This window comes from Hemibagrus wyckioides, linkage group LG01, assembly GCF_019097595.1.
Source record: "Hemibagrus wyckioides isolate EC202008001 linkage group LG01, SWU_Hwy_1.0, whole genome shotgun sequence".
Taxonomy (NCBI): domain Eukaryota; kingdom Metazoa; phylum Chordata; class Actinopteri; order Siluriformes; family Bagridae; genus Hemibagrus; species Hemibagrus wyckioides.
In genome coordinates, this window is record NC_080710.1 from 15,694,189 (window position 1) to 15,838,367 (window position 144,179).

Sequence of the window (144,179 nt, forward strand, 5' to 3'; positions counted from 1 at the left end):
TGTTGTAGATTTGGTAATGGCAATAATACATCTAATAAACAAAATGCTTAAAGCATAGAAATGGTATACAAGACTATTTCTCAACATGGGTGTTAGCCTCAAACTGAAAAAGTACAGTCATGTAGTGGGCAGCAGGTAGCATTGCTGCCTCACAACTCCAAATATGAATGAGTGTGTGAATAAAGAGGTGAATGAGAATGTGCATGAGGGTGTGAATGGTGTCCTTGGGGCACCCAGCCACATGCCTGATTTACACCCAACGTTCCTGGTTAAGATGAGGGCACCCCAGCCACTGGATGCAGTACCGGTCCCAAGCCCGGATAAAAATGGGAGAGCTGCGTTAGGAAAGGCATCCGGCGTAAAACCTGTGCCAAGTTGTTGTGCAGACCAGTTGGTCCGCTGTGGCGACCCCTCACACATGTAGGGAGCAGCCGAAAGATCAACAAGAAGTTCCTGGTTAAAATGAATGAATGAATTATGCAATAATCAATCATATAATAATTCAATAATAATGCAATCCTGATCCAGTGTGTTGCCACTTGTGACTCTTAATTTTCCATCACTAGGTAATTAACATGTACATGGGCAAAGCTGTATGAAATTATGCACCAAAATGTAAGCAAATATAATAAAAACTGTAATATATATAACTGAAATGTTCACATCAACATCAGAATGGGGAAAATTGTGATCTCTGTGACTTTAACTGTGACATGGATGTTGGTGCCAGATGAGTATTTCAGAAACTGCTGACATCCTGGGAATTTCAGACATAGCCTTTGTAAATTTTTTATATTTAACAATTGCATCTTTTTTGTATGTTTTTTGTTTTCAGTCCCCAGGAATTATGATTTTGCCTTTACCACTGTCCTCTTTTCTGGGGTCATAAACATTAGGTTACACATCCCCTTTTCATCGTTAGGCAAATAAGCAAAAGCCCCAAAGAACTTTCAACAAACAACAGACAGATATTTGCTGACATAAATAAAATACAGTAAAAACAATTATTGCCATAACAAAACGTCTAAAACAGGAACTGTACACACTTTCACACGGTAAGGAGGGTGGTGCAGAAGGGAAAACGTTCCTTTCACAGTTTTAGAACTGCACACATTTGCACACATTTAAAACAAAACATATTTTAAATAAAACTACAAAATGTCTGTATTGAATTGAGATCAGAGTATCTGTCTGAGGCAGAGACAAATCTAAAAGACAAAACAAAACAAAAACAAACAAACAAACAAACAGATTATCAACTATAAAACAGGTCAATCATTCAGCAAAAATTATCAGTATAATTATCAAGCAAAGCTGGACAATGAAGAGAGGTGCATGAATGAAACACACACACACACTTTGCATTGGTACAGAGGGAAAATACAAAGGGCAACAACCGGATAAACAGACCAAAAGCCTTCGAAGATTAATACTGGCAAATAGGCCAGTACTGTCAGTATAAATTGTTTTCTACATTGTCAGAACCTTTTGTTCATCAAAGTAATCATTTTATGATAGTCTGACAGTAAAGAAAATCTTAGCAGTGAGTGATCTTCACTTTTCTACCATTTCCCAGGAATCTAGTTTCACTGAAAAAAACCCCAGCTGACCTGTACTAATGCCTTTGTGCAAACAAAACAACACAAAGCAATGGACTAGCAATGACAGATTGACATAGCAGATAAATGCCTGCCTCTGGTACACACCACAATGAACCATCAAAGAATAACTTTAAATGAAATGAACACCACAATAGTTTTATCACATAAGTGAGATACCTTGCAGGCTGCAGCTCAGGTTAAATATGTGCTGGGGATTTTCCCACAATTTTGCCCTTAACTTCTCAGCAAACACTTTAGGCCCAATGCCACCCTAGAGCTTTGCGTTTCCCCAGTTCCCTTTTTACCTGTTGGTCAGTTGAGGCTGTGGGAGATAAATGGAATCGAAATGTACATTTCTAGTCCCACTGTTGATGTGTGTTGCAGGCTATCAAAGCTACCTTTGTTTCTTATATGTATGAGCTATACAATATGATGTATGATGTAACCTTTGCTGTTATAACCACCTTTATTCTTCTGAGAAGGCTTGACATATTTTGGAGCAGGATTTGCCCATTCACCCATTCACCCACAAGAGAATTAGTGCGGTCATGCACTGATGTAAGGTGAGGAGGCGTGGTGCTCAGTAAACATCTCGGTTAATCCTGAAGATGTTCAGTGGGTTTGAACTCAGGGCTTGTGCAGGACTCTCGAGTTCCTCCACACCTTCATGGACCTTGGTTTGTGCACAGGGGCAGTGGCAATTTGGAACAGGTTTGGGCCTCTTAGTTACAGTGAAGGAAAATTATAATGTGACTTTATAGACAATTGTATGGTTCCAAATTTGTTTTAGCAGTTTTGGGGAAGAGCCACAGATGGGTGTCCACATATTTCTGGCCATAAGTGTATGTCTGATGTCATGCTGCTTGCTGCATCATTTTTTTTATTTAACCCAAACATGTCAGCCACCTCTGAGGACCTGACCAAATTGCCCTGTTAAGTTGGCAGAGTAATTTGTAGTAATAATAATAATAATAATAATAATAATAATAATAATAGTACATTTATAGCTCTACTTATAGCCACAACCAACTACAGTGATTTGTCAATGTATATTGCCAAAAATTAAAATGGGTATAAAGAAATAAATGTATACTTTTAAAGTGTTTAAATAGTTTAGTACCTTATGTTATACAGCTGATGTGACCCGTTTTATTTGACAGTGCATACCAGATATCACATCACACAGTCCATAATAAATTGTGTCTGTTCTGTATATTTATACCTTAAAAGTTTTTCAAGAATCTTCTATTTTTAAAATCGCAAACCTGAGAAATTCCTCTGCATACTCACTGTGCGCACTGCCACAGTCAACATACACTGCTGTGAGACACAGCTTCTCTGTGATCAACTGCTAACAAAAAGAGAGATAGCCAACAAATCTCTTACTTTGTCCTTCATTAGTGATTCAATGCAATAAAACACCGGACACACCCAATTACATAGAAAATCATTAGATATCAAATTAAATCTACTGTTGTTGTTTTTGACCTTTGACATTTGCCATAATAGGCTCCAACTTTTACAATTGATTCATAATGTAGAAAAATGCACCATGACAAACTTACTGTATGTACAACTGAAGCTAATTGTCTTGTTTCAGTTAAGAAACCAAACAAATGTTTAAAACATGTAGATACAAATGACAGGAAATGCAAGCTAAAATTCTGATCCATTATCTCATCTTTTGGTATCGGACCCAACTGTCAGTGTATAGCAACTACGAACCAATTGGCCTTGCCATTCCAGTACTTTCAGAAGGCACCAATGTATCTGTAATGGCTTATTTTTAACCTTGTTTTGCATTTTAAAGTAGCCTGTGCTTTCTCAAAATGACATACTTGTTTGTGTCAAACACCTTTTTTTTTTTTTATAAGAGATAATCCCATAAAATGCAAAACAATGAAGTGACAGGTATAGTATGTGAGAAGGAAATGGTATGTTTGCTGAGTGTAAAGTAGTGTAACAGGTTAGATCCTTTGCTGAAAAATAGCCAGGCCCTTCTGGCTAAATTCTTTGGCATAAAGTTGTCTCTCTTCCTCTAGAACTCTGCGCAGTGCCTCTCTACGTACCTTTCGAAAAATAAAAAATTATGTGAAATACATCTCATTATCTAATGTTAAACACTGATAGGAGGAAGAGAGTTATTATTTGTTTTAGCTTTAACAGCATTGACAATACAATGGCAGGAGATATCTGTCAAATGAGGAAATTCTTCCCTTTGACACCCTCTACTTACCAGTATGAGAGCAACATGAGCCAACTTAGTCTCTCTCTGTCGGACAAGCTCCTGACGCAACAAGGCCTTCGCAAAACCAGTTTGGGAAGCTTCTTCAAATTCTGGTCTGTAGGAAACCTTTCTGATCCTCAACACAAATAAACCAGTTATGTCAGAATCAGTGGCAGGTGGTAACAATGCAACATTGTGAAAATTTGTTTAACAAAGATTTAATCAGTTTTAGACTTTCTCTGCTCATGTAAATTGGACAAGACTTAGTAGAACAGGTGTTGTGTTAAAAAACAAATTAAAAACAAATATTTCTACTATTTTAGCAGGTAGATCCATCATATAATTAGAACAAAAAATAGTGCTCAAGTGCTGCTAGGAATTCTCTCTGACACAGGAAAGGGACCATCACACAGGACCAGTGATAACCAGATATGATACAGGGGGGTGAACATTTCCCACCATAGCAGTGACATGATAGCATGTGTAGCACAAGGACAAACATTAACAAAACAGAAAATCAGAAAATGTAACAACAAAATCAAAAAAAGCAACAGCTAATTTGGAAACATAACTAAACAAACAAATAATGTAAATGTGAGTCTATTATTGTATGTCACTCATTCCAAGTTGGTTTAGTGTTCATGCATTTGTTGTGTTGTGTGATTTTGTATTGTATTTGGTTTGTTAGAGTTTTTTTTTATTTATGCACCACAATAAACAGTCATTACACGTATTCAAGATTCAGTACGTACCAACCCACACACACAGACACACACACACACACACACACAACCAAGTGTAGGTATTTTAACATCTTATCAAAAGGTGGACCCCAAATAAAGAAAGACAAACCTTTCCATATGAGCAAGCTTGCCTGTCCTTTTCTCAGCTCCCTACAAAACAAAAGAACGACAAAATGACGAGTAAACAAAAAGTTCTCTTAGATCCAAATATTCACATGCAAGAATAAGGTGTGTTAACGATGACCTCTGTTTTGTCCTTTTCTCTTTGCACAATTGTGTTCCTAACACGCTGTTCGCTTTGACTTGGCATTTCAACAACATTTATGTTCTTACAATACAAATACGACCAGTGGATTTACTTTTCAGCAGAACATCAAGCCATTACTGTCATTAAACGGTAGCTATAGAAGCCATCAATACGGTTATTAAGGCAACGGGTTTAAGTAATGTTCCGGTCACGTGATTTCACTAGCACGTGCATTCGTTTCAGCTCACTAATAAGAGCCGATTCATTTGGCTCCGAAACCTATCCTCGACGGCTTTTGCTTGGTTTTCTAACCAAATCATCAAATCATCAGCTCACTCAGATATTAGTAAGATTCATGGTCACGATTGCACTGAACGAATAAGGCACTAGAGTTAACAAATATAAAATGCACCAGAAAATAACGCGGCTTTCAACTTTCATTCTATAACGGATTAAAGAACCGACTCATTCGCAAACGGCACATCACTAATAGCGAACGTGCATCATCACTCACGGCTGCGTTTTAAGAAAGGAATGTTTGCTTATTTTCGTACCATTTGCCTGCAAGACTTTAAAAGACATTTAAAGAAGAATAATAATAATAATAACAATAATATGTATCGGTATGCTTCTCTCCAATAAATCCGATGGGCAAGTCCAATCTAACGTACACGTAAACACTAGATACTTTCCCTAGATTCACTCTGAACTCAACACCCCTAAGTTGTTTATGCAGGATTATAAAATTGTGCTCCATTACCACAGTTATTAAATATTCAATTAAATATGACATCTCTGGATAAAATGTATTTAGTTTAAACGCTGATGATACCCGCAGCCTTTTCCCCTTGATCGGGTAGTGTAGGGTTTTATTTCTGAATTGCAACTCTCCCCGTCGTCTCCAGGAAGTAGAGTAGAGAGAGTTTGACATCTATGTCATTAGAGGCACTGAAAGTCACCGGGACTGTGTTATTCTCTAGCTTCAACTGGTGGCCCTAGAAACAATTCTGTATCTAAACGGACGGAAACTGTTGAGTCAAGTTAGCGATTCCTAATAAAACATGTCACTATGCATGCTCTAACAGCCATGGACTCTTTCATGTAAGCTAGTATTCGGCTAGCCATCCAGTGTGTCGTCATGGTTTGAATGAGCACATGGCATCTTTAGAGTATTAACACTGATCTATCTTCATTATGATACGAAGCTGTTTAAAAGCCTCAAGGACGTTTATCTCCCATTGCCCTGTTGCATTAAGCCATGATGCTGTGTCTCAGCCGGTTCTGGTTAGAAGAGGCCTGTCGGTAAGTTTATCCTGTCTCGTGTTCAGTCACAACAGTTTAAATGCTCTAGAGCTTTTACTGATCATGTGAGAGATATCATTTAGAAGCAATGTAACGTGACAGATAAGCAATAAGTATAGGGGTGCATGTGAAGTGTTTTCCTAGACTTGTAATAGGCTTTAGAAAAAAGAAAAATAAGCTAATAAATAAAAATCTTGCCAGGAGTTTAGATTTTTCTGACGTGCACTAAATTTATTTCACATGTTTAAACACATTACTATTATTTTTTATGTTGTAAATGACTTATTTGCGCTTTTTTTCTATACGAGCAATACAGATTCATTGAATTGCAATATTTTCAGCCTCATACAACAGAACATTGCCTGACCTTTTTCTCTTTACCCAGAAGATGGGGCTATGGCCCTTCAGTGCGAGTCCGCGGGACTTCAGCCTCCCCAACGCATCCTGGAATGCAGAGATGAGGCAGGTTTATGATCATTATACTGCACTGTGTGAGGTTAAGACGGAAGACAGTGAGGAGACGGGGCCTTGGCACAAGCTTCCAAGTTACAACCGCTCTCTCAAACATGCTGCAGGTGTGTGACAGGGGATTAGTTTCTCTTTGAGTAGAGCTTAATGAATTGTGCTTATTCTGTAGAAAAAAATGACAAGCTCTATACACTGATCAGGCATAACATTATGAGCACTGAGAGGTGACGTGAATAACACTGATTATCTCCTCATCATGGCACCTGTTAGTGGGTGGGATATATTAGGCAGCAAGTGAACATTTTGTCCTCAAAGTTGATGTGTTAGAAGCAGGAAAAATGGACAATTGTAAGGATTTGTGCGAGTTTGATGAAGGCTGAATTGTGATGGCTAGACGACTGGATCAGAGCATCTCCAAAACTGCAGCTCTTGTGGGGTGTTCCCGGTCTGCAGTGGTCAGTATCTATCAAAAGCGGTCCAAGGAAGGAACAGTGGTGAACCGGCGACAGGGTCATGGGCGGTCAAGGCTCATTGATGCATGTGGGGAGAGAAGGCTGGCCCGTGTGATCCGATCCAACAGACGAGCTACTGTTGCTCAAACTGAAGAAGTTAATGCTGGTTCTGATAGAAAGGTGTCAGAATACACAGTGCATGATGGGTCAGGGCTGTTTTGGCAGCAAAAGGTTATAATGGTCATAATGTTATGCCTGATGGGTGTATATGTATATACAGCTCTGGAAAAAAAATAAGAGAGCACTGCCCAATCTCCAGATTTGAACCCTATTGAAAACCTCTGGAATGTCATCAAGAGGAAGATGGGTAGTCACAAACTATCAAGCAAAGCTGAGCTGTTTGCTTTTTTGCAAACAGCAATGTGAAAAACTGGGGAAAGAGCATGCCAAAATGCATGCAAATCGGGGTTCTTCCACCAAATACTGATTTCTTAATGTTATTTAGCCAAAGCATTAACACAATTTGATTACAGATTATTTGCATTTTGTTTTATTTGAGTTAAAATACTAAATACTGCATGAACGTAGGTTATTTTGAGGTGTTGTCATTTCTTTTAAATATACACTCTAAATAAAAATAGTTATATTTTGAATTTAGGAGAAATATTGTCAGCAGTTCACAAAAGTGAAACAAAACATAAGAAACTGATTATTTTGCAGTGGTCTCTTATTTTTTCCAAAGCTGTATATATATATTTATATATTTATATATTTCAGTGGTGGGCCGTCAGGGCCAGCAAGACCTTCTCTGCTGGCCTAAACAGCAGTGATCTGAATCACTGACTTGCATTTTAATATATTTAATATATTTTTTCATGAATGTCTAGTAAATTATTCCAAATAGTCTATTCTCTACATTTCATAGCTTTTCTCTCGGTTGCACTGCTTCCAGTAGTGTATATTTATGATGAGTATTTATCCAATCATATTTCGCTAGTGGCTGACATCATGTGTTACCAGAGTGAAAATCTGCCTTAAGGCCTTCAAAATCAATAGTGCAGGCGCCCGTAGCTTAAAATAAGTGCCAGTGAAATTGTTACCTTAACTAGTCAGATTTCGAGTTAGCGTCACTGGGGCCATCTAGCAGGCATATGATCAATTTTCCGTCCTTTGATTGGATAATTGGAGTAGCCAGAGCGACCCACACATATACATTGTTTCTATTTTAGCTGCATCTCATTTCGGATGCTGCGTCCTCCGGAGATTGCAGTTTGCTGCATACTTCATCAATAATGTCTTTTTTGAGAAAAGTAACTGTAATAAAATTGACTATTCCTTGTGAGGTGTGAAATACTATAGCAGAATTTCTTTTTTACTTTGTTATTTAACGGTTGATTAGTATCTTTTGCCGTGGCGTCCAGAGGCGATTCAAGGATTTTCATTTAAGGGGGGCTCAGCCCCCAATGAGGGTATAATAGTAAAATAAATAAATAAAAATAAAAATAAAATAAAGGTTTGACTAACAGGGTAGGATTGCAAGGACTGCAACTTATTGCAGCATTCCACAGTATTGCATAGATGTGTATAACATTTGAGTACTGAACAAGCCAAATATGAGTCTTCCTGATCACACACACACACACACACACTTGTCCTCTGATCCTCGTTCTGCGACGGTCTGCGGATTGAAGAACGCGCTGAAAGACGGGGAAGAGCTGAAGTCTGCCTCCATTTACATTGAAATTTGAAGGGGACTGAGGTGATCATTAATTTGTGTATAGTTTGAGACTCGCAGAATTTTAGGAGGGCTATATGATGGTATATATGGTATAATGATGGCATAGAGGTGAATTAATTCAGGAAGGACACCAGTGAAGGCCTAGGTGTGAAATGCACGGCCCGCCACTGATTAGATATATGTATATATATGTATGTATGTATGTATGTATATATATATATATATATATATATATATATATATATATATATATATATATATATATATATATATAATTTTGTTGCCTAGCCAAATTTAAAAATAATTATTTTAGTTACCAAATTTAATCATTAAAAGTGGTAAGTTAATTAGCATTATTATATATTATTATGATATGTTGTATTTCACATGTAGGCTGGTGTCTATTAGGCCTAAGTGATGGACAGGAAGTGTGATAAATTTGTTAAATATATCACCATGATGTAAATTGTGTTAAGGCCGTAGTTATAATTTGAATGTGTAACTTGGATGAACCTTAAAATAAAGGTTTACCTAACCCACACTTTAACAACAATGCTAATGATTCTCCCCAATAAACAGACCAAAATTAAATTTACTTCTGTATAAATACTATTAGAAAATCACTCAGTGCTCCCTAAACAATTTATTGAGTGTATTACACTGAATGTAAATTTTGCCATATGAGAACACAACAAAAAGCCATGTTGTCTGTCCACCTATCTGTGGTCCTACTTTAATAACTTTACCTACACAAGCGTTCCATGCCATACAAAGTTTATGTAATATGCTATTTAAATCGTTCTGTTATCACAGCCCTTCAGAGTGTTGCGTAATGCCTTAAAATGCATAATATGATGGAAAAAAAATGTACTGTTTTCTTGTGTGTGGTAGGAGGAGTGTACCTGAGTAAATTAATCCAGTCTAAAGCTAGACTCTTCACAAGGAACAAAAAAGAGTATGGGGCAGCGTTCGAGTACGTGATTTTTATGAACAAGCAGGAGAAGAGATGTGTGTGTGCGTTTCAGGCTGGGCATCTACTGGAGGGACCTCCCGGGTGAGCAAGTACTATCTCTGGATCAAACGTTCAAAAATGTGATTTATCAAAGACGAGGTTATGTGAATCTTTTAGTACTAAACCAGTGAGTGATGTCTAAACCTATAATAATCAAAATAGGACACTGAATGGAAAAATAACCTGTACTCTTTTTAGTGAGAGAAGGGGAAAACCCATAACAACAAAGGAAGTGGTGTAAAAATGTTTTCCTGTGCCGTAGACATGTGCACGGTGGAGCAATTGCCACCATGATCGATACGGTAACAGGTACTCTCGCTGGTTACCTTGTTGGGCCTGTTATGACTGCCAACCTCAATATCAACTATCGCAGGTAATCGCACTCTCCTACCTCAAAGGTTCACAAGTGCAAAATCACTACATAAAACAGGAAATACCTTGCTTCCTTGAGTTTGGTAGGTGTTTTATAGCCTTCCAGATTTTTCAGAATGTTTTAAATAAATATGCTGGAATTGTGGATTCATCGAATTCCTGCATGAGTGCTTAGTCTTATATTTACATACCATAACCATAACACGCTATATCTTGCATTAGAAAATCAAAGTATTAATGTCTATTTATAATAGTAATTTTACCCAATATGTGTTATTCTTTGTGCCACTGACTAAGATACAACCCCTTTTATAGAGTTATTCTTTTGTATTATTACAAGGTTTATATGCTCCTGCACCAATCAGTCACAATCTCACCAACCAACATCCCCTTTCTTGTCTTTTGTCAATAAACAGTCCAATACCACTGGGTGGTGTAGTTTTGATTCACAGTGCTCTGGATCGGCTTGAGGGCAAAAAAATCTTTGTAAACTGCAGAGTGACCAGTACTGATGAATCCAAATTACACACCGAGGCTACAGGTAGATCACCACAAACACTCACATAAACACATGAACACCCAAGACAATTTATAGGGTCATTCCATATGTTTAAATATGAATGTTATACATTATCAAATGATATTCCATTCTAATCTGTTTAATTGAAGCATTTTTTCTGCTAACAGTCACCTATATGCCATACAGATTAGCTCGTACAAATGTTATAATATAATGCAGCCATTTTGAAATGATAAACAATGTGCTACTGGACTGAAACTGACTCACTTGACAGCATAACATACACTCCCCAAGCACTTTATTAGGAACACTATACTAATACTTCTAAGGGCCTCCCTTTGCTCTTAAAACAATCAACACTCAATTCCTTTTGTCATGGCTTCCACAAGATGTTGGAAATGCTCCTTTGAGATTCTAGTCCATGCTGACATGATTGCATCGGACAAATTGTGGAGGCTGATGTGGTCTTCTGCTGTTGTAGCTCATCCACCTCAAGGTTTAATGTGTTGTGCATTCTAAGACGCTTTTCTGCTCACCAGAATTCTAGTGTGATTATTACTGTAGCCTTTCAGTCATCTCCAACCAGTCTGGTCATTCTCCATTCATCTTTTTTTTTTTTTTTATCAACAAGGTGTTTCCCTGTGCAGAAATACAGCTAGCTGGATGTTTTTTTCTTTGTTGCACCATTTTGAGTAAACTGTAGAATAAGCTCTTGTGTGTGAAAATCCCAGGAGTTCAGCAAGAATAGAAACACTCAGACCAGCCTGTCTAGCATCAGCAATCCAGTACAGTGTAAGGATGTGATAGCTCAGTGGTAAAAGCGTTGGACTACTGATTGTTGGTTCAAATCCCAGGGCAAGCTGCCACTGCTGGGCCCTTGAGCAAGGCTCTTTACGTTGAATTGCTCAGTTGTACAAATTGTAAGTTTTTATATTACGCCTTTATCCTCTGGATAAGGGCATCTGCTAAATGCCGTAAAAATGTAACACATCTTTTATAACTAATCAGTTTAAGATTATTTAATGATTTTCAGTGCTGCCACATCTCAAGAAAGAGTTTTTGAATATTTATTGAGTTATGATTGTAACAAGTAGATGAACTGATTAGATTCTGCAATCTATCTGAAGTAAATTTAAAGAGTAATTCTAAAAATATCTAAAAATAAGTGATTATGATGATTATTATTATGACTGTGATTGTTTCTTAAGTCTGTGAGCTATTGAACCAGTGTTAATGTATTCATTGATAGAGACTTCACAGCACTCTTGTAGGTCGCTCTGGATTAGAGCATCTGCCAAATGCCAGAAATGTAAATGTGTAAAATACAAATTCGTAACAAGAAAAGACTAGGCTTGTCAGAGGCAGGGTTGTCCTCGTCGTTAGTGTTTACTTGTTTGCACTAGTGTTATCCTTTTGCAGCATGTTTTGTCCTATAATACAGTAATGCAGTTAGTCTTTATTTAAACATTACGGCACACAATTTGGAACAAGACAATGTAGAGAAAACAGCTATAGGTGCCAGGAAGCATTTTTGCTGACAACACTTTTAAGCCAGAGTGCGGGAACATATATGCATCTATTGTGTGTAGAAGGCCTACTTCACAGAATCACAGAGGGTGCACGTAACATGAAATGAATGAACTCATTGATGCTTAAAATTCTTTTTAATGTTAAAAATTCGAAAGTAACTGTGTGTCTCTGTCTCTCTTTACAGCGCTGTTCATATCAGTGAATATGGGCCATTTGTTCGGAATGTAATGCTTCAAGCAGCTTACAAGCGTGTGTGTGTGTGTGTGTGTGTGTGTGTGTGTGTAAAGAAATGTTTGTTTACTGTCTTAGAATCACCAGACTTCCGTTGAAGTGCCATGTTAAATACCTGCTAGGTTACCTACTCTACCTCCCCAAGTATTCACAACTTTTAGTTTTATTTATTGACAAAGATATTATTTACATTTAAGACATTATCTTGTTAGTCATAGCTCTTTGAATTGGTTTTTGTACATGCCATATGTATTATTAAAACTAACTGACTTGATGACTTATTATAAAATGTCCACTAATAACCATTTTCTTGCAAATAATATTGTGTTAGTGTGTACATGCAATTATTTAAATATAGTTATATTTAAAATAAACTGTTGTGCCTATATATAAATATATATAAACATGGGTTTTTGGGAGTTCTTCTTTTATTTACAATTAAATAAAGAATTTCTGAGGTGCTTGTCTATATTATTCAAATATTCATGGAGCAGAAATGTTATATGTTTATGTGATGCATATAGTAACCTGGTGCTTTATATAGGCTGTTCTTTGGAAAAAAAACCCATCCATTTTAAACATCTGGTCAACCTCTGGAAACTCATTTTGATTTTGAGTTGTGAGTAAAGCATCTTCTAAGTCTAATTTGGTCCAAACCGGTGTAAAAGAAAGTTTTTACAGGGTTTAAGGGTTTCCATATTAGGACAATCAATAAAGGGTTTTTGATTAATCTTTGTAAGAAGTGAAGTACAGATAAGGTTTATCTTTAAGAGGTTTCCAGCTGTTCAGAAATCTGATCTGAAACTAAAATCAAACACAAAAATGGTTCTGTTGTATTTCTTACTGTACAATTCGTTTTTAACTATGTATGTTACATATCTTGTTTCCCCTCCCCCTTCTTTTATTATTCCAGTAAAAAGATCTGAATAATATGACAACATCATTACGGTAATGAGTGACATACTGTCCACATCTAAAGAAGGTACATTCATATGGAGAGAGGAACTGTGGTCTCAGAACATGAATGGCAACAGTCATTTAATACTAACCATTCAGTAAAAAGAAACATTATAATGCAGAGATGCTACTTCGATTATATATAAAATTTCTCTTACTTTAAAAATTTCATCTTTCTATATTACCTGTCTAGGGTATATAATTTCATCTTTCTATATTACCTGTCTATATCATCTATGAAAGGCCCAAAGTCAGCCATTTCCTTATGTTGTATAGTACATAAACCACAAATTCACACAGAAGAAGAGTCTTATCCAAAAAGAGAGTTCATGACTGCATAACCTGCTCCAATCAGAATTTTCCCATCACATCAAGCCTGCTTTGTACAGTTGAATCATATTCAGCTTTCCGTCCCCTCTGGTTTGTGTAAATGTGTGTGCGTGTATGAGTGTTAGTGTGTGGTTGAGAGTGTCCCCATGCTCTCCAGTGGGCCCCTCGTCTCTTTCTCTATGTAGGACACACATCGTAAGCACTTTCTCTCTCTGCATGTGTGTGTTTATGTTTTGGGAGAGATGAGGTGGGCTCTGGTCAGGTTGGCACTCCATCAGGGCTTCTGTGGCTACACTGAAGCGAAGATCCTCTGTGCCATTTTTTTCCATTTGTGGTATCAACGGTAAAACCTATACACATATACAATCAAACTCTCTCATATAATTTGTCTCTCGGTAGATTTGTAGATTTTAGTGTTTAATATTCATTCAAATCGCTACATAATTAGCACTAAATAAATATCTTATTATTCATACTTTTGCTTTTATATGGCAATATTGATAACAATATTAAGGTGTGTTTCATGCTTTAATTTTACATTACATACATAACTTTTCATGATGACAGATTTAACTCTGGTTTAGTCCTTAATGGCTTATAACTTGCATAAGAATTCAACCCCTTGAACTTTTCCATATTTTGTAGTATTACAACCTGGAACTTAAATTGTCTTAACTGTGATTATATGTAGTTAATTGGATGGATTCCTGGTTTGATCCTGAGCTTGGTTTTCCATCTGAATGGAGATTCACATATTTCCCCTGAGTTCATGTGGGGTTTTCTCCTTGTTCTCTGGTCTCCTTCTTATTCCAATAACATGCCAGTAGGTGTAATAGCTATGCTAAATTGCCCATGGGTGAGAATGTGTGTGTAAAAGTAAGTGTGTGAGTGTGTGTGTGTGTGTGTGTGCTGATCTGCCATGGCATCCCATCCAAGAGGGGTATTCCCCTGGTCTTCCCCTTCTTCCTCTTGCTGTTTAAAAATGCATCAGTTATTTGTACAGTTTTACAAGGAAATTAGCTGTTATTTACTTTTCTGAGCATCTTGGCGAATCTTCCACAGTTCCTCTGGAGACTCTGACTGTCATTCCTTTTTCTGTTTTTGCAAATAAAACCATGTAGACTTTTTGTCTAAAAGTGGTGCATTATGTAATATGTTGCTTTCTATAATACCATACAAAATATTTTCTATAACATTTATTTATTTATTTTTTGTTAGTAAAGAAATGTTTGGAATCTATTTTTTAAAAGACAAAATTTGTTTTGGAAAAAAATAAAAAATGAGGTTGCCCAAGACTTTTGCCACTTACCCCATGCCATACGCACAGACCAACTTGAGTTGGTTAAAACAGTGGCAAACTATAAATAACCCTTTCAGCAGAGCACATTTCACTTGTGTACATTTCACACACCAAAATTACAGTTTAATTAAAGCCTAATAATCCATGAACGTGATGAAATACAGAACAATATACATAGACATTTTGTATATTTATTAAGAAAATATTTTCAACACTCAATCTCCGGTGTGTAAAAGTGATTGCCCTCATACTTTCATCAGACTAAATGTAGTGTGCACAAAAATGCACACAAATCCAGGAATTCAGATACAGGGAAACACTTTTTCACAACATTGTGTATGAAAAGGTAAACAAAAAAACATTTGGTTCTGCACATAAGCCAAAACACTGATACAAATACACTTTTTTTTGCACTGTAACATACTAACTCAGAGAAATCTGATACAGTGTGACAGTACCTACATGCTAACTACACAAGTGCTGTCCACTTAACTTGATGTAAAACTTCAATAAAAAAGATATTCAAACATACTTTTTAAATAAGTGGACAGTTCCGGTGTTGTTAGTTTACATGTGCAGTCACAAGCAAACAGAAAATCTTAACGGAAAAAACATCAGTTTGCACAAACGCGACTGCACATGAGTGAGAATGACCTTTTACTGTGAGGACACACTTGAGCAAAGATGAAGTTGGTAGATATGTGTATTTACATGCATTTCTGCAATACACGTATAACAGTGTACACATCCTCAGCAACTGCATTATAGTAGCCTGAAAAGTTTTTGCTAAATACAGGTGCTAGAGACATATTCTGATCTCCTGAAGAATCGATAAAGAATCTATAAAAAACGTATCAAAATTAAACTTCAAATTGCTATAATCACTGGCTGAATCTAATTTCAAACCTATAATATTTATCACACATTTGTGCACATTGTGTACCTTGCTCACTGGATGTTGTTGTTGGCAGAAGAAACGAAAGCCAAATAATAATAAATAAAACCTCACCGTTATGAAAACCTAAAGTATATTTCAGCAAAGCTATGTTGAATTGTCTTACTTTTATCATGCCTAGGCTTTCTGCAAGGAAAGAATTCAGTTTAAACAAAGCAATACCGAGATTTCCTCATACAGTGAACAAATGTCACACTTTGATCGTCGTGTTGTATAGTTATGTAGTGAATCAGATATAAGCCAAATCATTTCAGTTTGTAATCAGACACCAGCCTCCTAAATGTCTTGGATGCACCTGCACCATTGTGGAGTCCCCCTTTTCACTTTTGGGGGTAACCAGACATTAAAAATGCTATAACGTTACTTGTGGTTAAAGATACATAGAAAAATGAGAAAGTGTAGTTTTCAAAGCATCATGTAGCAGAAAATGTCAAACGTTCACTATGTGAAATGTTTTCTATGGCTACTGCACACGTACCCCAATCGTCCGTCTCTGATTAGAAATGATCTACTAACTTTTTCCCACAGACGCATACAAGTCTGAAGTAGGCTGTGTACAGTATAGGTAACTTAAATAGCCATGTTTCTACTCTTGTAAAATATATAGTTAGTCACAAAGGTTTTTATGTAACTTCTTGATCTAACTGAAATATGGATCATATGTACCACGAGGTATTACAAGCATATTCATTTTATAAATGGCAGCAAGTCCTCTTTACATAATTATCCTGCAAGTAACCTAAAAAATGATGTGATGCAAGAGTAAGTGAGAATACCACCACAGTTACCGCAATCAAATATGGAGATGAGGAAGGGAAAGATCTCTCAGCATGAATTTCTCAGCATTCTGTTGTCAATCTCCCTCAGATTGAGAGTGCAATCTGCTCTAACAATTAAGAGGACCACTGAGCAGCCACTGGAAGTGTGTGCAACATCAGATTCATGGGACACAGTTGGGGATGAAGCCTTCTGGATTGTTCTGTGCAACATTGCTTCAGGCTGTTCAGTGCTCCAAATGGAATAGAAATGCTTTATTGTACACGAGACCAAAAGCTTTGCTCATTTCCTGCCTATATGTTCTATAACCTCATATGAACTGTCAGACTCCCACACAACTCATTGAGTTCTTCTTGAGGTTTTGTTCCCCTTTCATTTTGCCTTCTTATTCCTCCCTCTTCCATAACTGTAAAAAAAAAGGGGGATTAAGGCTTAAAGTTAGTGAGACTCTGGATTGTGAATTAATAACAGGGGTGGTTAATTTCAGGTTTTCAATTTCCCTGTTACACGTATTACCTTATTACACACATACAAATCCATTGCTTAGTGCAACCTCCACCTTTTTTTTTTTTAAATGAATAAATCCTTATAGTTGCACTTCTAGGTGTTTTTCTCAGACAAGTTAGAATCTATGAATGGCACGACAGATGACAGGCTTTCTATGTGGACACCTGTTATGGCCTTCGAGTCATTATGTAACATTGGTTTTGCAACACTAAAAGCAAACTGCAAAATCTCAGACAGGTGAATAATATGGTGTCATTGCATTAATATGTTTAAAAATCATTGGAAAATAGCAGCCAATTAGTTTAGTGTAATAGTGTAATAATTAAACTATCAGTATAGATGTTCGTTATTAGATAAATAAATGTGATAGATAGATAGATAGATAGATAGATAGATAGATAGATAGATAGATAGATAGATAGATAGATAGATAGATAGATAGATAGATAGATAGATAGATAGATAGATAGATAGATAGATAAACCCAATACTAGCAGGATTTTCTAACAGATTGGTGTATGTTTTGTTGTATTAGAAATGAAAATGTCCTTAAAATATTTAAGGAATGTATTGTACCTCTTCAAAAACAACAACAAACAAACAAAAACACAACCTGTTTTAACACCAGTAGTTTGGTTTAAAAACTCTGACCATTTCTTTTTCATTGCAAGCACTTACAAGTGCAGAGCCTGATAGTTCACAGCAGTTGTTTTTCCTTTGTCTCAGGAAGTGTTAAAATGAACTACAACTGTTTGTGTAGCATTCTCTCTCTCTCTCTCTCTCTCTCTCTCTCTCTCTCTCTCTCTTTCATGTGTATAATGGTATTCAAATGCAACTAAGATGAACCAAGCAGCCTTGTCATCTGGTCCAATCCAATGATCCCAGTCTGTTTATCTGTTTATCTTACTTTATTTTTATTTCACGGCTCACACTTTTGGAGTCATTGTTGATATTTTATATTACAAAGGGTGAGAAGGTGATGAACAGGATAGTTACATTAGGTGTCTGTGAAGACTATGGGATATAAGTTTTAAGTTCATATGTTTTTAGTTGACTGACAAGTTTATAAACTTGACCTGAAGAATATCATTAATATATTAGTATATTAGTCAATTGTTATAATAATGTGCTTATAAGTGTGTTGTAAGTGCTCATAATTTCAATAGCAAAATGTATGAAAAATCCGAATTCACACGTTAGTGTTCGATAAATGCTTACACCATACTATGTGACTGTGAAACAAACTGCTCTCTGGTTTTCTTTCCGAATGCATCTACAAGTTGCCATTCACCTATTTGAGTGTATTCCGCTACATAGACAAAATCACTTCTGTCTTCCTTTTCTTTTCTCTCTCTCTTTTTTTTTGAAGCCACACAGCCCACCATGAAACACATCGTGAGACAGACTGTGAGACAGTGTAAGGGAGAGAAAGGGTAAATGTGTGTTATGCACCTCACTGCCCAGTGATTGTTATCTTACCTGCCCTGTATCTTCAGACATGCAAACCTTGGTCTAAAAATATATGTTGGAAACAGCTGACCCAGCATCAAATCTCAACTTACTCAAAAGTGTGGTCAAACGTCAGAATGTGTGTGCATGTGTGTGCATGTGTGTGTGTGTGTGTGTGTGTATGAGAGAGAGAGAGAGAGAGACAGACAGAGACCACACAGACAACATATTTGGCTTTGTTTTTAAGAATTTTCCCAGGCTAAGAAAGCAATATTCAGAATATTAATGTTTCACTAAATTATAGATTACAGATGGAACTGAAAGTGAAAATGCTTGAAAATTTGTTTTCTGTGCTTGGGTCAGGCATACAGGTCATATCCTGTTCCGTTGATGTGGCGATCAATAAGACTGCTTGGAGGTGTTTGTGTATGTGTGTATGTGTGTATGTGTGTGTGTGTGTGTGTGTGTCTCTCAATGAAGCTATACAAATGCCTTATAGTTCTACCATGTTTCCACTACTACATGGTAAAATGTGACAGTAAGATCTATGTATTCAAACCACAGGCTTAGAAGTTTTTTGGAAGCTTACTGTGCTTATGAGTACATTTGCACCTCCAGAGTTAAAACAATAATTAATACGAATTGTGTATATATATTCGGCTTTCGGGAGACGACACCTAACAATTGATCAACAGTACCTCGCCATTGCTAGGCTTCAAACAGGATGTTCTCAGAGGGAAGTGGGCACTGAGCTTAGAGTGCCACAGAGTGTCATTAGTTGATTGCGACAGAGATACAGAGAAACTGGAAGAGTCACAGAAAGGCATAGAAGTGGACGTCTTTTGGCCAAATCCCTTGTTGATGACTGCTTCATTGTGAACAGTGCCCTGTGGAACCGGATGATGAATGCCACTCAACTCCAGGCACATTTAAGGGAGGTGAGAGGCACCCAAGTGTCACGTCAGACCATTCAAAACTGTTTACATCAGCGTGGTCTGTGTGCTAGACGACCTGCAAGGGTACCTGACCACACCACCAGGCACAGAAAACCTATGGGATCAGCTGAGTCGCCATGTAGAGGCTCGTAACCCTGCACCCCAGAACCTCAATGACCTGAGGGCCGCCCTTCAAGAAGAGTGGAATGCCGTGGCTCAGCAGACAATAAGTCGACTCATGAACAGCATGAGACGTCATTGTCAAGCTGTAATTGATGGTCAAGGGCACATGACAAATTATTGAGACATTGACATTTTTTGTTGTGGTATACCCACTACTGTTGTTGGCTTTTGTTTCAATAAATTGTCTGAGGTGAGGAAATCACCATTACATGCTTCTACTTAAATACCATACTTTCATGATATAATATCACTGTAGCATGAACTTTTTACATTTTCCATAAATTTCACCCAAAAGCCTAATATCCTTAACTTTTTGTGAGTAGTGTATATATATATATATACTACCAGTCAAAAGTTTGGACACATCTTCTAATTCCATGATCTTTCCTGATGTTTATTTCTTTCTACATTGTAAAACAATGCTGAAGGCGGCCGAAATACACAATAATGTCCTTTGAACAGTTGATATTGAGATATGTCTGCTACTGATGCTCTGTAAAGCCTTCATAACGTCTCTAATCTGAGGTGCTGTTAATTGGTGATTTCTGAGGCTGGTAACTCTAAATGAACTTCTCCTCTGCAGCAGAGGTAAGTTTTGGTCTTGCTTTCCTGGGATGGTCTTCATGTGAGCCAGTTTCATCATGGTGCTTGATGGGTTTTGCAAATGCACTTGACAATACTGTTCTTGCAAGAACTATTCCAGAACACCTGACCTTCGTGTCTTAAAATAACAACTGACTGTTTTTTGTTGTCATTACATATGGATTACTTAAGTCCATGTGTGTTATTTCACAGTATTGAAATCTCCAGTATTGTTCTAGAATGTAGAAAATAAATCCCTAAACAAAAAACATTGAATTAAAAGGTGTGTCCAAACTTTTGACTGGTAGTGTATATAGTACCTTATCTCACTTACACTCTTGAGGATGAGTGGGTGAATCCCCACAGCACTGCTTCAGAGTCTTTTGGAAAATCTTCCCAGATGAGAGGAGGCTATAACAGAAAATTGAGGCTAAATCTTGATGTAATCTAGATGTGAATACTACATCCACAACTGGCTCACGAGCTGTTATTGGCAGAAGAACAAGAACATTGCGATTTGTAATCTGATTTCTTTACACACAACTTATAAGGAAAATAAAAAACCCTTGCGATTCTTAATTCTTTAAGAATTATACAGATTTAACATTCACATCCCATTGGTATAAAAGTACAGGACAGGATTTTGTACATTTTTTCATGTACTAGGAATTACTAATAAAAAATAATACTAAGAAAAGAAAATATTATTAGGTTTACTTAGAAAATTTTCAGTGGACTGAAGAAAGCATTATCACAGTATTTGCTTTGAAAAGGGGCAAACCCAGCCTCAGTAATTACAGAAGCCAAATACAACATGGTCTTTGCATATAGTTTTGTCTGTGTGTGTGTGTGTGTGTTTGTGTGTGTGTGTTTGTGTGTGTGTGAGGAGAGTGAGAGACAGAGAGAGAGAGAGAGAGAGAGAGAGACAGAGAAACACAGATGTTCTTATACGGAATATGAGTGAATGTCTTTAAAGGTGGTTATGGAGGTGGGAATGCAGCAGTGTAGCAGTGCAATTCACATCCACACCTGTCAAACACATACTGCTCCGTACCTCCATAAATACTTTTACTGCAGCCACAGGCGCTATGTGTTAAAGTGTATATAGAGATGACATTGTTTAGCACCGTAACACACACAAACAGAAACACACAATATTTCTGCGTTTGAGTGCTATGGGTGTGTGCACCACCTGAATGTAGATAACATCTGAGAGTATTTTTGTGAGGCTTTCACAGTCTGCACGGCTCTTTATTACACCTGCAAATTGTGCATTGTTCTGTCTGAACACACACACACACACAAACACTTTTTTATTGTCTCTCTCATGTATCTTTTCCTGATAGAGATCCTTTATGACCAAGGTTCATGATCCTTCTTCATTTTGAACACTGAGCATGTAATAGCTGTTGTTCTGAGTGTACAGAAGCTAATATCTTCTATCTCACTCTTTTAGTGGTTTGTGGTTATTTTCACTACACTGTGATATAATGTGTTTGGCTATATTTTGATAATGATCACCAGTAGTTTGCACGAAAGGTACTATGCGGTATAGCAGAATGAAAAAATGAAAGGATTAGGCAATGCAAGAGGAGGGATTCTGACTAAATTTGATGTTTGTGATCTGCTAGGAACAGTTTTAAGCAACTTTCTACAAAAAAAGTTCCTTAATTACTCCAAATCCTGGATTATGCATTATATATGGTTATATATGAGATGATAAGAACAAAAAAGTCAAGGAAAAGTAACTCTAAAAAGAGAGGAAGAGAGTTATTGAGAGAGTCTGTACAGTTAGTTTGCATGAAAGGGACAGCCCGCTGTCACTCTCAAACTCACACACGTGCACTCATACACACATACACACACACGCACACACACATACACACACACATCAAGAATAAACCATCTAATCTCTCTCTGATCTGCCGTACTTTAACATTATCATCAAGGAGACAGATTGTGAAACAGAGTGAACGATATTTACCAGAAGAAAAGAAAAGAAAAAAAAACTTCGCGAGAGAAGTTCACACTAGCTGTGAAGATGATGCGAGGTAGGAACAAGCAGATTTTCTATATACAGTGTTTTACTTTTTGGGTGCATATCTGATGGTGTATGTCTGTGTGGGTGCGTGAGAAAAACTTGTAAACATCACAACAATTGTCTATATCCCACCCAGTTATCATTGTCTGACAGTTTCCATCTGTGCAAAATGAAGAAAACTGGTGTATTTTGCTTCTAAATGGTTCAGTTGTTTGTGTGTTTAAGTTTACATCAGGAATAGTTGTTAAAAGATTAATTTCCTTAAAATGTAGCAAAGTTTGACCCTCTGCTATGCTTAAATCACTGATTGTATGCAACTAATGCCGCCATATTATCTCGGATTGTGAAGTCTGAAAATTAAGAGTCAGCTCAGGTTAGTAAATTTTATTGTGTCAGTGAGTGTCTCTGTGTGGGATGTGTGGCAACATTCAATGTACAATTTATTTAAAAAAATAAATAAAATAAAATTTTTTTGCTTTAATTAAGGTTGAGATTTTGAATAGCAGATGTACTTCCGCTCAGTTGTTCAACCGAATGGAATTCTGAAAGTATTGCTCTGCCGATACGACAAGATAATGGCGTATCCCCTCAGGTTTTTACAAAAATGATTGACTTTAATGTATTTAAACAGAGTGTGTTTGCGTGCATGTTTGCATGCGTGTGTATATGTGTGTGTGTGTGGGATGAAAGCAACATTTACATCCTTTTGCAGATTGGTCACAGTGAACACTTTAATCTTTTAAAAAAAAGTGCACCCTAATGTCCATGAAAGGTTATGTTTTTCCTTAGCTTGTTTATTGTGGAAAGCATTTGGACTCATAACGTGCTAAGCTTTATCGTTTTGACTCTTTCTGTGGGTGTGGGATAGGAGCTACTCTTAGTGAGCTGAATGAGAAGGGGGTTTTCATATCTTCTCTGACACATACCTGAAAATGAAGCATGCCACAATAGAGTGGTTGTCTGCCCTCGTCCTTACTTTAGAAACCCTGGAGTCAGTGTATATTCTCTCTTTGAAATAAATGGCAAAATCTCGGTGGTGACAGTGGTGGAAAGTACCATTAGATTGGTAAATACAGCCAATCTGCTGTACACACAGTTTACACAGGGAATAAAATCTTTCATGTGGCACGCAGGTGAGGTTGGGAAAATGTTTGAAGACGTTGCGAGTTAAAAATGTAAACAAGGCTTTAAAAACGTATGTATTTTTGACTGCACATCTCTGTTGAGTAATGTAGTACAGTATGCATTTTTTGACAGGCCAATAACAGATGCAGGCTATTCAACATTCATGGCATATTGTATACTGTTCTCTAGCTTTCAACTATTTACGTTGAAACACTGTTTGAACATGATGCATTTTCGAGTCAATTTAAATTCTGCAATACTTTTGATAATCACACATCACCACATATTCGCTTCAGCTGTGTTCATGTCCTAAACATAATTTCTAGCAACATTCATTTTATAAAACCTTCTCACTAACTTCAATTGGTCCCTATTACCACTAATGTATAATTAAGCTCATGAATTCATGAAATTTTTTTCATGGCCGAAATGGTTAATCTTAATTTGGAAAGCAATCTGCTCTGCTGCTTCCAAATGTGTGCATGCCACACAGGGGGTTTAAGGACGCCTAATGGCGACCTTTGTGACGGCTGTGGTCGTAAACATGGTTTAAAGATGACATTTTGCTTCAGTGCCCACACTACTTACACAGCCATACACCGATTTGCAAATTGATGCTGGTGAAGTCCAAGTTAAATGGAAAACTGTGACACCTTTATGAAGTTGTTTTGGGTTTACAGTCACCTAATGACCGTTCACAAACCGACGTAGTTATCTAATAGCATTCTTCTATACTAAGTGATTGCTTCATTTGTATTCACATAGTGGAACATGTTCTGAAATATTTAAAGAATTCACTCAAATTTACCCGCCACAATTTGATGCATTTTAACCCAAGGAAATGAATATTGAGTTTGTTATTTCGTAGATTTCCTTTGGAGGGTAATGCTGCTAGCACAACGTAAAAATGTATCAATTTCTTTATTAATCATAATAATTAGTACTGCATCTATTTATATATTGATAATTTAATGATTCATTTAAAAAAAATGTGTGACGAGAATGAAACTGCAAGCTGAAATGATTCACACAGATGTCGTTAAAGAAAATACACAAGTTGTGTTAAGGATGCATTTATTATAATATTCAGTAATCTCTCACACTAAGCATATTTCTGTATACACACATGCACTATATCATCAGATATTCTTTAATAAATGTGTTTAAGTGTGTGTGTGTGTGTGTGTGTGTGTGTGTTAGAAAGTGAAAAATGTATTCAAACATACTGCAATGCAAACTGTAAACAGTTCAGTGGTGGAAGAATTGCTCGAAGATCATGTTCATGTTGTGAAAGACAGTCGACTGTATTCGTTGATGAGGTGGGAAGAACAGAGAGATACAGAAATAATGATTTTAGCCCTTGTCAATCCTAGACATTTATTCGAATGCAATTAGAAACTGCAGCATGACACCATTGCACTGCACTAGATTCTCACTTTACACATGTAGACACATCATGAACAAGCTGCTAGAGTTCCCAGCTGCAAAACTGCTTTGTTACTGTGGTCACCCATTCAGCGCCCAATGTGTATGTGTATGTCTAACATAAATGTGTACACAGGTGTGCATGCTCAGTTTTGCTTCATGCTAATTTCTATCCCCAAATTTCTTTCGGCATCCCTACTTTGTAGTGAGTTTAGTGGAAAATTAAATATAAAAAAATAATTTTAATATATTTATTTTGCCAACTATGAGACAACTATTTTAGAATAAACTGGTTAACAAAATATCTAGAATGAATTTAAGAGCTACAATCTTTGATTCCCAAAGCACTGATTGTCACAGTCATCTCCGTCTTTGTGTAATATACAAATGATCTGAATGCCCTGGATGTTTTTGCTACTGTTTTCATTTTGTATTCTTTATGGTTGGGTTGTGCATGCACTTGTGCATCATTTATGAAACTTCACAAAGATCTTTCTCTATGTTATTTTTGTGGTATATTCTCGGTGCTGTTTCACTTGAAACAACAAAAGAACTTGTTATCGAAAATTCAGTCCTGATCAGTGTGGAACAGTCATTATACAGTATAAGACTCTCCAGTGTTTTCTAATGTACTTTCAACCGAAACACTTTAGTCTATTATAGATAGATATAGATATATAATTGCCAATATAATTGCTATTTAAATAGCTAGCACCCATTTATATATCAAGTTTACAGTTATTTTGTACATGCTTATAGGTTTTAAATGGTAAAGTTTGAGTTAAAGAGACATTTGGGAAAAACGTTCTGTGTAGAGTATTCTTTGGTTTGTCCCTTTATGAGAAATCTTACAGGTCTTTATAGCACCCTATAAGAAGCTACAAAATATTACTATTATATTTTCAACCAAGAATGAACAAAATAAAATAGGAATTTATCACAGCTTCATTAGAAGTTGAAATTAAAACGTCTAAAATATTTCCACCTGTACAACATGACTGAAATGGACAGTTATTTATTTATTTATTTATTTATTTATTTATTTATTTATTTATTTATAATTTGTCTGATGACTTTATTATTAAGATTTCTTTTTTATTATGAAAGGCGTGCCTGTGTTCACTATCATTTCTCCAGCTTCTGTACTTGGATAATTAATATGGATTATATTTATCAGCAGTTTCCAACTTCCATGTATTTGAAATCACTCTGTGCCTCTCTGAGACATTACCACTTGATTTGTTTGGTCTCTTTCTGTCTTTTTCTCCTTTTTGTTCCAATTTTTTTTTACCTGAGACAAAGAAAGGCTTTAATAAATATGTATGAGTATGTGAATGCTCAGAATGTGACTCTGTCTTTCCTCTAGAAGTTGAAATATTTTACGAAATTAAGCAAAAGTAATATATCAAGATCATAAATCTAAAGCACTTTATTGCCTATGACTTGTGCTCAGTAGAGATAAATTATGGTTTAGACATCTAAAAGAACTCAGTTTGTGCCTCAGCCTGTTTTTTTTTTTTTTTTTGTATTATTTTTGTGATGAAACAGTCTCAAGGATTTCCGTTAGTGGAACTTTGAGGTTTTTAAGCATTTTAAATACAAAATGCTGACAGGGGGGTTTCAGGGGGGAAAAAGAGAGCATCTATAGGTATTAACTCACAACAATCCAGTAGCAATTAGTGAGTAATTTTCCACTTCTGCTTAAAAACCACATCAATAAACAAAATACATTAACATTATGTACAGTATTACGTTGACGTCAGATGATAAATTATGCAAAGATTAGTGTGATTTCTGATCTGTTTAACAGTATGTTTATCTCTGGAATTAAATGCTGTTATCAGATAATGCTGTAAAGCCTTTCAAGTATACTTGCACAGTTTGCTTGCTGCGTGAAGATGATAGTAGGGCACGTATTCCCACATAACTGAATGTTTAAACATGTTGGGTGATCCAATATCCTAAATTAACACCAAAAGAATTGAACTTAGATTGTTCTAGAAATGCAGCTGTTGATCAGAGCGAAAGTGCTTGCACTGTGTGCGTTACTGTAGGCAGATATCATATCTAACCTATATAAAAAGCATTCTTTGGTTTTAAGTAGCCTAGATTATATGATCATCAAATTCCACATCAAATTTCCAAAAAACCCTAAGCATAAGAATATTGTGTTTATGTTTTAGGTTTAAGAGTACTGCCAAATTTACACACCAAGCCCAGGGTAGTGAAGATTCATTACACAGAGGTAGTGCACAAGCAGGGAGACTGGTTGCTTTAAAGGCTTGCCATAATTATGGTTACGTAATGTGTAAATGTGTAAATGTGTAATGTGTAAAAACGTGTAAAACACATGACAAGTTATTCAGATATATATTTAATATATATATACACACACAAAACATATTAACATTAACTATATTATTAACTATATTTTCAGCACAGATACTAAGAGAATCGATTTGAAGATGTCATCTAAATTTCTAATTGACGAAGTTGTTAATAATTAATTCTTAGATCCACACTGTCATGTGTGTCATGTGAACATCACAGTCATGTATGAACATTTCAGGAATGCACTCCAATCAGACCTTTTTTTTCCCTAAGAACTACAATATGAACAGATTACTTGTATAAATATAGGATGTGAGCATTGACTAATTACCAAAAAACATGTATGCACTCATATCTATGAAGGCATTTGGTGAATCACACCAAAGAAGTTGAAAGGATGTGGACGCTCCCTCACCATACTCACACTGATTGACGCAATTCACGTGATCAGATGTGATCAAGACAAACACCGGAATGGACTTCTTACAGGGAGTCTACATGAAAACTGCCTTTCGTGCTAGATCAAACACACATTATTCACCAACTAAACACCTCTGCCTTAGTGCCAGATGTGAAAAGCAGCATTGCTGTGCAGTGAGAATTAGCCATGTCTGAGCTGACAGTCCAGTTTTTACTTTTGCAAAAACAGAGAATGCCACAACCCACATATGCTCAAAAGTGAGAATTCATCACTCTGTATACAAGTATACAGTAGAATTATTCATTTTTCTCATTTAGTGAAGCTTCTGTGTGGCTTTTGTATCCACAGACTTTACAAGATAACATCAGCTCTTACATCTGACTTACGGTTACAGGTCAAAAGCTAGATTATATCTTTGTTTCTGTAAATGAGCAAGACTACAGAGATGCAATCAAACAAAACTGAGGTTTGAGGGACATTAACCATTGTCTGATTTTCTTTCTTTTTTCTTTCTTTCTTTTTTGATCAAGTGAATCAGTAATATAATGCAACATTTATATCTTATGTTTGTCTAGGAACTGTCTAGTCATACAAGGTCAAAACATTTTGATTTTGTATAACACCCTTGGGTACTGTGTACTAGCATTATCTCCTCATATCTGTTCATTTCAGTGTTCTTCAACTGGTAAGTTTGCAAGTCTCTTCCTTTGTGAGTGGTTAGCAAGGAGAGATAGACAGAGTAAGGGTTTAGATAAGGAATGAGGGCAGAATTAATGTGACTGCTTTTTGTGCGTATCAGCATGTGGTTGAGGTGGATAGATGGAGGAGAGGTGGAAAGCAGAGAAAGAACATTCACTATTTATCAGCATGTGGTTTCGGTGGGGGAATGCAGAATTAGATTACTAAGTATACTTTGTGGATGTGTGCGTGTGCATGTGCGTGTGTGTATGTTTCTCTATTAATTGCATCAAGCAGTATAAATGTGCTTAGTCTGAAAATAGGCTGAAAATATCTCAGACTGCATAACACGACGCACAGAATAGTCTTTTTCTCTTTTTTTTTCTTTAATGCACTATTAACACTTTGAGATGGAGAGACTGTTCTTTATTCCCATTATTTCGTAGTCCTGAAGCTTTTCCTCCCTCGGTTATTTCTCGTTGTATTTTAACAATAAATACATGTGAAATAAAATCCTAGCACTGTGGAATAGTGAATTTTGTTGTTACCAGCACTGTGGGTAGTACTTTCAGAGAGATAAGTGTTACAAAAATTACTATCCAATTCTTTGCAGCTGTATTTTAGAGTCAGGTCAGTGAGGTATGCCCACTCAAAAAGGACAATCCAGAGTAGATTGTAGATGCTACCGAAGCCAAACATGGCTGGAAAACCTCCAGACACTGATGTAGACATCAAATCCTCCATCCACTTTTAAGCAATAAGGAGACTGAGCCATGCCGCACTCTCACTCAACTATTTCAGCTGAGGCACCAGCTCATCCACATGAGTGCATTTTAAGAGCTGGCACTTCCTTAAATAATATAATATGATTTATTTACTTATTTACACAATTATTTGTATTAATAATAATATCTATTTTGCATTTTGTGCACAGATTTATTTACTTTTGTTAGCAATGAATCTAGAGACATGGTGTGAATTCTGTGTATGGTTGTGAAACTAAGTGCAGTTTGACGTGTTATTCATGTATGAATAACGACTACCTTAAATGCATGTTTGTACAGTTAATGTGTTAATTAATACATGGTATAAATTCAATCAAGCATGCTCTATGAAAACACCTAATAATCTTTTAGAACATTGATTTTAAATGGTAATAGATAATAGCATCTGCTAAATGAATCAGTGTGACTGTATTAAGTTCATCCTTGTGGATTATTAGCAGAGTCCTGGGCCCAAACCACCCAGACCATGTATTATTATTACAGGGGATTTGAAGAGAACTGGTTGGAGAATGATGCAAAATGTGTTGAGATGAAATTATTAGTGTTTATTATTAGTTTGTCTTCGGAAGTTTGGTAAGGGGAATCATTTAAAATGATGAAAGATCCAATGGTTCTATAAACAAGTCAAAATTCGTTCTCATAGAGCATGTTTCATTTAAGTGTAAAAGAATACATTAACAAACATGTAGTAACATGTACTTGCCTTAACGAATCATTAGTTCATGTTTAAGTAAGTATTAATTTAGTTAGTGCATGATTATTCATGTATTGTTCTTGTAGATTGTTACCAACATGTTCTCTGCTTCACAAATCAAACAGCATAAAAACAACAATATCCTTAAATAGAATTTTTTGCTTTAACTTGACTAGGCAACTACTTATTTGAGTCACTGATTAACTACCCATAATGTGTGTGTGTGTGTGTGTGTGTTTGTGTGTGTGTGTGAGATATTTCTGCTTATCTTGCTTATCATATATCTATGCAGTAAAAAAAAAAAAAACATGGACAGTACCACCTAGAAGAAATCAAGAAACAAAAGAGAAAGAGATACTAGGGTCTCTGTGGTTCAGTAAGTTGTTGTTGTCAACCTCAAATAACAGGAAATTCACCAGGCATGCGACTCTGCTCTCTGTTCCCTTCAACACACATACATGCACATATTTACAAACTTTCACAGTCCTCATAGCTCTTAACATGGGAAAGCTCTCGAATTTGCTTGTTAAGTGTGTACTTCTACAGTGTGTGTACTAAGTGAGCTAGCATTGTTCTACACACAAGTACACAAGTGTTTTTCACACTTTCTAACATTCATTAACACATGCTTGCTTTTAAAGCATCACCTATATACTGCGGATATGAAAAGCTTTTTGGAGTTCCTTCCTGTACCCATAATCAGGGCATACGTAAGAACTGACACACTGACATAAACACACACTGACACAGAAACACAAGTCTAGTCTCATACAGTCTTAGGCCTTTGTGTCCATCAACAGCATCACACTTTGTTGTCTAAGCCTTCTTTATTTCCACTGTAACAGATCTGCTCTGCTGGTCCTGAAAGGCTCTAATTTATTGCAGTTACAAAACAAAGGCCATACTCTAACAACATATAAAGCATGAGGAATTGTTGTGTAAATGTTTTTTTTTAATCCATCTGTGTGAAGCATCTGTTTGTGAGAAGGCCAGGAATGTGAAAAAACATGGAGTGAAACAGAAAAGGGAAGATGGAGGAGTTGTAATGGAGATGATAGGGGCGTGGGGGAGAAAGTGACGGGGGATGGACATTCCTGGCAGTAAAAACACAGATAAAAGAGTTTCTTACTGGCAGGCACATCCTTTGTGAGAGAGACAGAGAAAGGGAAGGAAAAAGCAAGAGAATGCATAAAAGCAGGATAGTCAGAGTGAAAGAGAAGCCAGTAAACCACTTAAAAAGACTCTGAGGTTGACACTTCACGTCCACCTCCTCAGTCTGTCAAATATTCCCCCACACACTCTCTCTCTCTCTTCGTCTTTGTATCTTTCTATATTTTTCACCAGAAGCTTTGTAGTTTTTGATGTTTAAATTTTTGGGTGAGAAATACCCAGTCACACTCAGTCTCCTAATCACGATAGAAAACTTTGATGACCTGGTGGGAAAAATTTAAAGATGAAGTTTATATTCTTTGTTGTAATTTGTCATACTAATGATTTTCAGATTCCATTTCGCATTTCATTACTGGCATAATTAAATAACTGAGATAAATATGTAAAGATTCCAGAATGTCATTTTGACCTTTTGTAGCAGTGGCTAAAATAACACCATGTGTGAACATCTCAGTCTCAATAATGATGATGATGATGATGATGATGATGATTCACAATTGATTTTAAAAGAATTGAATTGAATTGAATTGAAAAGTTGATTTCAATCCGAACACCAACTCTATATTTTGCAGAACTTCTGTTTGATATTCACTTGAATTACTGTTTTTACAATTGGAGTACAGTAATAGACTAACTTTTTAGATTATAATGTAAATGAATTATTTAAATTGTTACATATACATGTGTATATTTTGAATAGAACCATGTTCAACTTTAACACCAGCATGTCAGATTCCTAAAACTCCTCATTAGGAGACAAAACTGGTACAGCTCTGGTACACATCAATTATTATTATTATTATTATTATTATTATTATTATTATTATTATTATTATTATTACCATTATTATCATTATTGTTGTTGTTATTTATTTATTTATTTATCCTGTTTTTTATTTATTTTTATTTTTATTTTTTTTACAATAGAGTAATTAATTCTGGATGCCAACAATTCTCCATGTATTGCATTGCTTGATGCTGTTTGCTATGCAGCTGAATCATAACTGGAGAGATAATAGTAGAAGTAATACACTCTAATATTTTAATCAACATGCAATTAGGTGATTTTGTAAAACAGAGAGTAAAACTCACGCATGTGCCACATTGCCAGTATCGCACTAAAGCTTTAACTGATATATAGCTCAGATCACTTATATATGGTAACAGGTATTTTTTTTTTTCCATCTTAAAGCTTTATCCATGAGTTTAATGAGTTTAGTAATCTTTTATTTATTTTATACCCTAGGATTAATAAAGTTCTTTGAATCTTGAATTTATTTATTTATTTATTTATTTTTTTTTTTACTAGTGACTTTGGAAAGGAGGGGGGTTCTTACCATTTCCTGATAATTGAGGACAGACATTTACACAGAAATCTGTCCTAATTTCGCTGTTTCTGATAAAAACATAAACAAGTGAAAGTTGATATTGAAATAATATAAGAATTAAATCTTATAAATCTTATAAATACTCATTTTTTAAAATTCAAACCCGGTGGCCACAGTAGACAATATATAATTAATGCTTCATTCAAGGTTATGCTTGATTAAGCATTAACTATATTCTGCATTGTCTGCATATGTGCATGTGTGTGTGTGTGTGTGTGTGTGTGTGTGTTTAGACATGGGTGAGAAACTTTTGGGTACTTTGGTTAAAGGACAGTTTGTATATACCACATAGCCACATAAGCACATTTTAGTTCCAAGAAGTCAGCAGGTTAGATTTACTGAAATATTGACCACACACACACACACACACACACACACAAACACACACAGGTTATCTTCCTGCTCAGCTCTGGATTGTTATCTGATATATTTCACCAGGAGGCTTTCGCACAACTTCAGTGTTCCATTATTCATATATTAGATGGCGATCTCCACAATTTTTAATGATCAAACATTTTCTGCAACACAACAGAAAAATGAGTTCACAATATGCCCAGTGTAAGAGCTCTTAGGCAAGATAATGGTAAAGTTATCTGGTAATACTTTGCAGTTTTAACACTGATTTGTTTTGTTTCTTTCTGAATATATTTATTAAGATCTGGACAGGACATACATCAGCCTATTGCAGAAGCCTTTTCCTAATGCTACAGATGACGGTTAGACCCACAGTACCGCCAGCTGCTAGTAAAAATGGCCCTTTGATTTAGTGTGAGGTAGGAAGCAGTATCAGTTTTCATGTACAACAATCCTGGCTGAACGTCTGTGCATTTGTGTGTGTACAGCTCATATTGAGGTGATTCCTTGTAAGATCTGTGGAGACAAGTCATCAGGAGTGCACTATGGGGTCATCACCTGTGAGGGCTGCAAGGTGAAAACTTTTCTAATCACTGAGATCCTACACCTGTAATTCAGAGCATAGTGCTAAAACTTTAAATGAACATATTTCATTCACTGCATCTGTGCTCTTTTTTGCTCAATCGTTCTCTCTGCAGGGTTTTTTCCGAAGGAGTCAGTCGTCCAGTGTGCAGTATTCTTGCTCTAGGCAGAGTAACTGCCTCATTGACCGTGCCAGCAGGAACCGCTGCCAGAGCTGCCGTCTTAAGAAATGTGTTGCCCAGGGAATGAGCCGAGATGGTAAGAGATAAAAAGAGTAAAAGAGGAGAATGGGACAGAGAGAAGGAAGAAGTGAGAGGGCTATATTCACTGTAGAACTGAGTGATAAAAATAATTATGTGTTACATATTTTAAGATAATATCATGGTAAAAAATAAAACTATATCAGTTACATTAAATCTAAATATGCAGTTACATTAAATCATTATTATTCAAGTTCATTTTGACATAGGAGCAGTGAATTAAACACATTTCAGTTTATATCAAGGAATAGTGAAAGGAAAACATGCTATTTATTTAAATGAATGTATGAATTTATTTCATTTTCCTGGCACATTTCCTATTCCAAGACTTATACTGACAGCCTGCAGCCAAAGGAAGAGCAAGAGAAGGAGTGTTTAGGCTGAAAGAAATTTCTCATGAAATTATTTACATCTATTGACATCTATTTTCTTACATTACGCAGCACAGAAAAAATCCTGCTTATCTTATGACTAATGACAGATATAAGGGAAGTTTAGAATTTAAAAAGTTTAAAAAGTAAAATAAGTATATAAATTTCATTTAAATGAATTTATAAGGCCAGTGAGCCTCTAGTTAACTTTATTTAATAATACATGCCCTTCTTTAAATCAATCTCTAGAACAGCTGTTTATTTAAAACATGCAAGTGGTAGCTTTTCAATTTGCTTGTAAGTAAAGACTCAGGGCCTTTATTATCTTTCAGTTTCCTACATGACATCTGTTAAACAAAATTATTATATATTACAAAATCCATAAATTCAATAAGTTGTGATTCTGAGAAAACTTAACGGATCAGTGGAATGAATGCAAGCATAGGCTGCAGTTTTAATGACATTGGAGAAAGAAAAATAGTGTCTCTGCTATGCAACGGTACAAGAGATTGATGGAAACTTCCAAAAGCAGTTTATAGGAATTAAATGGAAATTGCAGTATTTTATTCTCACAAGCTCACTTCATTTTTCCTTTGACCAGGATAAAAAAACAAAACACAGGAACCATTCATGTACTGTTTTTCAACAGAACAAATTAAAAGCAGTTCTTGGTTGGAAATTCCCCTTTGTGAGGACTTGAATATGAATGCAATTATGAGGAAACATGTCTTCATTTAAACTGAACTTGTATGTGTAAAATGACATTAAGTATATTTTAGTCCCTTGATCAGAGATAACGTTATTCTGACCCACATTTTTACAGCTAAGCGTGTGAAAAGACACAGCACATCAGACCTGCCTACCTGCCTACAACACACATAAAACAATCAAATTGTTGTTATCAAGCTCACTGAATATGGTGTATTCTCTCTTGTGTATAATACCTGCACTCTGTTTTCCTCTTCAGCGGTGAAGTTTGGCCGCATGTCAAAGCGTCAGAGAGATTCTCTTTTTGCTGAGGTGGAGAGGCATCAGCAGCAGCAGCAACAACAGCAGCGTCTCCAGGCAAGTCAAGGTGAGCCTGAGCCTCTGCCTGCCTACAGGCCCAGCAAAGAGTCCCGAGGTCGCCAAGCACATTTAATCCAGCCCCTTGTGCCCACCTTCCCTTACTCACTGGACCCAGAGCTCAACTGCCCTTCAGAGGTGCATCCGTATCAGGGCAGTGCCACAGGTGATGCCCAGGCTGCAGCTTTGGCCTACAGAAGTTCTCAAAGGGGTGGAGAGAGCAGCACCTTTTCAACACTGAGAGGTTAGAAACATTCACTTTTCCCCATGTCATCTTTCTTTTCAGTTCCAACAGTGATCTTGTTTTTCCTTTTCTTCTTTCCTCTCCATGTCTTATCTCACTGAGTGTACCTTTATCTCTCCTAGGCTTTGACTCCAGAAGGTCTACACCAGAGGCCATCCTGAGCATTCCAGGAAGTGAAATGGGATTACGAGCTTTTGACCCTGAAAGCTTGTTCTGCCCTTACCCTACGTCAACACACATAGGTGAAACAGAAATAGACGCTGTGTGGCTGTTACTGTATCTGATTTAGCCAGATGTTGTGATGTTAAGTTATAATCTCTAACTCACATAATGTGGTAGATAATTGATTGTGTCAAGATTGAGACCAACCTTGTGTGTGCTTAATTGTGTGTGTGCGTAGAGGAGCTGTGTGCAAGCATTTTCCGCTCTCACAGGGAAACGAGTCAGTATTGTGTGGAGGAGCTGCAGATCCTTAGGTGGAAGATCTTCAGCAGGGAGGAGGTTCTTGCCTACCAAAACAAAGTACTACACCATTATCACGACAGTGCAATTGTTACTGCCCACAGAGTAATGAGGCTTTAGACACAAACTTAATGATTATCAATTATCTCAGTTCTTGGATTAAGCTGAAATAGCATGTCTGAATTAGCATTTCTCATACAGAAACAGTTAAATGTTTACTTGTTTTATTACAGTTTAATCACTATTACTGCAACAGACCGAACAAATAGCAGAAGAGCAAATAAATAAATAAATAAATAAATACACCTATACCTTTTTGGAACTTAGAAACTGTTAACTGCTTGTTCAGCCTACTGAGACTCTGTATAAGTGTGCATGGAAGACACCTAATGGTAAAAGACCTATAGGCCATGCTACACATCCCTACTTAGAGCAGTAGAGGATTTGGAATCCAATTATCCAATTAGATAAGCTACAGATTGTTTCAAAAATGTAGTCATTTTTAAAATTGCTTGATTAACTAAACATTTAGTAATACACATTCAGTAATACCTCTTCTTGGTCAGCATTTCCAGTTTAGAGTATTAAAATTAGGTCACTTAAACCTCAGTGCTGAAAAATAGGGTGTTCAAAAACTTTGTCAGAGACTGTTAGTATAAGGGCTGAAATGTTCAACTGCTTTAATTATTACAAGACAAAAAAAAAGGAAAAGGCCCTTTACTATGATATAATCATGCTAATGTTTTCCTAATTACTACACTGAGCAACACAATTATCTAGTCCAGAATTCATATTGATCTAAAGCAAACATCTTATCTGAAATCCAACTATTAGCCAGTTTTTCTGTTTTGGTTCAATAAATGAATCAAATCTCTCTCTCTCTCTCTCTCTCTCTCTCTCTCCCTCTTTCTCTCTGCAGTCTATGGATGAGATGTGGCAGCTCTGTGCAGTTCGTCTGACAGATGCGGTACAGTACGTGGTGGAATTTGCAAAACATATTCCTGGCTTCCGTCAGCTTGGTCAGAATGATCAAATTGCCCTTCTCAAGAGTGGTAAGACACATTCGTCACTTAACCATGACTGTATGTTCACAAGGAAGTGTGAAGTATGAGTAACGTGATGTGTCACTATTCATATTTGTTTTTTCTGTCTCTTTCTCTAAATGACTGCATTTCTTTTTGATTCAGCATATATTCATCTGTTCCTGTGTATGTCTCTCTCATTCAGGTTCAATGGAAGTAGTTCTGGTCCGCATGAGTCGGATATTTAATATGGAAAACAGCACAGTCTTCTTTGATGGCAAGTTTGCTGGACCTGAACTGTTTAAGTCTCTTGGTAAGGCTAACATCTGAACTCAGGATTCTTGATTCACAAAGGAATTACGCCTCTTCAAAGATAGAACCATTATTCCCAGTATACATTCTCTGCTGTTTAGTTCCTCTGGTGTTATGTTATGGCCTGCATAAGTATCAGTGCCAAAGAAATAATCTGATTTTTGTATCTCTGTTGCAGCCTGTGGTGATTTTATTGCATCAGTATTTGACTTTTCGCACGGTCTTTGTGCTCTGAGGCTGACAGAGCAGCAGGTGGCGTTGTTCAGTGCGCTTGTTCTCATAAATGCAGGTATGGGTCATTATAAGTATATATATATATATATATATATATATATATATATATATATATGTATATATATGTATATATATATATATATATATATATATATATATACACAGCTCTGGAATGCAAATCGGGCTTATTCCACCAAATACTGATGTCTTAATGTTATTTAGCCAAAGCATTAACACAATTTGTTTACAAATTATTTGCATTTTGTTTTATTTGAGTTATTAAAGCTCTGCAAATACTGCATGATCATAGGTTATTTTGATGTGTTGTAATTTCCTTTAAATATATACTCTAAATAACAATAGTTATATTTTGAATTTAGGAGAAATATCGTCGGCAGTTCACAAAAAATGAAACAAAACTGTTCATCTCACCAATACATGCACCTGTCAGAAACTGATTATTTTATATATATTTATATATATATATATATATATATATATATATATATATATATATATATATATATATATATATATGGAAATTATTCATTAACCACTAACATATTTAAAGTGTCATTAGAATAAATATTTGAGGCCATGTTTTGTGATAATTAAACAGGCCACAGGATATTTTATTCTGGATTATTCTATATATTGTTATAGATAAGACCTCAGGATATTTTGCCCCAATATTTACATTTGCTTTTAAATTTAACATGAACTAGTGAACTCAGTCTAAGATATTTCAAGAATTTTATCATCCTTGTTAGACCTTATAGGAGGGGTGCCAATAATATTGCATGGAAAACATTACTTCTGGAAATTAATGTTTGGAAAATATTGTCTTAAAATGATATAAAACTAAAATTATACACTGTCCCTTGGGGTTAAGGCACAAAATACCTTTTTTTCCCTCATTTATACCAAGCTGACTTTTCTTGAATGCTAATGGTTCTGTATCTTGTGAGCTTAAAATTCATAAAAGAATTTTTTATACAAAAAAGCCAGAAGCTATATAGGATTAGAGGTGTATGTTTCAACTGCTATAAATATATGTGTGCGTGTGTGTGTGTGTGTGTGTGTGTGTGTGTGTGTGTGTACAGATCGTCCATGTCTGGAGGACAGAGACAGAGTGCTGAGAGTGAGAAAAGATGTGGAACTGGCCTTCACTCACATCCTACACAGAGACAACCAAGAAAGTTTACTGCACAAGGTATGTGCATGTGTTTGTGGGCAAATATGTCTGAAAGGTTACACTACTAATACTACTAGTACTAAGTCTTATTACTACTAATGCTCCTCACAGTGTACTTGGTTCAGTCTTGGGCATTTTTGCATGTTCTACACATGTTCATGTGGGTTTCAGGCAGGTTTTCTCTGGTTGTCAAAAACGTGCAAGTAGTTGAATTTGCTATGCTAAATTGCCTCTAGATGTGGAGTATAGGAATGTGTTGTGTGGTGTCCTGTGATGCACATGTTTCCTGATGTAGTCCCGCCTTGCACCCAGGACAGACTTCAGATCTGTTAAAACTCTGGCCATGATGAAGCAGTAACTTAAGATGAATAAATGGAGGAATAAAAGGATTCATTATAAGGAATTTTTTAAAAAGCTAAATAAATGAAAAAAGTGCTATTTTTATTCCATTTACCTGTCTGGTTATAGATGTTGGTAGTAAATTACACCTTTTGTAAAAATAAAATAAAATAAAATAAAACGATGAATAAACCAATAACTTGACATTTATATGACATTTAGAAAATACAAGACTGAAACTTCTTGTCAGATCAGCTGGTCTTGTGCAATATTAAATGTTGTTGTTGCTTGTGTGTTTTTGTGATCCTCAGCTGTACCAGAAGGTGGCACTGTTGAAAAACCTGTGTTCGCTGCACATTGAGAAGCTGCGCTGGTTCCGCCAGTATTACCCAGTGACTGTGCACTCTCTCTTCCCACCACTTTATAAAGAGCTGTTCGTCTCAGACACTGATACACACACAATGGTCACTCTCTGAACACATCCACTCAATCGCACAATACACAGAATACACAATATGTACTGAATTTACACTTATCTTCTGAAGGAGACAACTATATTTTTACCATTCTGAAACTGTTGTCAGATGGAAGTATATTTTTTGTGCAAATGCTATTTCGATAATGTGAAGTGTTTCTACAAATAATAAGCTCCTTAGCTGTTATTTTTGTTAGTGCCAGCATTTTGTTAATCTGAACTTTTCAGCTGTATAAGGTAGCATTTAATAGTTAACAAATTGTTTTCATTAACAAATGGGCATGAGTGTGTGTGTGAATGTGATTACAACATTTTTTCCCCCTGATGCTGTTTACGAAATCTCTGTTGCCTCTATTCACTGGTAAGACATTTGAAGGATCAATGTTACTCATTAGAGACTGGAGCATTGCACTGGAACTGAATGACCATCATGTTAACTTTCCAAAACTAACATGCTTGGCTTTCCTCTTTCACACACAGTTGTCTTATTTGCACATTTAAAAAAGTACTAAATATCCTGTACAATGATAGTAGTCTTTTTCAGGTTTTATTTTAGGACTGTAATCTCAAAAGATGACTGAAATAGACCACCAGTTTTGTTAAAGGATAGAATAGGATTTGAGTAGCCATTAAAGGCCATTTTCACATTTACTAATAATAACTGGTTATACACTGCATTAATTGAAATGTTTTGCTTAACAGTAAATTTTACATAGTCAGAATCTTTCCCTTGAAGCCATTCTTCTAAGTTAGGTATATGCAACTGTAAACTTTTCAGTTGTTCTCTGGTTTGAAAATAGTTGCATATATGATTTTAAAGAGCAGTTGGTTTTGTTTTTCACAGTTTGGTTCCTTGCAAATCACTTTTCAGTCAAACGTTACTCATTATAAACTACATCATGTATCTATTTCATTCTAGGTTTCAGGACAATTATTACTAAGGTGCTGAATAATTTCATGCTATGTGTGAGGTTTTAACAGTTAGATTCAAGGGTGTAATTGTAGCTGAGTCCATAGGCATATTAGGACCTTGCTGGACACACAACTGGTGTTTAAACATGTTATCACAGGTTGCAAAGATACAAGTGTTTAATTATATTAGTAGCACTGATAAGTATGTATGAGTGTGACACGTGTAGATCAAGAAGGCCTGCTGTCTTGCCACTTTTTTTGTATCACTGATCTCAAAATTGTCGCTGATATATTGCTATATTACCTTTTCTGACTTTGGTTGATTAGCTCATTTATGGTTTCTTAATCTATTTTGTTTTAACTTGTATTATGCTATAAGAAAAAGGGCATTAAATAAATACATAAAAAAAACATTGTAGATTTTCTTCTTTTTGTTTGGACATCAAAATAAGGTATATTTTATGAGCAGTTTAAGGAGGTGTTAATTACACACTGAGGCAAATGAAAAAGGACTTTGTTTACATGTATTTCATGTATTTTGTAGGGATGACAGCAATTTTGCCACATACTGTTGCTGGTCAAATTATTAGTAACACCTTAATCTCGGCTCATTCATGCAATTATAAAATGCATAAAACTATGCAGATACAAATAAAGGGCTTTGGTTTTTGTTCACTTCAAACATTAAAATGGGGCAAAGTCTTTGCACAGTGACTTTTTCCATGCCATTGGTGTTGATGCCAGACAAGGCTTGTTTGGTACATTAGAAAATGCAGATCTCCTGGAATTTTTCACACACAACAGTCTACATACAATAGTGTAAAAAGTACTTAAGTGGCTTATTGGGTAATTCAATTTAATTTTATTTATTTGTATTTGTATAACAATGGGAATTGTCGAAAGTAGCTTTGCATGGATATTTAAATTCAGGACATAAATTACAAGATCCCCAATGAGCAGGCCAGGAGCAACGGTGGCAAGGAAAACTTCCTGAGATGATATTAGGAAGAAACCTTAAAAGGAACAACAGGGAACCATCTTCTGGGTGACACCAGAGAGTGTGATTATTTAGAAGAAGAAAAAAAGAAAAAAAACAGTAATGAGTGTATTCTTCATAAAATACAGAGACTGCTTTTGTTAAAGGTAAGCATTTCTGTATCACTGTGTGAAATGCTGATACATACAGCAGCAAAAAAAGAAGAAGCAATAAGCAAATCTTTCAGCAGCTGAAACACTTTCTCTTCCTACTGACTCAGAAACTCTTTGCTTGCACATCACATGACATGACGGACATCTTGTAGCTGAGCCTATTAGTCACGTCTTTACAAAAACCATTTGTTCTGGTGTAATCCTTTTAAAATGAGTCATATTTACATCCACTGCACAAGGCAGAATGCTTGCTCTAACCTTTTACTCCACCACTGAACTCCTTTTGGTTAATTCCTAGGTGTGTACTTTTTAACAGAGATATAAACATGCTTATTAATCAGTATTTTGCTGGAAATGATTTGGGTTTTTGTTTTAACATGTACATCATTTTCAGGATTTTCACACAGCTGGCTCTACCACTCATAACGAATCTGGCTCTGGAGCTTTGCTGTTACATGTGTTCTGTGGAAACTATCTGCAGTCATTCTGAACACTGTTCCATGTTTTGTCTTTGTTGACAAAAAAAAAGGAAAAGATTTCAGCCAACATTCTGCATCATTTAAACAAACAACAACTAATGAACACTAAACTAAACTAAACTAAACCAAACTAAACTAAACACTAAACTTCTGCTCTGCTGGTAATACTTACATAAATAGTATGTGATATATAATAGTAATAATAATAATAATAATAATAAAACATTTGAAAATAGTTAAGGCTTCTCGTTAAAATGTTCCAGAGAGCTGTTTGTTTTTGTAAGTTGTTAATAAACAACATTTATCATTATAATACTGCCTAATAAACACTAAGCCAAACGATGGGCTCTGAAAGGCAGCTGTACACATCTTCTTGTTTATTCCTCAGATGGCGTCCTTCACTTCTGTGTGACTCATGCTCAAAACTCTGGCCTTCCCCTTCCCTTACAAAACAAACACACACACACAGACACACACACACACACACACCGAGAGCGTTGATCGGAATATAAAGCCAGCTGAGCTGAACGATCTCGGTTTATTCCTCAAGACAGCAACACACCGAAGTGTCTCTATCGGCCATGGACTCTGTAAGAAGACTCCTGCTTTTGCTTATGCTGCTAGCTGTGAACGCATCGGAAGGTATGCGCAAGTATTCAGTAAAATCTCCCACGGACGCAGAATAGTTTTAATGCTGTGCTTGTTGAGTGAATATCCCGAAAATTCACGGCTCAAACTTAATACCCTGTCATTTGTGCTTTGTGCATTTTTAATCTGTGTACACGCGTTTTTTGTTTTTGTTTTAAATCCGCTTTCTAATAGAGAACTTGCTCCAGCCTTAACTGATTTAATACACAATGTAACCATTAAGCTTCCAGCTAGACACAATGAACACAATACGCGTAAAACTAATACTGTGAATTGAAATATGCACTATATTGCCAAAGGTTTTGGGACACCCCTCCAAATCCTTGAATTCAGGTGTTGTTTTTTTTGCCCCCTTAGTTCCAGTGAAAAGAAACTCTTAATGCTTCAGCATACCAGGACATTTTGGACAGTTTCATGCTCCCAACTTTGTGGGAAAAGTTTGAGGATGGCCCCTTCCTGTTCCAACATGACTGTGCACCAATGTACAAAGCAAGGTCCATAAAGACATGGATGAGTGAGTTTGGTGTGGAGTCCTGACCTCAACCTGACAGAACACCTTTGGGATGAATTAGAGCGGAGACTGTGAGACAGGCCTTCTCGTCCAACATCAATGCCTGACCTCTTAAATGTGCTTCTAGTGGAATGGTCAAAAATTCCCATAAACACACTCCTAAGCCTTGTGGAAAGCCTTCCCAGAAGAGTTGAAGCTGTTATTGCTGCAAAGGGTGGGCCAACTCCATGTGCATGTATTAAATTCATGTGCATGTAAATTCAGTTGTTGCAGTTTTGGCATGGCTCGCAGTCTCTGCTCTAATTCATCCCAGCAATGTTCTATCAGTTTGAGGTCAGGACTCTGTACAGGCCAGTCAAGTTACTCCACAAACAACACCTGAATTCAATGATTTGGACGGGCGTCCCAATACATTTGGTATTGCAGCGCATCTCTGTGTGTGGATTATCTTAACACTTCCACACTGTACAGGTTCATTCACAGCTATAGATGGGTTAATTCGACTGTATACACTGCATGTATATATGATGCTGTAAGAGTTAATGTGAAGTAGAGTTGACTTTGTAATGTTCTTTGGTGACCTGTTACTGCCCAACACATGTCTTTTATCACAACACATTTTTGTAAAAGTTTTTTTTTATCCAATTTAAGCTGTAAATGTAGCACTTAATGGCTACATTTTAATGTACAGAGTTATACACTCCATGGCCAAATGTATGTGGACATCTGACCATTATACCCATGTGTGTTTGTTGAGCATCCCAAAAGGTGGGCATTAATATGTAGTTGGTTGTCGTTTTACTGCTATAACCTCTTCCATTGTTCTTGCAAAGGATGTTTATTAGAATTTAAATTCTGTGGGGATTTCAGCCACAATAACGTTAGTGAGTTCAGCCTGGATAAAAAATGGGATATTTGTGCCAAGAAGGGCATCTGGGATAAAATCCATGCCAAATTAAATATGTGGACCAGATGACCCGTTGTGGCAGCCCCAAACAGGAAGCAGACGAAAGAAAAACAACAAGAAGTTTGAGTGAAGAAAAATCTTATTGTTGCAACTTACAAAGACATTGTAGACAACTGAGTGTTTCAATTATTGTGGCAACAGTTTGGGGAAAGCCCAGATATGGGTGTGATTGCCAGATGTCCACATATTTTTGGCCATACAGTGTAGCACAGGTTTTGAACCTGACAGAGACTTGCAGTGTTGAAATTTCAGTTTATTGTTAACACATGATAAAATTAATTTGGCTTATCTTCTACTGATAATCAGTGACTAAACTGGACAACTATTAAAAAACTTTGTATGTATCTGTGTTCAGCATATTCTTTTTTTTTTTATCTGTTTGTTTTCTCAGATTCTGAATTCAACCTTCAAAGGGAAGTTCGTATTCCCACTGGTAAGTGTAAGAAATTTTAAATAACAAAAATTGATATAAACCGAAGAAAGGAAGCTCATTTAATTCAGTGCAGAGCCAGTGGAAAAGAATAATCATTTATCATGGTAAGATGTAAGTAAGATGTAAGCATGTAAGTAACCATTTACAAATGAGGCTTTACAGTGCAACCATTGTAGAGTAGGATATATTCTGATAAGCACAAGATATAGAGGTTGAAAAGAGGGACATGCATGAAAAGGTATATAAGGACACTGAAGTCAAACGGGACTTAGGTGCAAGCTGGGTGATTATGCCACAGCTGGTTTGTTTGCTGTATTGCTTGACCACCAATAATCCAATCTCATCTGAGTCCAATGCTCATAACCTTGGCTGTTTATTCTTTTAAGATTTGTTTGGGAATTTTATTGTTGTATTTTGTAGTCAGATTTAGAAAGCTAGCCTGGGCCAATGTAGGGTGAAAAAGAAATTTTCTTTTTACTTTTAATTTTGCTAATATTGCTTCAAGAAAAGTAGTTATTGTTGATGCTTACTGTGAATAGTGAAATTGTCTTTAAGTGTTGCAATATGACATTTTGCTGTATCCACTATCCTTATGAATCTAAATATTCATTGGCATTATAGTGGGATTAGTCAACCGGTTAACAGTTTATATTTACTTTTATTGCATTTGACAGATGCCCTTATCTCTTGATGGTTCTGGGATTCAGGCGTCTGTAGGGATATGTGACTACAGATTTGGTGCTCCTTAATTCTAGTAAAGAGAAATCTTATCCCTAAAACATACAAAGACATTCTAGACATTCTTCCATTGTTCTGGCAACAGTTTGGGGAAAGCCATATTTTTAGCCATATAGTGTTTCACATATTGTATCTGTGTTCAGCATATATATTCTTTTTTTTTTCGTCTGTTTGTTTCCTCAGATTTTGAATTCTTGTTTCAAAGGCCAGATCTTCAGACTAGTAAGGCTAGACAAAATCTGATATTAATTTAGTGTAGGGTGATATGATGATTGCAGTATATTAACTTTGCTGTCTATTATCTATAATTATAAAATAGTATTATAAAAAATCACATTTCTTTTAGTTAATATGGCTTCCCTATAATTTATTTTAAGTAGTCATTGTTGATGCTATGGATGTGTTATAGTATGACAATTTTGCTGTATCCACAACCCTTGAATCTAAAAATTTGACTATTCATTTAGTCATTGGTGTTACAGCGGATTAGTTATCTGAAATGGTATATGGTCAACCATTTTTAGCATGCGTGAAAACCTGCTGAAGTAAAGTTATACTAACTGTTCATTCAAACTATTCATATCTAACTATTCATTGGCATTATAGTGGGATTAGTTAACTAACAGGTTATGTTTACTTTTATGGCATTTGGGAGACGCCCTTATCTATTGGTGGTTCTGCAATTTAAACTTGCAACCTTCTAATCAGTAGTCCAACACCTTGACCACTGAGCTACCACTTACCACTAACCCTCTGGTTATATGGTCAGTCATATGCTGTGCCGTTGGCAGAATATCCAAAATTTCAACAGCATTAAAACTTATAGCGTATCAGTTGTGCTTTCTATATTTGAGTCTGTGTGAATCTTTTTATTGTTTGTTTTAAATCAAACAATAATTGAATTTGCTCCAACCATACTGATTTTATATACAAAATGCAACCATTAATGTTCTTTGAAAACATGGTAATAAATGTTTACATGCCATCTAATCACAAACGCGGGTTTACTGAACGTTAATGGTCAGATGTCCACATACTTTTCAGGTGGTGAACATCTGACTATTATACCCATGTGTGCTTTTTGAGCAACTTGGGCATTAATATGGAGTTGGTCACTGTTTGCTGTTATAACTGCTTCCATACTTAAGGAGAGGATATCCATTAGAATTTAGTCTGTGGGGATATGTGCCTATTCAGCCACAATAATGTGAGTGAGTTCATGCACTGATGTCGGGCAAGATGACTCTGTGTTATCGGCATATCGGTTCTTTCCAAAAGAGTTCAGTGGGGTAGAGGACTAGGCTATGTTCCAGCAAATCTAATTCTTCCACTCCAACCTTGGCAAATCATGTCTTTATGATTTGGTGCCCCTTAATTCTAGTGAAGAGAAATCTTATTACTAATACATGGGAAGACATTCTAGACAGCTGCTTCCATTGTTGTGGTAACAGTTTGGTGAAAGCCATATTTTTGGCCATATAGTGTTTCACATATTATATCTGTGTTCAGCATATATATTCTTTTTTTTTTGTCTGTTTGTTTTCTCAGAGATCACCGATTTTAGCGAATTTATGTCCACTGGTAAGGCTAGACAAAACCTGATATTTATTTAGTGTAGATTGATATGATGATTGCAGTATATTAACTTTGCTGTCTATTATCTAGAACCATAAAATGGTATTTAGAAAAATCTAAGTTCTTTTAGTTTTGCTAATATATCTTTACTGTAATGTATTTTAAGAAAAGTAGCCATTGTTGATACTGTGAATAGTAAAAATGTCTTGAAATGTTAGAATATGACATTTTGCTGTATCCACAACCCTTGAATCTAAGAATTTGACTATTCATTTAGTCATTGGTGTTACAGTGGATTAGTTAACTGAAATGGTATATGGTCAGCCATTTTTAGCATGTGTAAAAACCTGCTGAAGTAAAGTTTAATGGCTCTGTCATGAGAGTTTCTATCATTTAACTGCAGAACTCTTGGATATGGTGAAACAGGGTTCACTGGACTCTCACCCTGTGAGAAAGACAGGTAAGTTACAGGTTTATGATTGCATGTAAATGTTAGGGAAAGAGTTCAGGCAGATTTTATTTGCATGTAGTATTTTGTCATGTACTCTTACAGTAAAATTCATCCACGATCTGTGTTTATCCCCATTATCTCAACCTTCCCATTTCACCTTTTTTTCCTTCGTCTTTGATCACATCCTCATAGTTTTAGTCCATACTCCATTAAGAAATGTGTTTCTTTCCATTCCACCCGAAACAACACCCTTACCATTTGTCAGTATAGTAATTGTTATAGTTCTTTTAATATCATCAGGAGGTGTGGCTTAGAACATGACGTATTGATGTTTATAACCTTTTACCCTTTTTGCTGTATAAACGGTGTTGGACCACAAGTGCACCTTTGTACCTACTGGTAAAAGCTTGTCATTACTGTCAGAGCTGCAGAATCTCTATCCTCCAACACTGGAGTAAAGATCCGAGTCAGATGTGAATCTGCACTGGAATGATTGCTCCAACCTAAACTTATTGACCTCTCTGAGCAGATCAAGAAATTGTTCCTAGCAGGGGTTTTAAAGTTTGTTCCCTCTGCTGCAGAGGCAAGATGGGTGTACAGAGCACATTCTATTCAACAAATGTTCTAGTTCACTAGATTTGAGAGGGCTGAACTGGTTCCTAACAGCCCAACAGCCTACAGCCTTTAATGGCCATAAAGCATGAATAACATCAGTGGACCTCCTTAATGCATGTTCTTTATGTTGCAGAGTATGCTTAGATCTCTCTCAACCACCACTGGTGCTCTTGAGATGCATGCAGGCTGCCCTATAGCCTCTGATGGCCAGATGCATAAGGATGCTGATGTTTAGTATAGGGACAAAAGTGTGTGCCACAAGATTGGAAAGACACAACTGTCTAGATTTTTTTTGTTTTGTATGCATTACATTAGTTTTCTTCTAAGGACCTAGCCTTAGGTGTTTGTACATGACAGCATTTTTGTTTGTCTTTATCCCTTTTTATTTTCAAGTCTTGTAACTCTTTTGTTTTTAATTGGTTAATGCTGATTTCTACTGTATAAAAATGTGTCTCTTATTATCTGTCTTTGTGTCTGTTACTCAGATCGTCAGATCTCCCTGATTCCATTCATTCCTTTCCCTCTTGCACGTCCAACCACAGGCAACATCCTTGCCATCTGTCACTATAGTAATCTTCGCCCTCGGTATACTAAAGACATGCTACCTAAAAGTGGCTTTGGTTACCTATACCGTCAGGCAAGTGCTGTCAATCAGTTGGAGTCCTGGTTCTCTGTGTGCTGCAGTAATGGCACTCAAGATGAAGAAATGACTCTGTGCTGTGCACAACAGGCGGTGAGCACACAAGCTGAAATCTTTCACATTATCCCTTACAATTCAGTGTTTAAGAGTTTCCAAATGAATTACCCAATGTGTAAAGTATGGAACTGAGTTAGGCAATAAATGAGTAGTCAAGACTAGTAGTCAAGAGTAGTCCACACTGAGGTCCTGATTTACTAAATATGCATTGTTATTTACCTAACCTTGACAGTCACTGTGGAAATGGAGATTACATGTCCAACATAAACTTGGAAAAGCATGTGGTAAATCTGAAGAAGTATGTCTCCTATTGAAGACAAAAATATACTGTTTACCAAGTCTTAATCTGGAGAGCTTTCATTAAATATTATTGAAATTATGCCTTAGTAAAATAGACATTTTTTGTATTACCATAAAACAGTCACTTTCATATTGGATAATCACAGCATGTTTATATGCATGATGCCTCAACGTTTTCATTCACATTTGCTTCTTCAACATAACCTCATACTCATGTCTGCAGTCTTTTAGAAATGTATTATTTTATATGACTGGTTTCTCACTGCTTCTTAGTGGCTTAAGTCTGTGTTACACTTGAATTTCAAGTATAAACCAACCAGGCTCAAACTCAAGATGAGGAAATGACTGTGCACAGTAATTTGTGTCACATTTGTGTCAAACACAAATCCTAACATTCATTATGCTTTGTTTACATATCCTTTCCTTCATCATGTAACCTGATGAGCATACATATACTTAGTCTAGTGTTCCAACTCATTTTTGCTTTGTAGTGGAAGATTTCACTCTCTAACTTTTGTCAAGAGGAATTCAGCATTAAGACCAGTCACTATCACTGCTGTAAGAAGAATCAACAGGCAAGATGGGACTGCTTTGAGGAAAATGCTCCGGACCCATTATACCAGCCCTCTGGCCAGAAAGTGTCACCCACCCAAGATTTTGACTTTAATGCCAGTAGCTGCCAGAAAACAAGGTAAATTTCACTAAATCTCACACAAATTGTTGTCTTAAAAGTTAGATATGGGTTCCTATGGGGTAGCCAAGTTCCTGACCATAAATCATTGTGATTGTAATGTACAAAACTGCAACAAGCAAGAAAACAGCAAATTTTCCAAACTGTCTTAAAATATTATTGCAGTCATATAAGTGCAAAGAAGTAGAAAACCTAAGAGGAGGAAGTCTTATTGAATTTTCAAACAGAGATCATTGATTTGCCTTCACATAAGTTAATACTGTAAGACTGTTTAGAATAATCTAACAGGCTCTTTGTGTTCATTCAGTATGAAAGAATTCTGATTTTAATATCTTAATTGTTTATCGCTGTTTACTGCTTGAATTTTAATCTAGCATCTGCTTCAAAATCTTACACTCATTTGCATAAAGTACCTGATGTATTTGCTTCTATAATGGTTGTCACCCTATGACAGTGTTTCAGAAATCATTCACAAACCAGAGATGGTGACTGAACCCCTACCTCACGGGTTGATGGGGCAGAGAATGGTGATCACTCAAAATCCAGTGTCTTTAGGGGAGGAAGGTAGGTTATGGGTGTTGGGTAATGTGCACAATTAGAGAGAGGGATCCATTCTTTTTGGAGTTGCAATGCTTTCCTCTGCCTTGATCACTGTGAATTGTTTCTTCTTCTGTAATTTATTTATACTTTTGTGCCATTGGTTACAGATCTCTTGCATCATCATGTGCCAAGTCATCAATTCATATGGCCAACCATTACTTTCCCTCTTGCCCGTCCAACCACAACAAACATCCATGCCATCTGTCAATATAGTAACTACCGTCCCCGGCATTCTAAAGATGCTTTACCTAGTAGTGGCTTTGGCTACCTGCATCGTCAAGCTAGTGCTGTCAATCAGCTGGAGTCCTGGTACACTGTGTGTTGCTCTAATATCACCCAAGATGTTGAGCAGACTCTGTGTTGTGCACAGCAGGCGGTGAGAACACTTTCTGATGCACTAAAAATATGGCATTTATAAAACCACTAATTTATGAACATGGTTATGCAGTAGTCTTAAAGGAAATTGACATTCTGTATGTATGAACATTACAACATTTATTTGTCTGTTTGACAGTTTCCCATAAAGGTAATTGTATCAGATTTGATTTACATCCAGTGTACTTGTTTGGTGTCATTAGTGTAGGGGTAGTTTAGGTTGCTATTACAAAAATATTGGGGTTAGGGTGGGCAAGACCTAAGGCTTCCACACTATACAATACAATGTATGATTCAATATTTACCCACTGAATCTAAAATAACATACAGTATTATTTAATAGTCTCTGATCGATATGTGATCAATTTTGTTGAGAATCTGGGATAGACCTGCCATGAATTTTTGAATGACTTGGACAAGGACTATTTTAAAATGATCAGAGTTAAGGGGGGAAACATCTTGCTAGCCTATTCAGTTATCTTCACATCAGATTAAATATATGAATTATTTTTTGTTTTATACACCAGTTGTTTGTCCTGGTTTAATATTAATACATTTATAACAAATTATAATCTAGAATGATCAGTTTATGACGTTTGCACCTATTTATTTCACTTGTTGCCTTTTAAACTGATGCATAGAAACAAATCTGATTTATTGGTACATTGCATCCCTAATAAATATCATATCAAATGATATTGCAGAGATACACTTTATGTATCAATATGCTAACAATGTGCTTGAAGGACAGTAGTGCCAGATGTTTAAAAAATAACTTGTAAATATGATTATATGCGCTGATAATTAAATCTAATGTTTACCGGGATACAAACTGAAACTTGCTGATGACATTAAATTAATGTGTCTGTCTTGGAATATGTTTATGGTTATAAACTTCTGCATCAAGGACTTTGCAGTGAAAAATTGTCAGTGTATATATATAATATATAATTTTTTTTTTTTATCCTGGTCTTGCTTTGGCTTAAAAAGGACTAAATGGCGACAACCTTGAATGCTAGCAGTTGTATAAATCCTGTCTTTGGATATTTTTTGTAGATTTTTTTCCCCTGACCTTTTGTTCTTTTGTTGCTTGATGTGTTTATCTTTCTCCTTTTTTTCTGATTTCAAATCAGGTCTAGTGTTCCAACTGGTGTTTTTGTTTTGCAGTGGGAGACGTCACTGTCTGCTTTCTGTGAAGAAGAATTCAGCATTAAAACCAGTCACTATCACTGCTGCAAAAAGAATGGGCTGGAAAGATGGGACTGCTTTGAGAAGGAGGCATCAAATATGTCATACAAGCCCTCTGAGTCTGAGGCACAGTTCTCTTACCACGACATGCAGAACTTTGACTTTGACCTTAATAGCTGCCAGAAAACAAGGTATATTTCACATGTGCATACCAAAAGGTACCACTACCTCCCAAACATTAACAATAATCCTCTAAATCTGAAAATCAAGAATGGATGAAAAACAAAGGTATGTTTCTTTTTCTTTGGTGAAATGAAATGGTGTGGTGTTTTGACGCGTGTCTCCTTATGACAGCATTTCAGAGGTTATTACCAAGAGGCAAATTAAAACGGAGCTCATCAGCTTTCCTCCTGGTCGCCCGAATGCTGACAACATTAGCCCAATTTGTGCTTTTCGCAAGTATCGTCCTCGCTTCATCACCAGCTGTTTGCCTCCGACAGGATTTGACTGGTTTGGCCATCAGTTAAAGGCCATCAATAGTCTGGAAAAAGGCTTTGGTCATTGCTGTAAGGAGAACAAACATATAAAAGTCTGCGCTGAGGACAAGGCATGTATTTATACTTGGGTGTTTACAGGGTGACTCAGATGAAACCTGCCTAAACAGGTTCATTAAATTATTAGCACTAATACAGTTGTTGCCTGAGATGAGTGTGATTCTTCGGAATATGCCCATGTTCAAATAATATTCAGTACCTTTTTTTCTCTGTATGCCTCAGTGGAAGAAGATGGTGGATAGGTTCTGTAAGGATGAGAAGAAGAAGAATCAGGAAAACCAGTATGAATGCTGTAACAAGCAGAGAGGAGAAGAACAGTATGGCTGTTTTAGTACTGCTGCCCCAAATCCTCAATACATGGTCATGAATGACAATCTTCTTTTAGAAGACCATGCCAGTCTTGACATGTTCTGTGGTACATACAGAGCTCTTCAGAAAATGTAAGACTGCTTTGTTTTAATGTAGTCTTATTCTTTTACACTTAGTATAGATTAGTTAGATGGTATGAGTAGTGCCTTGTGACTGTTTATGTAAATATCAAAATGTATTTGTCTTAAAAAATGCATCTGCTATTCCTCTAGGAAACATTTGCCTTTCAATGTTGATGAAATGGCTGAAAACTGCTGCATCCTAGTGGGAGCAGAGAGGTCTACATGTTTACAGATACAGGTGTGTAGGCAGGTTTCTACTTGATTCTAAACTTTGTTCCTCCTTTTATGACTATGTTGAAGTGAATGGAAGCATGTAGCATATCATTTATGCAAAATGTTTTACCCAAAACACCACCTCTAATCATTAAAGGTCCATGCCACCAATTATTGACCTTGAGTGCTATCATTTCAGATGGACATCCACTTGGATGATGCATGCAAAGCAGACAACCCATCAGTCACACAAGTAAAGCAAAACTGTTGTAGGAAGGCTGCCAACGAACGCTCCAGATGCCTCACCAAGCTGCTCTTGCATAACATTGCTAAAGCAATAAGAATTAATCGCAGGAGATGTCCAATCGTTACATAAAATACCGTTTAAGCTGATTCCTTAATTCAATATGTTGAGCCAGTTCTCTGTTAGTACAAGTTAAATATGTATTTTTTTTATAATATAATTATTATTACTATTATGGTTAAAGTTTTAAATATATAGTCACACTATTGTATACCATTTACTTTAATAAACCTATTATTGGTAGGCATTTTATTCACCTACTAATGGGTCCTTTTGTTCTTATACATTGTTCTTATACAGCTGCATGGATGGGTTATATTTACTTTAACTACTCACAGAACATACAGAAACATATTAAATAAAAATATTTCTTTGCATATTTTTTTATATTTTATGTGCTTTCTTCGAAGAGGGTTTGTAGACATTGCACTTTCTCATACATACATGATTTATGGTAACCATATAATTTGTATTCTGTTGCAACACACTGGACTTTACAATGCATTTTTAACTAATTAAAACTGCACAGGATAAACTTTCTTGACAAAATCAAATGCAGAATTCTCATAGCAGAATTGCAGTCAGGAGAAATAAATATTTTTCCTGTGCATGCATCCACACTGAAATTTAAATACAAAGCCTTTTGATTTTGTATTTTATACAAAATGTCTGGGTTATAATAACCTCCACTCTTAAGGGAAGGTTTCCCATTACATTTTGGAGCATGTGGGGATTTGTGCCTTCAGCCAGAAAACCATTGAGGCACAGATATTGAGTGAGGATGCCTGGTGTGCAGTTGGTGATCCAGTTCATCCTAAAGGTGTTCAGTAATGTTAAGGTCAGGACTTTATACAAGCACCTCTCTTGTGTTCTTCAACACCAGTCTTGGCAAACCATCTTCACAGGTTCAATGTCATGCTGGAACATTTTCATTTCCCTTAGTTCCAGTGGAGCATACAGAGACATTATACAATTCTGTACAGGTTGGGGAAAGCCCACATATTAACTTGCTTTTATTTGTCACATATACAGTACTGCATGGTGAAATTCTTCCTTAACATATCCCATCCTTGGGGGGTTGGGGTCAGAACACAGGGTCAGCTATGATGGAGCACCTCTCAAGCAGGGGGAGGTTGGGGGCCTTGTGCAAGGGCCCAGCAGTGGCAGCTTAGCGATGCTGGGGCTTGAACCCTGATCTTCCAGTCAATGACCTAGAGCCTTAACCACTAGAGCTACCACTGCCCCAAACATATGGATGTGATGTTCAGATATCCACAGGTTTTTGGCTACATTGTGTATGTTTAAATTAATTTTAAAATTTGTCAGTTTTGGCCTATTCCTTTTGGCAAATAATCAACAACCTAAGGTTATGAAGGTTCTTCAGATAGGCTTGCTCTAAAAGACCAAAGTGAAAATAATATTCTTGATACTGACCGTGTGTAAGGATCTCAATAGATATTATTAAAGTTGCTGATTTCTTCAGTAATCTTCATTAATAGTGTAATATATTCAAATCCTAACCCATAACTTATGACTGATATTTTTGTTGAAATTCATGAATCTGCTGAGAGGAAGGACTTCTCATGCTAAATATATACAATCATCAGGCATACTCTATTGACCAAACCCAAGGTGATATTATCCTGTTGCTATTTTCATACCTACAGTTTAAAAAGGCTTGGCTTGAGAAAGCATGCAGGCAGTCTGGTTTTAGCAGGTAATAAGTATTAAGACACATTTTTGTTGTCTGATATGGTAATTGGTTCACAGTCCAATCAAGACACTCTAAATATGGTCCATCCTGGGAAAACAAAAGCTCAGTTTTGGAATCTGGGCAGGGAGAGGGCTTTTCATTTATAAGCACTTCTTAGGTCAATAACTCACAGAAATGTAACAAAACAGAATATTCCAGTCTTCTTTGTTCATAATGTATGTGACCAAACCGGCTTTTTTCATTTGTGTCTAGATGCCACTAAAGGATTACTGGACTACAGCGAAGGTTTCACTGAGCTTTAAAGCTACACTCAGGGTTTTCTAAAACAGATGGAAATGTTCTGTTATGAAATCATTTCACATATAATAGTTCATTACAGGGATTAATGTAAAAAAAATTACCATACTGTAGAAATCCATTATGAAGTCATCACCGTGATTCAAAAATAATTCAACATTTTATTCTTATCTCTATTTCATAAATAAAATATGGGCATTCCTTAAAGATGATCCCATATATAAAGGAAAGGAAAGGTACTATCTGTACTGAATTTTGTGTGCTCTCCCTGTGTAAATGTGTTTTTTTTTTCAAATCGTCCCATTTCCTAATACATTGGACGACTACACATATGCTATAATCACAACAGATAAATATAAGTATTGTTCTTTTGCTAAGCCCAGACTTGGTTTTTGGGTGTGATGGTTTGAAAGGTTTTCTGTTATATCAGGACCCATTTCATGGCAGTAATCTTTTTTAAACTAGAGCTGTCTGAGTTCTACCCTGGTGTATGACTTGCCTGCTTCCTCACTGTATGGAAATAAAGCATGGTGAACTAATTCAGTTTGGACAGTGGTCACAGTTTCCCATTGGGTGTTTCAGTATTAAGTCATGTCCTATTTTTAGCTTTGTGATAATCATTTCTTCTTTACTAATAGATCCCATAAAACTCTCACCGTGGCTGTGTTACGGCTAAATGTCTAATCCATGTCTTAACGTGACTCCTACACTCAGTAAGTTGGAAAGAGTTTCAGCAGTAGAGTATGACCTAAACAAGTGACCCCGCCCACTGACAGTGGCGTCACCGGCAAGGAGCGCGAGCAAATCCTCGAGCGGAACTGGAGGCTGTTGCCCGAGTTACATGAAAATGGCGACCGCCGGTCCCGCAGACCCGGGCTTCACAGCCCCCCCAGGTAACCAAATTCTTAGTAAAGGTCTTCTTATACTCGCGTAATTGGCGTCCTTGCTATAGATACTCCTGAGAAGAGTTTAATTATTTCAGGAATGATCTTTGTATAACATTAACTCCGACTAGGATAACAGGGAGAAAGCTCCGAGTGTTTGTGTTCGGAAGTACTGAGTGAAATTTTCCCCACTAGCCCAACTTAACTTAGCTTAGCTAGCGAGTTCATTTCTCCAGGCTACAATTACGTTATAAACGCTATGGCAGGATAATTTAAGTATGTCTTAATTGTATGTTATAACGTCCAGTTATTTATCTAGCTATAAAACGTTATAGTGTTGGGGTTGGAGCCATGTGTTTGTGCGATTGCGCTAGCTATCCTGATAGCTGCCCCAAAAGTTAGCTAGCCCAGGAGTGGAATGTTATCTCCACTGTGTTATTATACACGAGCTGGAAAGCTACAGATGACTGCATTGAGTTTTGTTTCTCGTCTTCATTTATTCCCTTTTCGTCTCCTGCCTAGATATTAGAGGAGAAAGTTAAGCAGGTAGGCAGCACATTTCTCAACGGCGTTGGACTGCTTGCTAGCGAGCTAAACAGTGCTAGGCAAACGGGATAGCTAAATAACGTGACCACAAAAACGTTTACTTAGACTCTTTTACCTATGATATTTTGAACATTTCTTCAAAGCTTATGTATTAGATAACGTATAAAGACTTGCGTGTTTTTCCTCCTCAGATGGATTATACATAATTCTATTGTGTCTCTATTGTAACTAGCTTTGTTGTGGCTGTTTTGTGTGGCCTGTATTGTAGGAGCTTTCCATTATATCCCAGTGTTCAGTATCTCTTCTCACGTTTCTTCTTAATTTTGGTACTATTTTTGTACTGGGATCGTGTATATATGTATGTGTGTATATATATAGTGTTTTTGAGCCCAGTATTTTCATACTCGTATTTGCTTGCATAACATCAGACGTGGTCACTTTGTTGTATTTGTGTTTCCAGTCTTATGTGTCCACACATTTATGCCTTACTTGTTTTCCTCTGATTCAGCTTAGGCAAGATCTTGTCTGGAGTAGCAGTAGTGTGCTAGATACTGAAAACAGTTCTCCCTAAAATAGGATTTGAGTTAGTACCTTGTCTGTTTTGGTCTACTGTAGGAGCTTTCTTGTAGGCTTGTGTAAAATGTCAGTGTCCTGCCCCCAAAATGTCTGTGCTTATACTATCTTTAATGTTGTGTTTTAAATAGTACATTTTTGAAATGAACCTTATAATAGATTTTGTTTTAATTATTTAATTTCCCTTATTATGGGAAAGATTTAATTTTCAGTGGTAGTTGGTATTTTTTCTTCTGTACACTTAGACCATAGAAACTGGATTATCTGCCCTCTTGGAACAATAGGACTGTCCAGCAGGCATGCATCTGCAGCATAACCCATAAACCTCCAAAGATGTTTTTCTCTTGACCAAATTTGATTTTGTCCACCATCAGCAGACTCTTCTGTCATTTTTGTCACTTCCTTGTTCTTAGATTTGTGGAGTAATTGCAGCTACTTGTATTTTATTTTATTCGTTTATTTGACAGGGACCATACTCATTAATAAACAGAGAGAAAACCATAAATGAGCCAGAGTTTCATTCGTTGTCCCTGGCTGGTTCTTACGACCTACAATATCAACCTAGATTTAAAATGAAATTAAGATTGTATTTGATATGTATAAGATATTTTAACTCAAACTGCAATCACAAAAAAGAAGAGAAAAATTTGTTGTGACAGTATTTGTTATAGGATTTCATGCATAAAACACATTCACTTGATGTTTAAAAAATATTTACACAATTCAGAAACTGAACTGACTTCAGTTTTGGTGCATTCAGTTGAAAAAAGTTCAACAGTGATTTTTTTTTTTTGTGACAAATGTCTTGTTCTCCTACCAAGAACAGAATGGACACACTCCAGTATCTGGGTCTGATCCATTGGTAAACAGTTAAACTGTGCATTTTATTTATATGTTTATTTGTTTGTTTTTTACATACTTATGATGAACTTGAAGACAATACACATAAGATGTCCTTAATGGTCACTTATATGGTTACTCTGGATTTTCACTCTCTATATGTGCTTGGTGACCCAAAGCTGAAAAAAATGAACTGGATTGCTGGTCCACTGTAATGATGTTTCAGTGTAACTTCCTTATGGAGTTATTTCAGTCAGTAGCAGAAAATAAGGTTTCTGAACTCATCTTATATTTAAATGCTAGTGTAAACACTGATTATCATCATACATTAGAAGAGCCTGATGATTTAGTTGGTCTTATCCCAGGTGTCTTACCCCCACAGATTTGAGGACTCCCTTCTGGAGGATGCTGGTCTCTCAGAGAAGTACATGCATGGTTGTGCTGTGCCAGCATTTGTTTTTGTGTGTGAAAGGAAATGAACTAAAAGGCATTATCAAAAGTCACGTTTGAGTTTTGACGGCGCAGTATCTTTCAATGCCAACATTTCTTTTCAGTCAAGATCAGCTAATCTTTGCAGGAACTGCTCTTATTACACAAGGGCAATGAGTGTTTTGGTGATCGTTACTGTAGTTAACCACAGTAACATTTCTTTCGGCCATATTTAGTAAGGTCAGATTAATAACTTCCATACAATTCATGTCAGCACATTTAAATGACCAATAAGTTACTGTTAGAAGGTGTTAACTGGGACAGATTATATGCATTTTTTGATGTGTAGTGTAAAGTATCATTAGTCCATTAGGCCTCTCTGGTGTATTGTGGGCACCTGTGTGTGCATAAGATGCAATTACGTACAAATAGTGCTGAATGGGTATTACTTGACATACTGTTTAGGTTCCAGACTGTTGTACAGTAGAAATGAACATTTCAGCCTTGTTTGATGGGGTTTTCTCACATAGCCTAGCATGCACAAAGTCAGTTGTGTGCTTTCAAATGGACTACAGTTAGACCATGATAGTCTGATCACAAGTTTTCTGTACACATTATGGACTAAATGTATGAAAGTCTATTCATTCTTGTTTTCTTGAAGATGCTGTGTTTTTGAGTAGTAGGCAATTTGTATCTTGAACTGGATTTTGTTTTTCCTATAAAAGAAAGAGTAGATTACACATTAATGAAACAAGTATAAGGATCTAGAGCCCCATTTTAATTTCTAAGAGTGGTTTCCAGTTTTATTTGCATAAGGCCAGTGTGGCCACAGCTGAGTGTTAGTCTTCAGCTGACCATCAGGTGTGATTCTTGGCTGGAATGAAAAGCTGCAGCCACATAGGCCTTTTGTGCAGAAGAACTGAATTTAATTTTCTTTGCCAATTAAAGCCTATTCTATAAATATAGATGTTGTATATTATCCAGTAATTATTTACATCTACTATTACTTATTCTATAGTGAAATTTGCAGTGAATAGGTGAGGCTGTCGTATGATATAACATCTCAGATCAATTTGTATGTTTCACCTTGTATTTAATGAGTAATATTTGCTTTAACATGCTAAATGACTGGATGACTGTAGGTGGTTGAATTTAGCCTTTATAACCAGTGATCTGTTTGTCCGTCCTAAGCACGTCTTTCTTGGTATCAGTGTTGACAACCTCCTTATGGTTAATTTATAGTTAATTGAACATCTAAGGATCGATTGCACACATAAATAAAGATGGGTTTCCTAAATCCAAAGTGCATGTAGGCAATTATTTTATATCCTTGTACTGTCAAACAAAAATAACACGTTGATCTGAGAAAAGACAAAATACTATAAAATGCAAAGCATTTGTTCCTTTGGGGGAGCAAATGCTTCTTATATGAATCTGTATCCTCTGCAGTTACATTGTAGTTTAGGTAACTACAGATATTAGAGACACTTAATATAAAGTTGTACTGCAAAAGGCATGCCAGGAAGCATGATAAATGTATGCAGAGTTTCTCTAAAGCTTTCACAGATCCTTCACAACCAAATTTGCATGTATCTTTTCTTCTTCTTTTAAGGGTCCAGTCGAAAAACAGCTTCACCAGAGGTGAGTGTTGGTCAACAATCTTATTTGCTGTTTTATGTCAAGACTAAAAACAGATTTTGTCCACTAGAAATGTGTTGTGGGTAACAGTTTACTCTGTGGCACTGATTAGAGAGGACCAGCATTAAGAAAATGTGATTGAAAGATTGTTTTTATGTTTCTCCTGATTGTTTGTCTCTCTCTTCTGTCTCACTGTCCACAGGGCCCAGGGTCGTCTCAGAGTATGAAGAAGACTATTGGTCATCGGGGGATTGACCCCACTGGAGAGACCACTTATAAAAAGGTTAGTTAAATTTGTAAAGGTCAAACCAGAAAGGAGGGCATCTTAGAACTTAGAAAGTAACTGAAATAAAGAGCTGTTCATAAAATGTTTGTCTCTGCTTGCAATAGCAAGTCATTAATCACTGTAGATACCAGCTTGGTGGAGTGAGGGTTAGTCGTGCAAAGCGGATTTCTAGGTGTTACTAAAGAGACTATGGTGCTTAATGCGGCCAAGAACGGCTTACTTGCACGGAAAGATACCACTGCAGACTGTTTAGACTAATTTGCTAATTTCCCAACATTTCTCTCTCTAGACAACCTCTTCTGCCTTGAAAGGAGCCATTCAGCTCGGTATTACTCACACTGTGGGAAGCCTGAGCCAGAAAGCTGAGAGAGATGTTCTTATGCAGGACTTCTATGTGGTAGAAAGCATCTTCTTCCCAAGGTATGTGCTTTCTCCTATTTAGTGCTGATTTTGGGCATTAAATTATATTCCCTGCCTCTTGTTTTTGATGTTTTTAGTTATAGGTAACTAATTATATGCACTGCATAACCAAAAAAAAAGTCACACACTTGTGTGACAGTCTCGTTGGATTGCCTTTTGCTTTAATTACGGATCTCATTCGCTGAGACATCATTTCTATAAGCTTATGCAATTGCGTAAATTTCCTGCCAAGATCTTCTACTGATGATGGGACTGTTGAAATGCTGCATGAAGTCTTCTCCAGCACATCCCAAAGGTTCTTAGTGCAGTTAAGGGACCCTGTGGTGGCCAATCTGTGTATGAAAATGATGTCTCATGCTACTTGAAACACTCTTTAACGATTTGAGCTTGATGAATCATTTGATGGACAAACTTGGTCTTTCGGTACATTCAGGTAGTCATCTGACCTAAGTTTTTGGGCATATCATGTTGCTGAACCTAGAGTAGACCAACTGAAGCTACCCCATGTCATAACACTGCGCCCACAGGCTTGTACGGTAGGCACTAGGCATGATGGGTGTATCACTTCATCCACCTCTCTTTTTACCCTGATGCGTCCATCAATTTGGAACAGGGTAACAATTTTTTATATATATATACACACTATATTGCCAAAAGTATTCGCTCACCTTCCTTGACTCGCATATGAACTTAAGTGACATCCCATTCCTAATCCATAGGGTTCAATATGATGTCGGTCCACCCTTTGCAGCTATAACAGCTTCAACTCTTCTGGGAAGGCTGTCCACAAGGTTTAGGAGTGTGTTTATGGGAATTTTTGACCATTCTTTCAGAAGCGCATTTGTGAGGTCACACACTGATGTTGGACGAGAAGGCCTGGCTCTCAGTCTCCGCTCTAATTCATCCCCAAGGTGTTCTATCGGGTTGTGGTCAGGACTCTGTGCAGGCCAGTCAAGTTCATCCACACCAGACTCTGTCATCCATGTCTTTATGGACCTTGCTTTGTGCACTGGTGCACAGTCATGTTGGAAGAGGAAGGGGCCAGCTCCAAACTGTTCCCACAAAGTTGGGAGCATGGAATTGTCCAAACTGTCTTGGTATGCTGAAGCATTCAGAGTTCCTTTCACTGGAACTAAGGGGCCAAGCCCAGCTCCTGAAAAACAACCCCACACCATAATCCCCCTCCACCAAACTTTACACTTGGCACAATGCAGTCAGACAAGTACCGTTCTCCTGGCAACCGCCAAACCCATCCATCACATCGTCCATCAGATTGCCAGATGGAGAAGCGCGATTCGTCACTCCAGAGAACGCGTCTCCACTGCTCTAGAGTCCAGTGGCGGCGTGCTTTACACCACTGCATCCGACGCTCTGACTCTGCAGAAAGTTGGCGACCTCTTCGCACTATGTGCCTCAGCATCCGCTGACCCCGCTCCGTCAGTTTACGTGACCTACCACTTCGTGGCTGAGTTGCTGTCGTTCCCAAACACTTCCACGTTCTTATAATACAGCTGACAGTTGACTGTGGAATATTTAGGAGCGAGGAAATTTCACGACTGGATTTGTTGCACAGGTGGCATCCTATCACAGTTCCACGCTGGAATTCACTGAGCTCCTGAGAGCGACCCATTCTTTCACAAATGTTTGTAAAAACAGTCTGCATGCCTAGGTGCTTGATTTTATACACCTGTGGCCATGGAAGTGATTGGAACACCTGATTCTGATTATTTGGATGGGTGAGCGAATACTTTTGGCAATATAGTGTGTATATATATATATATATATATATATATATATATATATATATAACCAATTTTAGTACTTTCAACATTCTCCTTTGTTGTTTTTGTTGTGTGATGCAGGCCATTAAAGTAACCCTTCTGAGAAGCTTCCTACTGCATCAGTTAGGGTTAAATAATTACTAATTAATAATTACCTGTTAATTAGATCCAGGACTTTTTTTGTCTAGGCAGTGTATATACACATTATTGTCCTGTTCTTAAGTACATTTTAGGCTGGGTACAGATGGACATTCAAATTAAATTTGCCTTTGAAAATCTTTCACTAGCATTCCTCTATTATATTACATTTTGCTAATTCCCGGATGTTCAGGGCTTTAATAATTTGTTTGTTTTTGTGAGGTATTATGTTCCATTTATGCCATCTTTCATTTCTGTTTCTCCATTTTTAGTGAGGGCAGTAATCTGACTCCTGCACATCACCATGGTGACTTCCGGTTTAAGACATATGCACCCATTGCCTTCCGTTACTTCAGAGAACTCTTTGGCATTCGACCTGATGACTACCTGGTCAGCTAAAACCCCTATACATAATTGTTGTCGTATTAATTTTATGGCTGGCTCATGGGTTGTATACATGTTTTCTTTTTATGCCTTTGCAGTACTCTCTGTGTAATGATCCTCTGATTGAACTGTCAAATCCTGGTGCGAGCGGCTCAATCTTCTATGTCTCCAGCGATGATGAGTTTATTATTAAAACAGTCCAGCACAAAGAAGCTGAATTCTTGCAAAAACTACTGCCAGGATATTTTATGGTATGTAACTTTATATAACTTTTTTCAGTTTGTAGTCATTGTTTTTATGTGAAAAGTGTTTGGCGGTACTATGTGGAGAATGGAAGATCAGAGCCCCAGGCTTGTGCTTAATAATTAATTGATGTTGTCCAATGGGATTTCATTCTGTGCGCTCTTTCTTTCTCTGTGTGTATTAGAATTTGAACCAAAACAAACGAACACTGCTCCCCAAGTTCTATGGACTGTACTGTGTGCAGGCAGGGGGGAAGAACATACGTATTGTGGTAATGAACAACCTTTTGCCACGTTCTGTACCGATGCACCTCAAATATGACTTAAAAGGCTCCACTTACAAGCGCCGAGCCTCTCCCAAAGAGCGGGAGAAAAGTGTACCCACTTGCAAAGACCTTGACTTCATCCAGGACATGCCTGATGGAATTCAACTCGAGCCAGACAATTACAACGCTCTCAGTAAAACCATCCAGCGTGACTGCCTGGTGAGTGTGTGCTCATATGTGTATCAGAAGTATGATCACTGTAATTGCCCTGGATTGTGTTCATATGCACAGACCATAACTTCTAGATAATGACAGTAGTCTGTGTTAGAAGATATGTGCCAGCTTCACTAATAATTGCATGCGATCTCTAATTATCCTGTTTTAACATGGCTGTTTAGTGTATGGTGGTTTTAATGATTTGGTTGGTGGTTTGTATGTTTTAGTTGTTGCAGAGCTTTAAGATCATGGACTACAGTTTACTGGTTGGTATCCACAATGTGGATCAGGCAAGCCGTGAACGTCTTGGTGTAGGAGAAACCTCCAGGCCTGTGGAGGGGACAGTCACACCTGACCAGAAGAGGCCTCAGGCCCAGAAAGCCCTGTACAGTACGGCTATGGAGTCCATCCAAGGAGAGGCACGTGGGAAGGGCGCAATGGACAGCGAGGACCAGTGAGTCACCAATTTCTTAACTATAGCCATCTCTATTTCTCTCTCACTTGTCATCTGTGCACACATTATATATATATATATATATATATATATATATATATATATATATATATATATATATATATATATATATATATATATATATATATATATATATATATATATATACAGCTTTCAAAACTTTGTGCAACTGTTGTTCATCTGATAATCACAATTCACAAAAAATAATGTGTGCAATAAATTTTGAATTTTAATTCAGAAAGCACGTTCTGTATAAACGAGAGGGAGAATATAGGACTCTGAATCAGTATGATACTATTGAGAATTCAGATGTAAGATGTAATGTGTTTGTTTTAAATAGTTATTATTCATAGTTACCTGGCAGAAAAATGGATTTAACAACCCATTAGAAGAAATGATCTCTACTTCCTACTGACTTTTGCTGAAGCAAAAAAATAATTTTCATTTGGTATGAATGTTTAAATGTAATCATAATTTGAAAGTGAAGGTCATAACTTTTACCAGTGACTTATTGTCAAGATCCAAAATGTGTTCAAAAACATTATCATGAACGGATAAACATGCCATCATAACACGTTCTCTCCTTTCATACACTACTTTTAAGTCTGCGTTAAGAGCTGAACTAGATAACAAGCTTTTTTAACTTTGTTAGCTGCTACATTTTAGGGTAGTCAGTTAGGCTTCTGGGCAATCAAAACATAAGACTGGGCAACACACTGGAGCTTCCACTTGTCTTGTTTGTATTCATCATCAGTCACTGTCTACTGAAACTTGTAAACCAGGATCTAACTTTTTAATCTGTTCATCTGTGTAGGTGGGGAGGTATCCCAGCTCGGAACAGTAAAGGAGAGCGCCTACTGCTATACATTGGCATCATTGATATTCTCCAGTCATACAGGTAACTCAACATGCCATGCTTTGTAATTGTGTGGTAATAGGCTTTCTAGGTTAAAGTCATTTCAAAACTTTATTAAGCTAATGATAGTCACAATATTTTGTTAAATGAGTCAACAGAGATTGCAAAATAAAAGACAATGCTGCTAATAATGTGACAAGCAAAGATTGAAGTTTAGTACCATGTGTAAGGATAATAAATACATAAAATGAAACATACTAAGCTTTTCCATTTCCCATGTTTTTTGACATGATGTGCTGTGTTCTTGAAAATGTGGCTTTGTAGATTCATCAAGAAGATAGAGCATTCATGGAAAGCACTGGTTCATGATGGGGTAAGATATTAAGTGTAGTCTCTTATCTATTTGTTTCAAGATTTTAATGCCATGCTATCTAAAACACAATTGCCACATGATTGCTCAACCCCAAAAAATGTTTTTCCAGGACACTGTGTCTGTTCATCGACCCAGCTTCTATGCAGAGCGATTCCAGCGTTTTATGTGCAACACAGTATTTAGGAAAACAAGTAGGTCTCAAAATGATTTACTGTCAGTTATCCTGCCATTGACGTGTTTCTCTTTTAATTCGCGATCTGTTGAAAAACATGATGTGATGCTGTATCTGCTTATGTTTTGGTGCTGTCTTTCTGTCTCCAGTGAAATCATCACCATCGAAGAAGAGCCGCTCAGGTTGTCAGAGCGTGTCCAGGAGACTGCCCATGGGCACTGCATTACCAAGTGCCCAATCCAGCAGCCATGCATTTCTTGATTCTCGACTTGTCTATCATTCCCACTTTACCCACCTTGACAATGAGGTTGAAATTGGTGAGAAGGAGAGAAATTGTGACCAAAAAAATCCAGTATGTCTTCAATCCTAGATTGTACTGAGACCAAATTTTTATGTATCCATTTCATTATTTTCTAGGAATGCACTCAGGCAGACCTGACCTGCTCCCGAGCATGCCTCCCCTAGCTGGAACCTCGAGTGACTTTGAAGCAAGTGATATGCCTAGTCCCTCAGTGCCCCCAATCAGGTATTAACACATTAACTTATTTCTGTATATTAACACTTATATTTAACGTCACATTTTCAAAATGTAAACATTTCTAAACTTTTTGTGGTGTTTGCAATAGGTCAGTAGGGGTGGAGGTACACAACGCTGCAAGCACAGAACCTGATAGCAACACTATGCTCAGGTAAAGCTTGAACGGATCTACTTTGTTAATATGACTATTATTGCATGATAATTGAAAGATTCACTACCCTCCCTACCTCTCTCTTTTAGTTTGGGAGCTGAAGTTGCAGATGAGCAAATGGGTAATGAAGATGCCATTTCTCTCAAAGACATCATCCCAGAGACCAACATTTGTTTTGTAAGTCTAATGCTAACTAATGACCATTGTTGTCTTCAAAAAGTAAAAGTAAAAGTTGTCAAATGTTGCAGTGAAATACTAAGTGCTGTTTGAAAAGATTTAAGACTTGATGTGGTACACAACATGAAAATGATTTGGGTGTTGTGCACTCCATTTAAGAACAGGCCACAGAAATTTATATGGAAGAACAAAGCTTAATGCAAATGTGCATGATAGTAAAAAGTAATGGAGGGGAGGTAATAATGCATGACACAGTGTATACAAAATTTGGTAGGGAGAGTCATTGCAATAAAATCCAGATTTCAGAAGTTTTTTTTTTTTTTACTTTTTATTGCCAGTTCTTCCTTTCTTGCATTTTGTCTGTGTTTGTCTGAGCTTGCTTCTGTCTCTTTAATTTTCTGGTCCTACCCTGATCTTTGTGTATGCACAAACATATGTGTACAGTCTGGAGTATTTGTGAACATTAATTTAAAAACTTTTACTTACCATTTAACACCTTTTTGAACATAATTTCCAAAATAAGTCCTAAAAAATCTCATTACCGCAACACTGTAAAAACATTAACACAGTTTTAAAAATGGATTATTAATAGTCATGCACAGTTACTTCAAGTTCTAAAATAATATTTAATTTAACAGTTTTTCAAATTTTGACTGATTTCTCTCATTACTGCAACACCGTCCACAATTTACAACTATTTTTTAAAAATATTTCGAAGAAACCTGACATTTTTTCAAAATGACGTGACAAACCTGAAAAAAACATAATTTTAAGATTCTGCACATGCACTTAAAATCAAAGTACTATATTTCTTTTAATTAAATTAACATCTAATAAACAGGAGTTTCAGTAATGAGGTTCATTATTTCGGTAATGATAAGTATAATAGGCTGAGATTTATACTGAGACTTGTATACTAGTCTGAGATAATGCAGAAAGAAACAGATAATATTTGCACAATCATGCATTCAAGTTCAAAACAGTTTTATTGTCCAGTGCTTCAAAAATACAAAAGCCAAAAAAAAGAAAAACAGGAATAAACAGGACAACATTTCAATGTGTGCCTAAAAAAAACATGAACCATTTTACCATGGCACTAAAAAATAACTGACCACTGTCTTTTTTACTTTTCATGTTTCTTCTCAGTCAGCTCTTCAGTTTTCTTAATTTTGCCTTTTTGTTTTTGATTCCTGGAAGCGGAAATAAAGCATTACATTAAATTAGTCTCATAACATGGGGGAAAAACATTTTATGTATACATCATATGTTATAGACTTGATGCTTACTCTGTGTGTGTGTGTGTGTGTATACTCTCATGTACATTTCACTGTAGGGGGTTTTTTGCTAATTCCACCTGCTGTAACATCTCCAAACCTAACCTCTCTCTCTCCCTCTGCTGTACTCCTCCAACAGTTCTGGGTTTCTGTATAATTTTTCCCTGAACTTTGTCACCCTTGCCTTTGCGAAAGCTTTTTTTTCCTCACTTGCTGACTGTCTACAATGAAACAAATCATAAAGCAAAATATCAACATTTAGGAAATTTGAAATGAATATTAAATTGAGATCTTTAAAGTTCTCTTTACCACAACTGGCCTTAAATAGTTGCGGTGTATGAGAATGGTGTTGCGGAGGATGAGGTGCCTCAGGATGTTTTGCTAACAATAGAGAAGCCTTGATGGTTTTACTAATTTTTTCTCAATGCATATAATTAGACCTTAATAAAGTACATTTTCATAAACAAAATCTAAAAATGTTCGAAATGTAGAAAACTTCCTGTTTCGGTAATGAGAAACAAAAAGTCGTGTTAACATTCTGACAATAGAATATTTAACATTTAACTGGAAAGATATAAAAAGATGATCTTACTTGGTCATCTTGAAGTAACTGTCCCATGTGCTCCATCACTCATAATCAAACTTTATTTACATTCTGTGTGTGTGTCAAAAAATGTTGGGGAGGATGAGAACATCAGGCATGGACACATCATTTTCCTACTTTTTTCATGATTATTATACATGAATATTCAGTAAAAAAAATTTGTCATCTACAATAATCTATTACAACATCCATTTATTTTTTTGTTAATTTGTTTAAATTAAATCATAACACATTCAGACACAGCCGGGCGCATTGCAGTAATGAGAATTTCAGCAGAAAATGCAGTAAAATAGAAAAATAATTCATTCTCATGTTGAAATTACACATTGTGCAAGGTAGAGAACAGTATTGTCTTTATTTTGATGCTTATATTATATGACTAAATTACACATTTTATGTATGTGTGTGTGTGTGTGTAAATATATATATATATATATATATATATATATATATATATATATATATATATATATATATATATATATATATATATATATATATATACACATATATATATATATACAGGAATAGTAGCAGGTCTTTGCTTGTTGACATCACTTAAACTTGCATGGTTTATAAAGATGGGTAACCTACACTTTTTACCTGTTTTACAGTAAGACAGCCTGAAAACGTGATCCAGGAAAAGAGGGAGTAAATGCGTGTGAAAGAATGTCTTGGATCATTTGAAGGATAAGCTGTTTCTCCCTGTTGGAAAGAGTGGAAGTAAATCCGAGCCTTTGGAGTGACACCCCAGTGGGTGTGGACAGAAGATTGTGAGCAGTAGACTCTCTTCTCTTTCTTCAACACAGGGTATGCTGCTATGACTCCACCTGTTGACTACACAATTCCTTCCCGGAGCTTCAAAGACGCCTTCGATCTCGGATTGCATGTTCATAAACACATAGATGTTTCTTTCCATTAAGATACACAGTTTTGTTGCTCGTACGTACAAATACTAAGAAAGAAGACTGGTGAAATTATTTATTCTATAAGTTCTATTCTGACTTTGCTCTATTTTTGCAACAAAGAGGACTTTGAACAAATTATAGTGGTATTTCATACTGGGTGTTAACTTTTTTTTTTGTCCCCCCCCCCCCTTTTTTTTCTTTTTTCTTTATAAATATCAGACAGTATTAGTTAAGTACTCTGGTGGGCTTTGTACTTTATTCCTATAATTCTGAAGATGATCTGAAATGATTTCTCCACATACATCTGGTTTTGCAGTAATGTGGATGCCAGGCATATAATTTGCTTTTTAACCTATAGGGTTGTTTCAGAATGATGCATCTTCACACCTGCAGAAAAACACTAACGTTTAAGAAATAGATGCTGGAGCAAGATGCATGCCCTTTCTCAGAAATTAGTTACTTTAGCCCCATTGCCAGTGGGGTGATCTCTGAACTGTTGTGACTAAGATCTACCTGATATTTGTCTGAACAAATTCAGTCAAAAGGCAGGTCTTTTTTTTTCTCTAAAAACAAAAAAAAGCAGCATATTGTTCTTGTGCTTGTCTCTTTTGTGAATGTCTTAATCTGCTTTTCAGTGCCAATGACATTTATTTTCTGTTTAACATTATTTTGTTATTCTAGCTTTTTTTCTGTCATAATTTGTGTTTGCATTTGAAGATCTTGTAAGCTTTTTTTTGTCAATCTGGAGTGTTTCCATGTTTTTAAAAGGACCAATCACCATTGTAGATTCATTAGTGGATGAGCAGGCTTGCTTGTTTTAATGCCAGTGGCCTTCAATCCATTGATATGTACTGTATTTTTGTAAATAGCTGTGTATATATTATTCACTTTTGTGTGCTTGCATACCTATTACAGAGACTAATATGCTTTTATGAAGCGGTATGTATTCTTAACTAACAAATTAACGTTTATATTTGTTATACTTGGCATGCCTTCTGTCTGCTTCTACTAACTGCACTCGTATAAGAACCTGCTAATTTCTGCTGGATACAGAAATTAACTACATTTGGTACATTACTTATGCAAGTGGCATTTCAGTGTGACACTTATCATTACAGTTCTTTTGCATCATTTATTTACCTCAGTTAATAATTACAGGTCTTTGTTCATTTGTCTTTCTTTGCTTTACCCCCCCCCCCGAATTTTATTGTAACATAAATACCGTTTTCTGGAAACACACTTTTATTTAACATATCTAAATAGTCCACAGTTATACATTGTTGTTAGCTGAGCATTATTTTGCACGAAAGGTGTGAAGGAAGTTACTTTTTGTGTGTTTTTATTTTTGATTTTTGCTATGGTCATGGACATAAACTTGTAACTCAGACTTGTTATATATATATGCTGTTTGAGCAGAACATTATTTATATATATATATATAAAATATGTGTATATGTATGTATGTGTTCTGCTCAAACTGCTCAATAGGTGTCCATGCACCACAGAAGAATTTTATCATGTGCTTTTTCGTTTGAATGTTTGCCGTGTGGGTCCTGAAATTATTCTGAAGTGCAGAGTTGACCTGCTTCACAAGAGTCTAAATGGCTGAAGGTTTATGAGTACATTTGAATGTGCACTAATAGGGAGGGATCTTTTATTACTAAAAGTGCTGTACTGGTTTGGTTACTTCACTGTTCTCTTGAGTTATTGGTATACTCTTCAGAGCTGATGAGGGGGAAATTTACAGTGTCCTATTTGCTGCTTCATCCAGTTCTTTCAAATACACTAAGATGGTAGTGGAGTAGTTTGCACCACATGACTGCTGTTTCCAGCATTTGTTTGACAGTTACAGGTTACCTTCACTATTCTCTCTTGTTTCATCTCTTTAATTTTTCATGCCTATTAAACTTAATCTGCATAACCTACGCAATATGCATTCTACCTGTACTCTAGCCAGGCTCATCCTGAAACAGTGATAGTTGATATTTTTAAAGACTGTGTTATTTGAAGAGCCTTTAAAATGAACCTTAAATATTTGTTCAGCATGTTTTATCTTGGAGTAGAATAAGACAGAACTGTTATTTTGCGAACTTAACTGACAGCTTCTACTGAATGCCATTAATTTCATCACTTTTACAAGTTCTGAGGCAATGTGTTATAGTTTTGGCCACCGAAATGCTGGCTATAAATACGATAAAGGTATTCAAGGATGTTGTAGAGAGAGATATGGAGTGAAGTGTGCACAAAACACAAAAATTTTTTTTACATAAATTTCATAAGATTAGATTAGCTTTTTGTATGCAGTAAGGATGCCCTTTAAACTGAGCTCCAAGATTTATACTGGATTTCCAAAAGTGGGTACAACTGGCATGTTTGGCTTTGTTCCTAAACCTTTTTAATGGAATTGCTGTTATTTCAATTTGGTGGTTCTGTATTTTGAAAATGGCTGAAATCTTGTAACCACAAATAACCAGTGTTGTGATTAGAGCGACATGACATTTAAAGAGAACATGCCTTTACCTGTTAACAAAGCAAGTGCTATACTACGATGGTCGGAGGTTCTTGTGCTTTATGCTTTTTATGATTTTAGATCTTTACCTGCATTGTTTTTTTCCCAATTTTGCAGTGTAACACCTTACTTGTGTGTATTTAGTTTCCACCAAGCATTCAGCTTCCTTTATTGTTATTTCAAAATTGTTCTGGTTTTGCTTGCATTTTTTCAGACCTGAACTCCAGTGCCCTGATTAAGGCAAGGTCTACCTAGTCATGTGACGGGTGCCTGCAGACTCGTTTGTGTTAACTGAATGATGAGTGAATAGTCAGCTAATGTCCTGCCCCTAAGTCTATTTGCAGTAGTTTTATTTTACTGATACAGACTTGTGGTGATACTGACTAATGCACAACAGACACATCAGTCTTGCACAATTCACACAGCATAATATGCTGGCAACAAAGACACTACCATATGAACTATTGCAATATTACATTTCTGCCAGCTTATGTTTTGGTAACTATTTATTAGGAAACCATTTTTGTATCTTGTGTGATTGTATGAAACCTGATTTTCTGTGTACCATGGAAAATTGTCTGAATGCTGTAAAGCAAAAGAAAATCTTTTTTTAATTGCATTTCTGGCAAAGGTGGGAGTCTGACATTGTACACTGTATTTGTTATATTTAAGGTATTATATATTACACACTTTTTTTTGAAAAACCATGAATGTCTGGTGGTTTCAGGAGTAGAAGCATTACCTATATTTTTACTCAGCTTGTGTATAATGTGTATATGTACTGTATATAAGCAGCACACAAAGTCCCCTGCCCATTCCCTCTTCATGTTAATCACCTGCCTTTCCTGCCAATTTAATGTGGTGGTGCCTCCCCCCCCATATTGTCACTTTTAAATAGGCTAATAAATTTTTAAACTTTTTGGTGGTTTAGTGTCCCATTTTCTTCAGAAGCATGCATAGATCTATCTCTATAAATCTATAATACTATATCTAAATATATAATACAGTACATGTGTGATCTTTTGGTAATACAAAATGAAATCATTAAGTACATGTCCATAACAGAAAAGAATGATCTGGGAAGATAATTTGATTATTGAGAACATTTTAAATAATGTTTAATAAAATATGGATCCTTTTACTTGTAACCAAAAGTTGTGTTCTGAAGGAGTGTTAACTTGCATGACTTAGTAAAAGGTTTGCATTGTTTAGTTGTCTTTTGGAATGTAATACTTTACACGATACAACAGTTAGTTCTTATCCAATGATTTTTGGACAAGCGGTGTTGTAAGAATAATGATATTTAGTGTAATAGCACAGGTACATTTCACTGTTTCTCAATCTGCTAGTTTGCCACAAAAATGTATAATTCTAGTAAAGAGTTATTTTCCACAGTTTTTTGCATAAAAAGTGTTCCTTTTGCCACAGTTTAAGGTTGTCTGCACTGTTGAGCAAATTTTTTAAACCACTGCCACTCAGAAGCACCCCCGTAGTGTGAAACGGTCACCACCATGCTTCACCATTGGGATAGTATTAGCCAGTTAATGAGTCATACTTGCTTTCTGACAGATGCAGCATATCAAATTTTGTCTTGTCAGACCAGACAGGCTTTTTCCTTAAAATAGTCTTTAAGTACATGCCACATGCTATTTACTCAAGTATAGCTTCCATCCTGTCACACTGCCATAAAGGTTGATTGACGGAATATTACAAAGATGGTTGTCCTCCATGAAGGGTTTACCTTGGCAGAAGCTCAATCAGAGTGGTCAATGGATTCCTGGTCACTTTCCTCACATCCACTGTGGGGCACAACACACACGCACACATCACATTCACAACTAGGGGCAATTTATACACACCAGCATATTGTGTGTGTGTGTGTTTGTAGTGCAGCATTACTAGGATAAGGACAGGACTTAGGTCTGACATGATGCCAGCTGAAGCAGCTGTGTGCAACATTACTACTTCATTTTTTCAAGAATGGATGTATAAAACAGTGTTTCGGGCAGGTGCAGTATAGAGGGTATGACGAGAACCGCTTGGAGAACAGTGCTTTATAAGCAGCAGTGTTGTGCACGGGTAGAGGAGGAGGAGGAGAGAAGACCGTTCTAGACAGGGCAAAACAGCAAACTCAACACTATGTGCGTCCCAGGCGTGTTAGCGCAGAGAGAGAGAGAGAGAGAGAGAGAGAGAGAGAGAGAGTGTCCCAGCTCTAGCGCACCCACCGCCGTTGTGAGTGTTATAGTGAAGGGCGGGGGGAGCGACGCATCATTGCAGTAGTGAGAAGAAAGTCCTGCGCTAGTCCGAAAGCCTCAGACACGCATACACGAACACCGAAAGAAGAAGAAGAGGAGGAGGAAGAAGAAGAAGAAGCCTCGAACCTAAAAAGCCGACCTAGCAGAGACTCGTATGGTTTATTTTGTGCTGACTCCTTAGCATCTTTTTTTTTCTCTTGGAAGAAAACACCGCGTGTTGAATCCGGATATATATTGTGTGTTTGTGTGTGTGTGTGTGTGTGCGTGTGTATGTGTGCTGGCAGGACTCGGTTGACACTCGGTTCTGGGTGAATTATAGTTTCTCGTAATGCGCCACTCAGGCTGATGCTCCCGCTGCAGCAGTGAGATCTTCTCTCCTCTCCTGTCCGCTCTGCTCCCAGCGTTTCCCCAGCTGCGTTGGTCATCGCGCATTGTCCCATCAAAGCAAAACACAGTGCTGACCGTACAATTCTAGGGACTTTTCATCCTCCTGTTATCCTCTTCTCCACTTTGCTGCTATCTCGCTGACTTAAAACCCTTCCCCCCTTCATCTTTCTCTCTCCTCTTCCTCCTCGTCTTTAGCAAGGCGAAAGCGCTGCAGAGAGCATGTGAGTACCAATGCGGACTTCTTGCTATTGCATACAGAGCGCTTGTGTGTCTCTGTGTGTGCTTTCTCATTATTACGTTTTGTTGTCACTTTAGAACTCGTTATTTTTACGCAGGCTACTTGTTTTTTTTTTTCCCCAAGAAAGATGTGTGTTAGGTATTTGTTGACTTGCGGGAGATGCTCTGATCCACTGAACGCGTACTGCTGTTATAGCACAAAATATTCATTATTGTAGTGTAAGTAGCTGAGCTATCCTACTTAAAGAGAGTAAAAATGTAAAAGCATAATGTTTGTAAAATAGTTTTTTGTGATGCTCCACTATAAACTAAACTGAATTTAATCCATACTTGTACTTTTGTATATATATCTATATATATATATCTATATATCTATATATCTATATCTATATATCTATATATCTATATCTATCTATCTATCTATCTATCTATCTATCTATCTATCTATATATATATATATATATACGCACACAGAAATAATTAAGCCTTTCTTGAAAATGCGCACTTCCGAATGAGATCAGTGCAGTAATGGACTTCGTGCGTGACTGGTTACTGTGCTTTGGTGTCCTCATTATTCTTAGTCATCCAGTGTCCATTACAGCGTAGCTTTGGAAATAGGACAACATTTTCAAAACTCTGAAACAAGCCGGACCTCAGTCCTGGAAGGCTACAAAACCACAGAGTTCTACCACATTTACGGTAACAACATTCATAAGGCGAATCAGCAAGGCCTTCATTAGACGAATCTGGTGTATTAAATAGGCAAACAAAAATTTCTCAAGTGATGCAGCCCTCCAGGCCTGAAGTTTGAAAATCCTTTAACTGTGTACCGATTTTTATATTAATCCTCTGATGGTTTCATGTTCAGGTCAGCTCCAGCTCCAGATGCTGCAGCTCCTGCAGGAGCTCCCGGGGCTCCTGGTGCACCCGGAGCAGACGGAGCACCAGGCACAGGCCCTCCTGCACCTCCTCCCAACACCTCCAGCAATCGTCGACTACAGCAGACACAGGCGCAGGTGGAAGAGGTGAGCATGTTTTAGGAATTCTAGTTAATGCAATGTACAATTAATAATGAGACATTAATGATAATTAATCAAATTAGAATTAATGAGCTGGTCTGCTTTTCTGTGAAGGTTGTTGATATTATGCGCGTGAATGTGGATAAAGTCTTGGAGCGGGACCAGAAACTGTCCGAGCTGGACGACAGAGCTGATGCATTGCAGGCTGGAGCCTCTCAGTTTGAGAGCTGTGCTGCCAAGCTGAAGAACAAATACTGGTGGAAGAATTGTAAGGTGAGAAAGCTTGACAGCAGACACAGTGCAATCTGAAACTAGAACTGACAGTCATTAAAAATGCAGTTTTTTCAAAAATTTTTGGCTTATATTTAATCATTGTAATCTCTAAATTGCCCGTAGTGTGTGATTGCATGAGTGAATGAGTGTGTGTGTGTGCCCTGCAATGGGTTGGCACTCTGTTCAGGGTGTATCCTGCCTTGATGCCCGATGACGCCTGAGGGGGCACAGGCTCCCCGTGACCCGATGATAGATCGGATAGGCGGTATAGACAATTTAATGGAATGAAATATTTAATCATTTGGTTTGGATGAGCATAGAGCAGCCCCAGTTAATTATCATATGTACAAAGATATGATTAAGAAAAAAAAGTAATAGAGAGAATATAAGGGGAAAATAATAAATAATACATTGAGAGCACTAGATATGATGAAAAAGGGAACAAAGCAAGAAAACCTCTTATTTATGCACTCTTTACTTATCCTAATCTCAGGAGTGAAGAAATGTGCAGTGTGTGTAGTGACAATTAGTTAATGAGAGCAAATGTGGGCCCCAGGGAAAGTGACAGCAGTTGGTGTAGATACCATTAGCCATGGTTAATAAAAGCATTACCTAAGATATAAACCACAAGTGATTATTTTTTTTGTATATAGAATTGGTTAGCAGTATTGGAAAAGTACGTTAAGGCAACACTGGCAGCGTGATTCAGAGACGATACCTGTTGCCATGTTAGACACTGTGAGGCAGCTGTTTTATTCACTTCCTAATGTCAGGATTTCAGTCTCAATGAAACATTTTTGAGTGGTGAATTTTGGGCCCAAGCTTTACTCTGTAATGGCTATTTTGTGGCCTTAAACCTACTTTGCAATATTTTGGTTAGAATAATGAGACAGGATTATTTAATCAGGGGGCAAAGAAATACTTTTAAAATAATGTTCCTGAGCTGCAGTACATTATGTTGACAATCCTGTAATACTAATTCTTAGGGGTATTGGGCAAGAATTGGGGGGAGATTTGTACTCATACATCATACAGCAGTTTAGATCCACCAAACAGCATCAGCAATATGACAAAATAAACAAATGGCAGGATAATTCTGATACTGTAAGAAGATAAAAGATTCAAGAGTAGGATTTGTATATATTCGGCATGATTGTCATCATTATTATTTTATTAGATAACCATTATAGACAATACACATTGTGTGGATCAGGACACAGCCTTGTATTTTGCAGCTATTAATTACATTAATCAAAATCACAACAAACAGAGAGCCTAAACATCCAGCACTACATTTCTCTGTGCTCTCTGTGCAGCTTAATGGACGACATAACTAAGAGACAGTGTGTTGATTTGAAGGGGGAGAGCAGAAAACAAGCAAACCATTGTGTCAGTTCTTGTCTGTCATTAGGCTTTTAATCTCCTTTCTCTCTTTTTGATTGTACAATTTTGGATAAATAAAACTATACAGTTTCCTCAGTGTTAGAAACAGTTTACACTGACATGGTAATCAGAAATGTACAGCTGTAATCATGAATGAACACTTGACATGCAGTTGAATGCTTTTCTTTCTCTGTTTCTTTTTCCTTCCTTTCAGATGATGATAATGATGGGTATTATTGGAGTCATAGTGGTCGGAATAATCTTCTGTGAGTTCCACTATATTTATCATTTTAAAAACATTCAACACTTAAGTACAATTAAATAAAATTAAGTACATTTTTAGCAGATTAAAAATGTATTATAAAGATACACACTACTTACATTTTAGCTCATAAATAAACTAATAGGATGAAGTAATACATAATAATAATAATAATAAGAAGAAGAAGAAGAAGAATATAATAACTATTTTTAAAAAAGTCAATCTATTTTTACAGGTAACCTTCATGTATATAACTACAATGTCATTTTACAATTCCATTTTAACTTCATTATTATTATTCTCTTTTCTTTGTTGTAATGCAAGGCTATACGTGATTAATGTCCAGACTAGACTTTCTTGGCACAAGTTCAATAATTTATTCAGCAAAACATTTTCTGCACTTATGCCTAATCATTCAGTAGGAGGAGCATACAGTCCATTAAACACACTCTAAGCTACTGAGAAAGGAAGTCAGACTGCTGTGTGAATCTGTGCTATTTTAATCGTTTAATTGTCTGTTATTTGATGATCTCTTAATCTTTTTCTGTTCTGTCCCCTCCCTGAATCTTCTTCTTTTCCTCATTCCTCTACAGTGTATTTCTTCTCATGAGCTCACCCAGCTGACAGAGATAAGAAAACCAGTTAAAGGAGGCAGAAGATCAACCAAAACATAATGAAAAGCCCACTCATAAAGCCCATGCCTTTTCCTGTTCCCTCTCTGTTTTTACTATGAAGGCCTCTTATTCCAGCCATCTGCTCCTTACTCAGTGTGACAGCAGTAATCAGATTCACAAGCCTCCTCTTCTACCATAATCTGCTATGCTTTTCACTGACTCTTTCATTATGATTTCCTATAGCTCCTTGTCTTAGCATCTCTGACATTACACACACACACACACACACAGGGACATAGACCATGAGTATTTGTGGGATTAGTGGGATAAAAGGGTAGGTAGCTGTCTGCCTCTGTTGCAAAGGTGAAATAGGAAGTGTAGGTGTGTAAATTAAGTGACAAAGAAATTAAAGACAGGGGATTAAAGGCAGACATTTTTACTGATAAGCCAAACATCTTCAACTGACTTTCTAAGTCCTTTGGGAATTAGTAAACTAACCTCAATATCTACAACACATGTTGCTCTTTCCTACTGACACCACCTTCATGGCTTTATCCCCCATCTGCTTATTTCTATTAATGTCTACAAGATACATGAGAAGAAATTTAACTTTTAGTGTATATGTGTAATTGTCATTGCAAACATTACCTATAGAAACTTTTCATCAGATATATAGCTATAATTAGAAATATCCTGTTAGTTTGTCTGCTGTCCAATGACCAAGGAGGCAGATCAAAATAAACAGAAATATAAAAAGGAGAAGTGAACAGGGATGTGAGGGATTTTAAAGTTTTTTAAATATCGGTTAAGGAAAATCACTCACACACACACACACACACACACAAGGCATGGATACATACACATTACAAATCTATACAAAATGTCAGCTTAGGATTAATTAAAAATAAAACAAAACAAAATAAAAAAAAAAGGTTTAACACCATTTAACAACCATAAACTCACCTACAGAAACTGCCCCCCCACACACACATATACACACACACACTAACAGTTAGTAATTTATTTGTGTCTAATTACTTGCATGGAAGATTGGACACAATGTAAGACCTCATTCCCTTGATTCCTACTGCCTTTGTACAGCCTACACAGAAACATCTCACTGCTTCCAGCTTCCATGAAATCTCTTCAGTGTACAAAATATAAGATCTGTGAGCCTGCCAAAACATACAATACCCTGCTACATGAGAAAATGTGATGAGGGAAAAGATTTGACTTGCCATGTAGTGTGTTATTTTAAATCAAATGTCTTCATATACACAAATGTTATTATTTTTCTATGCAGTACAATTGCAAGAGCTTTCACTTTCCATGTTGCAGGCGAACTCAAAGTGTTTGTATGGCACATTGCTAAATGCCATTTATGAAAGATTTAGCACTGACCAATAGGAAAGCAAATCACTTATGACCATTTAGAGAAACCAGAGAAGAATTTAGAAGCATGCCTATTTGCTCTAACACTTTTGCTGATGCCAATAAAGAAATGTAAAATCCACAGTGTACTAGTGATAACTTCATGTGAAACTTCATTTGTACTAGTGATAACATCATGTGTATAAAAAATTTAAGAAGAAACAACTGAAACATGTATACAGTCATATGTTTAGTGACATATATTAAGGATTGTGGTTTTTATTTCACACCGTTTGAAGAATATTTTGATAAGAAACTAAGCATTTGTGAGTGACCTAAATTACCCATAAACCAAATTACTGTATTCACGCTGGGATGGCTTGAATTAATGGAATTAAAAGAGTGAGAAATCAGCAACAGCAGCATATCTTACTTGAAAAGTAATGACTTGCTATGAAGAAAGCATGTACAGCAGTATTAAAAGTTCCTCAAAATATGTTATTGTATGTAGTATGTTATTGGTTAGTTACTGCAAACTGAAAGAAGAACAACGAGAGGGTTGACAAGAAAAGATTCCTTGAGAGTCCAGTGTTTGATGGATTTGATTGTTCACATTTTAACTTCACACATATCAACATTCAGCTTTACATGTGCACCCATATATACACTCACTAAAAAAAATAACAGGATTATTTGCAAGTCTGCATCAATAGTCACTGGTGCACAGTACATTGTAGGGTGCAAACACACATGCACACACACACACACACACACACACATTTCTTAGAATTCTACAGCTAATTAATACTAAGGTACAACAAAATCTAACCATAACATTAACCTCAGTAACCAAAAGAACACATTTTTGGGGATTTCATTTTTTGAAGTTTCCTTCATGGGGATAGATATTCACACACTGGTGGGAGGAAACTGGAGCAAACCCACACAAACAGAAGGAAAAATGAAACTGCCCAAACAATAACCTGAGCTCAGGATTAATCCCCAGGTTTTGGAGTTGTAAGGCTCTACCTATCTGAGCCATCATGCCTCCCATTAAGCTCTTCAACACCTATTAATAAGAAGAAATGATTATTTTATTTTAATATTAAATATAGTCAGTGTTCATTAAGATCTCCTGTTGATTAATATAAATGTTTATAACCAATACATTATATATACAGTTTACAATTTTACAACAGTTACATGTGGTAGCATGAAACAGAAAGTAGCATACATACCTATCTTGATGCTTGATATAAAAACAGTACTGACAAAACCAGTGTCACCAGAATCATCCAGTAATATTCCCCTGTTAAATTCATCAAAAGGAAGAAAGGCTTTAGCACTCAGACTAAAACTACAGTAATCACACAAAATCTTAAATTGTAACCAATATGCTGCAACATGACACATTTATATATGCATTGCAATGTGTTTAGATCTGTCTGTGTCACACTTTTACATAAATTTGCCTTTAATATTCTTCACCTCAATATACATGGAGAAGGATTTTGTTATGTAGATGTGACTTAGGAACTAATAATAATGTATTATGGGTAATAATGTAAGCCTCAAACAATCATTTCTGGCATACATACAGCCAGTCCTTACATTCTGAGAAATAACTGTTCTGTAATTGTACCTGTGCCTGTTGCTGAGCATGTTTATCTTTAACACCTTTAAATATGTATCTTTTACCTAGAAATTTTGATATGGTGTAAAATTGTACATAAAGTGAGCATTCATATCTTTTAATGTAATGATTTAAAGTTACACTACATGAGCCTTTTATGTGAAAGGTATAAACTACACATAGAAAAGATGTTAAGAATAACGCTCCAATCAACAAGGAACGGTAAACTGTAGCACCCATTTTTCAGAGAGTTTATGAAATAAGAAGAACCCGTTACTCACATAGACTAGTGAGTTGACCAGGTTCAGGTTGGAAAACCGTCAGGCTCACATCACTGGGAGTTTGCAGGCCAACATGAGAGACTCTGCAGGTAAATACAGTTCCAGGAGGATACTCAGGTGGGCGGATGATGAGGAAGGATGAGAGAGAATATGTCCCATCACTGTGCTGCCGATGGCTGGAGAGAGAGGATCTGTCTGTCAGGGAGATGCTGTCTTTCTCTGAAGGGAGCTTAGAAAACCACTCTACCTGCACAGAGCCAAAACAGAGTCAGCTGATTCCTGAATGTGAATATGTGCTATAAACTAGAAGGTTTTATACTGTTCAATTCTGTTGATTCACAGAGAAAAAAGACATAAAATATTGACATGGTTTGTTTTAATGGTTTTATGGTATAAAACTTACATTACAAATTATGCAATTAGCTTATAGCTATTAAATTAATGCAATAATCAACAACTTGAGAGAAAAGAAATGTTTTATCTGTAATTTTACAGTTTTTTAAACAAATTCTATGTTTGAATAAATTACGGTATTGGTACTATTTATAAGTGCTGTCTGTTATTACTTGACAAGGTATGCCATTAGGGCATATTACAAACCCTTGACTATGAAACATTAGCTCTAAAAGGAAGTAGAATAACTGTGCGTAACTGTGGTTCTGTGACAGACTGTGAGAGCCACTCGGGTTTATATAAATAGCCAGAGAATGAGAATGACTTAGTGGGGGCCTATTAAGTGTTGCACTCATGAAATCTCAGTCACACGGTACCAGTTTAGCAATTAGCACTTGACACACTCCTGTCATGAACTACTGGGACAATTTCCTACCAGACCACCAGAGGGGGTGCTGGCAGATATATTGCTTCATGTGGTTATGTCACCACGCTCTTTAAGATCGCAAAATTCCGGACTTCTAGTAGTTCCAAGAATATCAAAGTCCACAAAAGGGGGTAGAAAGTTTTCGTATTTAGCTCCAAAACTTTGGAATAGTCTTCCTGACAGTGTTTGGGGCTCAGACACAGTCTCCCAGTTTGAATGTAGACTAAAGACTTATCTCTTCAGCTTGGCATACATCAAACACTTCCCATAACCTTGTACTCCAGTACATCTGATTAAATGCACATTCATCTAGAACTGCTAATATTATGAACAGCAGCTACGCTAATGCTGTTCCATTGTTTCCCTTCTTCTACCCATCCCGAGGCATACAGAGACTGTGCCGGCTCCAGTGGCATCCGGAGATGGACCAGCTCCAGCCGGGTTCTGCTTGTGAGGATTGGGATATTCAAGCAGCGCCATGGACAACAACCTCCTTATTGATTTACATAACATTATACACATGCTGTATCTGCATCACATAATTGTCACCCAAATGAGGATGGGTTCCCTTTTGAGTCTGATTCCTCTCAAGGTTTCTTCCTCATACCATCTAAGGGAGTTTTTCCTTGCCACAGTCGCCTCAGTCACCTCAGGCTTGCTCACTTGGGATAACATCTAGGACTGTCTGTGTGTTTGTCTGTTTATATGTTTGTTGTTTTCCTATGTCGTTTCTCATGTAAAGCTGCTTTGACACAATGCTTTGTTAAAAGCGCTATACAAATAAAATTGAATTGAATTGAATTGTCACCTGTTTCCGTATATTCTTAATGTGTTGGCCTATTTAAACCTGCTTATGTTCATCCATGTTGTGCTTTTTGTTTCAGTGAGCTCTTCAGATATTTGTGTTTTGTTTATTTCGTGCCATGTCCAAGTTATGTTGTGTTATTTTAAGTGTTGCTTTAAGTTAATAAAAACAATGACTGTTTTATCCTGACATCCTATATTTCCAACTATGTGCTAGCTATGTTCAGTGCAATGAGTGCTGACTGCATGTAAATACACACCGTTACATCTAGGGGGTAATAACGCTCACAATGGCAACTCAGTCTCTTCGGTGCCTCATCTGGAAATGTTATTTTGTTTTCGTGGAAAAAAACCCTGGGAGGTTCTAAAAGAGACAGAAATACAGGACAGCAGATCAACAGATGATAAGCACTGTGATGAATTTTAAAACTGCTGCTTTTCACTTTTAAGTAATCCCAAGAGCAAGGACATTTGAGCACGTTTGCGTTTGACTTTTGACATTTCCACATACTGGTAAGATATACTCACCTATGATGTTCATCTGAACTATTTGCTGAGTCTGAAAGGGCCCAGAGTTAATGGTGCAGATGTATGTGCCTTCATCTGAGACCTTTAACTTCTTCATGGACAGAGATGCATTTCCATCTCTAACTAGCAAGGTTGAGTTTGCACTTGTTCCATCTCGATCCACTGACACTATGGGCCAGAAAACAAATAAAATAATAAGAAAATATTATTCAAACATGTGTACTAACTGTCAAACTTTGTACATTTTAATAGATATGAGAAAAATCTTTAACATTTCTTTAAATAAAAATATATTCAAACTTTTCAAATATTATGAACATATAATTTACAATATGTATCATCATATTTAGTTACTGGATATACATTCACAATTATTGTATTGTATATTCATTCCCAACTTTTACTTACAGAATGTTCCTGACTCTGTCTCTTTCATATCCAGTATGGTTTTCCCTTGTCCTCTATACTGCCAGCGCCACTCAAGACCCAGATTCTGCTCTGTGGGGGTGTCCCTTTGCCTATAACCACAATCTAATACAATGTCTTCTCCTATAGCGGCCACAAGGGAAGGTGAGCGAGAGAACACCACAAACACGACTGCAAAGGTAAAAAACAGAGGAGGCATAGAGTAAAAAAGAGAGAGGATGGAAAAGTGAGGGATAATATGATGAATAATATATTCTACTATGAAAAATGACAAGACCAGTCTTATCTGTGCAATTTTCTATACTGATAGTTAACCTTTTTCATTACATAAAAAGAACACACTGACCATTTAATGCATATTTCAAAACAGTCATGAGACATTACTCTCAAACATTTCAGTGATCCTTGGCTGCTCGTGACCCTTTTGTACATCCTTGGACCACTTTTGGTAGGTACTAACCACTGCATACCAGGAACACCCCCACAAGACCTGTCATGTCGAAGATGCTTTGACCCAGTCATCTAGATCCTTGCCCTTGCTCATTTTTCCTGCTTCTAATAAATCAGCTTCAAGAACTGACTGTTCACCTGCTGCCTAATATATCCCACCCTTTGGCAGGTGCCACTGTAATGAGATAATCAATGTTATACATGTTATCTGTCAGTAGTTTTAATGTTATGGCTGATCATTGTATATAATCTATACTGTATTAACTAAAAATATGAAATACAGTACATTCTGCAATTTGTAGCATAATTTGCATTATATACATGACGTCCAAAATATAGCAAAATGCAGCATGCATTTGAATACTTTCAGTAAATCAATTTGATAGATTTACACTGTTGTTACACTGACTAATTTGTGTAGAATGTTGCTGGTTTGTTCACAACCCAAGGTATATACTGTATGAACAATTAAAATCACCAATGATTTCACCTGCCATTGTCTTTCACCATTGTTCAGTAATTCGAATAAAAAAACAAACAAACACATAGTGGTGTGACTCAACTGATGGATTCATAGGTGTGCATATAATTCTAGCAATAAATAAAATTGAGCAGAATAATACCGTCTGTGATCAGAGTTCCCCACTGGCTGAGAGGAAGCTGAAGTTTGCTCTGTATTAGTGACGCAGTATTTGATTCTGCATTCTCATCGGTCATCGTCTGTAGCACCAGAGTGAAGCCAACACCACCTCCTTCAAGCTGGACCGAGACGATGAAATGAACAGGTACAGAATCTGCTTTTGTGCCTTGAGGGATATAATGACTCAATTCACAAGTCACTTCTTGTTCATTACAATCAGCATGGAGAAGAGACTCTGCTTCAGGTATCTCCACAGATAAAGCTAACCCAAAGACAAAGAGGCAAAATGGATAAGTATCAATGCTTATAAAGCAAATTACAAAATGGATGACTTTTTGCGCAAGCATATGGACAATAGTACCTGTGGCCTCAAAAATAAGGTCATCAGCACTAGGATTGTCAGGAGGGATGTAGGGGGTGATGGTGTCTGCTGAGAGGTCAGGGCTCATAGGAAGGTCCCTTAGTACCACAGTGGCAGGGGAGCGTATGAAGTGAGCTCCAGTCATTCCTCCCCCTTCCTCAATGAAGGAGCAGGACAGCACCACATCAGCAACCTGCACACCTGCGAGAGACAGACAAACAACTAGGAAAAAAGCCAGCTCTGTAATACCATTATTCTTCAAAAATGAATACAACCAAAACACATATATTTAAAAAAAAAAATCCTGATTATGGAATGTTTAAAGGAAATCGTCACGTTAATGAAAACAAATCATCTGTAAAACTCACTGTTTGTAAGCGCGTGCAGAGAAGCGAAAATTAAGATTTCCAGCATGACGAAATGAATTCTACACACACACACACACACACACACACACACACACACACACACACACAACTATAACTGTAACTCAGCACCTTTACACTGTTTAGTCGGAAAAAATATAAAAAACGATCCGATCGAGTCTAAATGTTTGTTGGATTTTGGACATCCCCCAATTCAATGCAGTTTCACTTTGCATTTAAAATCAACTTCCGCCTTAAGATGCGCAGTTGTCTCGTGCAGGAACCAGGCGTTTGCTGACAGTAACCTGGGCTTAAATGTGCGCTATATTTTGCTGGAGTTAAAGTGAAAGTGAAAGCAGTAGCAGCAGACGTTACGTTTTTTATTCTTAAAGGGGACCAAGGGGACTTTTGGTTGAAATGTATTAAAATGTCTAATGCGTTTTTATAAACTATTATGATGACGACGACGACGACGATGATGATCCATTCATCTTCTGTACCATTATTCTACACAGGGTCACTAGAAGCATGTAGCTTAGGATCTAGCTGGATTTACATTTACATTTAGTGGAAGCAGATGGATGGAAAAAATTGACAAATTTTATTGCTGAACTATATTAGCGAAACATATCAGATCAAAGTATAGTATACACCAATCACTCATGACATTAAAACATCCAGTTTAATATTGTGTACTTGGTTTGCAACACAAGGTAGCTGGTGTGTGTCAAGTAACATCCACTTGGATGCCAGGAACCAAAATTTCCTAGCAGAACATTGCTCAGAGCATCACACTGACTCCGCCAGCTTGCTTTCTTCCCATAATGCATCCTGGTGCCATCTCTTTCCCAGGTACAATGTACAGCGTTACAACTCACAAGGGATGGGTATGTATCATGTGTGTTTGTGTGTGTTCTGTCCATATTCCAGTCCGGGCCTCCCTGCTCTGCTCTTACAGCTCATCATTAGCCGACAGTATATACTGTAGCTGTGACGAAAGCCAGTGCAGAAAGCTTCAATTTGCAGATGCTCACTAGATTGTGTTTGTGGTCAACACGAGACTGGGCTAGCCACTTGAGTATGTTAGTGTTATGTGTATATAAACTGCGTCTGTAAACTTTGCAAAGCAAAACATTTGACAAAACAAAAGTAAAGCAAGTAAAAATAACAACACTAAAGTTCACAATAGCATCCGGATCGTTTATCAGAGTATATATCTTTGTTGGTATTTAACAGCACTGTCCACTCAACACACCAGTTTCTGAGTTTCAATTTACAAAGTCATGGATTGGAAAGTCATGGAACAATGAAATGGACAAAGTGACCACTACCACAACAGCCCAGTCTCATGCCCTTACGTGCAATAGTCACGTAATTTATGTAATCTATTGATTCGTGCACACTGACACGAATTGCCCATTTTTTTCGTGCCAGACAGCACGATTTTCAAAACACATGTAAATAGATGTACAGTAAAATGACTGTAAGGAAACAAAATCCGTAATAAAATATCTTGATAAATAAAACATTAAAAAACACAAACACAAAAACGCCATAAAAAAGAGTACAATTACTGTAAGGAAACAAAATCCGTTATAAAATACCTTGATCAAACACGCTATTAATCTAGCCGTTAATTAATCAAATTAGAGAAGAAAAAAAACTGCATGACAGGAAAGCAACGTGTTGCAGGCATGAAAGACAATTCCCATAGAACTGAATGAGTGTGAAAATCATGCTGTGTGGCACGAAAAAAAGGGCAATTCGTGTCAGTGTGCATGAATTCAATAGATTAAATTACGTGACTATTGAGACTGCGTTGACGCATAACACTAACATACTCAAGTGGCTCACGAGAGACATTTAATCTCAATTTTTGTTGTGGTCAGAATGCATCATAGATCTATAGACACTAAACATTGAAGTGAAGTTACAAAAATATACTGATCTTAGTTTTCACTCATTGTCTTGTTTATCCAGTCTATATACCGTGAAACCTGAGTGTACACTCCATATCTGCCTGGTATGCCACAGCCATGACCCCAGCTAACAATGCCTGTGGCCCAGAATACACCATCCTTTTTTAACACAAGTGCTCCACCACCATCTCCATCACATGCATCTTTTCCACCTTCTGGTACACCAGCACAGAACATGTTGTCTGTCAAGGCCACCGGGTCCCTTAAATTTTTTACAAAATTTTGGCATGTCTTTTTGTCCACAAGAGGAAGGGAGGTATACCTCAGATACCTGGCTAGATGACTTTTCTCAGTTTGACCGAATCCACTTACCCACCTGAAAATGAAGGAGGCACAATAAATATGATTGATTTTAGATCAGGTCATATAATACACAGTTGATTTTGCTATTTACAGTTTATATAAAAAGTGAGAATAGAAAAATATAGAATGTAGCCTATATATCTGGTGCTTAGAAAAACAACATTACCCAGTAAGAGCAGGAGTAAATTCAGTGTCTTGTGGAGGCAAACACAATGGCATAACATCAGCATTGTACAGAATGGGCTTCTCCAGCTGTATTAATGCAATGTCATTGTCATAGTTTGTACCATCCGGGTTATTATACAAGGGGTGGATGTGTAAAGACTTGACCTTTAAATGTGAGAATTTAGATGTTTTTTGTACATCGTTGACTCCAACGTATACCTGAAAACAGACAGAAAAACAAAAGTAGGCAAAAATGATTTAATATCATGTCAAGTTTGCTGCTTATCATAAGAGTTCTGTTTTATAAATGGGAAAATATCTGTAAACATATGGTAAATTAATAATGAACTCATTTTAGAAATACAATATACATCTCTCTATCTATCTATCTATCTATCTATCTATCTATCTATCTATCTATCTATCTATCTATCTATCTATCTATCTATCTATCTATCTATCTATCTATATCTATATCTATCTATCTATATATATATATATATATATATATATATATATATATATATATATATATATATATATATATACAATGCATAGGTTGCTGACAAATTATTTGAGTACTAAAGATAAAGAAATCGGCATATGACACCTAAATTAATTTTAACACAAGATCTGAAGCAATATTGTGGGAGGTTTAAGAGGTACCCAAAGGTTTTACATGAAAGAGCACAACTCCAAGTGACACAACATACCTTTATTTGCTCTAGGTTTTTAATATGATTAGTGAACACGTTTGCTGCTGTTAAAATCCATTGCTCTGCTATGACTGCTCCACCTCCATGTAAGGGGGTCATAAAGGCATACCAGGGGAAAGCTCTCTGTGGAGCACGACGGCCTCCTAACACCCTCTTTTGACGTTCCAGGCTAACCAGTGGCCGCCCACACTCTGATGATCATGCAGTTCACACAGATGAACAAGAAAGCATTTACAGAAAACTTACTGTATAAAAGAGATACCGAATGTGAATGTTATTGTTGTGGTTTTTATTCATAGTATTTACCTATGACACATTTTGGGGTAACAGACATGACATTGTTTTGGCCATCTTTCCATTCCTTATCTGCATCACAGGTGTAGGTTACTGGACGAAATGACATTAATAAAATAAAAACACAATAAATCATTAAATCATCAAATTACTCTTTGGTTTTAATGAATGTAGTTTAACCAGTAATTATGACTCAGTAGTTCTATAAAAACCTGAAACTTAGAGGACATGTTTCTTAGATTTTTTTTCTTTTAACATATTTAATAAATTCAACTAAAGAACGAAACATGCAACTCACTATTGTATGTGGCAGGAAGAATGTATGGCCTGTTACAGTGCAGTTTGATAACAGACTGATATTGATTATGAGCCCCAGAGATGAATATCACTTCTCCATTTACCAAGGGAGGTGGGTTTTTACAATGTATACCTATAATTCAAAGAGAACAGGGAAATTAGTATATGATTAACCTGCATCCAAAATGTGATATACAGTATATGAAATAAACACTTGGACTTACTGTGGCACTGGGGATGAGGTGAACTCCACTGGCCATTACTCTGACAGGTTAATGTGGAACTACTGACCTCTACTCCTTTCTAAAACAAATATTAATTCAAATGTGTGTATATATATATATATGTGTGTAAAATTCAATCCATTACATAGCGGAAGGTTCATCTGTTCTTACTGTAATGATTTTGTAGCCTACGTCACACTGAAGTGTGATCACATCTCTGTAGTAATATGTGGAAAGCACTGGGCTAATCCTCATGTTTGTGCTTTTTGGAGACTCACACTGTACCCCTAGTGAACAACATACAACACATCTATAATCAAATCACTAAAAAGAAGTAAAGACAAATGTAGTATATATTTATCTAGAGTGTATAAGCCCCATACAGCATGGGTATGGAACAAAAAGCAAACATAATTAATCAAGTTAGGGTAAAATAATGGTTCAGCAGGCATACAACCATATTCCATATCCATGCAAAAGGTTATTGTGAAGGATTTCCATAAGAGCATGCTGATCATGCTGACCCCACCACCTTTCTAATGCACTTCTGTGTTTACCAACAGCCAAAAGCTGAGATTTGGGCAATTGATTAGAGTCTTAGGCATAAGGCTGAAGGACATTTTCCAAAATGGCATATACATTACTTGCCTTTTTTCATAAATCATTAATAAAAGAGAATTAGTCCCATTTATATGTACAGAGGTTTTTTTTTTATTAAAGAGAGTGATTTTTTGACATTTTAGAAAGAAAGAGTTGTACTTAATTAACTTCTAATTAATCTGTATTACAGTAAAATTGTGCATTTTCACATTTAGTGCAGCATGAATGATTTTCCTTTATTAATAAATTTAAAATGATTGTTTTGTTTAGTGGCAGCAATGAGTCATTTTGTTTAGAGAGACTGTTATGTATGCAGTGATCATGCAGGAGAGTCAGGAAGTATACAGTATTACTAAAAGATGTGGTGTTATATCCAGGATCATTTGTTTTATAATTTTCTTCAGTGTAAAACTCACGAACACATGTGCGCTGATCAGCATCCAGCTTGAAGCCATGATGGCATGCACAAAGGTATGAACCCATGGTGTTGAGGCAGATCTGAGTGCAGGGAGGATCTTCTTGTCTTGAAATGAAACACTCATTTATATCTGTATGGACACAACCCTGCCATTACCTGTCACATTAAACTGCTTTGTCATATTGAATTAGATTTAAATCATTTAGTGGAAGATGTTTTTTATTTACCCAATAATACTATAAGTCAGTTAGAACAAAATACTGTAAAAGATTATTATTATTATTATTATCTTTACTCATATATGTCAAATCCCATGCTCCTGTATGGTTTATCTGTATAAAAAAAAAGCTATTGCAGGTTCTAAGAAGTTTTATTTCTCACCTTCAGCCCGGTAAAATGCGGAGAAGCCCACAGGTAGGGTAGGCCCTTGGTTCACTTCATTAGTAAGAAGTGAGAGCTTTACTTTAGTGGCAGGTATGAAAATGGGTCTGTTTCCTGGATAAGTATGGCTCTTTGAATCCTTGTCACCACAATACTTTATCACTTTCTCCTCATAGGATATCTACAGTATTTCAGATACATAAGACAAAAACAACTCCTGAAATAGATCAGTAATCTCCTCATATAGTTCGAAAATGAATAAATGATTGTAGTGATAGTTTTATAATAGTGACATTATAGAAGAGAATCATATCATAAAAAATTATAAATCACATGTACCGTGAGAGAATCATCCCTGCATCCTTGTGAGGCTTTGATATTGAGATAGTTGAAATTGAGTCGAATGTGATAGCCGAGAGGAACTTCCAGATCCCATTCTTTATAAAGGGGAGCTGAATAATGTTCAGGGTAATTAGGAGAGTGTAACTCACCATACATCACTGATGTGTGTACAAAACTCAATTTCTGCAAGTTGATAAATATTATAAAAAGCCTGGCAGGGAAAATAGAGGAAGTGTTATTAATCTGTTTAAAAAAAAAAGAAAGGTAAGTCTATTTATAAACTCATACAGTTGGCTTGTAGTAGCTCAGTGCTTACACTTTTAATAGTTCTTGAACAATAGTGAATTAAAATGACAGTCACTACTGAGATTATCGAATAAGATCCTTAGCTAAATTCCTCAGTTATAGGCTGTTTCTGTTTTAGGTCACACCTTTAGGTGTTTACTAATTAAATAAATGTCGATGCAAGCAATCTGTAGCAAAGGCAATTCAACTCTTATGTGTAATCCAGTTTGATGCACAAAACAGGCTGTACAGTTATACATAATCAGTAAATGTATTTAGTTCCAATATTTCAATTGGAAATTCTAAACCTATAAACATTACAGTTTTGTGTTTTCTTTTGTGAATGCTGCTGAGTGAGATACCCTGTTTGAATGCAGATGAAAGACAAATTTTATAAAGCTACACTAAATTATATTTTAACCTCTGCATTTAGTAAAGAGACACACAGACTGACTCATTTTCTTTACATAGATTATGCAATACTGTCTGTAATCCTAAAGCAATGTAACGATTGAACTTGATGGGTGTTTTATTAACTATGTAAACTGACATAGTCAGTATTGTTTTATTAACTATGTAAACTGACATAAATGAATCATACTCACCATTTTAGATTCAAATTTAAGTCCATTAATGCAGTGTTTAAAACCATGATAACAGAGGGAATAAAAACTCAAGAGCAGTATAAACATGAGGCAGGAGGATTCGATATATAAACAGAAGACTCTTAAAAGTACAAAGTCCATTTGTAGGATTAACGATTAATGTTAAATTAAATAAGGATATTTATAATAGCATGATATTTACATGATATTCACATTCACATGAGCAAGATTTAAAGGTCTCCAGATGCAACATATGAGAAAAAATACACTAGACACGTTTCCAGTCCAGTAGAGGAGTTTATTGTCTTTTTTTCCACATGATAACATGGAATTTGCAATAGACAGAAACACCAGATTGTCCACTGAGCTGGAGAAGAAGAGAAATTTGGACTGGCCAGGGACCAAGGTGCATTTGGTATATCACGTGATTTACTGACACTGATGTTGTTTTTGGATGCTGTGTTACTGAAAACATTGTTTACACAAAAAATGAACAACACGTTTCACGTTGTATATAAAACTAACTGCATTGGGTAATGTCACTAATTAAAATGTGCAGAACTACCCTAAGTAGTCCAATATAATGTATATTTAAATATTATAACTTATTTAAAGTTTGATGAATGTAACACAAAATGTGCATCAGATCAAATTATTTAAATACACAGGTAGACAGCTTGGCATGTAAACTGGCTAGATGTTAAAAAAGTAATAAAATGTTCTTAATATTATACAGTTTCAACTTTTTATAGTATATTTATTGGACAATAATGTCTCATTACTATGTCAAAAATCTAAAACATTGCAAATTATTAAATCAAAAAGCATAATTGCTTATAACTGGTAGACAAACCAAACTACTACTGGAAATAATCACTGGTTTTCGCTCATTGTCTTGTTTATCCAGTCAAGGTACTGCGATACTTGGGTATACACTCCATACTTGCCTGCAGTGCCACAGGTTCTCAAACCCCAGCTAACAATACCTACTGCACAGTATACACCCTTTTCTTGTACAACAAAGGCTGACCCACTATCACCTGAGCATGAGTCCTTTCCACCCCCGCTAACTCCAGCACAAAACATGTTGTCTGTAACACTGGGAAAACTGTCGTCCTCTTTTCTTTCCTTTTCAAAGGATGTTCTACATGTATGTTGGTCCACAGTATTAATATCAACATACATTAGTTTGTCCGCAGTGGAAAATTTTTCAGTTATGCCATAACCAGATACCAACCTAGAGTGTACAAATATACATGTAGAATTAATTTGAATGCATTTTAGTTTTACCCACAGTCAAGACATATATCTAGAGCCATTTAACCAAGTCTAATAAGCACTGACCACATACTAATCATATAGTACTGGATGGTAAAGGTTAGACAGAACTGTTAATCTGTCCGATATCTCAGTGGATTAGGATTACAATCTATACTCATGTAAACATATAATTTGCCAGCAGCCTTCTACAGTTTATCCCTATCCCACAATGTATACAGATTTATGTTTTACAGGCAGAAATTACACTTAAATACATGTAGTTTATGTGGTTTATATAACAAGATATATGTGACTGAAAAGTGCTTACCCTCTTTTGGTCTTCCCATCAGTTATCTTTGGTGGTAGACAAAGTGGCCTGATATTCTCACTGAATGTGATTGGTGACTTCAGCTTAATTAGGCCAATATCATTGTCATAGTCTGCAGTGTAGTTTTCATGTATATGAATTGATGAAATATTAAGGGTGATAAACTTCTCCATTTCATTTAAATCATTATGCCCAGCATATGCCTGCACAGAAAATATAAACTATTACATTACTACATGTTATAAACAAACCGATATGTCCAAATTTGTTTATTTGTTATCCATTTTCATACCAGTAATTTACACAGACAGAATAAATAGAACAAGATCTACTTAGCCTCATACTGTGGTTAAATCATCCACAAAGATTAGTGTTAAATGCAAAGTGTTTTTGCATTTAAGAGCAGTAAGAGCAGTTCTATCTAACTGAATTGTGCAATTTGCTATCTTTTTATAGCTTTTTTATTTGCTTTTTAGGCAAGAATTGATTATGGCTACTGAGTGTTAGAAGGTTTTAAGAATCAGAGTTCATTATACTCTGGAATTGTTATCTTCTTAATTAATTCTTAATTAATTCTAAAGGTCTAATGAGAAAAATATGTTCTATCAAATGGAAGAGAGTATGAACTATTCTGCATGCCACAATTACTGCTGAATTTTGTTCTATTTTCAAGTTGACCAAATAAAAGTGGTCATTCATTACCACCTGCACAATGGTAAAGTACACAGATCAGGCATAACATTATGACCACCTGCCTAATATTGTGTTGGTTCCTCTTTTGCTGCCAAAGCAGCCCTGACTTGTTGTGGTATCTGGCACCAAGAAGCCAACAGCAGATCCTTTAAGTCCTGTAAGTTGCGAGGTGGGGCCTCCATGGATCGAACTTGTTTGTTCAGCACATCCCATCGATGATCGATTGGATTGAGATCTGGGGAATTTGGAGGGCAGGTCAACACCTCAGACTCATTGTTGTGCTCATCAAACCATTCCTGAACCATTTTTGCTTTGTGGCATGGCGCATTATCCTGCTGAAAGAGGCCACAGCCATCAGGCAATACCGTTTCCATAAAAGGGTGTACATGGTCTGTATCAATGCTTAGGTAGGTAATATGTGTCAAACTAACATCCACATGGATGGCAGGACCCAAGGTTTCCCAGCAGAACATTGCCTAAAGCATGACATTGCCTCCACCTTCTTCCCATAGGTAAGTGATACACACACACCTGTTCCCCAGGTAAGTGATGCACACACACCCGACCATCCACAAGGCCACCTGGTCCAGTTCTGATCCAGTTCTCAAGGGCCCATTGTTGGCGCTTTCAGTGATGCACAGGGGTCAGAAATGGGCACCCTGACTGGTCTGCGGCTATGCAGCCCCATAGGCAACAAACTGCAATGCACTGTGAGCAACAGTACATCTGTTGGATCGGATCACACTGGACAGCCTTTGCTCTCCACATGCATCAATGAGCCTTGATCGCCCATGACCCTGTCGCTGATTCACTTTCCTTCCTTCCTTCCTTCCTTCCTTCCTTCCTTCCTCCCTTCCATCCTTCCTTCCTTCCTGGGACCACTTTTGATAGACACTGTCCACTGCAGACCGGGAACACCCCACAAGAGCTGCAGTTTTGGAGATGCTTGGATGCTCAGTCTTCTAGCCATCACAATTTGGCCCTTGTCAAACTCGTTCAAATCCTTACACTTGCTCGTTTTATCTGGTTCTATCACATCTTGAGGACAAAATGTTGACTTGCTGTCTAATATATCCCACCCACTAACAGGTGCCATGATGAGGAGATAATCAGTGTTATTCACTTCACCTGGCAGTGCTCATTATGTTATGCCTGATTGGTGTCTATCCTTGTCTCGGATGTGTCTATATGAATGTTGTACATTATAATTTTGCCATTTGCTTCCATTCTTTAAAGTAAATTTTCTCCATCTCTTCCAAATTACTTTGAGGATATTGTTGGACAGCACTTTTCAGGTCATGTCACAAATTGTCAGTTAGAGTCTCCCTATATACTTTGGGTTATGGGTTTTCATACCATGTTTCATACCATCCTCATGTTGATTTCTCTTTTACAGTATCAATTGGATTTGTCTATTTCTATCCAAATAGGCTTCTCAAGTGCTTGTTCAGACCCTTGTCATTTTGACACTGGCCTAACTCACTCCTGGTGGGTCTATCTATTAGAACCATTTGATCTATGCAAATGATCCAGAATGCAGATTCATAACTTGTTTTCAACCTTCCTAACCCTCAGTTCTCCCACACCACCCCAAAACTATACTTCTACCACTGGATTCCAAAAAACTGACCATCACAAAAAACTGACCATCACACATTTACCTGAAAGCCTTTATCACATTCTGCCCTGCATCTGGCTCCCTCTGATCTTCTAGCACTGCTTAACTGATCCCATAATCTTTTAGGGTACAAGAAAGGTATGCATCAAGACTCTTCTCTGTTCCAGCACCTAGTACGTATAATGATAGCACTGGATAGCAAGGATATATGACCTCACCAACAGAATTTTTAGACTGATAGTATTCTTAGTCTGTGACCTAGTGAACCAGTATCAGGATGTATTCATTGATGGAGACTTCAAAGCACTTCTGTAAGCCACTCTGGATAAGGGTGTATGCCAAATGCTATAAATCCCAAAGTCATATATATTCATTGTGCAAGCATACAATTGGACACATGTGGATTTGCAATTAACACAGGTGTAGCCTGTGTGCACATTTACATATTTAGTGTCAGCTCTCGTATATTAAAGGCAGTTTAATAATAATTAAATACCATTTAACTAAGTTAGATTGCTAAAATAAAGGGGCTAAATATTTATGACTATATATCTAAATAGCTTACTTATTCTGTAGACAGTCACTGTAAAATGAACATAATTTGTTTTTATATACTTAAAATCTGATGTCACAATAGAGCAAAAGAGAAATAATCAATACAGAGTAATTTCTAGAGGCAGTGTATATGTAAATGAATGCCTATATTGTTTTTTAGAGTACCTGGATTTGTTCCTTTCGTATAGGAGTAGTGTCTTGCACCAAATTGTGAGCTGCGGTCATTAACCATTTTTCTCCAATGATAAATGCCCCTCCTCTGCTTGAACTTATTTGAAGGTAGACTTGCCAGGGAAAGGAGCCAGGAGGAGCCGGTTTTCCTCCAAATATTCTCCCAAATTGAGACTTTAATTTGTGCTGACCACATACTAAACACACACACAGACACAGACACAGACACAGACACATTTTATCATATAATTCCATTTATAACTTCCATTAAAGTACCAGTAATATATTTTGTCATTGTTACTGTACCATAATGACATGAAGGAAGTATATTATTGCCATTTTCCTTCCATATTTGTGCAGCACTACATGTGTAATTACCTGTATTAGAATGACAAAAATAGATAAGTGTGTATAGTTTCATAATTTGAGCAAAACACACACACACACACACTCACAAATTTTCTCACCATAATGCTTTTCCTTGGCAATATAATATGGTTCATTGCAGTCGTACTTAATGACTGACAGATATTCATTTTTAGAGCCTTTAACAAATTTCACATGCCCATTCTGCAGAGGTTTAGGCTTCGCACATTTAATTGCTGGAAACAGAAAACAGAGGAAAAGACAAATCTGAATAAAATATTTAGGTTTTGGTTAAAAATGTGTGTTTCAATATGAGAAAAGCTGTTGGTTTGTGACTGTTCTCTTTTTAATTTGTTAGAAAATTCGCTGAAATATTCCCAATTCAAGGAATTGCATTAAATATTTTCATACTCAAATATGTGTGATATACATTTTTTGGTTGGTGCTGTCTTTTCCTTATTTCCATGAGAAGTTGTGTGCCATGTGGACATCACAAGAAGATATTGTTAGCATAGTTACATTGGAGAACAATCGCATTTCAGACACAAGTGCTAACAGTCAGGATTCACTGTTAGCTCCTAAAGACAGTAAAGCAAATTGCTTCTTTTCTGACTAAGCAGTTTCCAGTAATGTCCAGTATCACATTAATGAGTAAGCGAACATAGAAGTATTGCAAACAACAAATGCTAAACTCAAAGCTCTAAAATGCAATGCAGAAATATGGTGCATTAAAATGAATTGTGAGTTTTGATGATGTTAGATGACATTAGATGATGTGTATGTTTGAGCAAGGTGTAACAGTGAGGGAATGTGAGAGGTGGACAGAACGAACGACTAAAGTGCTGCTGTCTTTAGGTAAAGACTCCTACTAGGTACTGTAGGTATCTACTATCAGTGAAAATAGAGAAAATAGGCCAAAATATCAAAGAATTAAGTAAATAAATAGTTCAGGGTGGATTTTTCCAAACAAGCTATTTAATGCCAGTCTAAACATTTCAATTTGGCACACAATCACAGCTGCTCAATTTTTAATTACTCATTCGGTTATATTTCATCACTGACTGTCTGTCATTTTGTTTTACCTTCACAGGTGACGTTGTGGCTGAGAAGATATCCATGTGGACAGCTACAACGGAATCCTCCAATGAAGTTGTAGCAAAAATGGCTGCATGGATTACTCTGGCCTGTACATTCATCAACATCTATTAAAGAGCATAAGAGACAGAAGGACAGAAACAAATTTCTAAACTCACAAGATTACTTAACTGAGAAATTTCAGAAATCTTGCTGTTTCACAAAGCTACATTGTATGTCACTATCATATATGCTCTCTAAAATTTTTCTTCTTTTGAGAGATAAGCAGCATGGTGCAACCGCAATGGACTGGCATGCCATCTGAGTTTGCCTAGTGTTCAGTTATTCCACTGCAATGCTGACCAAGGTAAAGCAGTTAGTGAAGATTACAATTTAATTATTATGTTAATTTTTATAAGAATGTATTAGAACTGTGATTTAGTGATGAATTAAAATGTAAAAAATCTGTGGCTATTATGATTTTGGTAGCATATTGCTGACATCCGCATTCTTGTCCACTTGTCCCATTACAAGGAAGAGTGAGGATGAAAACCATGAAACACATATGCCATGGCTTTCATAGTCAACAGAGTTAATCCCAGTTGCAAATTTTACACCAATGTCAAAGTTATTCAAATTCGTTTGGATCGTTTCCTTCTGCCATATAAATTCAATGTCACCTGGACCTGCTCTAGTATTTTATCCATGTCACAAAACATGAATACACATGTATTGTTTACATTTATCTGCGTTTATTATTTGTCTCATATTCCCAAATACTTACTGAGATGTTTTACCTTGTGTTTGGTAGAAGGCATTGAATCCAGTATGAACCTGTGGGTGTGAGTCATCTGAATAGAAATAAATGTATAAACAACCTCCAGAAGCAGAGTGAAACTGAAGATTGTTAGAAGATGGCATCCCCATAAAGGACATTTTTCCACACAGAGACTTCTTTAGATTGTTGCCAATGAATATCTAAAGGATTGAAAACTGATGTCAAAGTTTCAGGTAATAACATGAGATTAAATGAAAGTAGGAGTACTTCTGACAAAAAAAGAAAATAATAATATAGCTTAACAGTAACATTTCCATTTTTATGGCACACACACACAATAACTGACCTTGAGAGCATCATGTTTACAATCTGTACTGTTCTCCAGGTCCAGGTGAATGAGGGTCAGAGATACTGCAAAGCCTGGAGAAGCACATAGAGTCCAGTTCTTACTGCTGTTACTGGGGTATGCCAGTGGATGATCAGGAGAGCTTAACCAGCCCTGAGGTTGTGAACATACCAGCGGCAGCAGCAGCACACCCACACTGAGGTGAACCATGTGTTAAAAGAGTAATGAGAAATGATTTAGTAGTTCATGTAACCAGTTGGACTACAAAGATTTCACAATTAAACATCATGGAAATTGATTTAAAAACACACTAAAATGTAGCATCTTCATTCATTCATAACCATTTAATCCTTTTCAGGGTCATGGTGGATTCAGAGCATAGAACAAGAGAGAATCCACCCTCCCTCAAGATACAAGATGCAAGACATGCATCAAGTGTTTATTGTCATGGCACTTGGGTGGAAAAATATACTTGTACATTGACTGCCTTCAGCAAAAATTCTGAAAACATTTCTCATCATCAAGCACTTGAAGAACCACTGTATTTAATGACAAAATCCTTGACTTGTATAGTTTTCTTGCTGTACAAACTTCCCTTTAACAAGGTTTTAGATCAACAGTCATAATGAAACTGAGCTCCTGACCTGTTTCACTAGCATGAGAAGTTTTCGGTGGCGACTATAAATCACTACTGTAAGGATACTGCTCTGGATGTCTGCTAATAGTGTAAGTGGATATTAAGCTTAGAACAGATGAAAAGGACTTACAAAAATGAGTCCTGTCATTAATATGTATTATTATTTATTGATATATGCATCAAACGATTTCACCTTCTTCTACTTTCTTCTTCTTCCTCTTCTTTGTTTTGGCTTTTAAGCAATACCTTTTCACAGTCTAGACAGCTTATATTTATTTACAGATATTTTCTATTTTATACAGATGTTTACTTTTACAGATATTTATACAGATGTGTACTCAAAGCTTTTTGCACGAACGGACTTATTCATCCATTCATCATCATACAACAATTGTATTTTATTTATGTTATTTATTTTATTTTGTATTTGATCTTTTTTTTTTCACTACTCTGCATGCCTTAAATTGCCCATTGGGGATAAATAAACTTTTTTGAATTGAATTGAAGTGAATATTAATCTTAACTATCTATGAGAAAGAAAACCCGCAATGTTTCAATGTATAATCTTTAGTGTAATCTAACCAGAAGGTACCATTTTTCTATTTAAATGCAATATCTAAAACTACGTACCTGAAGATCATCATCACCGGTTACAGATACGGAATGGACTTTATCTTAATCTACCGTTATTTATGTTTAGTGATGTTAATGTGTCACTAAAATTGATTGATGTGTTTACATTGCTTTGTGTACTAGGTCAGAGAGAGCAGGACTGAGGTGTTCTCTGAGGCTGTGTGTAATCTGAAGTTACACTGTGTCTCCTGTAGGGGGCAGTTATAACAGATGAAGTGTTGGAGCTGGATTAGACGAGGAAGCAGTAAAGGATTGTGGGTAGGTTCTGGTTGTGTTGCCGCACGTTGACATTGGGGACTGGGGTTGAATCGTGTGAACAGGTGAGACCTTTATGTGTATTGTATATCGTTTAAAGTGGCATATGCTGGACACAGAGAATGATCATCACCTAGCTGATATTAGTATGAGACATTAGTGTAAATAGTGTATATTTCTAGTCGCTTGCAGTGTCTGCTTATGGCCACTCATTAATAATGAATCGCTTATAGTTCATATATCTGTCCACTGCTTGTATAATAATTTCACTATCTGAGTTGTTGTCATTTGATTAGGTGAAGTATACACACACGTTGTGGCCAGTAGTTTGGCAGTGTAATGCTCTTTATGGATTGTGTCATTATCCGTTTGTTGTTCTTTCTTTCACAGAAAAGAGCAGGACATCAGGATGGGTGGCTCAGTGTCCAGTCCTGCTGCTACTGTTAAAGCAGAGGCTCATTTAGGCAGCAGTGTTCCTCCACAGGGATGTCCAATGCACCAGGCACGCCAGGAAAGTAAGTCTACTGCAAAAAGAATTTCTTTACAAAAAGGGGATTCGCAGATAAATGTAAAACATTTTATTTCACATGAAACGTGTTACATATTGAAGGTGCTCCTCCATCTGAGTGCCCCATGCATCAGGCTGAGTCTCAGACCGCAGCTCCAGCAGGTCCAGCGCACCAGGAGAGGGCCTACGAGTTTGTGGAGTGCCCCATGAAAGCTGCAGAAGGAATGAATGACATTGATCCAACAAACATGGTACTTAAACCATCACTTCCAAATATGAATCTCCTGCTTGTTCGCGTCTGAAATGATGATCTTCAAACTAGCTGGCTTGTTTGTCTCTGTTTCTGTTCCTGTTAGATGCCACCACCAAACCAACAGCCAGCTACTGATCAGCCTTTCCCCCTGCCAGTTAACAGAGAGGAGTCCACAATTCCTAGATTTGGATCAGATAAAAACTGGGTGTATCCCTCAGAGCAAATGTTCTGGAATGCCATGTTGAGAAAGGGGTATGTTCGTTTTTATTGCATGATAAATAATAATTGCACACATTCAAATATTGCTGAAGCTTGGTTTTCCTTAATGTGAACCGATCGCTCAACACAGAGAGTTTGTTCCTCTTTCTGTGAGAACTTGCTGTGATGAGCAAAACTCAAAAATACTTGAATAGTCCTTCGTGTCAATACTCTTTAACTAATATGTATGTATGTATATATAGATATAGATATATATATATAGATATAGAGATATAGATATATAGATATAGATATATAGATATAGATATAGATATATAGATATATAGATATAGATATATATAGATATAGATATATAGATATAGATATAGATATATAGATATATAGATATAGATATATAGATATATAGATATAGATATATATAGATATATGACTTAAAACAATTCTAGTTAAATTATTAATTCTTAATTTTTAGCTGGATATTTGCACTTTTTAATGAGTAAGATTTTGTCTATACCTTCACTTAAGTATCATTTCTCTGGAATTTTGCACCATCCATCATTGGAACTGTATTTGGTATTGTTTAGTGGAAGTGGTGGGCCTAGGCCTTCACTGGTGTCCTTCCTGAATTAATCCACCTCTATACCATCATGACGCCACGGCAGTAGATACTAATCAACCGTTAAATAGCAAAGTCAAAAAGAAATTAGGCTACAGTATTTCACACCTCACAAGGAATAGTCAATTTTATTACAGTCCGCCTTGAAAATGCATTTGTAAGGATTTCTGCGACCAAATCGATTTCTTCTCCTCTGTCTGCCATTGTGTGTTAAAATATATATGTTTTATTTAGTTTGTGTGTTTCACTGCCTCTGACTACTCCAATTATATAATCAAAGGACGGGAAATTGCTGATGTAATCGTATGCCTGCTAGATGGCCCCAGTGACGCCAACTTGAAATCTGATTGGTTAATGTAACAACTTTATTGCCACTTATTTTAAGCTATTGGCTTCTGCACTATTGATTCCGAAGGCCTTAAGGCAGATTTCTTTCATTCTGGCGACACATGATGTCAGCCACTGGCTGAAATATGATTGGATAAATACCCTTATCATAAAAATACACTACTGGGAGAAACGCAACCAAGAGAAAAACTATGAAATGATATAGACTATTGGGAATAATTTAATACACATTCATGGAAAAATATATTAAATATATTAAAATGCAAGTCAGTGATTCAGATCACTCCTGTTTAGGCCAGCAGAGAAGTGCTTGCTGACCCTGACGGCCCACCACTGTGTAGTGGTCATGTGATCAGTTAGTGATTCCTGGGGCTGTCAGGGATTGAGTTCGGCTATGTACCACATGAATTCAGCTCAAAACCTGGTTTCTTGAGTCAGGATGTTAGGACTAGGACAGATGTCTTTCATGAATGGTGCCAATAATTTCCAGCATTGACTCAACATCACATCAGGACAAGTTGGCTAGTAAATCTGGCAGTGTCTAAGTTTGGAGCAGGATGGAAATGTTGAACCCCTTGCCAAATGGTTGCTAATGTTAAAATCTTTGTGATCACAAGTACTTCTTAATTAAAACTAAATGCTACAAAAGTTCCATTTTCTGCCTGATCTAATTTGTGTGGGAATGTCGAAACTCCTCACAACTTTATGATAGAGTTAGTAAACTTTTACTGGGAGTCATTACGTGATGTGATAGTGTGTGTTGCACAAAGCTAAGGGAAGATGATGAAAATGATAGAAGATTGTAGGTTGTGTGGACTCCACTAATGCTTTCCTATTACCTCTCTTGTTAACAAAACAACACTGATCACCAGTTGCAGTGTGCAGAAACAGCAGGTTTGTCATGTCTGGCTCAAAAGATTTCTGCCCACTAAATCATCTGAGTTCAGTCATGTGGTGGCATGCAGCTTATTTTATGTTTAGAGGAGTTCGTTTTGCTGGTGAAGGTCAGCAAGAACAAAACACTTTAGTTTTGTCTTTTCTATGTGCCCAAGTGAATTATATGTTTATTATGAGTGTTCGTGTGTGTTAATTCAACACTTTTATAGCTTGTCTTACTTTTTACAGTGCTATCAGTCAATGATGATCTCAGTCATAGTATAGACAACACCCATTCCTTTCCCCAATTCCGCAGATTAACTCCACATAGTGTATATAAAACAGTAAAAATTCTATCAGTGCAGTTTTGTTCATGGTCAAGTATAAAGAAGCAGAATGATCAGGTAGATGGCAGTTTAGTTTCTGTGGTTGGTGTAAAGTAGCTGATGGCTCATATTTCATTGTACTTTAGCAAACGATGTGATCACCTTGACCAAGTATAGTGCTGCCTACCTACAATTAAATCAAAGAAAATGGCAAAAGTACACAATCATCTTACCTAACTAAAAGCAATGCTACTCTGTTTTTTTCGGCATTGGTGGTAAATTTGGCTCCTAAGAAGCTAATTAGAAGGAAAATGAGTTGACAGAGGCTTCATGATGTTTATTACACCTGGACATAAAAGAAGCATAGAAATAACAAATAAAATATGTTTGTATAGGTGGCGTTGGAAGGATGACAGTCTTGCCCCTGATGACATGACGAACATCATCAAAATCCATAACCGCAACAATGAACAGGCCTGGGAGGAGATCCTTAAGTGGGAGGCTTTACATGCTAGGTGAGTAAACTGCTGTAATAATAATAATTGTAGTAGTACAACACTTGCTGTCTACTTTATTATCACAAGAGCTAATTCCCAGAGTTGTAGGTTTGAATTTAGAGATGCTTTTCTGCTCACCACTATTCTAAAGCATGGTTACAGTACTGTAAACTTCCTGTCATCTCGAACCAATCTGACCATTGACCTCTGAGCACTCCCATTAACATGGCATTTCCACCAGCATTAACTGTAGCTCCTGACCTACATTTGCATGATTTAATGCATTGCTGCTACAGGATCATGAATTGCATGAAAGAAGATGGTGATTGTAGCAATAGCATTGATCTGGTTCTACTGAGGTGTAATGCTTATTCTTTTCATTATTATTTTTTAGAACTCATGTAAAAACACATTTTCTCTGGTTTATAGTGAATGTCCATGTGGCCCATCTTTGAAAAGGTTTGGTGGTAAAGCGAAGGAATATTCACCCAGAGCAAGGATACGTCACTGGATGGGGTATGAAGCTTTTCCTCAACGGTGTATTCTAATTTTTTTTTTTATTTGCAGCGTGTTTCAGTTAACCTTATGTTGTGTGTAGATATGAACTACCCTTCGACCGACATGACTGGATAGTGGATCGTTGTGGAAAGGAAGTCCGGTATGTGATTGACTATTATGAAGGAGACCTTGATAAAAACACATATCAGTTCTCTATCTTGGATGTGCGTCCTGCGGTTGACTCTCTTCAAGCGGTGTGGGACAGAGTAAAGGTGGCCTGGTGGCGATGGACATCTTAAACTCCTGAAAAGCTCATATGGACAATTCTCCTATATGTAAATACAATTTGAATGTTGATGTAGACATATGCAAATGTACTCCACACACTGATCACAATACAAGATAATGAAAGCTCGTTGTATGCAGATGCAACCGAAATTTCAATTCTGATCATTTGGAATCACATGTATTTACCCCTCCCATCATTTTTATTTATTTTGTTTTTAGTGGCATTATAATCACAAGAAATGTTACACCCCAGATGCTGAATATGCATTCTGTTATAATTACTAAATCCTCCTGTACTAAGATGATTTAAAGTTAATAAAAACTGATTTTTCAAGGTTTATAAGTTAAACAAGTACGCAAAGGGAAATACCATAAAGTCTAAAGCAGGTTTTTTAATAATTTGCTCTAAATTAAAATCTGCCAGGATTTTTTTTGCTGTTGTGTTTTGAGCTGCTACACTTTCTGCCTGTGAACTGTTTCTTTGGCAAATGATTTTCAACTGATTTTGAAATAATGATATACAGGTTAGTGTGTCTTTATGTGTATTTTTAACGGCTAGTGTATTTTAGTTAATTATGCTGTCCATATGATTGTGGTTTGCTGGACCACTTTTATTTCTGGATTTTTCAAACCAATTAAAATGAAACTGGATTACAAACACTTGCATTTAGAATGTTTTGAAAATGACTTCAATATTAAGATGCTCAAGATTTTAACAAAGTCACGTTTGTACTCTTTATCATGTTTGGTTTGTATCTCGTTCTGAACATTATAAATCTTTCATATGAAGTTGATGTGATTTCCTTAGGCAACCACTAGATGGCCACATTTCCACATCCTTGTCGCCCATTTTTTCAGACGTGGAGGTCATTTAAGGTTCTTTGTTTAGATGTTGGTGTTATATTTTTAGTTTTTGTCACACATAGCTCACACAATGTAAGTGATCATTAATGGGACACTAAATACTTTATAAAACCTAGATTCCAATCCATAACAAGCAAGCATCAGGCCACAGGTTCAAGATCAAATACCTGTAGAGAAAAGCTGGAGAGGAGCACTGTTTTGGTTTCCTGTATATGTAGAGGTCATTTGAAAGGTTTCCAGGTCATAAGATGGCCATTCTGATTCATACCAGTTATCTATGGTGAGATGATAATTGTCCACCAAAATCTTGTTGAATGATGCCACTGGGAGACTGGTGTGTGTCTACTCTGAAATTATAGGATTACAGTTTACAGAGTTTTCAGCATGAAATAGTATTAGGTGCTTGTGGACTTGAGGATTGTTCGGGCAAGTTTTTCTCACAGCTTGATAAAGCCCCGAGTCTTTTAACCCTTTTAAGCTGTAGAGTTTGGGTGAACTGAACATCTCCCACTCAATAAAGTTTCAGGAAATCTTCATTTTGATTGGCTAGTTTTGCTGCTGTTTTTCTGATTATGCTACAGGATGCAGTTAAACAGTTTTCTTCTCTCTGAAGGCTACAGAGATGCATGTGCTCGCTCAGATATGTGCATGTTACATTTCCAGCAGGACTGCTGCTTGGCTGAGAACCAAGGACCCGTGGCGTAGAGCAGAGAGCAGATATACAAACAGCCTGTGGCAATTCAGATTGCCTGGCTGATTCCCTGCACCCCTCACCCTGACCAAAGCTCTCTAGCCTGGTCTTATTTACATACCAAAAGATGCTGTGCTGTGCCAAGTACAATAACAAGGCTTTGTCACAACTGTAATTAGCTTAAATACTCTCTCTCTCTCTCACTCTCTCTCTCTCTCTCTGTGTGTGTGTGTGTGAGAGAGAGAGAGAGTGATAGTTAGTTTGTTTTAGAAAGTTAGTAGCGGGTAATTGTAATGTGTCTTAAAAAACAGCATGTTATCTGGTTGTATTAATCTGAACCTGTGCATAAAACAGACCAAAGCAATCTATAAAAGAATTTCTCTCTTTTAGGTTATAACAGCCTTTTGCTCATATAACAGTACATGACACGTACACAGAAGATATATTTTTAACAAGCAGTTTGCACGGTCGACCATCTTGCTCAGCAATATAGAACATTAATACGTGACCTGCAATAGCCTATGCTTTAGATTTACCCAGGGAGAAGAGTTCACACTTCTATAGCAACCATCTATACAAGATTGCATTTACTTCTACATTTACAGCATTTACCACAGTCTCTTATACAGAGTCACTTTCACAAGTGCTATCATCAGAAATATACTCTCATGCTAGTACAACAGGTCAGGGTCTAAAAATATCATTGAGCTAGAATGTTGTAAAAGAGAAGTTATTACAGCGAGAAAACTCACAAAACACGGGATATTTTTTGTCATATGACCACATCTTAGAGTAATTGCATGTTTGTCAGAGAACAGTTGATGTTCTGTGAAAAGCGGCTGATTAGCATCTGTTTCACATCTCTCACGTCAGCTGCAAATACCTATCAAAAACCCTTGACGCAATGAACGTGAGTAAATGTGGACTATTTTCTAGTAGAATGTAAAAATAAAGGACATTTCCATTATTTAAATAATCTTCCATTTAGTTAATGGAGGCAGCTTTTAGAGGTCTGTCACTCCACAGTGTAGAGGAAAAATACCTGCAAACTGCCTTCGGTCTGATTTGAGGATTTGAGACATCCTTAGGGATGAAATAGTAATATCTGTTTTGGTGAAGAGCTTATAATGTGCTGCTTGTGATGCTACTGAATATTAATGCAGTAATAGAGAAGTGAAAGATCTAGTGTATCTTCTCTAAATGGGACCATGGCTACCCTAGTCCAGAAAAAGCATCCAGAAAAAGCGCCATAAATACCACTTTCGTATAGGCCACATGCATGTCAGATTTCACACATTACACACATGCTACATATTAAAGCTCATACAAGTGGCTACATTTACTCCTTTTCCTGTTATAAGCTCCTCAATGATTAATATTTATTTCAGTTGTGATTTCTTGTTGATGTCACACCTCAGTGTTGACACAAAATGCTGTTTTGATGCTTTGAAAGTGGTTTTATATAGAATTCAATTCTGAACTGGATTTATACTTCTGTATTATATTTCTGGTATGTTAAAGATGCATTTTACTGTTTCATAGATTTTAGGCACATTATTACCAAAACCGCAACACTGCTATGTTGTATTTTTAATGTCCCTTTGGAGAAAAACAATTCATTTTGTGTAGTATATCCCTAGTATACACAACTGGTCATGCATGGTCATACCGATCTATGTCTTATTTGGCTCTATCAGCTACCATTGATTGCCCTACATTCTGCGGCGCTAAGTATGTCTTGCCTTCATCAAATCAATAAACAAACAAAAAATTATTCAGAAGAAAATGAGCTCTGGTTCCCTGTCTGTCGCATGCCTTATTCCATTATGAAATAATTATCTCGTAATCCTTCTATAAAATCTTTGACATGACTATACCAAGCAGGTCTATGTAAAATGAAGCTTATAAATTAGAGATAGAAAATGAATGTAAAAGGGAATTATTGCATTAAATCAACTATATCTGCGACATTTTGTTGATAGAAATAGAATTACATATAGTACATATACGTCTTTTATTCAAGCTTTCCAGACATTAATGGGTTTCGTAGGAATATCCATTAAAGTGCTGTTCAGATTTTCCTTATATTCTAAAGCAGCACACTGTTTTAATATTAGCTTTATTTATAGCTCTTTCTTATCGGAATGAGATAACAATAGGAACAGCAATAGAACAAATATTGGTAAAGGGAAGTACATTATTTAATGAAACCTGTTTCGCCTTCTTACTTCAAACCCATCTGGTCACTTGAGATGCAGGTACAGCTGCCCTCCAGCAATATTATTCTGTGCTGAAGAAATCCACTGATGAGTATTCAACAACAAAGGCTTCCAATTCCCTCACCCTGCTTAATTTATGCACACACCATTCTGCCTGAGGGCTTTAAATACTTTAAAATTTTTGAGAATTTTGACATCACACTGTTAGTTTGTCCTGGACATCTACATGTGTATGTGTGTGTGTGTGTTCAGGAGTAGCCCTGATCCCCAATTGCAATGTTGGTGAAGAGCCAGCTGAAAATTCCACAGCAGCAATGTATGCACCGCTATGTGTTTAAGATCTCAGAAAAACAGGGGATGAGGATTTTTTTAATGTCTATGAGGCATAATCGAACCAGCCCCAATTTGTGTGTGAGCATATCACTCAGCTAGGAGTGATGAGGTCTTGACTTTTATGGTGTAGTCAACTGACAAACACCAGGATAGGCTCAGTCTAGCATTGTTTTTTTAATGAGACCTGATGAAAACAAGACGCTGCTAAGCGAAGGGGGAATATCAGTCTGCGCATAATCACTATAGCAGTGATAGCGATATTCCTTCCTGCTCTGCTGGATCGATATTGAAGCCGACCCCCTTTTGACTCATCGAGTCAGAGTGATCTCATTTGAATTCTTCACTAGAGTTATTCCCTCAGAGTAAAGACGAGCAATTATGAACTGTATAAATACTGTATATATGTGCGTGTTTTGTGTGTTTGTGTGTGAGTGTGTGTCTGCATGTCTTCTTATCACAGCTATGATAAGGAGCAGCTGCTCCATAAAGCTAACTTTTTTTTTTTTAAACCTTCAATTACTCGTGGCCAGCGTGACCTCATTTGCTGCATTGCATGCTTTATGGAGTGTTTGTGAGCACACGTCCCTTTGCATCATTGTTACTCATTATTCCTGTTGAACTGCAAGACATGTGCCTTGCAAACACTAATTACTTTCCAGATTAGTTGCTGGAGCAATTAAATGCTTGGAGTATACATTGTAAATTGTCCCTCCCCCCCCATCAACTGAACCTCTTGTTATGTCATGTCATCACACATTTGGAGCTAATGTGAAGTGAAGTGATCTCCTGTCATAAATATCTTATTTTCTGAAAAACACTAGCAATTTGAGTAGCCTTACTGCTAGATTTGTAATGACTGTTTGCATTCTGGCAATGCATGCCACATTTGGTTTGTAAAGTAACATTCTTTCTATAAACACACAAGAAAAAATCGCTTTCACTCTCTCATTCACTTTTAAGTAATGTCTTTATTCTTGTCACTGTGGATCTGGAGCCTGTTTCGGCCACACTGGGTATGAGGCAGGAATACACACACATGCACACCCTCATTTGAACCTGGGGGTAATTTAACTCTATCCAGTCCACCCAGTGGCATTTTCCTTGGGAGATAAGAGGAAAGTGGAGAACTAGAGGAAACCCACATGGACAAGCAAAGATCATGCACATAAAATGTACACAAACAGGAACCTGAATCAGACTTAAGCCTGTGAGCTGTGAAGTAGTAATGTTACATGATGTGCCTTAATAAAAACAAGTTCATTGGAAATATTGATTTTAATTCAATATATTTATGAAAAATTTACTGTCTGTGACAAATTCATATGAATTGGGATTTTTCCAAGCAAGGGTCCATCAATCAAAAGACATTGCGTTTTAGTGGAGATTAATTCTTAATTCTTAATATCTGAATTGTGCTGCAGCTTAATTATGCATAGCTCATGATGATAGCTTAGTGATGATTTTTCATATTAGACCACTTGTGGTAATTTTGAGGATTATCTTTTAGCCAATAATGGGTGCTTGACCTGGCAGCACTATTTATGTTTCTAGGCTCAAGCTGGATTCGTTACTGCACTAAATCCTCATGTTGCCTGCTGGATTGGGCCATGTTTTGGCTATGGAGGTGCTTTCTTTTTGCACTGACACTGGCAGAAAAAATATAAGAACATCCCTGGCATGTTCATCGTGCTGGGATCTTGTGATAGATGACAGTAGGAGAAGGAGCCCATGGCCTGATTTGATAGGAAACCAGCAGGACAGTTCAGATTCAGAGCCACTAAAATACCAACACTGTGTAGGAAGAGAGGCACATTCTCACATTCTCTAGCTCCATCACCCCATCTCCTACCTATCTTTGTGTCTTTTTTGGCAAGTTAAGGGCCGCTGCTGAACAGAAGAGGAACAAATTCACACATAGGAATTTCTTAACATGCTTGTGATTATCTCGGCTGGTTTCTGATAATAACAGTTTGTGCATGTGATGAAGAGTGGGTATAAATGACAGTAATCAGAGAGTACAGTAGATAAATTGACTCCTCGCTGTGGGTCAGCATTTGGATACTGTGTACCACCAAGTTGGAAACTTGAGCCCTTCTGCAGAGATTAAATTCACACTGCAAGAGAAACCCAGTCACACAGTATTCAGATGAAGTGACTGCTGTTTGTGAGTCAACATGTGAAATCATGCATCCTGAGACTCGTGGATAAATAGAAGTAAGATATAGCTGAATAACAATTATTTTTTGTTTATTAACAACACTTTCCTAGGGACTAATGATTTTAGGTTAATTATGAGTACACATTTATACCCAATATTAAAAAAGTCCATGGGAAGGCTATTGTTGCTGTCATTCCTATGATTTATTCATAATGTGCCCAGTGCTCAGCTTGAGACAAATGCTCATCCTCCTGAAGAAAAATAAAAAAAAAGAATACAAGAAATATATTTTTTTGGGGTGTATAATAATGACAGCACGCAGCCGCCTACCAGAAACAGCCTGACATTCACACTCTGTCCTCGATTATTGAGTGCATTGTCTTAATTGCAGTAGCAGCATGAATGCACGAGCTCATTAGCATGCACTTTCAGAGGCTCTTAAATTATGTATTACAAATATGTAGTATTTACTTTAATTGTGCTGGAGTAGCAGCACATGCGAAATAAAGACAGAATCAGAAGATCCAATGATACAGTCCAGGAGGTAAACCACAAACTTTCCTCTCATCCACATACACATACACATGTATCTGTAAAGAAATGATCCAGGCTACTATAACAGTAGTGAATATAAATTGGGAGAACTTTATTTGAGGAGTGCCTACATAGATCGTTTATAAAACAAGAGAGAGAGAATCAATTACTTTTAAAGCAATGAGTGTGATAAGGAGAAGTATTAGATGGTTTCATCTATAACTGAATTAGAGATGGGTGATAGGTTATAATAACTGCAAAAATGAGCTCTGAGCAAGCTGTTTAAGGTATACCCAGTGTTTTATATCATTGTTTTATGATTGCATCTTCTATCATTGTTTTATGATTGCATCATCACTTTAGACGGATACAATAGATATTCATTTTGGTGCCATATGGGCTTCTTAAATAACATGTTTTTAGTGGAGTGTCATAAAAATCCTGATTATGCGAACGCAACTCAATTCCATGCTCCTATAACAAGTAGATGCAATAAATACACCTCACATAAAGATATCTCAATACTTCAAGTGTGTGCTATTAATAAAGACAAAGACAATAAATAATAACCCATGGTAAAAAAAAAAGATGTTTCTTTTACTTTCTTTCTTTCAGGTAAAGTCAAAGTCATTATTAACTATTTATAAAAATGTTATCTCCTAGGGTTTTAATATAAGACGTATCGCATTGTGTTATGTTATCTATTGCACCAGCTACGCTTCAAATAAAATGCTACTGATGTTTTATGCACACCGGCCTAACAGCAACAAACAGAATGGAAAACTTCAGCTCTATTAAAAATGCATATTGTGCTGTATCATACACCCAGGTGAACTCTGTCCTCTCCACTGAGCAGTTATTACCAACTTACAAAAATAAATGCAAAATAAATAAACAAAACAAGCAATTCAGTTGTGTGTTGTAGCAAATGCCAAGCCCATTATTGTATGAATTGAAGCCTACAAAAGGACATATGTAAACATCATCAAGCTTAACACCACTGTGAATAGTATTTCATTCCCTAAAAACATTTTTAACCACAAGAATTTAAATTAGTTAAGTAGTTTTGCCTAAGGAAAAAGACCCATAGGATTAAGAGCCAAGGAAATAATCATATGGAATAAGCTTGAACACTGTTGTGTAGTTATGCTTTCAAGCCACTAACAAACTACTGCGTCTGTAGACAAGCAGACCAGCTTTCCTTGATAAGCTCGCCTTCTCAAGGTCTCCCCGAGAAAGCATTTACAGTATTTCTGCTTAATGTGCAGACGCCCAAACTGTTACCTCAGAGACCGAGATTGCATACTTACTCTTACAAATCCATGTCACTCCAATGTGTAGACATGACCCATACATTACACATTAGTCTGAGAAATTCACACACAGTACTAAGTTTTCTATGGTCTTCCTGAAACACTACTCATGAGTGCAGTTCAATACAATTTTATATGTACAGACATATGTCATGAAGCAGCTTTAGATTTGTGATGACAGTGGCAAAGAAAAACTCCCTAAGCTGCCGTGACAAAGAAACCATTAGAGGAAACAGATTCAGAAGGGAATTCATCCTCATCTGGGTGATACACAGGGTGATAGTGAGATTATAAATCATTAATCTTCTTGCATACAGACATATTTAACAAAGTTATTTGATTTTTGTCTCTAAGAATAAACAGACTTAGGCCTTATGAGAATGTGGAAATAAATTACACTGGATTTTTTTGACTGGCATCTTGATGTCCAAACTACTTCCTGGCCCTTAAATTAGATGAGAAAGATAGGGTGGGGACGGGGAGCAGGTGGCTTGTGAATACTCAGTCTAAGCTCATGCAGTTGGCTGTCGACATGGCAACCAGTAAAATCAGGTGATTTGTGTCAGGTGATTTTTTTGTGTTAAAATCTTCATTTGTGCCAAAATGTCATTACAATCTAAATCAATGGAATGTTTGAACAGACATGAATGCTTTTCTTTCTTTCTTTCTTTCTTTCTTTCTTTCTTTCTTTCTTTCTTTCTTTCTTTCTTTCTTTCTTTCTTTCCTTCCTTCCTTCATCTTTCCTTCCTTCCTTCCTTCCTTCCTTCCTTCCTTCCTTCCTCCCTTCCATCATTTCTTTCTTTCTTTCTTTCTTTCTTTCTTTCTTTCTTTCTTTCTTTCTTTCTTTCTTTCTTTCTTTCTTTCTTTCTTTCTTTCCTTTATCCTTCCTTCCTTCCTTCCTTCCTTTCTTCCTACCTTCCATAATTTCTTTCTTTCTTTCTTTCTTTCTTTCTTTCTTTCTTTCTTTCTTTCTTTCTTTCTTTATCCTTCCTTCCTTCCATCATTTCTTTCTTTTTCTTTCTTTCTTTCTTTCTTTCTTTCTTTCTTTCTTTCTTTCTTTCTTTCTTTCTTTCTTTCTTTCTTAAATTTCTTTCTTGTTTTAATTTTTTAAGTAACAATGTTGGAAAATCAAAAAGTATAAAGTTTAAATTCAATTAAGGTTTAATGAGATGAAATAGTAATGATAAATGATCTTGATTATAACTTTGGACAAATGTATGTATTGAATCATAGTTTTTAATCGGATGTATCCAAATAATTTACTAGTACTCTAACGCAATTGTGATCCCTTTCAAAATGATATACCAAGTATGCACCCATTCATTTTTTCTTTTACTGAATAGGAAAAAAAGACATTTTAGCAGCCCTGCGTATAAAGGCACGTGTCATGTACAGAAGAAGATTTTTGTTTGATAAAATTTTGACATATTAATCTTTTGTTAGATATACGTTTTTTTGGTGCGATAAGTTTTAAACAGTGAGCCCAGCCCTGGCATATGGGTTGCTCAAAAACATACAAGCTGCTAATATTTTTTAATACATGGAAATAATATAGTACATATGAAAAACACTATTAAAAGAATAGTACAGAAAGAACAGCAATGTGTTTTGTGTAGAAAAAAGTCATTTTCTAAAATGTTCTCTGTATTCAGTACTGGCAGTAGATACAGCTTCACAGCAACACATATTTTTAAAAAGCCAAGAGAATACAATTTGCATGTAGGCTGTTTTTTTGGCCCCTATTTTGTTTATCTGCATAGAAGAAAGGCAACACAAAAAGCAATTTTTCCACAACAAAGCAATACTTGGAGAATCAAAAATCAAAGTCATATTTTTTTTTCTGCTGTCAGACTGGCTGGTCAGCAGAGAGTGCTGTTGCCCTGCTCAAAAACACACCTTACATTCATGAAACTGTCACTCCTTATTGCAAGTATATATATATATATATATATATATATATATATATATATATATATATATATATATATATATATATATATATATATATATATATATATATATATATATATATATATATATATATATATATATATATATATATATAAATTCATGTTAATAAAACTAGATGGACGGATTATGTTGAGAATTATGTATAATTGGACTTCTTTAAATAATACTTGCTGCCAGAGCATATTTAGCAAAAGGAGCCTCTTCAACACATGCTGCTAATTATGTTAATATAACATATTAACATACAGGCTGTTTAAAGACCTATATGCAGCTGTACAGCTTTTAAAATACACACCTTGTAAATTTACCCATGAAAATACATGATTATCTCACATTTATTCTTTTTTTCCACTTCAACAGTGAAGCAAAAAAAAAAATATCTGACAAGTTTCAGAAGAGTGGACTACTTGCAAAACTCTTGCTTTACATTAAAAGATCACTAATAAATCCATCCATAAATTCTTTACTTTTTCCCCTGATTCCTCCAGTCTTACAACCACCCTCTTTCCCTGCCCTCTCCTTGGCTTATACGGGTGATGCCCTTTTGGCATGGCTCCCTTCTATGCATAAGATCAGCTCTGGCTCCTTGCAAAGCTCACAGCCTGCAGGCGTGACTAGGCCAAGTGAAGCAGCTCTCTGAGTGAAAGCCTCCATGTCCGTGGGACTGAGACCGTCTTTCGCTGCACTGTTGCGACTTGAGCCGGGTTCCTCACTGAACAGATGTATGTTCATCTTGGCTTGTAGCTATGGAGGTCTTTGTGTGCATGTAGAGGGTAGAAATGGAGCTTTTAAGAGACAAACAGAGATACATAACCACTGCTTATACTAGTTGACATTCCATAGAACACAAAACAGAAAAAACGCTGCAAATGTGTCCAAGCACCAAATTTCACCTACAGTTTCCAAACTCATGCCAGGTCAGAGTGTATGTAAAGCATGTATGTGAGCATATTTAAACGACCTGAAAAATACTAGATGTGCAGTTAAAAAACAATATTAATATCATCTATAATTATAACAAGAATAATATGTATATATAATACTACCCTTAATAATAATAATAATAATAATAATAATAATAATAATAATAATAACAACAACAACAACAACAACAACAACAACAACAACAATAATAATAATAATAATAATAATAATAATAATAATAATAATAATAAACACAACTGCACATTTGAGAACCCACTAAAATATAGGCAGTTTAATGTCAACATATAATTTTTAAATATGAATCAGAGGAATGGAAGTAGATCTTTATCAGCTTATTAGCTGAGTAACAGTTGCGTTCAAAGCCCTGTAAAGTGCTGACCTGGATGTGGACATCATTTGATAACAATGCTAAAACAGATCACAGATCTATTCATTTTATTAATCAGTTTTTACATTTGGTTTTTATGACATAACAACTTCTCAGTTTTTCTTTTTGTTCAGGTTGAAAACTTTGTTCACTTATAACCCCCCCCCCAAATATTTAATTAAACCTATATCATTATAATGTGGCCTGAGTTCTAAAATGAATAAAAACCTGGCTATAGTCAAAGTTAGCTTTATTATCATTATGCAATGAAATGAAGTAATGAGCCCTATAAATAGAGTTCACATAATTACCTGCAGCAGAGGTTTGGTTTTCTAACTGATTATGTCCTTAAAGAGCTTTATAAAAACATCACACTTCAATAACTCTCTTTCTATTTGCAGCAATCTCAGACAAAAGCACTTTCAGCTTTACTGAGATGTATTAGTTCTCTCTCTGTTTATGTCTTCCTTGGATCTCTTTCTTTCCTCATGTCCTCCTTGGATCGCAGATAAGCTGATAAATGATTTACTTTTATGAGCTCACTGTAGCAACACCTGTATAAGTTAGGGTGTGTTTCTGTATAAATTAGGGTGTGTTATGAAGCATGTCTGAAAGGAGTGAAATGATGTGATTTTCTGCTCTTCCTTAAGGTTTGCTGTGTTGTGCATTCTGAGCTGTTTTTACGCTAACCACAATTTTAAAGAGTGTATATTTGAGTTGTTATAGACTTGTCAGTTTAAACCAGTCTGCTCATTCTCCTCTTCACCAAGTGTTTCATCTGACCCATAGGATGTTTTTGTTTTTCACGCCATACTAAAGCATGGTTTGAATCATGACTCTAGCTACATCTCTAGCATGTTACATTCCCAGCAGATCAGCAGTTTCTAAAATACTCAAACCAGCTCATCTGCTTCCAACAGCCAAGCCACAGTTACAATTACTGAAATCACATTTTCTCTATTCTTATTTTTGATGTGAACATCAACTAAAGCTCTTGACATGAATCTACATAAATATAGTAATTACATTTATCAGTGGGTCGCACATACAGCATTCTAAATATGCTTTCTTGCAGCTAAAATTAAACATTCTGGAGGGAGAGTGTTTGTGTATATAATTCAGTGTATAATTCAGTGTATATATATTATATTATATTATATTATATTATATTATATTATATTATATTATATTATATTATATTATATTATATTATATTATATTATATTATATTATATTAAAATATATAGCATAATATTGTACAAGATGAAGGAGAAATACTGTGCTCCTTGTCACGGATCATGTGTCCTCTACTGCCTTCATTCTCATTGGTAGTCGCTGCACCAGGCTGGTCTATATTTGCATAATGGTAAACTTTGTAAACTTCGTCAAGTTCCCGGACACACCCACGTCCAGTCTCTGACAGTTGCTGTCACTCGTATTGCTGGATGTCAGCAGCTCTTGTTGAATGAACATTCTCCAGTCTCTTTCTCACTGCATGTGTGAACGTAGTGTTACACAGACTGTTTCTGTATGCTTTCTTTTACATTATACTGTTACATTAATCCATTAGTTCTGAAGTTTTCTGAAGTTCAACACATACTTGTGTTTTCAAAACACAAAATTGCAGCCCACTGAAAGCAGCAGTAATTGTATGATTGACCAGGTGTCTTAAATAAGGTAGAATACTAAATTCTTCAGTGCTGTGAGCTTTCATAACTGGAGACTGGAATTTTTTTAGACTGATGATACCAGTGAGTGAGGTAGGTACTCTTCCCATTATGCATCAGACACCAGACAGAGGGCTGCTGAAATAATCAATGACAATCCAATCAGGTCTATGTCATTCTGCCTTTTCCTACATTGGCTCAGGACTGAGACAAAACAAGAGAGACAGTTTCCTAAGAATGTCAACTTCATCTCATTAGCCAAGATTCTCTCAGCACTTACACACTGAAATAGCAAAGACATGCAGTTAACAAAATAAATCCAGCAATTATAGCTTTGTCCGTATCAAACTCTTTTCACCACAAGTCCTTTCTTTTTCTTTTGTAGCCTTCAGATATACAAGGTGTTTCTTTCCATCTCTAGATTTCTTACTTGTCCCTGCATGGAAGTAAAGCACAGGTGCACGAGGCTTTGTAACCCTGGCAGCAGGGTTTATAGTGGAGCGTGCCTGTAGCTGCTTGAACAAAGCAGGAGAATGTGTGCGAAGCAGGAATCTTTGCTTGTGTGTGTGTGTGTGTGTGCATGCACCGTGTTCCTAGAGCAGTACTGCAGAGCTTGATTAATCAGCCAGCAGATTGTAAGAGCTCCCATTATCCTGCCGCTTCGCTCTGGCTGCAGCCTCCCAGACCTTGCTGCTTTTTTTTTTTTGCCTCTACATTATCTGGCTAACAAGCTTATTCTGAATAGCACATTGTTAATTCCAGAATGAATAACATATCCTGTCAACCCTATGTGATTTCTCTCTCTGCATGCAACCTCTGGTCACCCCTAAGACTGGAGCTACTTCTAAACATACTGGCTTTGGCTCTTCATATACTCTGACTAGGCATAGTCTGATGAGACTCCTTTGTATGGTAGACTTTTTAATACTTGTGTAATGTAACTTAATGGGGAAACAGTTCATATTGTTAACACGGAATACTGAAGTGGTGAGAATGACTTTATTTTAAGAAATTCAGATGGGAGTTTTTTCATCTAAATTTATGCTTTTCAAGACAGCACTGCTTTTTTTTATTATTTAGTTTTCTTTGTAGCTTTGAGCATTTTTCTAAGTTGTTGCACTCTTGAATTAGTGAATTTTATTTCTTAAGGTATGGTCCTCTCACAGATTTATTTACTCATGAGGGAAACTCATGACGGAAGCTATTAGTCATTTCCTAATTACTTATTCCCACCTAAGATAGAAGCCACCAAACTAAAAGTTTTCTGCCTGAGCATATTTACCGAGCACTTATTTTTGGCAGAGCTCTTGAAGATGTGCCGTGTTTAATTGGCGTAAAAAGAAATAATGGCACTCTACACCCACCTGCTTAATGGCATGCTGGCGTCTGTCCTGTTTGCCTCATCATACCCAGAAAATTCTCCTGATTATAGTGGTGGATGTGATGTGTTTGGTAAGTTCACTAAAATCTCCTAAAATGGTTTGTATGAGGAGAAGAAACTGTTAAATAAAATAGGTATTTTATTTATACAGACTTTACATGTCCAAATTGTGTGTATAGTGTATATCATGTGTAAATAATGTCTCTCTCTCTCTCTCTCTCTCTCTCTCTAAATGCATCCCTTTACTCCTTTACTTAAGGTGTCTCTGAATATCTGTTCTGTGCATTTGTGTACTGTCTACCTTGTCTTCCTCTGAGATGACCGTGGTGTACCTTATTATTTCATGCCTTAACCACCTTTCCTTGCAGGCACTCCTAGTGTAGGTCATAGTGAAATCATACAAACAACAGCCAAATGTATCAAACTCACACAGTAGCTCTGTCAGCACCAACACCAATATATACATAAGGTCAGAGGTGCTGTCTGTCTGGCACATGTATCATATATACACCCAATAGATGAGCTCCATATGTATTTATGAGTTTCTATTTATACATTTTATGTGTTTGTGAAGCCGAGAGGAGAGACTGGCTTCTGCGCTCAAAATTGATTTAAATGGACACGTCACTCCTATTACACACACAGGAGTAAGATAGAGAAGGGGGGAGGAGGAGGTTAAAATACACAATATCTGTATTTTTTCATTTTTGATTTTTTTTTGATTCAGACTGTTTCAGATCATTGTTTTTACAGTATGTCCAACACACAGATATGTTAGACAGAGAAAGAGAGAGAGAGAGGGAGACAGAGAGAGAGAGAGAGAGAGAGAGCAGGGGTAGTAGAATGTGTCAGCTGTGCGTTACAATTTCCCCTATTGCATTCAAAGATGATGAATTTTGATTATGATTGGGCGAGACTAATGCAGAATGAAGCTCTCTCTCTTGCCACTGTGACGTGTGTGAGTCAAGGCTGATTATCTGTCCCTGCCGAGGGAACAAATGAAAACTTGACCCTCCTATTCAGCTTTGACAGGAGATGTATGTGCTCTGGAAGTGGGTATATGACTTTAGGATATGCATGGATGGATTTGCTCTCTCAAAACAAAAGCCACAAAATTGAACTGAATATTCATGGGAAAGCATCTCCCATGAAGCGCAATTATTTGCATACATTTTTGTCTGCACAGAGATGATGGAAGAGAAGTCAGAAAAACAGTTCCTGCTGTCATTTGGAGCTATATTTCCTTTCATAGTGTATTACTGACGAAATATTTTTCAAACTTCTTTATAAGTACAATGTAGAAAGTGAAAAGCTTGTGCTGATATTTACATATACAAAAATACCTACGTAAAAACAGGTTTCAACAGTTTTCAAGCAAACACAAGCATGTGTTATTAGAATGAGTTGTGCACTACCTCTGTCCAACCTGTTACTGTGAAGAAATGAGCTGTTCGAATTCTTAACAAATGTAATTTGTCAACGTTTAATATGGCAAGCAGGGAGGAGGAAGGGGAGTGAGGCGTCCCGTCTGGCTTCACAGCAGAGCTGTAGCTAAATAGGTACATCCATGTGGATTAGCGTTAGAGACAACACCCCCAGTCTAGGAGCTGGAACTGGCACTACCCTCCCACTGTCAGTCTGGAATACACTCCCCTGATTATGGCCACTGCCAATTCGAGAGAGAGAGAAAAAGAGAGAGAGAGAGAGAGAGAGAGAGAGAGAGAAGATAGGCAGAGGAATTGAAAGATTCAATAATACAATAACACAATAACAGAGAATGAGATAGCAATACCTGTGTGGTAATTTTCATTTCTCTCTATCTAGCTGGTCATCTGTCAGTTTAAGAGTCTAACCACCAAAGGTGGGATTAAGCCTGAGTATAATCCTTCTCATAACTCTGCGTGTGAGAGGTTTGAGTGTGCGTGTGTGTGTGTGTGTGTATGTGTGTGTGTGTGTGTGTTTTGAGAGGCTCTGTGTCTGTGTGTACAAGTGTGCTTGTGCATAGACAGGGGTGGGGATTACTGCACTTTTTCAATTTCCTACTTGAAGCATCATAAGCTATTTTTGAAAGCACACATGGGCTGCTTGCGAAAGCAGGCTTTGGGGAGGCCAGATTTTGCCAGGCTGAATAGCAATCAAGCCAGATCCCCCTCTGTCTGCTGCCGCTGTTGCATTAGGACTTCCAGGGGAGTCGGCTAGTGAGAGAGCCGCTTGTGTCAACATGCTGTGTGCTTCTCAGTCTCTTATTATACACTGCCTATTACCACAGACAAAGCCATCCTTAGGGTCATTGACACATGACAGCTGCCACACCAAAGCCTTAGAGAATAGAGCATTACTGAAGGAAGAACATCCACAAAAGCCCATGCAATAGATTATGAACAACAAACCAGAATTATATGAAGACCTTATTTACTGGGTGTTTACCCATAGCCTACACAGCATAACATGCTGCTGCTGCTATCTGTGTCCTGTTCAGATCCTAGGTGCATAATCTGCACACTGCTTAATTGTGGGTCGATGGTTTTCAGTTGATATGGAAGTGTAAATACTTTCCCTTTTTAAATGAGAATATCAATCAATCAATCAATAATTTATTTATATAGCACTTATTAACAACATCAGGTTGACCAAAGTGCTTTACAACGCAAATGAAGTCGTCAAACAATAAGAAAAAGAAAAATATTAAATCAAGATAAGCTGATTAAATAAAAATAAACATGTAAAATGAAGAAATTAAGAGGATAAAGAAATAATGGATAGACAATAAAACAGAAAGCATAAAACAGAATATTAGGAATATAGCTCAACAACATTGAAAATATAGATCAACGTAGGATAAAAACAATATTAAGACACAAATAGACACAAAATCACTCAAGGCATCTCATGGACATTCATGAAACAGTGGCAGGGAGAAATAGCAGGAGATGAAGTGTATATCTTTCAACTTAATCATTTAGTTGGTATTAAAAATGAATTGTTCTGGAAATATTGTCACATGCTGTGCAAGTGAGGATGATGAAGCATGTGTGTCAATAATGGCCCTAACATCCAGAGATGTTTCCTCTCAGCAGGAGATAACGTGTAACCCTTCAGACAGCACAAAGTTTCTTTCCTCCACCTGAGCAACCCCAAAGTTTAAAAACTTTGCTTGGCTATAAATGGTGTAAAAACTAAAAGAAGAAACATAGGTTTACTTCGAAAAATGTAATTGTTCTGTGCTGTGAACCATGGGTGTAATTTGATTTTGAAAAGTGTTGGGAACACAGATAAGAAAATGGTATGGGACAAAAGGGGTTGAGAAAAGAACAGTATTTGGGTAACCACAAAGAACTGGGTTCATAGTGAAACCCTGTTGTAGATAGACTTACAGTAGATATACTTTGGAATATAATCATAATGGAGTACAAACACTTTCTAAATAGCAAGACAGGCTGATCTTTGTCCATGACACCAAACTACACACTGACCATGGGCTTTCATGTTTCATGCCCGTGAATATGGATTTTTACTGTACATCTTGTTAGTTGCCATAGTGCTTACAATTAACATTTTTTAATACTTCTGGCAATTACAAAATGCCATTCATGTTAGAAGTACTGATCTGGTATATTATTACTTTGGGTCATATCACTGTGTCTCTATGATGCCTTCAATAGGATCCTTTTAGAAGGAAAGTGAAAATAAACCAAGAGACAGATCCTGCAGCTGATTAAACAAGCTATTATTATAACTAACACTGCATTAGCATATGCTTAGCAGTGTGTAGAATTTTCTTCTTTTTTTTAAATAATAAAGCATTAATATAGAGTCAGAAGGCAAAAAAGTACTTTAGAGTATGAAGTTCGTGAGATGCTGTGAGACACCTTGACAGTCCTGTAAAGGTAATTTACGGTCAGCGTTGTCTCCAGGGTGAAATCTTCAAAATTGGTGGGAGGTTTGTACATATAAGTCATATGCCAGCACAGATAAGTTAGATGCCATCACACCCCAATTTTAGGCATGAAAGAAGTCCAATTACAGAGTGACAGGTGAGAGACAGCAGCCAATCAGGGAGAATGAAGGAGTGAGCGAGGGTAACAAAAAAAAAAACAAGTGTCAAAGTGAGTCAGAATAATACTATAAGTTGAAACTCCAATGCTGGAGTAATGGAGTTTTAACATGCTTTTTCTTTTGAAGGGCATTTGTTTGTCATTTAATTTGGTAAAGTAATGAATTAATGTCAGTCAATTTAGCCATGTTATAGAGTGAGTATTAGTACCAACACTCTCACTGTTTTACACAGAAACACTTTTATGGTAATCCTTGCAAATCATGCATGTAACAGTTATCCATTAAATTTATGCAATTACCAATAGCTTACAATTAAATTCTTTATCTGCAATTTTACAGTATTTGTTGATCATTTAAAGTAAACAGAAAAAAAACAGACAGTGTATATATTTATAAAATGTATTTACCAAAACTAATTTCATTTAGTTTAAATGGGGACATTAAAAATAGCCTAAGATCACATAAGAGCGCTTACATTAAATTTCATTAAAATTGAGACAGTGAAATGTTTAATGAAATGAAGTGTCTATATTTTTCATCACTCTTGCTGGATTTCAATATTTTTGTGAATCAGATGATCAAATATATCGCTACAGTATTGTACTTTTTATTCATTTCACACAAAGTGGACAGTGAAGATACTGAAAGACACTCAGACTAACCTGTGCATCTCTGGCTGGAATTAAAACTACCGAATTAAAAATGAACACTTTCTGGACAACATGTGGTTTTGATACACACCCAGACACACTGACTTCAACGGGCCCATTTTACACAGGAGAAAGGAAGGAAAAAATTCAGCATTTAATGAGCCGCGTGTTCTTCATTCATACCCATGACTCCTTCTGATGACTGAATCACTGTTAAAGGCACTGATTAGTAAATAATGATAAATGCTCTGTTGACTTCAGCATAACAGCTGAGTTGCTTAATCTCCTCTTAGTATATGGTGGCAGTTGATCTATGATGAAACTATGATGGTCTCCATTCATGTTGGAGTTCACATTATCACATTTATGCAGGTAATAAATTTCTTTTTTCATTTATTTTCAGTAATCTCAGTAACCTGGTCAGGGTGGATCTGCAGCCTATCCAGAAAAAACTGTGTGAGGTGGAAATACACCAATCTTTTGATCATTTTTTAAACAGTTGCTGATGTATATTGGAAGCTTATGTTCACATTTTCCGGTTTGAATTCTACCATGACTTCTATAAAAATATTGCACTGCTATTGCATGCATTTCTAATTCTATTAAATAATGAGATTATTCATCAGGACATATTTAAAAGAGAGTGTACAATTCATGTGATTTATTGACTAGACACAAGCCTAGAAGTCAAATGTGAGTGTCTCCTTTTACACTATTTATAAATAGAATAGACTCTAATAGCTCATACAACAAAGAGATTTATTTCTAAAATGTAAAACTTGTACTAAAATGGATAAAAATGTCCGGTTTCTAATTTCAGCAGCCTTGAAAATTATCAATAAATGAAAACTATAGTACTTATGTGGTCAGATAACACTCAAAGCAAAATTTCCAAATCTCATCTGCTCAAACTAATTATTGCAGATCTTATACTCTTATAATTGCTAACCTCTGCATTTAAATGCGATTTGTTGTCAGTGTGTGGGTGTTTTGGTTGCACTGAATTTTTTATTTAACTCAGTAAAATTGGGTAAATTGTTGAATTTTGTAAATGCACATATAAATAGAACAGGGACTCTAACTCTGACTTGTGCTACAGTAATCTGGGAGCAGTTTGCTTATTATCACGTTCTGAACAGTATTAGAATATTTATAATTGAGCATTGAAGCATTGGCAATCATTACTAAACACAAATAGTAATTTTTTTTTGATAACTGTATGCACATTCATGCACAAGATTAGTATACTCTCAGCTTAGACTGAAAACAAATCTTTCAGCTGTAGTGTTCTCTACTTAGTATGGCAAAATGCTTGATATTTACACTGGCATAAGGAAATGTGTCAGGGCCACTCTTTATAATGTGCTTTGAGAGAAGAGACCGGAGAGAGAGAGAGAGAGAGAGAGAGAGAGAGAGAGAGAGAGAGAGAGAAGTGGGAGGTTAGGGAGAGGTAGTGGAGGAAGACATATAGAAAAATGATTTTTCAACATAATCAATTGGAGGATTTTCAGTGGTCTATTATTGGTACACACACACACACACACACACTGCTCTAGTCTGGGCACTGGGGGAAGTAGTATTAAGGAAGGCTTGCAAGCTTTCTACAAAGATGCAGGATTGGGTGGGGGACTAGCACAGAACAGACTGATTGCACAGATGGCATGGTCCATTCCCAGCACCAATTAATCCCCAGCTAAATGTGACACATCTTAACCTGCACTGGGTCCCATTCAGCACTCTACAGCAAAACCCATATGGCAAGGAGACACTTTCAGGCAGCAATTTGGACCTGGCAGCGAACCAGCCTCTGTAGGCTACCCCCCTCCTACTACTAGACATGTTTGTTCTACACATCTAGTCAGCACATGTCAGGACTGTCCTCTTGCCTTAACAAGGGCCAGTCCTGATATCACCTTGTCTTACATTCAAAATGAGGTATGAAGCCAGAGAGAAAAGACTCCCCACTGCTGTGCTGATTGGTTGTATTATTTTTATACATAGTTCAGGAACAAGAAAGTGGGGAATAGTTTAGAGTTTATTTTTTATGTATTTTATATTTGTCATTAATGATTGTATTATGTGCTATGAGTTTTCACTTGCAGCCTTTAATTATTATTGAATTCAATAGTTTATTTTAAGTTAATGGTTTGTATGGATACTATCAGCCTATAGTTGCCACACTGGGCCTATAGAGCTATTTGGCTCAGAATCAATAAAAGTGTACCTAAAGAAGTTTGCACAAGTGCAAATACAGCGTGTCCTACAAAGCTTTAAAGATGTGGAACCTGTTGCAAGAGCTTTAGAGTGGTTATTCAAGTGCAAGTACTAAAGAAATAAGCAATGATTAAGAATTGACAAAGAATGACATCTATACATTGTTATGAAATACAGGCACAAACGAGGCCACAAATAGCAATAAAAGGCAGGATTTAATAAACTACCTGTAATTTACCATTTATAAGAATAGGGAAATTGGTGTGACAAGCTACATACACTATATTGCCAAAAATATTCACTCACCTGCCTTGACTCGCATATGAACTTAAGTGACATCCCATTCCTAATCCATAGGGTTCAATATGACGTCGGTCCACCCTTTGCAGCTATAACAGCTTCAACTCTTCTGGGAAGGCTGTCCACAAGGTTTAGGAGTGTGTTTATGGGAATTTTTGACCATTCTTCCAGAAGCGCATTTGTGAGGTCACACACTGATGTTGTACGAGAAGGCCTGGCTCTCAGTCTCCGCTCTAATTCATCCCAAAGGTGTTCTATCGGGTTGAGGTCAGGACTCTGTGCAGGCCAGTCAAGTTCATCCACACCAGACTCTGTCATCCATGTCTTTATGGACCTTGCTTTGTGCACTGGTGCACAGTCATGTTGGAAGAGGAAGGGGCCAGCTCCAAACTGTTCCCACAAAGTTGGGAGCATGGAATTGTCCAAAATGTCTTGGTATGCTGAAGCATTCAGAGTTCCTTTCACTGGAACTAAGGGGCCAAGCCCAGCTCCTGAAAAACAACCCCACACCATAATCCCCCCTCCACCAAACTTTACACTTGGCACAATGCAGTCAGACAAGTACCGTTCTCCTGGCAACCACCAAACCCAGACTCGTCCATCAGATTGCCAGATGGAGAAGTGCGATTCGTCACTCCAGAGAACGTGTCTCCACTGCTCTAGAGTCCAGTGGCGGCGTGCTTTACACCACTGCATCCGACGCTTTGTATTGCACTTGGTGATGTATGGCTTGGATGCAGCTGCTCGGCCATGGAAACCCATTCCATGAAGCTCTCTGCGCACTGTTCTTGAGCTAATCTGAAGGCCACATGAAGTTTGGAGGTCTGTAGCGATTGACTCTGCAGAAAGTTGGCGACCTCTTCGCACTATGCGCCTCAGCATCCGCTGACCCCGCTCCGTCAGTTTACGTGACCTACCACTTCGTGGTTTAGTTGCTGTCGTTCCCAAACACTTCCACGTTCTTATAATACAGCTGACAGTTGACTGTGGAATATTTAGGAGCGAGGAAATTTCACGACTGGATTTGTTGCACAGGTGGCATCCTATCACAGTTCCACGCTGGAATTCACTGAGCTCCTGAGAGCGACCCATTCTTTCACAAATGTTTGTAAAAACAGTCTGCATGCCTAGGTGCTTGATTTTATACACCTGTGGCCATGGAAGTGATTGGAACACCTGATTCTGATTATTTGGATGGGTGAGCGAATACTTTTGGCAATATAGTGTATATTCTCCTATGCTCTGAATCGGTATTACATTTTCAAGAGGTGTCACAGAAAATGACTTCACTTGGACTGAACTATCCTGGACTGAAGTGAGAAGCTCATTTCCCCACTGGGATCACAGCAAGATCCCACATAATATTCCAGTCCAGTGCTACTTTTTGCCCATGTGCTATTCTGAATGTATACTGAATATTTCTGAACATTATTTAGTATATTGTGACAAATAATATATATTGTATATTATTGTGTGTAGTGAGCAATTCTGTATTGGCAATCAGCCTTATTGTGTACTCTAATTGTCTAGTTCAATTGTGTGCATACAGTCTGTGTATCTAGCAGGTAATAAAGCATTGCTGTGTATTTACACTGATAAATATAAACTTGAACCTAAACCTAAACCATCAAACCCGGCTATATTATGTATTGTACATTATGTTTTTTTTATTATTATTATTAGTCTTTATCCATATTTCAGTCAGTGTGTGCATTACATCGCCTAGTCTCCATCATTTGTGGCTTTGGTATGAAACCTTGTTTCTGCCATGGATGAAACAATAGTGTACAGATTTGTCTTGCAATCGCATGTTAATATTTTGCAATTACAGCTCATAATCTCTCATTTACTTGCACACAATCACACAATAGTCCTTCCTTTAATCATATTTTAAACATAACTATGTGACATTCTACATTTGTTTTACATGTACCCTCCACATCAATAAAAGGATATTTTGTGTGTGTAGAATAAAAGTGGAGCAGGAGCTAGAAGTCATTCCTCCTTGAGTTTGATTTGCACTACAGACAGTTAGCCTCAAAATCCAGATGTCTGATGTTCTTCACATACCTCTCAACAAGAAGGTACAGTTTGGCAACATAAGATGAAACCTCAGTGTTACAGGAAGACAACTTTAATATAAAGCATTACCAAATATAATTAATGTTATAACCTTTTACATACTGCCTCAATACACTGTCATATACATGCCTCCATGGGATTCTTTGGCTTGTTCTTGGCTAGAGTCTAAGATTGGTAGAGCTGCTAAAAGAAGATGGATGAAAACCAAACAGAACTGATTTATATACTTATTAGACACTGCAGGCTAAGTTTGCCTCTTCCACAGTAGAAGCCAAATCTGTTTTTCCCCAGACAAAAGTTCAGGCTACAGTCAACAAACCTTGTGAACTCTGAGACTTTCATATTTCTACTTTCTTCAACATTACCACCATACCATCTGCTCTCTCAGCACAACCACTTCATAAAGCAGCTACAATACATGAGGTATTGTACACAAAAAATAATTACAAGCTGTACGTACATCAGTGCTCTCTGTATGCACTGTACACCTGGTTCAACTAATTAGCCAGCTGTCAAAGCCTTCATGAAAATCGTGTGTGTTAGAGGAAGGAAACAAATTACAAGGGGGTTTAAATACTACATGGGAGAAACAATGCATTGTCAATATACCTGTCATATGATCTGCCTCTTCATTCTGTGTCAGAGATACTGAGCGTGAATGTATAAGTTGTCTAAGAAAGAAACAAACTCACATGTTGACTTTGAACTATAGTCTTAAAATCAAAGGGAAGATAAATTAAAAATAAATGAGCTCAGTCCATTCTTTTAGTCACATTAGTCACTCTATAGCATTGGTCATTGTTTTCTGGGGACAGTGAATTACTTGCTTTAGTACATAAATAAACTGTGCTGGACTCCAGACATTTACAGCTGAAATCCTCCACAGTTATTCTATCTTTTACTTTCCCAAAACACTTCTATAGTGTTTAATCCTGCGAACAATTAGATGCTCTGACCAACTCCATTACCTTAGGGTGTCTCTAAAAGAGTGTGCCTCTTATCTACACAATCATTTTGATAGTTTAGCAAAAAAGCTCTGCCTTGTTTCCTCATGATCTATAATAGACATCTACAATAGGCCATAGTTCAATTCTAAACCTTTTTCCTGTTTTTTCACTAGTCACTGATTCTCAAAGCACCTTTTACTATGGGTGTATTGACAATTTACAGCTTTTCTTCTTATCTATGTATGTCAAAATGTCTCTTGATACAAGTTTTGGGCCATATTCAGAGTTGCTGACCTAATTTGAAAATATATGCAAATATTTATGCAGGAAATAATCTGTACACTGAATCCGCTTATACAGGTGATTAAACTGCTTTTCTGGATATCCCACTGGGATGATCAAAAGTACTTGCTTTTAGTTTATGCAATGCCAGATTTTTCTTGAGTAGAACCACCACTTGTCATGTCAACACTGGAATTTCAGTGACAAACTCCCAGTTCCCAGACTGCTTTTCCCAGACTACTGATCACACACACCTAGATTCAATAAAGAATACACAGTATAAAGCCATATTCTAGACACTTACCAAAGGTGAAATATTGCTTAGTATAATCTTACCTGATATTACAAGTATCTGTTCATGATATTCTCTTTGTTCTGGTTTTGGATTCACTTAGTTTCATCTGTTTGTTAATTTCTCTGTCTTTTTTTTTTGGACCACTATTTTGTCTGACAGGTTGGTATTGTCTGCTAGTTTCACAAATAAAGCCTTTTACCTGTAATTTCAGCCATCTCTGCCACCTGACACATCTTTCAAGATATGCCTGTCTTTTTAAGACAAAAAATAAAAATAAAAAAATAAAATGGGGAAGAGAGAGTGGACTGTGGAGTGTTTTATCTTGAATCATGAGAATTTAAAAATAAACTAGACTAATACATAATATTAAAAAGACAAGATGGCAAGCATTTAGATAAACATCTAATAGGAGTCTAGTATATTGACAGTATATGGCTTTGTCAATATTGCTCCTAGTTGTAGCTAATTATTATGTCAATAAATGCAAATTGCGTTAACAAAATAGCTTTTCCCTTATTATTTGGCAGCTTTCTATTTTGTGCATGAAAAATATAAAGGCAAGCTTAGGCTGGTATAGGTTCGCAAAAGAATGGTCAGTAATATATATATATATATATATATATATATATATATATATATATATATATATATATATATATATATATATATTGTTTAAATAATATTTAGCTGTGTGCACATTTTAATTTGTCACAAGATACTAAATAAAGCATAATAAAGCATATGTAACATAAACCATGTGGTGGATGTAGGCTAATTTATCATGCTGCTAATTTTGCCATTTTTGCAGTGAATTAATAGCATGACGTCAGTGTTTTTGTTCAGTCATAAGCCATACGTAAATATTCCCTTAAATGGAACACATCTCTTTAGACCATAATGTTCTCAGAAATTCACTATTGTAGAGGGAAAATTCCTTTTGTTGTTGGTTGTTTAGATAATATAATGTAAATGCAGTGCAATTTACTGTAGGTAAGAGACCTGGGAGCTGAGCCTATTTGGGACTGTGTAGTACTTGTCTGTATTTGGTAAAAGATTTCCAGAAATTTTAATTTATTTTTATAAGATTATTTACACAATGGAAAGCCTGTCTCATTATTTATTAAGTATCATTACTTAAAATACAAAATCTTTTATGAAAGAATATTCATACTACTTAGCTAACAGACAAGGTGATGCGGGACAAAGTAAATAATGTTCATTTATGCATTATTCTTAGAAAAATAGAGAAAAGAAAGTTCACATTTCATTATATATATATATATATATATATATATATATATATATATATGACACTCTTTCAAAGTGTATATTACTTGAAGCACATGAACACATACCGAATGAAACGGTTTAAATCAAATCAAAGAGAAAAGAAATAGTTGAACATTTTTCACATTTTCATTACTTATTAAACTGATTGGTTCTGACAGAAGAGTGTGCCTTCTACATATTAGCACTGATTTTATTTCATGTAATTCCATTGTTTTCAAATTGTCTCCCCTTCATTAAGAACCAAAGTAAACTACAGCGATGATGCCATAAATAAATCTAATAAACATGTAATATCATCTATTTTAATCTCATCTAATCATATATCATCTGAGTTAATCACATTGGAGATCACATTAACCTCTCTAATCTAATTCTGTTGTCATGGTGATTGCTAGAATCTCTGGACTTTTTTTTCTCTTGGCAGCAAGTTTGTGCCAACCAAGAATTTATTATTTTTTCTTTTAAAAAAAAAGTGAACTTTGAGTTTTTCCACAGTTTCACACTGACATTGTACACTTTGCTTTGTGAAAGTCTTACTAAGTTGTACATTTGGCCCAAAGCTCTGTTATTTTTGCCTGTTTGAAGGTCAAATTCCAGATCCAGCAGAGTAAAACAACTCGAAGCTGTGAGGATGAAATGATTGATGAAATGGCTGCCAAAGGTGCTTTTTGTGTTAATTAGATTCAAGTAAATTGCTCCATTACTAGATAAACTATCATGAATAATCAATGAAGCAATAAATATACATAAATAAATACATTAAATCAAAAGTAAAGCTAGTTACCAATTCAAATTAGTTAGACTTCCAAATCGACCTGGTTTAACCATATAACTGCTTTCAAATAGGAAGTCTCTCTAATACAGAGCTGTAGATCTGTGCACTAAAATTTTAATACAGAAGCATTGGTTGTCAGGTAGCAGATCTCCAGATCAGCTCCAAAGCCATAATCAAGTCAACACATCATGAAGTAATGTAGCTGACTCTAATTTGCATGCTAGTTTATTTAAAATGATGTGCATATTTGCTGACTAGAAAATTATGGCATACATCTGCTAACAGTGCACAGTGATAAACAAGTTAACAAATTATTTACTTACAATAACACATAAATGGCATATTGCCTGAGCCATGCCCCTCTCTGATCCTGTCTTGCACTCATATAGCAAAAGCAAAGTGCATTCCTCTTAAACTAAAGGGCAGAAGTCTTTGAGACCCTGGGCAGCTTCATGAGCACAGTTTTGCCCGGAGGCCACTGAGGATGCAGCGCTGCAGTCACTGCCATTGCCTCAGCACCTCATCAGCAGCCGACAGCAGAGCTGCTGTGCTGCATTTCCATGTTTTCCTCACCAACTTTATCAAACAGAATATCTAATTTGCTGGGGATAAGAATTGGGATTACGTGATGCTCTGGACCAAGCCCTCAGGAGGGGAATGTGATGAGGTTGCTCGGATGGCAGACCTCAGGTGTCTCTGTTGTCTGTCTGTGAGTGCTCTGCTCCTTCCATGTGTCACTGGCTGGACTCAAGTGCAGCAGACTGCCTGGGTTCCTTCACAGATAAAAAGGAAATTCACATTCAAATGCAAAGGAGTTTGCACAGGCCACGGAGTATGTCTTTCCTTTTGCTAATATGTCTGCTGTTATCTATTTTTCTAAATGTTTGATTAACTGGCTTCGGTCTATCATGAAAACACAAAGGAAATGTCACCTTGAGCAGGAATGGCGATATGAATGGGAACTGCCTGAACCGGTGCTAATATTCTGATCATAGACAGCAAAATAAGAATTTGTTGCATAAAATATGTACACTGATTCCTATCTTTGTGGAAGGCAGCGTTTTTCCTCCATCTCTTTTACCCAGTGAGAAATTCCCTCTTTACAGTTGTAAATAATTAAATTTTCAATGAGATATATTTAATGCTTCTTGGGAAAGAATATGGAAATGCAATAACATTTGCATAATTGTGCATCAATTAAACATTCAGCAGTTCTTAATGAGTTAATCAGACTTCCCCCTTTGACAGATACTATCCATTTGCTAAAGAACTAAAACTGCTTTGCCATGCTGTGTTGCTCATGTGCAAAGTTTACACAGGAGTGATAGAGGAGAGACTTCAGTCATAAACAAAGACTCATGAGAAATAAAGCTTCCTTGAAAATCATTAGCTCTCTCCATGTCACATTCCCACATCTGCATAAGTTTTCATTACATTTGTTATGATTTCCCATTCTTATTATATTATATTATATTATATTATATTATATTATATTATTATTATATTCACCCAAATATCCACAATTATTATCAGCAAAAAAACTTACGCCATAAGACTGTAATCTGATTGTAGATCTAGAATTGGTTTTGCTTTGTAAACCCCATTTTTCCTTTTTGCTGACAAACAAACAGCTTAGACGAAGGTTGTTGGATTAGCCCCACAAAAGGCTGGCTGGAGAGAGTGAGATTAAGTGCTAAAAAGATTTAGTGACATGCAAGTACTCAATTATGTATAGGCAACAAAATATGCACACCCCACTCACAGTTCACAGTGGAAAGCTGTACACCATTTGTCGCCGCTGGCTGCCATCTTTATTCAGTGCCCTGTGAGACAGGTCCAGAGTGGTAATTACAATCATACCTTTTCCGCCAGAACCCTGTACCTCACCGTAGCTGCCTTCATATATCCTTGTTTGATACATTGTTCATTAAATGCTCCTATTCCAGGTACCCATGAGCCTTTGAAAGGGCCTTACTGGGAGTCATCAAATGGGAACACATGGATAATGACGCTGTCAGATGTGAAGGGAGTAATAATCAGAGTCTTGCCTTCACACACGACTCTGCCAAACGCTGCTCCCTGGAAGTATGGAGAGAAGTTTATATTGCTCAGGCAAAAGCAGCCATTTACTTTAATGAAGTCTCCGACTTAAATGAAGTGTCATTTGAGAGGAAAATTATTAGAGGTGAACGGTTGATAAAATAAATGGTAATTTGCACGATTTTTGACAGGTTTGTGTGGCCTAGATATTTCTTAATTATTCTCCTGGAACTCAGACTCATGAAAAACCCTTGTGCATGTTGTGGCTTACCGTTTCTTAGAATAAAGTGATAAATCAGCAAAAGATAAAAATGTAAAATGGTGTCTTGTACTTCTTACTGAATACTTGTATTCTTAGCAAGAAAAAACAGGTACCAACATGGCTGTACCAACAAGCAGATACTTTACAGATAGAAAAGTTGGACTTTTTTTTTAATCAGTAAAGTTTTTCTAATACTGCTCTTCTCTGGATGTTATTATTTGCTTATCTATCTCAGCAAACTCTCAAATATTACCAAGTTATCTGTCAGCATCTCTTCAAATCAGGGGAGGAACGGAATGAATCCGTGTCACCTCTCTGAGGGCCTGTGTTATTGTTTTTGTGGGATTAGAGCCTGTGGGCCACAATATAACAGGGGACACAAATGAAAAGTTGATGGGCATCTTGGGTGAGCAGGGTTTATCTTTCTTATAAAGTGTATAAATGTGTGTGTGTATTTGTGTTTGTGTGTGTGTGTGTGTTCGCACATATCTGGAGATGATGATGAGAATCCCAGCCTGGAGTCTCTTCCTGAAGCATGAGATTAAGTGCTTGTGTGATTAGTCCCTTCTGTAATTGCTGCCAAACCATCACTCATTCTTATTCCCAACACCTCTAATCTGTCTGACACCTGCCAATATTCCATCACCACATCTAGAACCTGCCTCTACAAATCCCATTCTGCTCATTTGATTTTTTTTTTTTAATTTCATCTCCTCGCCATATAGCTGACTCCCTCAGGCCTGATGATAGAAGTAAAAGTGTTGTTGATTGTTTCGCTATATCGATGCGCCTAATGACCGGTTCTTGGCTCTTTTCACTGAGCAGTATAACTTCAGAATTTCACTGTGAGCTTGCCTGACTCATGCATTGCCATGATTTAATACATGCAAAAAAAGAGACTAGGCTAAAATTACTTCTTAAAGTGGATATCTTCAGCAGCAGTCTGTTTTAAGAAAAACAGCAATAATCACAATAAATTTACTGTTAGGGGAGCAGGTGGCTGAGTACTGAACTCTTAATTCTTTTCTTTTCCTCTACCAAGTGTGTTCACTGATTAGCAGGCAACTTCACCAAATCATGCAAATTCTGTGGCAGAGATCCTGAGGTGCTTGAAAATATGAAACCTCAAAACATTATATAAAAATGAAATAGAAAAACTTTTCATATCACGGAAATCAGCTTGCATTGTTGCCTATTTTAGACTTGCATAGAAAAAAATAAGGCACAGTAAAAAGCGTATCAGGTCCAGACAATTTGTGTTCAGTATGTCTGTGTAACAGAACTAGACATAAAAGTAAATAAAACAAAACATATATGCACCAAAAGAATATATAGCCATTAAAACCATGTCTAGCATAGCAAACACCTTTCATCATTATCTAGCTATGGTTCATTATCTCCCACAACAGAGTCTAGGAATCTCCCCACAGTCCCCTGTCTATTTATGCGGGAGACCAATTTGTCCCACTGCCTCTGCTTAGTATTTGCATTGACACCCAGGGTCTGATGTGTACAAGCAATTATGACAGGTTTTCTATTGAACTGTAAACGACTGATGTCTGCCTCTGAACTACAGCTTTATCCAATTATGGCCCCAAATTTCCACTTGGTTCTGTTCTGTTCATTATCTGCTGCTGAAAATGATGAATTCTGATGGATAGACTTTTACAAAAATAGATTCATTTCATGATTATTTTCCTGTCAGGATTTCAAATTGGCACTATTTGGCCTGCATTCTAATGCTGTGTATCAACCCTTTGAAATGCAATAGTGTAGAAGACATTATACGATGCCAACTTCAATGGGTGAACAGATTTTACCCTGTGTTTAATAATTTCATTCACTTAGACATGAAGACCAGATACATTTCTTTTCATTCAGCCTATACTGAATTTCCATATCATTTACTGTTTTTAAATCAGAAGCTATGAATTACTGAACTGAAATGAATGATATATACTGATAAACCATTGCACAGTGCTGTATTTGCATTCATTTGAAGTTGAAATTTGAAATTGTTGTGAATAGACCATAAATCACACAAGCAAGATAAAGACTAGTTCATTATGTGAAACTGATGCTCTGAAGCTGCGTCCTATTGATTCTATAGCACAGGCTTTTTGGGGGACTGACATTCTGTACTGGTTACTGAAAACCTAGAAAAGTAGAGAATAACCAACGCAACCTCAATGGGTAGTGTACAAACAAACATAGTGGACACAAACTACCCATAATGCACTGTATTTTTGGGCTTGTCTTACACGCAGAGGAAAACAGTGAGCTACGATGCCTGATGTTCTTTCCGACTTGTTACAGATTGTAAAGAGTTCATTTTCTTTTCTTTGGTGTAATACAGACCAAATAATTGGCTGGTCTACTGTTGCAGAGTGATCACAGAAGTGTATATATATTTTTAGCTGCAGTATTGTTGTTGTCTTTGTTGTACTAGCATCCTCATTTATTGTATCTGTGGGAAAATATTTAACAGTGCTACCTGAAGTGTTACTTGCTCAGTTCAGTCAATGTACGTATGCATGAATTTGTGCAAATAATTTATCCACTGACTTCTGGGAGAAATTTGCCAGTGTGCAATTTATATTCACTTGCACATAACATTTGCATGATGTGTATGCAAATTTGTTTTCAGGTTTGTACATGTAAGAATTCAATTCAGCCTTTCACTGGTATCTTGAGCATTTCCGTCCCCTTGTGAAGTTGGACTTGTAAAACCTTGGATAATAGAGACACAGTCAGTGCTGTTAGGGTTTTTACATTGACTCATTCTGAATACTTCTAGCCTGGGCAGGGAGAGGACATTGATTGACCTGCTTGGGCAGGGGGATTAGATCTCCAGATAGGTGATGTTAAGAAGGTGTAAACTGACAAGATTGACCGAGACCTCTTGCTTGTTGCTCCACCAGATGACAGAATCTTAATACAAGTGTGGACTCAAAGGTGGAAAATAGGATTTGTCAATACTTAAGCTAGATAGATAATCCTGCACTTGCAAAAACACATACTGGTGCACTGATAAGCCAGAGGTTTCAACACCATATGGTTAATGAACTATTCTTGAAAGACTTCATTTAGTTGCACTGATAAAAATCCCCTCATGATTTAATGAAAATGTTCTCTTGTGTTTTTCTGTTACTTGGCTCCAAAGTAAATTTCCATTACTGTATATCTGGCTTAAAATATATCAAAGTTCAACTAACATATTATACATTATGGCCATGTTTAATTATTCATGTTCAGATATATATGGTTTGTAAGTTTTATCCTTGCAGTTAAATGGACTTTATCCAAGCAATTAAATCGTTATCCTAAATTTAGCCAGCAGTATCCCCCACCCCCTCCTTTTTTTTAATCTAATTGCTTTCTCTAGGTAGGACCTAAGCCTCACAAGCCAATGTCATCACCAGTCAGCCTTAGATTTCCCCAGATCCAATTTATCAGGTCTCCCCATTTCTCCCTGCTTTATTAAAATGTCTATGATCTCTCCTGTTGGACACTAAGTGTCACTCTATGAAAAAAGTCCTGGACCTTAGCTGTAAATTAAAATTCTTAATGTCAGAGCAAAACCAATGAAGCCTAGAATCACACTTCTCCGTTTTTAGTCTCAGAGAATAGATATGATATGAGACCATAGAGGGAGACATAGCATAGGTTTTGAACCGAGACGGTCCTATTACAGTCCTTTGTGATTCTACAGTAAATACTTTTTTTTCAGATGATTCCTGAATAAGGTAAATTTTGTTTACTGTTCTAAGGCATAGAAATGCAGCCTGTAACAGTAAGATGTTTCCATATTTTTCCTCACCCAGAATAGATTTAAACTCATTGACTGCCCCTATATGCAGCAGACACAGAGATAGCAGCCCTGTCACAGCCTGTCTGGGCCTCACAGAGATGGGAGTGGAGCTATGTAACCAGACTCATTCAGAGGAAAGCAGTGCTTTTCCTCTCACTTTGACAACCCACAGCTCCATTATAGGAAAAAGAAGGGTGGAAGAGGGGGAAAAACACCTCTCTCCTTCAGTATCTCCGTGTCGCAGCCTCCTCCATATCTCTCCTAATCTATACAGACCAAACGCATGCTCTCATCCTGCCTGAACTCCCCTGTATGTCAGGCTTCAGCTGGGACTCAGTAGGCATGCTGGAGTCTTCCTTCTTTCTTGTCAGACCACCATGGCATTTAGCAGGTAGTGGAGCTTGAGTCTAGCCTCGGGGGGGATATCTCTCAATGATGGCTAGCTGAGAGGGGCATTGTCAAGTCTATTAATCATAAAGTAATATATTCACTTCAGGTCTGGTTGTTGGAAGGGAGGTTAGCCTGCAACCAGTTTGAAAAGGAGACAAGCAAAGAAACAAGTGAATAGGTCAAACTGCCCTTTAGTTCAGGGAGCTCCTGCAGGAATAGGCTGAGTGGAACAGTGGAAGAGCACAGGGAAATACTGCAGGCTGGAGAACCTGAGCTGCTCTGATTGCAGAAATCTCCCAGGCTGCTATATACCTGCTCCATACCAAACCCTGCTGTCACAGGGACATGATTCTGTTTCATTCAGATTTTGTATGTTTTTTCAGAGAGGAGATGCTGTTGAAAATGACTGCACCTGTGTTTTCACTGCACTCCACAAGTGTTTTCCATTTTCTATTTTTGTTATCAATTAGGAACTTTTATTTATATATATATATATATATATATATATATATATATATATATATATATATATATATAAACGTGTTTCAAGATCACATGAAGTTCTGCAGTTTCACACATTCTCCCTGTGTCCACATGGCTTTACTCCATGTTCCCTGGTTTCTTTTTACCTCCTTTAAACTACCCAGGAGGTAGAGTGGCTATGCTAAATTGTCCCTAGGTGTGAATTAGTGTGTGAATGTGAGTGTGCATGGTGCCATGAATGGGACTGGCATTCCTTCTGGGGTTCCCTCACACCCTGTGTGTCTGGGATAGGCGCCACTGCGACTCTGACCATGATTACACAGTGACTGAAGATGAATGAATAAAAACAGAAGGACCTCTTGTTCTTCATTTTTCTTAAGGCATGCCACATTAAGGGTTACAGCTGTTTTTTTTCAAAATCCACAATCCTCTATGCATCTTCATTTCCACAGCAACTGGGCAGATCATCAGGGACTGTTTGGCAGTGGAGGGTTGTTGGGGTGGTGAGGGCATTAGGGGAAGCCACCTGGGGGTGTAATTTGACAGTGATTGGTGGCAGTGCTCTGTCCTCAGGCCCACTCCATTTTTAGGCCCTCTCCCTAATGTTCATTGATCTGGGTGCAGATGGCACATTCTTTGTCTCTCTGGTCTGCCAAGTGTAAGCACTCCAGCAGCCTGGCAGGTAGCCTGACGCAACATGACTTTGATCCACTGCGACCTTTTAACAAATTCTCCATTTTCTCACTGGCTGGAGTTAAAGTGGGGAGGTAAAGGGGAGGGGATCCATCCATAAGAATTTTTTCCCTATCCTTCTGCACTCTCTCCGGTAGTTTATTGGACCTGGATGTGACTCACTCTAACACTGTGTCTGTTGTTTATTGGAGTACTGACTGCTAGTGTTTTTACAGAAGTACACACAGACAACTCAGTGGAAACGTTTAGGAGTGTTTCTTGTTGTTGTTGTTGTTTTTTAATCAATTAACAACAGTACTACATGTTCTACAAATATGAGATCTTACATGGTCAAGAAGCAGTAACAATACAAAATATTGCACTCTAATTAAGACCTTTTCTGTGATGGACAGGTATCTCATACAGACATCTGAAAAAAAAAAACCTAAAGAATGAAAGAATGCTTTATGTAAGCAGTTACATGTATTACTTGTGTTCAACCATTTTAAAATATTTTTTTTTATTATTATCTACCTATTGAAATTGACTAAATATTTCTTTCATTTCAATATTAATACACAAGCTTCTTCATGTAAAGTATGAATTAAACATCCATCTGTTTCTTGTACTGCTTATCCTACACAGGGTCAAAGAGAACCTGGAGACTATTCTAAGGGAATTTGGGGAGATCCTGGATAGGATGCCATCCCATTGTAGGGCACACACACCAGACAATTTAGAGATGCCAAACAACTTACAACACATGTCTTTAGACAAGCACAGGGAGAACACGCAAACTCCATACTCACAGCGTGGAAGCAGGGATCGAATCCCCCACATCAGAGGGTACAAGACAAACATGGCCCTTTTGAATTAAATATAACCTGAAACTTTTAGAAGTCATGTATTTACCCTTGTTTTGGTGACCTGGAAGAAGAACTTTGAGTTTGATGAGTTAAAGAGATATAATATGGAGGGTGACCTCTCAGCTACTCTGTGGTGTTTGCTCAGTGACTGACGCCGATCTTAGGACATTCCTGATCTGCACTGTTCATATTTTATTGAAATGATAATCCGACTTGAATAAACACATTAGGGCTTACATTATTAATTCCAATTTCCTCATGATTCTGTTTGCTCTGCCTGGTTCATGATGGGGTCAGAAATCTTGGTCAGTGAGCCCAGGTGTAAATGCAGCCATGCCATCTTTTGTCTCCTGAGGAAATTGAGGCCCATGGAAGGTTAAATGCAAACTGTTTCTCTTCCTTGCTGCTTGTGTTGATTCAGGACCCTGTGATATTTGCCATGCCAGTATGAGTGCCTCGGTATGACAGCTATGATAGTGCTTAAAAGGTCTGCACCTACCGGCTGCCACAGTCCTGGAATAAAACCCTCACAATTAATTTGTGGGAGAGTTTTGCTCATGTCCCCTGGTCCCCCATCCACCCCTCCTTTGCTCACCCGCTTTGGGTCTAATGTCACGCAGTGGGACTCTCGATGCAGCACCAGTCAGGGAGGGCAGCACACAGTCTCCTGCTGCTCTCTAGACAAATATATCTTCCTCAACATGATTGCACATGATAGCTAGGGAGCAACCACAACTCACAGCAACATTTTTTTTTTTTTTACATTGGAGACATTTCATGGACCAATGATAAGACAGCTGCCTAAGGTTGTGTATTCTTTACCTCATGAGATATCAATAAGACTCCTTGCAGATCCATTTGTTTTGTAAAAAAACAAAAACATAAAACAACAACAACAACAAAAACAGCAATAAAAGCATAACAGAGTATATTCCATTTTTTTTATTATCAAAAAGCAGAATGGTTTCATAATCTGTCAAAGCCATCATCTTGTTCAGGAACAGTACCTCCCATGTGAAAAATTTCTTGGCACTTTGAAGCGGAATGATGCATTTTGCACAGTGCATTTGAGAGGTAATAATGATATTAGATGACACTAGGGGAGGGGGAGGGAAGTGGCCTATTTCTGCATGTAGGATGGACATGCCCTGTCATTTCCTATTTTCTGGGCAATTGACAAACATGTTCTAATGGCTGTGGTTCTATTTCAGGTTGAGGTTGTGAGAAGTGACTGTGTCTGAAGGAGGAAGATAAGAGAAGGAGCAACACTTCTCTGTAGCTTTCTAACTGAAACCTGTGATGTGGAACACTGGGAGTATATCTGAGACAAGACAGGAAGGGGGCATTTGGCTGAGCCAAACATCCACCAGTTTCAATGTGCTCTAACATGAACACACAGGGGGTGGTTATAAATGTCTAAATAATGTTGTTTTTTGTCACATAAGAGAAGGGGTGTGGTTAATGCACTACAAAACGTGTGATCTAAAAATGTGAATCTGATATATATATATTCTGATATATATATATAAATATATATATATATATATATATATATATACTTTGTTTGAGCACCTGTACCCCTGCCAGCACAAAGCATAAAATCATGCAGAAACAGATTTGAAAGCGATTCAAAAAAGAAAAGAGTTTAGGATCTTAAATCAGAATGAAGAAAAAGTCTCTGAGACTTTGATTGTAGCATAGTTGGTACCAGATGAAGTATTTCAGAAACTGCTGTTCTCCTGGGATTTTCACACACAACAGCCTGTAGAAGTTACACAGTACGGCATGAAAAACAAAAAGCACTGAGTGAGCAACATTTCTGTAGACAGAATAATGTGAGATGTCAGAGGAAATGGCCAAATTTGTTCGAGCTACCAGGATGTCATAGTAACTCAAATAATCATTCTTTACATCCATGGTGAGCAGAAAAGCATCTCAGCATTCACAACACATTAAACCTTGAAGTGGACAGCAGAAGCCCACATCAGCAGAAGACCACATCAGGTTCCACTCCTGTCACCAAAGCTATCGAGGTGTTTCAGTCTGCAGACCTTCCATTCACTGGATAAATTTTGTTTGTGCCATCAAAACTGGAGAGAAGATTAGAAAAATCATATGGTCTTTTTCCAGTCTTTAACTTTCCAATTGTAGTTAGTCTGCCCATTCTAGCTTCAGATTTTTGGTCATTGCCTGAAAGGAATGGAACCTTATGTGGTCTTCTGCGGGTGCAGCTCATCCACCACCACGGTAGAAAGGAGTGATTATTTGAGTCATTACATACTGAGACTAGTCTGTTTTTTCTTCTCTGATCTCCCTTATCAACAAGGTGTTTCAGCCTCTAGACTCTTTGCTCAAAAAATGTCTTGTTTTTCACACTATTCTGTCAAGACTGCTGTGTGTAAAAAATCCCAGAAGAGTAGCAGTTTCTGAAATACTCAAACCAGCTCACATGGTACCAACAACCATGCCAAGTCACACACACACACACGCACACACACACACAAACACACACACACATATATATATATATATATCTTGTGTGATAGA

The 144,179-nt window shown here is 36.7% G+C and overlaps 9 protein-coding genes across 12 annotated transcripts in view; 7 read left to right on the forward strand and 2 right to left on the reverse strand.

Moving 5' to 3' along the window:
• Positions 1-192, forward strand: part of si:dkey-87o1.2 (uncharacterized protein LOC796684 homolog) — a 3,391-nt gene extending 3,199 nt beyond the window's left edge. Inside the window, exon 4 of the mRNA XM_058390835.1 lies at positions 1-192. This exon is cut by the window's left edge and continues 530 nt beyond it. The gene's annotated coding sequence lies outside the window, so the exon portion shown is untranslated.
• A 5,515-nt stretch (positions 193-5,707) lies between these two features.
• Positions 5,708-12,483, forward strand: them4 (thioesterase superfamily member 4). Of its 2 annotated transcripts, none has more exons than XM_058390443.1 (6): positions 5,708-6,120; positions 6,506-6,695; positions 9,670-9,832; positions 10,053-10,163; positions 10,579-10,703; positions 12,397-12,483. In XM_058390443.1, the coding sequence occupies exons 1-6, from the start codon at positions 6,013-6,015 to the stop codon at positions 12,438-12,440; spliced, it is 741 nt and encodes a 246-aa protein (XP_058246426.1). In that variant the 5' UTR covers positions 5,708-6,012; the 3' UTR covers positions 12,441-12,483. The 2 variants fall into 2 exon arrangements, with proteins under 2 accessions (XP_058246426.1, XP_058246508.1); XM_058390525.1 differs by having other exon boundaries at positions 5,710-6,120; positions 6,509-6,695.
• Positions 12,484-22,269: 9,786 nt separating this feature from the next.
• rorc (RAR-related orphan receptor C) lies at positions 22,270-40,685 on the forward strand. Its single transcript, XM_058390319.1, has 11 exons — positions 22,270-22,469; positions 33,319-33,404; positions 33,529-33,670; positions 35,011-35,352; positions 35,475-35,594; positions 35,753-35,874; positions 36,734-36,866; positions 37,042-37,149; positions 37,327-37,437; positions 38,486-38,595; positions 39,228-40,685. The coding sequence occupies exons 1-11, from the start codon at positions 22,460-22,462 to the stop codon at positions 39,390-39,392; spliced, it is 1,449 nt and encodes a 482-aa protein (XP_058246302.1). The 5' UTR covers positions 22,270-22,459; the 3' UTR covers positions 39,393-40,685.
• A 1,704-nt stretch (positions 40,686-42,389) lies between these two features.
• On the forward strand, positions 42,390-53,599 carry ecm1b (extracellular matrix protein 1b). 2 transcript variants are annotated; one of them, XM_058390110.1, is made up of 13 exons: positions 42,390-42,573; positions 44,449-44,490; positions 46,777-46,809; positions 47,207-47,263; positions 48,355-48,602; positions 49,358-49,557; positions 50,012-50,121; positions 50,265-50,533; positions 51,700-51,911; positions 52,075-52,327; positions 52,497-52,714; positions 52,856-52,943; positions 53,118-53,599. In XM_058390110.1, the coding sequence occupies exons 1-13, from the start codon at positions 42,513-42,515 to the stop codon at positions 53,292-53,294; spliced, it is 1,968 nt and encodes a 655-aa protein (XP_058246093.1). In that variant the 5' UTR covers positions 42,390-42,512; the 3' UTR covers positions 53,295-53,599. The 2 variants fall into 2 exon arrangements, with proteins under 2 accessions (XP_058246093.1, XP_058246178.1); XM_058390195.1 differs by lacking the exon at positions 46,777-46,809.
• Positions 53,600-56,000: 2,401 nt separating this feature from the next.
• pip5k1ab (phosphatidylinositol-4-phosphate 5-kinase, type I, alpha, b) lies at positions 56,001-72,832 on the forward strand. Of its 2 annotated transcripts, XM_058398561.1 has the most exons (17): positions 56,060-56,126; positions 58,459-58,500; positions 60,118-60,146; positions 60,346-60,426; positions 60,719-60,849; positions 63,041-63,158; positions 63,251-63,403; positions 63,580-63,879; positions 64,104-64,330; positions 65,166-65,249; positions 65,532-65,580; positions 65,690-65,771; positions 65,902-66,069; positions 66,170-66,278; positions 66,379-66,441; positions 66,531-66,618; positions 69,111-72,832. In XM_058398561.1, exons 1-17 carry the CDS (start codon positions 56,075-56,077, stop codon positions 69,111-69,113), a joined length of 1,779 nt encoding a protein of 592 aa, XP_058254544.1. In that variant the 5' UTR covers positions 56,060-56,074; the 3' UTR covers positions 69,114-72,832. The 2 variants fall into 2 exon arrangements, with proteins under 2 accessions (XP_058254612.1, XP_058254544.1); XM_058398629.1 differs by lacking the exon at positions 58,459-58,500 and having other exon boundaries at positions 56,001-56,126.
• Positions 72,833-74,138: 1,306 nt separating this feature from the next.
• On the forward strand, positions 74,139-79,856 carry vamp1b (vesicle associated membrane protein 1b). The gene is made up of 5 exons (XM_058398973.1): positions 74,139-74,776; positions 75,661-75,817; positions 75,926-76,084; positions 77,682-77,733; positions 78,323-79,856. Coding segments are annotated over exons 1-5 (387 nt in total). The 5' UTR covers positions 74,139-74,774; the 3' UTR covers positions 78,340-79,856.
• A 139-nt stretch (positions 79,857-79,995) lies between these two features.
• On the reverse strand, positions 79,996-86,465 carry tapbpl (TAP binding protein like). Its single transcript, XM_058398744.1, has 9 exons — positions 86,026-86,465; positions 85,658-85,858; positions 85,280-85,558; positions 84,189-84,377; positions 83,781-83,948; positions 83,513-83,616; positions 81,629-81,875; positions 80,953-81,023; positions 79,996-80,783 (listed from the first exon to the last, which is right to left on the reverse strand). Exons 1-8 carry the CDS (start codon positions 86,069-86,071, stop codon positions 80,953-80,955), a joined length of 1,305 nt encoding a protein of 434 aa, XP_058254727.1. The 5' UTR covers positions 86,072-86,465; the 3' UTR covers positions 79,996-80,783.
• A 736-nt stretch (positions 86,466-87,201) lies between these two features.
• On the reverse strand, positions 87,202-101,211 carry LOC131351713 (complement C1s subcomponent-like). The gene is made up of 20 exons (XM_058387217.1): positions 101,088-101,211; positions 99,821-100,016; positions 99,494-99,674; positions 98,705-98,824; positions 97,724-97,858; positions 97,563-97,634; positions 97,251-97,453; positions 94,220-94,422; positions 93,507-93,868; positions 92,632-92,698; positions 91,739-91,952; positions 91,400-91,580; positions 91,017-91,148; positions 90,172-90,287; positions 90,001-90,079; positions 89,778-89,909; positions 89,492-89,572; positions 89,183-89,376; positions 88,471-88,688; positions 87,202-88,317 (listed from the first exon to the last, which is right to left on the reverse strand). The coding sequence occupies exons 1-20, from the start codon at positions 101,099-101,101 to the stop codon at positions 87,972-87,974; spliced, it is 3,246 nt and encodes a 1,081-aa protein (XP_058243200.1). The 5' UTR covers positions 101,102-101,211; the 3' UTR covers positions 87,202-87,971.
• A 57-nt stretch (positions 101,212-101,268) lies between these two features.
• On the forward strand, positions 101,269-106,434 carry LOC131359171 (holocytochrome c-type synthase). The gene is made up of 7 exons (XM_058398843.1): positions 101,269-101,410; positions 101,736-101,860; positions 101,956-102,104; positions 102,210-102,358; positions 104,887-105,006; positions 105,418-105,504; positions 105,587-106,434. The coding sequence occupies exons 2-7, from the start codon at positions 101,755-101,757 to the stop codon at positions 105,783-105,785; spliced, it is 810 nt and encodes a 269-aa protein (XP_058254826.1). The 5' UTR covers positions 101,269-101,410; positions 101,736-101,754; the 3' UTR covers positions 105,786-106,434.
• Positions 106,435-144,179: the final 37,745 nt, after the last annotated feature.

What these genes read in the sequence shown, in the direction of transcription:
- vamp1b (XM_058398973.1), top strand. An exon ending in CACAGGCGCAGGTGGAAGAG is followed by an intron (nt 75,818 to 75,925) that starts GTGAGCATGTTT and finishes TTTTCTGTGAAG; the next exon opens with GTTGTTGATATTATGCGCGT. An exon ending in ACTGGTGGAAGAATTGTAAG is followed by an intron (nt 76,085 to 77,681) that starts GTGAGAAAGCTT and finishes CCTTCCTTTCAG; the next exon opens with ATGATGATAATGATGGGTAT.
- LOC131351713 (XM_058387217.1), bottom strand. An exon ending in GCAGGGATGATTCTCTCACG is followed by an intron (nt 91,581 to 91,738) that starts GTACATGTGATT and finishes GAAATACTGTAG; the next exon opens with ATATCCTATGAGGAGAAAGT. An exon ending in TACCCCAAAATGTGTCATAG is followed by an intron (nt 89,377 to 89,491) that starts GTAAATACTATG and finishes CATGATCATCAG; the next exon opens with AGTGTGGGCGGCCACTGGTT.
- rorc (XM_058390319.1), top strand. An exon ending in TCACCTGTGAGGGCTGCAAG is followed by an intron (nt 33,405 to 33,528) that starts GTGAAAACTTTT and finishes TTCTCTCTGCAG; the next exon opens with GGTTTTTTCCGAAGGAGTCA. An exon ending in AATTGCCCTTCTCAAGAGTG is followed by an intron (nt 36,867 to 37,041) that starts GTAAGACACATT and finishes TCTCTCATTCAG; the next exon opens with GTTCAATGGAAGTAGTTCTG.
- tapbpl (XM_058398744.1), bottom strand. Translation starts at nt 86,071, where the DNA reads ATGCTGGAAATCTTAATTTTCGCTTCTCTGCACGCGCTTACAAACA. An exon ending in GACAGAGTCAGGAACATTCT is followed by an intron (nt 83,949 to 84,188) that starts GTAAGTAAAAGT and finishes TCTGGCCCATAG; the next exon opens with TGTCAGTGGATCGAGATGGA. An exon ending in ATTACCCCCTAGATGTAACG is followed by an intron (nt 81,876 to 83,512) that starts GTGTGTATTTAC and finishes GGCTCTGTGCAG; the next exon opens with GTAGAGTGGTTTTCTAAGCT.
- pip5k1ab (XM_058398561.1), top strand. Translation starts at nt 56,075, where the DNA reads ATGAAAATGGCGACCGCCGGTCCCGCAGACCCGGGCTTCACAGCCCCC. An exon ending in GAAAAACAGCTTCACCAGAG is followed by an intron (nt 60,147 to 60,345) that starts GTGAGTGTTGGT and finishes CACTGTCCACAG; the next exon opens with GGCCCAGGGTCGTCTCAGAG. An exon ending in TTCGACCTGATGACTACCTG is followed by an intron (nt 63,159 to 63,250) that starts GTCAGCTAAAAC and finishes ATGCCTTTGCAG; the next exon opens with TACTCTCTGTGTAATGATCC.
- ecm1b (XM_058390110.1), top strand. Translation starts at nt 42,513, where the DNA reads ATGGACTCTGTAAGAAGACTCCTGCTTTTGCTTATGCTGCTAGCTGTG. An exon ending in TAGCGAATTTATGTCCACTG is followed by an intron (nt 46,810 to 47,206) that starts GTAAGGCTAGAC and finishes ATTTAACTGCAG; the next exon opens with AACTCTTGGATATGGTGAAA. An exon ending in AATAGCTGCCAGAAAACAAG is followed by an intron (nt 51,912 to 52,074) that starts GTATATTTCACA and finishes TCCTTATGACAG; the next exon opens with CATTTCAGAGGTTATTACCA.
- them4 (XM_058390443.1), top strand. Translation starts at nt 6,013, where the DNA reads ATGATACGAAGCTGTTTAAAAGCCTCAAGGACGTTTATCTCCCATTGC. An exon ending in TGGTTAGAAGAGGCCTGTCG is followed by an intron (nt 6,121 to 6,505) that starts GTAAGTTTATCC and finishes CTCTTTACCCAG; the next exon opens with AAGATGGGGCTATGGCCCTT. An exon ending in CTACTGGAGGGACCTCCCGG is followed by an intron (nt 9,833 to 10,052) that starts GTGAGCAAGTAC and finishes CCTGTGCCGTAG; the next exon opens with ACATGTGCACGGTGGAGCAA.
- LOC131359171 (XM_058398843.1), top strand. Translation starts at nt 101,755, where the DNA reads ATGGGTGGCTCAGTGTCCAGTCCTGCTGCTACTGTTAAAGCAGAGGCT. An exon ending in GCACCAGGCACGCCAGGAAA is followed by an intron (nt 101,861 to 101,955) that starts GTAAGTCTACTG and finishes TACATATTGAAG; the next exon opens with GTGCTCCTCCATCTGAGTGC. An exon ending in AGGATACGTCACTGGATGGG is followed by an intron (nt 105,505 to 105,586) that starts GTATGAAGCTTT and finishes TGTTGTGTGTAG; the next exon opens with ATATGAACTACCCTTCGACC.